Source organism: Triplophysa dalaica, chromosome 5, assembly GCF_015846415.1.
Source record: "Triplophysa dalaica isolate WHDGS20190420 chromosome 5, ASM1584641v1, whole genome shotgun sequence".
NCBI lineage: Eukaryota > Metazoa > Chordata > Actinopteri > Cypriniformes > Nemacheilidae > Triplophysa > Triplophysa dalaica.
The window spans coordinates 4,052,843-4,165,310 of record NC_079546.1 but is presented as its reverse complement, the minus strand read 5'-3'; the positions used below and the strand labels follow the sequence as shown (position 1 = coordinate 4,165,310).

The 112,468-nt window shown below is 39.5% G+C and overlaps 10 protein-coding genes and 2 long non-coding RNA genes across 22 annotated transcripts; 6 read left to right on the top strand and 6 right to left on the bottom strand.

Annotated features, from left to right (window-relative positions):
• Positions 1-13,108: 13,108 nt before the first annotated feature.
• Positions 13,109-39,326, top strand: LOC130420601 (glutamate receptor ionotropic, kainate 2). 2 transcript variants are annotated; one of them, XM_056747992.1, is made up of 17 exons: positions 13,109-13,207; positions 15,440-15,595; positions 24,555-24,722; positions 25,634-25,891; positions 28,232-28,413; positions 28,866-28,919; positions 29,364-29,537; positions 30,857-31,000; positions 31,500-31,607; positions 31,688-31,801; positions 31,884-32,090; positions 32,366-32,589; positions 34,327-34,445; positions 34,521-34,738; positions 34,814-35,039; positions 36,809-37,059; positions 37,676-39,326. In XM_056747992.1, exons 2-17 carry the CDS (start codon positions 15,562-15,564, stop codon positions 37,838-37,840), a joined length of 2,646 nt encoding a protein of 881 aa, XP_056603970.1. In that variant the 5' UTR covers positions 13,109-13,207; positions 15,440-15,561; the 3' UTR covers positions 37,841-39,326. The 2 variants fall into 2 exon arrangements, with proteins under 2 accessions (XP_056603970.1, XP_056603969.1); XM_056747991.1 differs by lacking the exons at positions 13,109-13,207; positions 15,440-15,595 and adding an exon at positions 18,423-18,689.
• A 1,068-nt stretch (positions 39,327-40,394) lies between these two features.
• On the top strand, positions 40,395-43,713 carry naga (N-acetylgalactosaminidase, alpha). The gene is made up of 9 exons (XM_056747993.1): positions 40,395-40,505; positions 41,092-41,248; positions 41,329-41,469; positions 41,550-41,761; positions 41,857-41,951; positions 42,186-42,347; positions 42,563-42,760; positions 42,840-42,980; positions 43,158-43,713. The coding sequence occupies exons 2-9, from the start codon at positions 41,094-41,096 to the stop codon at positions 43,362-43,364; spliced, it is 1,311 nt and encodes a 436-aa protein (XP_056603971.1). The 5' UTR covers positions 40,395-40,505; positions 41,092-41,093; the 3' UTR covers positions 43,365-43,713.
• A 1,196-nt stretch (positions 43,714-44,909) lies between these two features.
• Positions 44,910-47,522, top strand: LOC130421074 (uncharacterized). The gene is made up of 6 exons (XM_056748745.1): positions 44,910-45,584; positions 45,673-45,711; positions 45,824-46,060; positions 46,157-46,411; positions 46,478-46,726; positions 46,808-47,522. Exons 1-6 carry the CDS (start codon positions 45,527-45,529, stop codon positions 46,879-46,881), a joined length of 912 nt encoding a protein of 303 aa, XP_056604723.1. The 5' UTR covers positions 44,910-45,526; the 3' UTR covers positions 46,882-47,522.
• A 134-nt stretch (positions 47,523-47,656) lies between these two features.
• Positions 47,657-51,932, bottom strand: rpap3 (RNA polymerase II associated protein 3). 5 transcript variants are annotated; one of them, XM_056748742.1, is made up of 18 exons: positions 51,804-51,819; positions 51,254-51,290; positions 50,919-51,085; positions 50,692-50,835; positions 50,503-50,613; positions 50,218-50,345; positions 49,992-50,113; positions 49,848-49,918; positions 49,632-49,766; positions 49,421-49,548; positions 49,219-49,340; positions 49,066-49,136; positions 48,881-48,964; positions 48,657-48,778; positions 48,431-48,584; positions 48,254-48,351; positions 48,073-48,173; positions 47,657-47,959 (listed from the first exon to the last, which is right to left on the bottom strand). In XM_056748742.1, the coding sequence occupies exons 3-18, from the start codon at positions 51,066-51,068 to the stop codon at positions 47,874-47,876; spliced, it is 1,827 nt and encodes a 608-aa protein (XP_056604720.1). In that variant the 5' UTR covers positions 51,069-51,085; positions 51,254-51,290; positions 51,804-51,819; the 3' UTR covers positions 47,657-47,873. The 5 variants fall into 5 exon arrangements, with proteins under 5 accessions (XP_056604720.1, XP_056604717.1, XP_056604719.1 ...); XM_056748739.1 differs by lacking the exon at positions 51,254-51,290 and having other exon boundaries at positions 51,804-51,932; XM_056748741.1 differs by having other exon boundaries at positions 50,919-51,375; positions 51,804-51,892.
• A 163-nt stretch (positions 51,933-52,095) lies between these two features.
• atp23 (ATP23 metallopeptidase and ATP synthase assembly factor homolog) lies at positions 52,096-53,744 on the top strand. Its single transcript, XM_056748746.1, has 6 exons — positions 52,096-52,377; positions 52,507-52,552; positions 52,631-52,712; positions 52,790-52,927; positions 53,014-53,097; positions 53,253-53,744. The coding sequence occupies exons 1-6, from the start codon at positions 52,161-52,163 to the stop codon at positions 53,454-53,456; spliced, it is 771 nt and encodes a 256-aa protein (XP_056604724.1). The 5' UTR covers positions 52,096-52,160; the 3' UTR covers positions 53,457-53,744.
• Positions 53,745-58,164: 4,420 nt separating this feature from the next.
• lrig3 (leucine-rich repeats and immunoglobulin-like domains 3) lies at positions 58,165-67,233 on the bottom strand. Its single transcript, XM_056749332.1, has 19 exons — positions 66,844-67,233; positions 64,838-64,909; positions 64,680-64,754; positions 63,082-63,216; positions 62,857-63,000; positions 62,633-62,776; positions 62,404-62,547; positions 62,184-62,327; positions 61,733-61,813; positions 61,580-61,651; positions 61,412-61,483; positions 61,160-61,323; positions 60,576-60,905; positions 60,176-60,457; positions 59,622-60,098; positions 59,375-59,533; positions 59,149-59,268; positions 58,872-59,060; positions 58,165-58,770 (listed from the first exon to the last, which is right to left on the bottom strand). Exons 1-19 carry the CDS (start codon positions 67,041-67,043, stop codon positions 58,550-58,552), a joined length of 3,225 nt encoding a protein of 1,074 aa, XP_056605310.1. The 5' UTR covers positions 67,044-67,233; the 3' UTR covers positions 58,165-58,549.
• A 3,138-nt stretch (positions 67,234-70,371) lies between these two features.
• LOC130421438 (uncharacterized) lies at positions 70,372-73,824 on the bottom strand. Its single transcript, XR_008906810.1, has 3 exons — positions 73,385-73,824; positions 71,010-71,124; positions 70,372-70,928 (listed from the first exon to the last, which is right to left on the bottom strand). It is a non-coding gene; the product is annotated as an uncharacterized LOC130421438 (long non-coding RNA).
• Positions 73,825-74,046: 222 nt separating this feature from the next.
• zgc:165507 (uncharacterized protein LOC561188 homolog) lies at positions 74,047-80,377 on the top strand. The gene is made up of 5 exons (XM_056749317.1): positions 74,047-74,198; positions 76,633-76,864; positions 77,576-77,719; positions 77,808-78,605; positions 78,690-80,377. Exons 2-5 carry the CDS (start codon positions 76,651-76,653, stop codon positions 78,935-78,937), a joined length of 1,404 nt encoding a protein of 467 aa, XP_056605295.1. The 5' UTR covers positions 74,047-74,198; positions 76,633-76,650; the 3' UTR covers positions 78,938-80,377.
• A 199-nt stretch (positions 80,378-80,576) lies between these two features.
• On the bottom strand, positions 80,577-81,998 carry LOC130421439 (uncharacterized). Its single transcript, XR_008906811.1, has 3 exons — positions 81,471-81,998; positions 81,221-81,325; positions 80,577-80,807 (listed from the first exon to the last, which is right to left on the bottom strand). It is a non-coding gene; the product is annotated as an uncharacterized LOC130421439 (long non-coding RNA).
• A 6,531-nt stretch (positions 81,999-88,529) lies between these two features.
• Positions 88,530-95,812, bottom strand: LOC130421119 (chemokine-like protein TAFA-2). Of its 3 annotated transcripts, none has more exons than XM_056748837.1 (6): positions 95,591-95,812; positions 92,172-92,269; positions 91,765-91,917; positions 90,588-90,712; positions 89,893-89,945; positions 88,530-88,676 (listed from the first exon to the last, which is right to left on the bottom strand). In XM_056748837.1, the coding sequence occupies exons 2-5, from the start codon at positions 92,266-92,268 to the stop codon at positions 89,916-89,918; spliced, it is 405 nt and encodes a 134-aa protein (XP_056604815.1). In that variant the 5' UTR covers position 92,269; positions 95,591-95,812; the 3' UTR covers positions 88,530-88,676; positions 89,893-89,915. The 3 variants fall into 3 exon arrangements, with proteins under 3 accessions (XP_056604815.1, XP_056604816.1, XP_056604817.1); XM_056748838.1 differs by having other exon boundaries at positions 95,600-95,812; XM_056748839.1 differs by lacking the exon at positions 88,530-88,676 and adding an exon at positions 89,000-89,027.
• An 831-nt stretch (positions 95,813-96,643) lies between these two features.
• On the bottom strand, positions 96,644-105,780 carry etv6 (ETS variant transcription factor 6). Of its 4 annotated transcripts, none has more exons than XM_056747931.1 (8): positions 105,301-105,780; positions 103,713-103,842; positions 100,300-100,464; positions 99,555-99,671; positions 97,805-98,398; positions 97,434-97,576; positions 97,182-97,282; positions 96,644-97,089 (listed from the first exon to the last, which is right to left on the bottom strand). In XM_056747931.1, exons 1-8 carry the CDS (start codon positions 105,319-105,321, stop codon positions 96,987-96,989), a joined length of 1,374 nt encoding a protein of 457 aa, XP_056603909.1. In that variant the 5' UTR covers positions 105,322-105,780; the 3' UTR covers positions 96,644-96,986. The 4 variants fall into 4 exon arrangements, with proteins under 4 accessions (XP_056603909.1, XP_056603910.1, XP_056603907.1 ...); XM_056747932.1 differs by having other exon boundaries at positions 103,713-103,839; XM_056747929.1 differs by having other exon boundaries at positions 105,289-105,779.
• A 662-nt stretch (positions 105,781-106,442) lies between these two features.
• On the top strand, positions 106,443-111,762 carry LOC130420568 (protein mono-ADP-ribosyltransferase PARP12-like). The gene is made up of 12 exons (XM_056747928.1): positions 106,443-106,840; positions 107,507-107,642; positions 108,438-108,795; positions 108,911-108,961; positions 109,036-109,162; positions 109,249-109,414; positions 109,496-109,616; positions 109,719-109,815; positions 110,068-110,143; positions 110,217-110,347; positions 110,431-110,582; positions 110,806-111,762. The coding sequence occupies exons 1-12, from the start codon at positions 106,569-106,571 to the stop codon at positions 111,324-111,326; spliced, it is 2,208 nt and encodes a 735-aa protein (XP_056603906.1). The 5' UTR covers positions 106,443-106,568; the 3' UTR covers positions 111,327-111,762.
• The last annotated feature ends 706 nt before the right edge of the window (positions 111,763-112,468 follow it).

The window sequence follows — 112,468 nt, the reverse complement described above, 5'->3', positions numbered from 1 at the left end:
TTTTATTTGTCCACACCGGACAAGGCGCGCTGCGTCCAGTGTAGACATACTTTTAAGCTATATTATTATAAAATTCTGATTCTGATTGGTTGAGCCGAGTTCTAAGACGTAAAAAAATACCCTGATTTAAAACTCCTAACCACATTAGCATAAATATCACTTTATTTAATTTATTATATGAAACCTTGCGTCGCATATGGAATAACCGCTTTAACGTTTTATTATTTTATACGTATCCTATCGACCTAATAGGCATTTGTTTCACATGAAACCAGACAGATATAAAACCAGAATTTTATTTGCAATGCAGCTAAATTAAACAGCATAACAAAGTGTTTATTTATCTATTTTGCGAAAACTCGCATTAGCAAATCCAATAATTTTTTGGGCGCAGTTCGTTTTAAAAAATAAATCTGATTGAATGCGCGGAGAGAAAAATATCAGTATTAGTGAGAAAAGGTAAAGATGAAGAACAAGGGGTTTCAGAAAATGACACAGATTGTGAAGTGCACGAGGTGTGTTTGGTGCAGTCTGTAAGAAATGAATTCTCCACTCAGAGAGAGAAATCACCCACAGCAGCTGTGGATCACGCACGCGCTGACACCAGTTTAACCTCTCACAGGAACTGTTTATCGCCAGCAAAAGCCTTTTACTCCAGCACAAAACATCAAGATATTATTTTATTCTAAAGGCGCAGGGCAAACTCCCTCTCAGGTTTCCTCACATACAGAATATACATTTATAAAAAATAGATTGTAAATGTTTGCACAAACGACAGGGAAAAGAACATGTAATTAACTAGAAAAAAACATATTTGACATTGATTTCACGATTGATAATATTTTGTAGTAAAATAACAAATTTATAGGCCTATTTATGTTAGATGAATATTTCCGTTACTTATTAAATTATTAATTCTATTTACATTCAATACGAAAAAAAGATAATATCTTTGTAGTTGTCGATAATTAGGCTAAAAGAAATGTTGGGTTCTAAGAATAATTTTTAATGTGTTAATGTGATAAATGATAAATAATGTGCTTATGATTATCTGTTGTTGTTATTTTAATGTTATTGCACTTTTTGACACACACACACGTGTGAACAGAGAGATTTGTGAAGCTCATAATCTGTCGATCATATTAATCGTCACATTAATCCGCGTGTGTTTGATGGGAGCGCGAGCACGAATACACTCGTTTCATTAGCAGGCTGCGTCCTGCGGGCGAGAGCGCGCACACCCGGAGCGCGTCTCCGTCACGGCGTTTTATACAGAAACATGTGGGTTTTATTATTTAAAGCTTTTAAATCTCAAGATTTTTAAAACCTTTGTTTTTTGGGTATTCAGAAATGGTTCTTCTAATGCCCACGATATGCTCTCATTGTGACAATTTACCCCAGAGTGTGTAAACATGCTATAGAGTCAATTACCTGTGCTTAATTAAATTAAAAAAAAAGTATGGGAATATTATATAATAGATTTGTTTTTTGATAAAGTAAAGATGACAAGCTTTAACCTTAAGTTTTCTAAAGAGAGTTTCTGTATATGCTTGTGTCTAATCTAATCTGATTTTAACTGATCAGGTAACATTAACAGGTGAAGGCCTGAAATGATATTCTCCCAAAATCTTAAATCCACAGATGTCTGACAGCTATAGGGAGGAGGGGGTGTGGGATTCATTAATGTTTCTGGTTCACTCAGGCTACAGATCTCATGTTACCATGGTAATACACAGCGACCACCGAACGCTTTACATCACACACATGCACACACTTCAAACAGACACACAAGTGCCCAACACTGTTAAACAACTCTCATTCAGATTCTCAACTCTCATTCAGAGTAGTTCAGTTAGATTTTGGATTCATTTTTCCCAAAAATAAGAACTGTCAGATTTAGTCTGTGCAGACAGTTACACTGAAACCATACATCTAATAAAGTCATGTGAAATTTACTGTAAGAAACACAGAATGAAAGAATGTTCCTGATATTAAACACTGGATTAGGCCTCGATCTCCAAAGTCAAAATAAAAAAATCCTATTCTGCCCTTTAGTATCTGTTATAGAAAGCCATTCCAGCAAGCGGCTTTAATGCAACATATACATTTACAAAAGATTATTTCAGTGTTCATGGGTCATGTAGATGAAACACAGAGGTTTGGATCGGTCAGGTGTTAGGTGTCAACACGTCTAGACTGAAGGAACTGAAGGATCTATTGCTTGTTTGATGTCATGTTAGTCATGTATGTAAAATAACCGTGATATTCCTCCTCAGACTGTCTCCTTCAGACGTCTCCATGTGTTCACTCTTGCAGGTATTTATTTCCTCCTCAGACTTTTAATTAATTTATACACAAACTAAACAGTCACCTCTGAGATGAAGTACATGACTTGATCATTTAAAGCTAAACATATTAAAAAACTAAGAATTGCTTTGAGGGATCTGCTCTTGTATTTAATGTAGGCCAATTAAAAACAGCGGTCGCCAAAATTGTTACTGATTGTAAATCAAATTCAATAATTGAAAATAAAATACAATACACAATTTGTATAGTATAAAGCTCATTATTACTATAAAAATAATTGTTTATTAAAACAAACGTGTGTTCGTGCCTGAGACCACATGTAATGTATCAATGTGTCAACCAATCTCTTCTGTCAATGTGATTGGTTCCTTGATTCTGGAGGTGTTGTCAGTCTTGTGTCTGAGATCATGTGATTGGATGTTTGAAGGTGTTTGTAGTCATTTATTGATTATATGATTAACATGTGTACGTTTATTACTTTATTTAATATTTACATTGAATAGCAGTAATTATATGTTCTGATATGAGAGACCTGGGGGGGGGGTGCTCGTGGGTGTGTGTTTCAGGTAAAGGCAGCAGGTCACCTCGTCTCTCTCTCTGGTGTCTCATCTACTGAATTTAATTCTTCCTGTAGACGTTGATCAGACCTGCGTGAAGTTGGCCCCCCTCCCAACATAAAACATTTGCAAAATAGCCTTAATTGTTTGTGCTCCGTTTGTGCTGGTTTGTGCCGTAAAAAAATTCGTTTGTGCTGCTTCAGTTTTTCAGATATTAGAAGAATAACTTTAGGTCATTCGGAGGTCACTCATCCCCCCGAAATGCTCCAAAACCACCCAAAATAGTGCCGCTTGTTTGTGCTCCGTTTGTGCTGGTTTGTGCCGCGAAAAGTTGCGTTTGTGCTGCTACGCTTTTTTAAATATTAGACATTGAATCATAGGCGATGACGTCACCAGCCCCCCAACATGCTCCAAACTTATCCAAAATAGCCTCAATTGTTTGTGCTCCGTTTGTGCAGGTTTGTGCCGTAAAAAAAATCATTTGTGCTCCTTTAATTGTTTTAATATTAGACATTGAATTATTGGCGATGACGTCATCAGCCCACCGACATGCCCCGAAATCATCCAAAATAGCCTCAATCGTTTGTGCTCCGTTTGTGCTGGTTTGTGCCGTAAAAAATTTCGTTTGTGCTGCTTCCGTTTTTCGGATATTAGAAGAATAATTTAGGGTCATTCGGAGGTCACTCATCCCCCCGAAATGCTCCAAAACCACCCAAAATAGTGCTGCTTGTTTGTGCTCCGTTTGTGCTGGTTTGTGCAGCGAAAAGTTGCGTTTGTGCTGCTACGCTTTTTTAAATATTAGACATTGAATTATAGGCGATGACGTCACCAGCCCCCCTACATGCTCCAAACTCATCCAAAATAGCCTCAATCGTTTGTGCTCCGTTTGTGCTGGTTTGTGCCGTAAAAAAAATCATTTGCGCGGCTTTAATTGTTTTAATATTAGACATTTAATTATTGGCGATGACGTCATCAGCCCACCGACATGCTCCGAAATCATCCAAAATAGCCTCAATCGTTTGTGCTCCGTTTGTGCCGATAAAAATATCCTTTCTTCGACTATTGTAACTATACAGTTGAGGTAACTTTATCAAGGTAACACCAAAACGCCCCGCCAAATCACATTTGTTATCTATCAACTCTGCGTTTTCAAGTTTAGAAGGACACAGCGGATTACAGAATGTGTGGAAACGCAAACGCCAAGGTAAGTGTTTTTACTTAGTACTTTATATTGTTGTGTGAAAAGCCGTGGTAAAATGAATGTATGTGAAAGTACACGCACTAAAAAGACGCGCATGTCAATCATTAGAGAGGCGCGAGGTGAGGCACATGTTTAGTAAACGTGAGCAATAACAAATGAATGTGTGTAGTGTTCGTCTTTGAATGATAGTGATTACCCGTTTCTTCAAAGATATTTATTAATTTAATCAGCTATAGACACTATTTTATAAGTTAATGTCATGTTTCCATTGTTATGGGGCGTTAAGACCTAAACTCGCTGGGTTAAGTGCACTCGGCGCATTCACCTCAGTTTATATTATTGAAATTGCAGTGAAGTTTTGCTGTAGTATGTCCATCCGTGTAGCCTCAATTGTTTTTCAGACATCATGTGGCTGTAAGGCTGATGATAAGTTATTAGATATGAATATAATTCTGTATATGAATATATTGCAATTGTATAGTATTGTATGTCGTAGTTTGTTAGTGCATAACTGTCAATACATGTCATTCTAATTGTTTCTTTATTATTGTAGATCCACCCTCACCGGTTAATCTACCTTTTCACAATAAACACTTGAATTGATTCTGAATGCTGTATCCAGTGATCTTACAGACACACCAGAAGATAGGTTTTAGAATATTCTTACACTTTCTACATATTTAACATAGTCTGGTTGTATATACTGTACAAATATATGGTGGTCATTACATACACTGCAGAATCTGGAAAATGTCGAACATTTAAGAAAGGCAAGAATTTTGTAAACAAAGGTTTGTTTTTAATTTTGTCCTGAGCTTGATTGGCCTGGACTGTCCACTGATAGTCATAACGATCACACAGGTCCTGCATAATTGTCCCCTATCCAGCGCTTACTATATTAGCCACAAACATTTAAACAGTGATGCTCAAAGAAGTGAACACGTTGCATTTCTACCACTAACCTAACCCATTTAATTAATGTGAAATTGAACATGTACTATCCAACATCTATTTGCAGAAATAACAGATCTTTAAACACTTTAAACCTATAAACTCTTAACCTGACTTCAAATTGACAGCTTTGAATATTTCACTCAGCAGCTCTGCCCTCTGTGTGTAGACCTGAGCATTCAGACCATTTGTGGTGATAGTTTTCACAAGCTGGAGGACGTTACTGGCGCTTTCACTTTGAACTATATTTCTGAAAGTGCCACTATCGCAGAAAGCACAACACAAACATTGACAAAAAGCATCAAAAGCACAGGTGTTTAGCACAGAGATTCTTGATTTCCTGAATTTAACAGGCTGTTGATTATTTCCATTTTTTAACGTTTCCACTTTCAATTTTTTCCCCTTTACACATTGATCTGCTTGGAGCCATTCAGGACAAGGTGAGAGGTACGATTTTCTCTTCCTCTTTTTGGGCGGAACTGCTAAGCCTCTCCAGTTTTCAACCACGTCTTCATCTTTTGGATGGATGTCTGTGACAGTGTCAGACTGTGCAGAAGAGGCAGCATCCATTTCTGGTTTTCCATCTACATTGCAAGTTGTGGTGGGTAGTGTATTCGCTCCTGTGATGATGACTGTGGCAGGATCTCCATCTTCTTGACCTTGTTTTTCACCTTTTTGTTTTGCGGCACAAATACGCATGTTGCCTTCAATGAAGGACAAATGTCGAGCAATGAATCGATCCACACGCATAGGCAGGTTTTCATGCTTGAAAAGGCCGTGTTTGATGTTTTTGAACTCTGCTTCAACATTAGCTGAACTAGCAGTGACGTTGGTGCTACGGAAGTGAGGGATCATTACCCCTGTCCAGAGTGGTAAGTAACTTGCAAGCCAGATTATATTAGGAATAATCTCAGGGAGGAAGTGCATATTATCACGATCACCATTAGCCACAGCAAGTGACCTGCTCTCCTCACATATGTCTGTAACCCACTGCTTTAGGTCTGTCTGTGTTTGGTCACATGGATCCAGTTCGTCCAGGTCCTCACCCTCTACATCTGGAATGATCACACACTCTTCTGCAATTCGGGCTTTCAGGTATTTCTTGCACCTTTCAGATATGAGGGGGCCTCCAGAGCTGTCATTGCCCTCTGCTTCACTGAGAGCAACAACAGTTATACTGCTTAGTATCTCCCTTGCATCGTCCATGGATTGTGACTTCAGAAGCTGTGCCATTGACCTCACATAGAAATCTTTGATGCGATGTGTTTTTTTCCGCAAACAGTCCCACTGGCAGATCATCTTGATGCAGTGTGCCACATCAACCCGTACAAAACAAGATGGCACTTTTGCTGACTGTTTCCCAAGTAAGACACCACAACACTCATTGATGTAGGTCTTGAGATCCCGATGAGAAGTAAATGCTTTGACCAGAGCTCCGAGCAAAGCCAGAGAAAAGTCACTCACAACCTCTTTTGGAGTTGGTGCACCTGCACGTAACCATTCTGTCATCCAATTTGTTATTGCATTAACATCATGTCTCTCTGACAGCATTTGCAGCACTGGGACACCTCTGCTTTCGTCAACTGCCAGAATGCCCTGATATAAAAAGATATGACCAGACATACCATTTGGTTTCTGTAGTTTCCTCACTACTGAGCCAGTTGCATCAAAACTCACAGTGGGGTTAGTAGATGTCTTTGATAATGTCTTGTAGAGATACATCTGTGTTTGACTCCAATAGTGACAGAAAAACTTGTCCAGTCCAATGTCTTTAATGCTACCACTGTGAGGTGCACTGTATTTTAGCATCTGCAGTGACAAAATAGGATCCTTGTCACCTAATTCTAAATCATTTCTCTCTTGCTTTGCTTTTCGCAGGGTGGCCAGATTAGGCAGATGGCTCGGCTCGGGATCACCAAACTCCATCAGTTTTGTTGCCTCTGATGCCCTCCATACATGGGGTTCCATTCTACCCTCACATAGTTCTTTGGATATCTGCACACGCAATTGCCCAGAAATTGCACGCTTGGGACAGCCAGTGTGCAGGGTGTCATCAGTGTTTGTGACAAAACACTTGAGCACCATCGGGGTGTTCATTTCAGGCTCTCGGTCACATTTTATGAGAATGTTGGCATGACACTCCTTACAGTTGCCTCTGATTTCGATGGATTTCTCTCTGTCTGATGGGTAGACCTTAGCTCTTTTAAAGGCAAATGTGCAAGAGCTCTTCACTTCTTGCCAGATATGAGAATTTATCACATGCGTCCAGATGCCAGGTTTCAAAATTGTATATTCTTTTTTTTGTGTTTTAGAGAACTTGTTTTTGTACTCAACTTTTTCAGGCATGAATTCAATCCATTTCTGAAATGGAACTTGAAGATCAAAAGTCCAGCAGTCTTTTGGTCTGGGGGAAAAAGACCCTGGCTCAAAGTCAGTGTCATCACTACTGACACTTGTTTCATGCTCACTTTCACAAGTATGCCCTAAAGCAGTCCAGATGTTGTGTCTGTTTAATTTCACAAAAGTGTATAGAGCCTTTGGGGTGATCTTGTTTTCTAGCTGCTCACTAAGCTCTGTCCAGATTCTCTGATTAGGAGTAGCTATGTTGCCATATTGTACTATTGCCTCTCTTGATGAACACAGGACTGTGAACATGGAATCCCTGTCAACTGCTTGTTTCTTGGGCATCTGGTATAAGCAAAATGAAATTACCCACATATCCTGACTATAAGGTCATTCATAGCATAGACGTATTTTCATGGATAACTGTATTGGTCAGAATATTAGGATAATATAATGTACTAACAATAAATGTGAACCTCCTTTTGAAAACCAGGCTAAAGTCTCATAAACAATGAGGTCCTGAGCAAAAAAAAAGATTTTAACTATTATTTTCAAATTGTGATTTGGAAATTGTGAACTGGTTAATTAAATATATCAATGTTATATTTTCACAGAATGCTTATTGAAAGATATGAAGATATTTTCACACACTGTTCTTTACATTATGTAGGATGATTTTATGAATAAACAGCAAACCACCCAAAAATGACTAAAATGACAATGACTGAAAAAATAACTTTAACTCTGTTTTCACTGGCAGGGTTAAACATAAGAATATTATATGGCCCTTTCTGTAAAAACAGAGCTGAAGTGTTTTGTATGTGATTTGCTGTTTTTAACATGAAATCATCCTACATAATGTTAAGAACAGTGTGTGAAAATACCTTCATATCTTTAAAATCGACTAAGTAATACCATAACACAAATTGAAATCTTAGTGAAAATGAATGGTTGAAATCAAACTTTGTTGCTCATGATCTTATAGGCTATGAGACTTGAGCCTGGGGTCACAATTTTAGAGACGTGTAGCTGTAATTAGCATTTCATGACGGATACTGATATTAGCAAGGAGTTTTTGGTTGAATAAATATTGACAATCGAAGCTTTCTTGAATGTCCTTCCCTTCATTTTTAAGGAGGTCTAATAATATTGCAACTGTCAGTGTGAAAATGGTGTACTTACATTTGCCAGAAATTTGATATAGTAACTTAATAATGGATTTTTCCTCTACTAACACTATTTACCATAGGATCTTGTTTAACATTGTGTCATGCGCAGTGTTGGCAGTGAAGCGTAGCAGATGATAGGCTACTCCGTGTAAATAAAGAAAAAGACAAGAGAACCCATGAAGAGAGGACAAATATTTATTGAATAAATATATTAGTATTGACAGAAAGTCGGCAGTTGGACTGAGTGACCTCGGAATGACCAATTCTATTTTTTATCATATGAAAAACAAACAGAAGCACAAAAAAAGAAGCGCAAACTTAATGTTTTAAGGCACAAACGATTGAGGCTATTTTGGATGATTTCGGAGCATGTAGGGGGGCTGATGACGTCATCGCCAATAATTCAATGTCTAATATTAAAACAATTAAAGCAGCACAAATGATTTTTTTTACGGCACAAACCAGCACAAACGGAGCACAAACGATTGAGGCTATTTTGGATAAGTTTGGAGCATGTAGGGGGGCTGGTGACGTCATCGCCTATAATTCAATGTCTAATATTTAAAAAAGCGTAGCAGCACAAACGCAACTTTTCGCGGCACAAACCAGCACAAACGGAGCACAAACAAGCGGCACTATTTTGGGTGGTTTTGGAGCATTTCGGGGGGATGAGTGACCTCCGAATGACCTAAAGTTATTCTTCTAATATCTGAAAAACGGAAACAGCACAAACGAATTTTTTTTCGGCACAAACCAGCACAAACGGAGCACAAACGATTAAGACTATTTTGCAAATGTTTTATGTTGGGAGGGGGGCCAACTTCACGCAGGTGTTGATCAGGACACGTGTGTTAAACGGGAGGTCAGCACAGGGCATGCGCAGCAGGAAGTCATTTCGCAAAACCATTTCCTGTTTAAGCCGCAGCTGATTGGTGATGCAGAGAAGCCGGTCAGAATACAGGACACTCATTAACAGAGGGGATGTGTGTGGTGGTGGGTGTAAGATCCTCAAGATACTGAGATTTCCGATGGAAGTTAATACTAACACCACACGCTGAGAGATTTAGACGTAAAACCAGCAGATAAAAATGAGAATTTTCAGCATGATATTACTGGTGGTCAGATAGAGGAGTAGATAAATTATGGTGGTCAGATTATGGAGCGGTGGCGCCATCTAGCGGCCACATAGAGAAACACACTCGTATTGATTTCTCACGCGCAGAAGCTCTGCGAAGAGGATATTGAGTGTGAACGGAAAATTTTATGTGCTAAACGAAGCATTTATTTTGTATTACTTATACTAGGATGTGTCTGTTTCTGAGATCTTTGATTTTACACACATACCTGTGAGACAAAACGTTGTGTTTCGAGTTTTCAATGTGTAAAGATTGCCTTGATTAACCAAAAATCCATCTGTCAAATATCAGCTTTTATTTAATATTTCAAGAATGTTGTTGAATATCTCGGTTGCACCCTCAAGCGCCGGCGAACGTCGAAGGACATCTCAAAACTTGGAAGGCAGCATTCGTTTTGTGGCCTTGGTTCAGTCTGTATTGAAGCATGTCCTTCGCGGCCTCAATCACCCATAATCCTTTGCATACTCTCACGAAACATCGCGAGAATACAGTTGACACTTTCTTTTTTTTTTTAAAACCAAGAGGTATTTATAGACCAATCACACTCTCGAGTTTAATGTTGAAAAGGACTGAAACCATCAAACCTTAGAAGGACTGTTCTAGAAAGGACGTAGCCTCGCTAGCGTCCTTGCGTTTGAGAAACACCACATGTAATGAACCTGTTCTTCCACTAGATGGCACTATAACCTTGTAAATTCAACCTACACGTTCAATATGTGGTAGCTTCTGTGTGTGGAACTACCTTCCCCACAAAAATAGTAATAGGCTACCAGTAATTTTTTGTAATATTTTTATCTTTTGTGCACTTTTTTGGTCCCCATTGGGGGAAGCAGCTTAATTTAAATAAATGGTGCTTTTAGTTTACGTTTTCTGTGATTGATGGTTTAAGTATAGCAAAAACAAGCTACAGTTATTCAATATAAAATATACAGTATAAAGTCATTTTGTCTTTTGAAAGCATATCAACACAACGTGTTCTGGAGGGAATAGATAAGGAGAAATGCTGACAGTCATTAACATTCAAATGTTAATTTGACCATAGAATTTAGATTGTGTATTTTCGTTGTGTTGTTGATGAGCAGTTTGTGTAGTTGTGTTTGAGGTGTCTTCAGGCAGACTGAACCCGCCTGGAGCTCATGGTTTGGGCCGCAGTGCTTGTCAACAGTAACAGATGAGTTCTGAGCTCATTACGCTGCTGTCGGCCGGTCTGCACGCTCGGAGAGTCAGCCGGAGATGAGCTCGACCATCACAACGGAAACACATCCATCAATATCTCTCACCTCCATTTATAACTGCCACACAGGCACAACTCTGACACCCGCCACTGCTGACATTCACACATACACACACACACACACAGAGAGAGACCTTATGTGAAATTATTTCTGACCCAAACTGTTGTTTATTTTTAGATTTGATGATGTAATGTTCACTCTCTTGTGTTGCACTGAAGACAGACACTGATGTGATGTGCAGACATGTTTTCTTAGAGCTCTTAACATTTAACCTGTGTTTACTACAGAGAGTACATATATTTCTTGATATCAACCCATCTGCTCAATCACGACCTGCCTTGAGCCCGAGACTAACAGGAGACCTTCATGAGACGTCCCAGTGGATGATCAGGAAACTGGGGACAGAATCAGAGGATGTTGGTGTTGAACCGGCTCATTATCTGAACATCAACACACATGCTGTGAACTCAAGACGTGCTGCTCACTACTGAGGGAATACCGGATGTTCATTAAGAACAAATCCACAGCGGTGATTTTAAATCAATGAGCGTGACGCTCGGGGACAGAACTGAGAGTCGTGTCTTTATTCCGGTGAGAAAACACTTCTGCTAATTAGACTGTGAGCCGTCTCCACAGGAACAACCAATGACAAGCAGAAAATAACACCCAGACAACATCAACACACTCCAGAGAGATCACACAATCATTCATGTTCACAAGAACACTCGTGAGAGTATCAGAGTTATGAAGAATAGTTTTGTCACTTTTATGATGTTTGTGTGTTTTTTTGTGTGTAGTTTCTCATGTGTGATTATCACAGTGATCAATGACAGAATGTTCACTTCTCAGCTCTCGGTCCTGATGAGACAAAGACAGATGTGATGTGGAGAATATGACAGTGCTGTCTCTCTCTCTGGTTGGGTGTTGTGCTGCGAGGGGTTTCCGTGGTAACAGCTGTCCATTGATAGAGTCACGTCGCAAGGATCCAGCGGCCATATTTGATTGATCGTTTGTCAGGATGTGAAATGGCTGTTGACTGACGGAACACCTGCAAATGACCATCTCTCTCTCTCTCTCTCTCTCTCTCTCTCTCTATCCATCTATCTATCTATCTATCTATCTATCTATCTATCTATCTATCTGTCTCTGTCTTACTGCTTCATTGTGCAGCACTTTGAAAACGCTAGAGAAGAGATGTTTGTTATCACAACAGAAAAGATAAAAACTCAAATGAAGTTTAAATATTCACCTTTTTTACCAGTAAGTAAGATGCTGAAGCGATCATCTGGATGATGGCTTTATTATGTTGCTATGGTAATCGAAGTGGTTGCTAAATGTTCAGTTCAGGTAATACTGAATAACATGGAGAGATGATGCTGGCTGAACATTTCAGAACATGAAAGCATCATGTTATTCATTTGTCATAATCCAGATCTGAATACCTGAAGTGTTTCTCACATGAGGAAAATGTTTGTAACTTTTTCTGATGCTGTTTTTATTGTGTCTTTATTTCACATCAGATTTATGAAGCTCGTCACACAATCTGTGACCTCATTTCCTGTACCGCATCTTTTCCGCTCAGAATGGATTTTAAAGATCAAAACCTCTGTTCTACAGGACCAAGATCAAAGGATTCGTCACGGTTATGGGGAGGTCACAGTCTATCTGCAGCCAATCAGATCCTTCCATGTTCACACACCACCTCTTTTTCATGCTACACCATGTAATGTAAAATATTAAAATAAACATGCAACATATATTACATTTGACCATTTGAAACAATTACTGATTAATTGATTCTTCTGTTTGCCAAACTATTTATATCAAACAGTGACACAAACACTCTGAAGATAACACTTTTAACACTGAGCGTGTGTGTGTGTGTGATATCATACGTATAGTTATGTGTGTGATAAATAACAGCAGAGATAAAACAGAATATTGAAAGTCAGCAGCTTTAGAGAGATAGCGAGCGAGAGAGAAACAGGTTAAATGCAGAGAGAGCATGATGAATGACTCTAGGTGTGCCTGTCATCTCTGTCCTGTGCTCAAGGGCTGTGTGCACAAGCACGTGTTTGTTTGTTTGTTTGTATGTGTGTGTGTGATGCATCAGCTAAGATGTATTCTAAGACTAATGAATGATAGCACAGCGTCTATGAAATGCTGAAATGAAGTGGAGTCACAATCTCCAAGAGCCAAACAATTATCCCACACAGTGTGTATTAGGTTGTACCTGTATAATCCACAGTTTCTGTGTTTCAGACTCATGAGAGCAGGAGAGTGAAACTAAAACACTCATTATAATGATGTGAGTCTTTTGCACGACAATACAACACAACACAGTTACAAACATACTCTACTACACAAATGACACATCATGAACTTGAGAAACGTGCAATGCTGTACTTAATGGAATCATAGAGTTATGTTTTACTGTAAGTTTAATCAACTTTTATAATATATTTGTCACTGGTGAAGTGTAGTTTATTAATTTGTACAGAGAATCACTGCACGTCATTTTTGTATCTCCCGTGTTTTCTGCTGAATGCATGACACATGCAAATGTGAGAGAATAGACACTCGTCTATCTGTAGATGGATCGGCTGTAAATTCTTAGAAATGTGATGTATCAGTGTCTCATGTACTGCAGAACTGAATTCATTATTCAAAAAATAAAAGGGGGCACGTGCATGAGAACACACACACACACGAACGCACACACACAACCACACACACACACACACAGATTATATAGTAGACTCTGAATACTGCAGACATATCTTTAAAACAGCATGATGCTGTCGTCACATCACATTGCATGAGTTTCATTTTCATGTTCAGTTGTCATCGAGCTTTGTGTAAAAATATCTGTATCTAATCTATATTGTGTAATATATCAATCTGTATTTTCACAAGTAAAGAAGAAGCATGTAAGTGGCACATCAGCTGGGATGGAGGAGGGGGGTTGCGATAGACAAGCGACTGACATGATGATGAATGTGAATGCTGACAGACAGCTTCCTTAAAGTGATATACCCCTCATACTGCACATATACCAGTGTTACTATAGTAAGATCAGAGTGTGTTTATCCTGACAGTGTTGTGATTCCTTATATTGAAAACTTTTTACCGATATGCGTTTCTGCTGACGTTTCTGAATCATTAATCCGGTGTGAAGGAGAGTCCGGGTCGGCTCTGGCAGTTAAATTCTTCTCTGTTTTGGTGTTGAGATGCAGTTCAGAGCGTAAGACGCTCACAAAAGGCTTTTTGAGGAATGTAATTACTGCAATAAGCCCGCAAGGAGCTCAGCTGAATCTTTTGAGCGCGTGTGCGCTGTAGATATGAAATTTCATATTAAGTGCTGTAACACCAGAGCAGACAAACACACACCTTACATGAAGAGTCTCGCTCTCATTCTGCTGTGTTTTATAAGAGCTCTGTGTTTGTCAGGTCGGGATGTGTCAGAAAGCCTTTAAATATAGTTAAGACACAGAGATGCGAGGTTCACTCAGACGGAATATGGAGGGTTTGTGTTTCTGCTCGCTCGTGGATGTTGCCAAGTCTTGTTTGCTCCAAGCTGTTAGCAGTTATCCATCCAAGCTGTTCACATCATCACATTCTCTCTTTCAACATGATGTCACGTCACCCCTGAGGAACATTTAATTTCTCACAGGTCGCTCTTTCATGGCTCATGCAAAACTCAGATTAGACAGCATGAGTTATATCAGAATACATATGCTCATGACCCACATTCTCAATTCTGAATCATTTCACCTCTCAGATTTGATTTGAGTTCTCAGTTGTGTTTCGTTTAAGTAGAGACGACTTAATTTGCTTAAAAGATAATCAAATGAGAGTGTAATTATTGAGACAGATGAAGTGTCTTGATTTGTGTATATGTAGATTGTAGAGGTCAAATAATCTTGATTTGATGAGAAATGTTTGAGTTGATCTTGAGATCTTCAATAATATTGACTTTTGATCGCAGACTTGACCAATCTGAGATCAGTTTGACACATCGTTGACTTCTCTGTCTCTGACTCTCTTTTTTTCGGGAGAAAAATGTGAGACGCAGATGAGAATTGAGCATATTTAGAAAATACAATAGAAATAACGGAGACATTAAAGAGATCTCATCTGCCATCATTTGGGTGTTTCTCCTGAGATTCTTTGGAAGAAATAAAATTGTAAATTGTTAACGTACAGTTAGAGATTATAAACGTTATAGATGTTGCGTTTCGAATGAGAAGTTTTTTAGACAGTGTTGAGATGTTTCCTGATATGTATATCTTTTTTTCACATTGTGATTCTGTTGTTTTCTATTGTAAGCCTAATGACTGAGACACAGCTGTTTGATATACTGCTGGATAAATCAGCACCTCCTGAGAACAGAAAGTCTGAGACGTCCACAGATGAGCGTTCACATCTGACACTACATCACATCCCTACAGAAGCTGCCTACTGAGACCACTCACTATGGTTCAGAACAGAGAGCACTGGCACGCTGTTCTTTTCTTCATCTGTGTGTGTGTTTTGGCAGGACTCACTGAGAAGCGTGTCATTCTCTCACGCCACATAAATGTCCTGTTACCATGGTATCAACATCTCTGAGTCAAAGAAAATGAGGAGTGAGAGGGAGAGACGAGAAACTGGGAGCAGAAGATGAGAATATCACTAATAGCAGAAGGCCTTGGAGGTGAGAAATCACAAAAACATGAATATTCAAGCAGTGTACAGATAATTGTATCTCCTCTGTAACGATTCAGAAGAGAACCCAATCATCAGCATCTATAACTGTTCCCAGTTACATTTACATTTATTTATTTTAACCGACTTACAAGTAGGGGAGCATATAAACATTTTGTCAACACGCCGGCTAAACAGTACCATTAGTCTATAAAGCCATGCCACTAGAAGGATTAAAGCTGGAGTAAACAAAGGAGAGGTATATTTTGAGCTGTTTTCTGAAATTCGAGAAGTATACTGAAGTTCGGGTGGAGGTTGGCAGTTCCTTCCACCACAGGGGGACCGAATGAGTAAAGGTTTTTGCAAACGATTTGGTGCCTTGCTGTGATGGAACAACTTGGCATCCAGGGCCGGCTCCAGGCATGGCCAGGGGTGGGATGAGCCCACCTAAATGTCTGTCTTCCCCAACCATTGCAAATAAAGAAATTGCAGTTTTTGCTACTGGCTGGAAGCAACCCCACTCTTCACTCACAGATCGGCTTTAGTTTGTAACAGAGAAGAATGCTACATGCTATGGTGGAAGCAAAATACTGTGCAAAGGAATTTTAGGCGCACTGCACGCTTGCTTGATAAACAGCATGTAAAAGTAATTGTACAGTAAAGTCTGATTCATTTACATTTAGTCATTTATTATAACGGGAGTTTTTGGAGTCTTATTTTGTGCTGTTAACAAAAAGCTATTATTTTCTTGCAATAGGGCTAGATTTTTACCTGTTGACTATCAGAATGACTGAAAGCTCTATCTTACGAAGATCCCGCTTCAGAAATAAATCTGTCTCCCTACATCTCAAACATCCCAATTCATGCTGCAGGTGATAGCGAAACACTGTTCAAAATAGTTTAGTTTAAGCACACTGTCGGACCTTATCGTGCAGTTTCATTCATTAAAACAGGATTTTTTTGCGAAATTAAACAGAAGTCATTGATATTTGAGTGATGGCGATTGTTCTTAGCCCACTTTATAGGCTTCTATTTATGTCCAGTTTACATAACCGTGTTATTACTCCGTAAAACATCAGTAAAATCAAATGCTTTATAAAAGGCAACTAAAGGCAGTAATCAACAATCATTATTTTTGTTTCAATCTCTCAGTCATCTGTAATGAATGCGTGTTTTTTTGTAGAATCATAAATCATTTAAATCCTGCATGTATCGCAGTCATATATTTTTGAATTCCAACAAAAGCAAACCTTAAGTGACAGTCAGCAATAAATACAAACAAATCAGGGTTATTTCATCAAACATTTTTTGTACTTTTTTATTTACAAATATTATTTTTGTGTTGCTTTAAACTAAATAGGAACTTGTTGCGATGTTTCTGTTTAAAAAACGCGGATCGTCTTTTGTTTTGACCCGTTTTTTCCTCCAGTTCATTTTCTGCAAAAAACAAAACATTTTTATATGAAATTTGGAAGGAATGTTGTGAGAAGTTCACAGAAATAAACAAAAATTATCATTTTACCAAGACACATTCTTATCAGAATTTTTTTTTAAAAATGGTCTCTTTTTTGCGGCTATATATTGTGTGTGGTAAATGCCCACCCAGGATATATGCTAGCCCACCCTTTTGCACCAGGCAGGAACCGGGCCTGCTGGCATCACTCATTTTCAGACCGAATTAACAGAGTTAACAGAATGTGTGTTTGTAATGAAATGTTTGAGATCTCAATATGACCTCAGTGTGAGAAGTGAGAGAGTTTAGACGTGGTTCATTCAGTCTATAACACTCTCTCTGCATATTTCCATAATTATGCTTATGCCACAGATGGTGGTCCATGTCTTTAACAGTCCACTTCTCTGTTTACTGTGTGCGTGCATGTGTGCATTTGTGTCAGTCTGGATAGACACTGATCATTTTAGCTTTACCTCAATCTCACTCATAAGACTCTTAAAACAAAGGTGCTTCACGATGCCACAGGAACCTTTTTCGTCTAAATGGATCCATAAAGAACCTTTAGGATCTAAAGAACCTTTCTGTTTCACAATAGCTTCTCTGTGGCCAAAGAAGGTTCTTGCCTAGATGGCTAGAGAACCTTTGACTGAATGTTCTTTGTGGATCCAATAAATGTTCTTCTATGGCATCGCTGTGAAGAACCTTTTGAGCAGCTTTATTTTTTAGAGCGTAGGCATTCCACATCCATATCTAGAACCCTGAAACCATCTCTCGCTCTCTCTGTCTGTCTTTCCAACTGTCCATGTTCTCTTTCTTCGTTTGCGAGTTTGTGCATGTACGCAGGTTTCTCTTGAACTTTTTGAAACTGTCAAGATAAATCTCAAGGAACATCCGAAAGCCTGCCAGGACACTTTCTCACATGACAGTAATGAGACTTTTCTTTCTTTATGAAGACATTCTGGACAGTTTTCAGACAGTTTGGTCAGAACCGTTTCAACTCAGGTGACCTCACCTGTCATAAGGCCATTACCTTCATGTGGTCTCCTCACAAGACATAAAATACATTTCCACCTAGGAGGGCGTGAATCAAGATGTTTGACAACACAGACAGGTTTATAAATAAACGTGTCAACAAAATAAAAGAAAGCAAAAACACATATCATGCTCAGAGAACATGGTTTTAAGAACGTGTTCAACAGGAGCTGTTGTGAGCGGGTGGGTGATTTAGTTCGTGGTTTTGTGGGTCATTCTGACGCGTTAAACGATCACGCTCGTGAACACTGAATCTGAATGAACGGATCGATCGGAACACGGACACCCCCTCGTTCCTCGTGCACGCGCTCGCTCGCTCGCACACACACAGTCTCCGTTCCCGACCGTGAGAGTCGGTGCGGCAGTATCGCATTCACTCATGAGATCGGAGGTCCGCGTCTCTTTTACTCATGCGTGGATTTCCACCGCGTTACACACGGAGACTCCCGCGCTCGTGACGGCCATGCCGTGAAGCTGGATGTGGTGGTGATGATGATGATGATGATGGTCATGGTGATGAGGAGCGGAGATCTCCTCCGGTTACCGGGGCTCGTGATCAGGCTGACGCTGCTGATGTTTGCCGCGGGTTCGAGCGGGATGCCGCACGTGCTTAGATTCGGTGAGACATCATTGATCGCTTATTGATGATGTGATGGATTCATCCACTGTGTGTATGTGTGTGTGTGTGTGTGTCTGCAGTATCAGTGTGGGATGTGTTACAGGCCTGATATTACACAGCATCTCTTTAAAAGAAATGAAGCTGAATCCAAACTCTGATGATATGAGAACATTTACAGCACATATTCATTTCATCATGTGTGTTTGATGCTCAGAGTCTTGTTTTGAGATCATTGGCATCTGTGTCCTCTTTGTAAATGATAGTCACCTGTTTCTGTTCGGTGTTGCTTAGTGGATTTCTGCAGATATTTTGTGCAGTAATCCTGTAATGCAGCAGTCTAGATATCAATATCACTCATAGAAATGTGAATAAAAACAAATTTCGAAAGTCTGATCAGGTTGAAATGGTTTTTGTTTCACAGTATAGCACAGGATCCAAAAACATCACATTAAAACGAATAGACATTATTGCCCCCTCACATAAAGTCATTTATTGTGATAATCTTTATTATTTGATCATTCTTGTTTTCTCTCGAGTGTATGGATGCTGTTTGTGGGGTGAGTTCACGTGCTGCAAGGATGCGACTCACAGCGAGCCACAGGCACATCTCATCTGACTCTCTCTGAACGTTCAGTCCGTCTGTTTTAGAGTCTCTCTGCATCCGCTGCTATGAGCCTCTATGGCAACACAGATGTGATCATGCCACCCGCGGCCGGACGGCTGCTGCATGCAGGGAATGCCAGAGCGCTGTGTGTGTGTGTGTGTGTGTGTGTGGTAGAAACACATCTTTGTTCATCTCTCGGCTCGATATGGTGATCTCCTCTCGGCTCTCAGCACGATTCACAGACAGACCTCTGCTCGAGGTACAGACGGATGCTGGCCAGGAGTCAGAAAGACATTGTGTTTGTGTCAGACAGAGGTTGTTTGTGTGTGTTTGTGTATTTATGTCAGACAGAGGTTGTGTGTGTGTGTGTGAGTGTGTATGTTTGTGTCAGACAGAGGTTGTGTGTGTGTGTGTTTTTATGTGAGACAGTGGTTGTTTGTGATGGTGTGTTTGTGTCAGATTGTGGTTGTGTGTCTTTGTTCGTGTCAGGTGGTGGTTGTGTGTGTTTGTGCCAGACAGTTGTTGTGTGTGTGTTTGTGCCAGACAGTGGTTGCGTGTGTGTTTTTGCATGTGTGTTTGGGTATGTGTCAATCAGAGGGTGTGCGTTTGTGTTTCAGCACCATGGACAGCAGCCAGACACTCATTTGTTTTGTATTGAGACAATAAATAAAGTCACACTGGTGGTAAATCATTGATTATATTCACAAATTCATGCTACAACCTTTCAGTCATCAGTCCAGATCTCTCGGAGTATGGTTCACAAAAAAATGACATTTATTCTTTTGACAAACGCTGTTATCTAGACTGACCTGGGAGCACCTCAACATTTTGTCTTACAGGAGCCAAAAATAAGCACACTAGTACTACACAAGTTTACAAGTGGAAACACACACATACTAATAATAAAAGTATCTGTCAAATTCACTGATATCAGCGTAGTGTCAATGTTTTTATCATGTTGTTTTAATCTTACAGACACTGATGAGAATCATGACATTTCATACAACTCAACATAACTTGAGTGAACATGAATCACACAACAGCTTTCTGACAGTTATGTCTGTTCGTCACACACAAACACACACACTCGACTGCAAAAGTTGTGTGGAGGACATTATTGATATTTGTGTGAAGCTTTGTCAGAATATCTCTATTTATTTTTATTTATCTTTTATTTAACCAGGAAAGCATCCCTGAGATAAAAAATCACTCTCACCGTAGTGTCATAGCCAAGATGAGCAGCAGTCCAATCAGTTTTAAGAAAAACACTACACAACAAAAACAACACATCACACTAAAAACAATTACTATGTATTGCTCACAGAAGACAGACGGTCGTATGATTTCAGACTGACACCGATTTTTTATTTCAGGTTAAATTCTTTAATTGTGATGTCCATCATAAGAGCTTCTGATAATGTGTGCTTGTTAAACTGGGTTAACATCTTTTCATCTATTTTAGATTGAATAAGAGAATGTGTGTGTGATACATGTAATGTGTGTACATGGATTGTGGATTGTGTAATGATGTATAGCGGTATGTTTTGGATGCATTCTCTGTTTAATATTGCCACGTGGGACATGCTTGATCGACCTGCAACTCTTTATTATTTGCTATTTGTGTTGTGTGTTACAGCTGTATTATGGTCTGTAATGCATTGTTTTGTGTAGTGTGTATTCTAGTGTGTTTTTCCTTTTGTCATTACTAGCGGTTTGAGATTGAGTGCACTTATTAACAATTCCTCATGCACACACTCTCTCTCTCTCTCTCTCTCTCTCTCTCTCTCTCTCTCTCTCTCTCTCTCACACACTCTCACAAACACACACACACACACACAGGAGATTTATGAATGCGTGGTAGTGTAGTGACTCTAGTCAAACACTGGCAGTCTGTGATCACTTACACACAGAACTCTCTTCTGACTGAGATTGAAATAGTTTGAGACCTTTGGCTGATGTTGAACTGGCTATAAATGTGTAAGCAGTTGCTAAGGTGTTGCATGTGGTTGCTAGGGCATTGTGAGGGTTCAAGATTACAATGTAACGTTGAGTTCCTTAAAGAAACATCAGTGTGAGGTTTTGTTTCTCAGTGAATGAATGGACTGGCATCACATGTGCTCCAAATACAGTGTATGTCACCTAATGCTTGAGTGCAACCGGTGGTCTGATGTGAGATATCACACAGTCCAGAGAATCCTTTACATGAGTGTCTGACTGAGATCGATCGCTAGTGTTTCTGGGACAAAACTTGTGCTAAGTGTCTTTAAAATGGGAACAAACTAATCGGAGCCTTCATGTCAAACGCTCAGAAATGAGCACAAGTGTTTTCTCCTGCAGCGAATTGCACCTTTTATGGTTTAAAAATATAACCGCAGCTTTCAAGAAAAGAGACCAAATCCATTAGCTATTAGCATGCATGGCACATATGAGTCAGAGAGTGAGAGAGAGAGAGTGAGAGAGAGAGAGAGAGAGAGAGGCTGGGTGGGAGGAAGATAGATTGATTCTGTGGTTCACACACACACACCAAAGAGACTCATTAAACCAATTTAATTAGTGTATTATTGTAACCATATAAAATACAATTGAATAAATATATGTTGTTTGACAGCTGGAGTTGTTCCTCACAAACATCCGTCATGTGACTGAAAACATAAATGTTCATAAAGACTATATGTTGTGTTTATGGAAGTTTTGTGGTGCTTGATAATAAAAACCAGCATTGAGTTTGTATGTATGATAAAGAGCGAGTCCTCTCGTCTTCCACGGGAGAAAGTTAAGCACAATATAAATGTGATTTGTTTTCCTTTAATAAACTGGTGAGATTATCTGTTGAGGCGGGATGAGATAAGGTCCGTTCACACCAGGAACATGTGTGCGTGTGTGTGCCACTGCAGAAGAGCTCATCTGAATGTTTATAAACAAACACACCTGAAGGTGTTGTCACAATTGTTTGCTCAACAGATATAATGTTCACAGTGGAAGCTGTAAATTACAGTCAGGGGACCTTGAAAAGCCAATCGATACACCACAGACACACAACATATCTCTCTGTATCACTCTCTGTGTGTGTGTGTGTGTGTGTGTGTGGTTCTTCTGTCGGCACAAATACTCACCATGAACCTATTCAATCTGACTTTTGTTGAATCATTTATTGTTATCTTAAGAATTAGTATTTTAGTAATCTACATCTAAACATGGTTACACTTTATATTAAAGTACACAAATTCATCAACTAATTGCTTATAACATGAATGAATTGGATGTATATTACTATGTAAAAAGCACATATTAATGCCTTATTCTGCATTATCTTATTCTACATCCCTCAATCCTACCCAAAATCTTAACCTAAAAACTACCTTCTAAGCAGCAACTAGGGGTTTATTGAGACAAAAGTGGTAGTTAAAGTGATACTTCACCCAAAAATAAAAATTCTGTCACATTTACAAACCTTTGAGTTGTTCGAAATCTGTATGAATGTCTTTGTTCTAATGAACACAGAGAAAGATATTTGGAAGAATGCTTATAACCAAACAGATTTGAATTGATTTAACTTTACGACTTAAGAAAGAAAATCCTTCTTGAGATCTCTTTAATGTATCGATCATATAATTATTTCTCCTAGATAGCAGTGATTGAAAACAGACATGGCTGAGAAAGTTAAATCTCACAAATGTCGTCCCTCAGTTTTGAGAGTTTTCTTCATTTTTTTCTCAGAGATCTCAACAATATTCTAAAGTGTCTCAGTCCAGTCCTCTGAGAGGAACATGATCTGAGTTTAAACTTTGTCAAACTCAGCAGAGCTCCACTAGATCTCCAGAGCTGATATGACGCTGGTATGATGAAGTTTTCACTGATCTTAATAAGCTGTTTCTCTCTGAAACTGATCTGAGACCTGCTGTGTTGTGCTGAATTGAAGTTCTTTCTCGCTCTCTCTCTCTCTTTCTCTCTCGCCACGAGCACAGGCTTGACATTTTACCTTTCTGGGCTGATAACATCTCCAGGCGCGCACCACAACCCAGGGCTGTTTTTAGCTTCACAAAGACTGAAGTAGGATAACTGCTTCATCATAATTACAGAGCGAGCGAGAGATAGAGAGAGAGAGAGAGGGTTTGAAACTCTCGGTACAGTACAGTACAGTATTTTGTGCGTGTGATGTTGTGTTCTCTCTTCTTATTTATGCTGTTGTGCAGTATAAAATCAACACAAATATAAATATAACAGTTCTAGATATGAAAATATTGAACATGAGTTGTATGCAGTGTTTTATGAGATGTTATGTGTTGTGTGGTGTGTTTGAGGCTGAAGGCTGCAGACTGTGTCACAGGTAAATAACAGTGTGCACACGCTGGGTCTCCATTAAGACACTTTTCAGTGTGAACTGTAGAAACGGGTCGCCATCTGTTTCACGCTGGTGTCACATTCAGTCACACAGAGACCTAATGACAGAGAGAGAGACATTACGGATGAACATGTGCTTGATCTGGACTGATACTGAATCACACATGACATCTCTCTCTTTCTTTAATGTTGCAGAAGAGGACAAAACCTCTCCTTCTGGTTTGGTCATGTGACTTTCAACACACACTATACCCTGTAGAATCATCCCAGAAGAGACCAGCAGAAGATTCTCATTTGAGAAACAATCGTGATATTTAAGAAATCTCACCGTCCTAGGGAGTGTTTTATAACCGTGTGTATGTGTGTGTATCAGCTGTAGAAATGTGTTATTCACACTATGCTGTCTGTGATCTCACATTCACACATTCACACCTTTAATTCAGCATGATGATGCACTGATGGAGAACAGAATCTGTGTGTGTGTGTGTGCGTGCATGTGTAAGTAATCGCTCAAGCAGGTACAGTATTCCCAGATGGACAGTTTTCCATAACATACTTTACATAATTCATTCCTTTAATAATTCAAAACCGCACAAAGGAGTGCATTATCACACACACATACACACTGAACCTTGTTTGTCTTACACATCCAGCCTGTGTGTGTGTGCAAATCTCTCCATCTGCTTCCCGAACAACATCATTTCTGGATAAAATGGGTTTGAACAAATGCAATGCTCAAATGATCTGATGTATGGTAGACTCTCATTGGCTGTAAGGTTAAACGTGTAGTTTTATAAAGAGACATCTGTGTTTGCTTGTTTTCAAGATTATGTTTAAATGATGATATCTGTCTCTGTGATTTGTGATGGTTTGGTTAGAAAGTTCCATTAGATCAGAATTAAAACTGTATTTGTGTGCAGGAGGGATCTTTGAGTCGATCGAGAGCGGCCCCTCAGGTCCTGAAGAATTGGCCTTTAAATTTGCACTGAACACCATCAACAGAAACCGTACTCTTCTGCCCAACACCACGCTCACATACGACATCCAGAGAATCAACGCCTTCGACAGTTTCGAGGCTTCAAGGAAAGGTGAGAGAGGAAATGTGTGTGTTTGAATATAGTCTCGGGAGATTTTGTTTTTTCCTCTTCTCTTCAAATCTATCTAAACGTTCGTGTTCTTTTGCTGAAAACCGTCTGAAACAGAAGAGATTTGTTCTCTTTTCTCCCTGCCGCTGCCCTATTTCTGTGCGCTTTATCATCTCAGAGCGAACGCTTCAACGGTGGACTCATTTGTAATTTTAATGACCCTTTTCTCTCCGACCGCTTTCAGACGCGACGGTTACGCTGGATTGAAAAGCAAAATTGGGCTCGATTTAGAGAAATAGCATCTGAGGTGCTTTCTCTGTCTGAGAACATCCGCTTTAAAACCACAGACCAAGATGAAATGGAAAAATAGAGGCACGTCATTTGAATATCTGCATTAGTGACCTTGACTTTAGTAAATACAACATTTTATCATCAGAAGCGACAAACCGCATGAGTACTGTGTCTAAAGTGCGAGCTTTCAGCCATTATGTCTGGAATTTAATGACGGCTCACCGGAAAATGAACTGAAATGATTTTAAATTGAAAGACCTTAAAAAAAATAGAACATTATGTTACTGAAAATAAAAAAGTACATAATGAAAATATTAAATTGCACATTGTTTGATGAGAATCATTTAATGTACACTCTTAAAAAAAGGAGCTTCAAAATTTCCAAAATCTGAAGGGCCTTTCTGTTTCACAAAAGGTTCTTTATGGCAAAAACGTTTCTTCAGATTATAAAAAAGTAAGAAAGAGATGGTTCTTTAAAGAACCTTTGAATGTATGGTTCTATATGGACCAAAATGGTTATTTTACGGAATCGCTGTGAAGAACTTTTTAAGCAGCTTTATATTTAAGAGTGTACAATTATTCCTCATTCGGATTCTCATTTATCTCAAACCTGTCGTTAACAGCCTGTGAGCAGCTCTCTCTGGGCGTGGCAGCGATCTTTGGCCCCTCCCACAGCTCATCAGCCAATGCGGTGCAGTCTATATCTAACGCCCTGGGCGTCCCTCACATTCAGACCCGCTGGAAACATCAGGTGTCTGATAACAGAGACTCATATTATGTCAGTTTGTATCCGGATTTCTCCTCTCTGAGTCGGGCCATACTGGACCTGGTTCATTTCTTCAGATGGAAGATGGTCACGGTGGTCTATGACGACAGCACCGGTGAGCACACACACACAGACACAGAAAACATATTACTGTTATTATCTATTATTTGACTTCTAATGGACGGAAACCAAGAGATTTTTTATAACATCATACCAAAAACTCCAAAGCTACACAAGAAAAAACTCAAAATATTATTTCATGTAGACATCAGTGAGTTTAAATGGAGAGCAAATGAAAACTTGAGAAACTGAGTCAGAAATGTCACAAATGTCTCTGTCATTCTGTCAGAAGAGATGTCAACAATGTGTCAAACTGTGCTCAGATTTGATAGATTTGCAATCAAAAGTCAATATTATGGAAGATCTCAACTCAAACATTTCTCATCAAATCCAGATTATTTCTACATTAATTTACATCTCCAGACTCTTCATGCGTTCAGCAATTACACTCTCATTTGATTCTCTCTTAATTTTTTCTAAACAACAATTTTAGGAGAAACATCTGAGATTACGTACTTATTTGAAACACAATTGTCTCTCAATTTCAATTTAAGTGTGCTTTATTGGCATGACAAAATGTACATACGTACAAATAGTGCAAGTATGTAAACAAACTAAAATAAATATAATTATTGTAATTGAATAAAACAAGATGAAGTGTTATATATGTAGTGGTTTATAATATATGTAAATATATAAAAACAGAAATAGAGTATAGTTTAAACAAAGGTTTACAAAAGCAAAATATATTCCCTCTCTCTCGCTCATCTAATTCTGTTTGCTTGTGCACACATGAGTCTCTCAGCAGTGTTTCTTTCATTATCTTTTCTAATTAATTGAAGGACTTTTATTATATTTTCCTGTAATCACAGAAATTGAATGAAAGTAGGAACAGGAGTAATTTGTTTTAATTACATATTTAACAGCGACTCTCACGCTGACGGCAAATCAAAGAGCATCCACAAACAAATTCAGACTCTTTATTACTGACCCCAGGCAGCCACCGCAGCTCACATATGCATGTTTGTGAATGCGTGGGGCACACGTGCTCGTGAATACATACGGTGTATACATTTCTGTGTGCAGACAGCTCTGTGAAATAAAAAGGTTTATAATGACTCTTCACCTTCATTTATAGAAGCGTTCATATATTTGCACAAAAACATTTCAGAATGTCTTTCTCTATAGAATTTCAATATTTTCTTTCAGCTGAAGAAGTTCAGATGGTTTCATTTAACTGCTCATCTCACTGCTAGAACTGCATCACGAGGACACTTCAGGAATAAACTGACAATTGAAAATGGAACGGGTTTGGGTGGTCGGGGAGGGTGACACTGCTCAAATTTAGTCTGCATTATTTAAAGCAATACTTTTTTGTCAATTTCTTTTCCAACGTAATGAAGAATGTTTTAATTGTAAGTAGAATTTATTCAACGTAATTTTTTTTATAATTTCCCTTTCATTTTTTTATGCCAATACATTTTTTGAGGGATGAAATACGAGGCTGACAGATTTCATGATTTATTATATGTGAAGATTTTTGAGAAAACATTCACATGCATGTTTGTCAAGCATGTGCATGTGTCCTAGAAGGTGTGATATTGTTTTTTACTGCATCTTTTGCTAATGTCCTCAGTCTCACCTCGAGTAGCAAAGGAGGCGGTTGCTAGGCAACCATTAGTTACGTGTTGTTAAGGTCACTTGAAAGCGCTGCTCAGCCCCTCCCACTGACTTTCCCAAGATGCTCTTCTAAAAATCTGACTCGTCCCACATCCCATCAGATGAATTTATACTGCATTCAGATACCTGTGTGTCTGTGTGTGTATGAAATAATGTGTGTGAGTCATAGATTGTGGAAATGGTTTTGAAAGGCTTTACAGTGAATATCAATCCGTCAGAAACACGCCACCTCATATTTCAGCCATGAGAAATTATATTTTTCTTGAAGAAATTATTTGACCAGGATATGTTGTTTGTGAGCACACGTCCTACACAGAAGAACTATCAGAAAAATACACTTCCACAGTCTCTCTCACTCGTCCTCTTCCTACACACACGCACACATTTGACACATCTTGTCTGAAAGTGTAGGTGAGTGTGTATCTCTCAGTGAATCTCATTCACAGAGCAAACGCTCAACTTAATCACTTTCACACATTTTAACGGAAAGTCTCAGATGATTCTCCTAAAACTGACCAGGAAAAGAGAAACAAATGGAAGTATAATAGTTGAAACATGTTAAATGAATGTGTATTGTAGAGGTAAAATAATCTTTTAACTTTGGTGAATTGGATGAGAAATGACTATTATAATACTACTCAATCATCCCAGTATTATTTAGTTTTTCAGTCTCTGACAGTAAACAGGTTGTTTTGATGTGTGTGTGTCTCGGCAGGTCTCATCCGTCTGCAGGAGCTCATTAAAGCTCCGTCTCGATACAACATCCGGCTGAAGATCAGACAGCTCGCCGCAGACACCAAGGACGCCAAACCGCTTCTGAAAGAGATGAAGAAGGCCAAAGAGTTTCACGTCATCTTCGACTGTAGCCATGAGATGGCCGCCTGGATCCTCAAACAGGTGAAGACGATTCTTTATGAATGGCACAATAAATCATGATCGCTTCTCCTGATGATATATCAGATGTTAACTCGTTGGGTTATAACTTCTATTAGTGTGACATTATTAAAGAGTTCTGTGAGCAGAATTGAGCTGTAATGAGACAACTGGAGGCTGAGGAAAAAAAATCCTCATTCTTTAAAACTCGAGCCGTTGATGGAGGTCGACAATCTCAGGACCTTCAGCCGTCTCATCAAAAATCTCTGTGTGTGAATCTCTGAAAACCTGTCGAGATTCACATGTCACTCCAAAACCTGAACAAGAGATACTGTGTGAATACTGTAGAAATAGATGTGACCTCATGAAAGTAAATGTGTGTGAATAATGTGAATGCAGAAAATCTCCTGTATGTATAAAATCTTTAAAATCATTTTTTTTTGTGACCTGTTCATGTTTGTGTTTTATTTCCTCAGGCTCTTTCTATGGGAATGGTGACAGAATATTACCATTACATCTTTACCACACTGGTGAGACACACGCACATTGAACATAATGCATTATTCATACAAGAGAGAATACTGAATTTTACATTTTGGGATCTGACATCAAAGCGCCATTTACTTGTAAAATTGGTATAATTTAGATACTTGTTCAAATTGCAGATGTAATTTTGAATCATGACAAAGTCTAAAAGCAGTCTTTACAAGAGTTTTTTTGAATTCATCTCAGATCTGCCATCACTCCATCTCTCAGATCCGTCTGATTCATCCTGTGTGATTCAAAAAAGCTCAGTGAATCAGAGACTCACGACAGAGAGAGTGATGATGGAATCTGACGGATGTCTGTCTGTTGATCACACACACACTCTGTAGTTTTAACCTCGTGTAAACTGACAGGATAAAAACACATGTTTCTTTTTCACATCCAGATCTGTTTGTGTGTATGATATGTTGTTTTGTGTGTGTACGCAGGATCTGTTTGCGTTGGATATGGAACCGTATCGGTTCAGTGGTGTAAATATGACTGGATTCAGGATTCTGAACACAGAGAGTCAGCAGGTGTCCTCCATCATTGAGAAATGGTCCATGGAGCGACTGCAGGCACCTCCCAAACCTGACTCAGGCCTGCTGGACGGCTTCATGACGGTCAGTGTGTGTTTGTGTTTGTGTGTGTGTGTGTGTGTGTGAGAGAGAGAGAGAGAGTTCATCTCCAGCGTTCCTTTAAATCATCTCATGGATTTAAGTCTATTAATCTGAGAAGATGAAGGGTTGGGGTTGAATAATAAATTACGAGCTGATGAAGCGCTTCATTAGAATTAGACGTGTTTATGAGAAATCTTCCTCTGAACTCATTTACATGAGTAAAGCTGCTCTTCAGACGAACGCTTACTTATCTTCACTCTCAAACACTCTTGAGTTAATTTGCCGTGTGTGTGTGGGTATCTCTGTCATGTGACACTACAACAGGTGTGTGTGTGTGTGTGTATGTTTGTGAGAGAGAGAGAGTGAGAGAGAGACACACCTCCTCACTCTCTCTCTCCATCATGCCACAACCACTGCTGTCAGTGAGGCAGGGTTGCTGTGGAAACCGTTGCTCTTGTGGTGAATCTCTGTTGCTAGCGTACGGCAGGAGGCCTGTGATGGGTTGAGGGTTGCCACAGCAATTTAAGTCCATTAAGCAGAATGTGTGCCATGATTTATTACTGTATCACTGCAGAGAGAGAGAGAGAGAGAGAGAGAGAGAGAATACACACACATTATAGTTGTGCTCTAACTTACACAAACTCACACAAAGCTGTTGACATTAAATGTAAAACAAAACATCTCATATTTATAAACTTTTTGACATGTTTATAAGATTTGTTAAATATTTATATTTACTAAATACATTTATAAAGAGATTAAAAAACATTTGTAAAATGTATAAACAAAATGTGAATGTTGAGTCTATTTGAATGTCACTGTGAGCCTGGAGGATCTCTCACACTTGAGAGACAAGGGTGTGTGTGTTCTGTCTGTCTGTGGTGTCTCTGTCTCAGAGGTTTATCAGTGGTAGACAAATGTTCTGTCATTTTATCTTGCAACTCATTTGACCTGAAGAGAGACACAACACTGATTTGTGCCGTCTGAGAGTCTGTGTGTGCGTGTGTTTGTGAGGCAGGTAATCAGATATTATTGTTATCACAACAGCGAAAGAGATTTTCTGTTATAGCAGCCAGCCAATAAGGAAACTTCCAGACCATAAAACGGTGTTATGCATTTTTTTAATGATCATACATTTTATTTCTAAAATTGAGCTTCAGATGATTTTTGTTTTGTGGGTTAGTGACAAACATCAGATATCATTGAAAGAACATCAGTGATCATTTCTCATTTCAGTACATCATTGAATCACAGTTACTCGACAGTGTTGTGACGGTGAATAATCTCAGCGGGTGTAACAGGTGTGTGTGTGTTTTGTGCAGACGGACGCAGCTCTGATGTATGATGCTGTTCATGTTGTGGCTGTGGCCGTCCAGCAGTCGCCTCAGATCACCGTCAGCTCTCTGCAGTGTAACAGACACAAACCTTGGCGCTTCGGAGGAAGATTTATCAGTCTCATTAAAGAGGTACACACACACACACCCTCTTTTCCTGAAGGTGTGTGTTTTTATTTGTTGTGTAATAATGTTTAGATTGTTCACAGAGAAACATTAGGTGTGTGTTTGTCGTCTGATTTTTGGTTATTTGTGAATCTGCCTGCAGTAACATTGCTCCCCTCCTTTAGCACACACACACACACACACGTCTCTCTCTCTCTTTTTCTCTGGCGCTTTGAAGTCAAACTTCAGAAGGGATCGTCATGCAGAACAATGTGTCTCTTCAGACAGACAGCTGCTTTTGTTGTGCAGTGACCAAACACACACGTTACACTTGTTCTGATGTTTGTGAAGCACAACAATTGACACGGAGACATTGAGCTTTATGCTTTATCATACAGACACATTTATCTTCTATTTAATACTAAGGTACTATCTCATTAAAATAGGATTTCACTTCAGATCGTTGACCGATGAATGATTGTAATAAAGTCAGTCAGTTTCATGTTGTGATGTTTTCTCTCTACAGGCTTCATGGGATGGACTGACAGGTCGAATTCTCTTCAACAGAACCAACGGCCTGAGAACTGACTTTGACTTGGACGTCATCAGTCTCAAAGAGAACGGACTGGAGAAGGTGTGTGTTTCCGCGAGCGTGTGTTTGTGTGTGTATTCAGGCATGTGTGATATGTTTGTATGTGTGTGTTTCCTGCACAGATCGGCACATGGGATCCTCCTCGTGGACTGAACATGACAGAAAACCACAAGAGTAAAATGACCAACATCACGGACTCGCTGTCCAACAAATCATTGCGTGTGTCCACCATACTGGTAAACAAACACACACTTGTGTTCAGATTGGCGTGTGAGTGTGTGATCATCAGGTTTCTCTCTCTCACACACACACACACAGGAGGAGCCGTATGTTATGTTTAAGAAATCAGACAAACCTCTTTACGGTAATGATCGTTTCGAGGGATTCTGCGTGGACCTGCTGCGAGAACTCTCTGGAATCCTGGGCTTCCGGTACGAGATCCGACTGGTGGAGGACGGGAAGTACGGAGTGTTCGAGGAGAGCGCGGGCCAGTGGAACGGCATGGTCCGCGAGCTGATGGATCACGTGAGTAGTTGCCATGGTTACAGAGATGCTGAGATGTTCAGTGGGAGGATGGTGGTGACTCACTGTGTCACTGGTGAATGAAAACAGTGTGAATGGGAGTAAATAATGTGTCACGCTTCAGTCTGGTTCTGCTGGTCTCTGGTGGTCTTATAAACCTGACGCTCGCTCATCTGTGAGATCACATGTTCACAGATCTGATGTTTCAAATATGTTGATTTTTGAAGTGATGGATCAGGTGATCTGTTTGTGTCGTGTTGTGTGTTGGTGATGAACAGAAAGCAGATCTGGCTGTGGCTCCGCTCACCATCACGTATGTCCGAGAGAAGGTGATTGACTTCTCCAAGCCCTTCATGACCCTGGGCATCAGCATCCTGTACCGTAAACCCAACGGCACCAACCCCGGAGTCTTCTCCTTCCTCAACCCTCTCTCTCCTGACATCTGGATGTATATTCTGCTGGCTTGTTTGGGTGTCAGTTGTGTGCTGTTTGTCATAGCCAGGTAACGTGTTTTGCATTTAAAGCTCATTGTCAGGAGACTTACCCAGTAAAAATTGAGTACTTTCTTTTTTTTAAGTAAAAATACATGTGTAACGGTTAGAAAGTTCTAGATTCTTTATCTACTTAAAGGTAAAACACTGACATGTATTTATTAAGTGTAGTGGAGTATAAAGTGTAATAATATGCTTTATAATGTGGTAAAAACTCTGATAAACTACAGATACCTGAAATTGTCAAACTCCCTGTTTCAGTTTATCATAGTATTGCGCTAAAAACCTGTCTGGACATCCCATAATGACTTTATCACTTTAATATGTCTCTGTGGTGCGGTCATGTCTTCAGTGTTTATATAGTGACAGTCCTGCTGATGTATGGACCTCTGGAAGGAGGTGTTACAGCATCTGGATGTCAGAGATGCTCTGTTACTATGGTGATATGATAGTGAAGGAAAGTCATTACTGTCTGTTTGTGAGGCATCGTGGGTTCTTTTTTATTTAAGTTGTTCTTAATGGTATATGTTGGATAGACAAAGCAACAACAAAAATCAGAATCAGAATGAGCTTTATTACCAAGTACGTTTACACACACAAGGAATTTGACTTGGCGAGAGGAGCTTAGTGCAGAAGATAGTGTACACATGGTGCAAACATAGATGAAAGAGATGAAAAATAAAAAAAAACAAGTATACAAAAGTAAAAAAGGACAAAAAACAACATATAATTGTTTAAATGAATGTGCAGATGTGTTATTTACAGGTTTATCTTATCGTTTCTTACAATGTACAGTTTCCAGATGCTATGTGCATTGTGATGGACAGTGTGTAGTAATAGCTTTTAATTGTTCAGGCTGACTGTAGAATTGTTCAGGCTGAAAAAATGTTCCTGTGTTTCGCTGTTCTGTTGGTCAGTGCTCTGTGCCGGCCAGATGGCAACAGTTCAGAGGGAGTGAGTTGGGTCCAAAAAACATTTGTGGGCTGACCTTAACTTCCGGTACACATTCACAAACAATAGAGTGCCTGTAGATTATTTCTGATAACAAGCAAAATAAACCGAGAAGAACCTTTACTCGGCTAAACTGCTCTTCATTATGAATTTTGACTGCGATACCGAGCTCAACCGCTAGATGTCAATGTACCATACGGTTTCGTTAAATGCGACCAAACTTGAGGACCCATTGCTTATTTAATAAAATTAACATACAGCAAAATTCAACATATCTTTGATTTGATACAATTAATATGCAATAAAATAACGATATAAATAGTTATGAACATAAATTAAATTAATTAAAAATAGTCAAGTTATTTGGCACTAGCCAAACATAGGTCAGGCGCACGCGTCCGATGAAACGGTCTATAAAATGGCATTTTATTTGCTGTCATAGCATCATGTTTTCATCTATAAATTCCAATATTAACATTTCAATATCAAAATATTTCATGATCAGAAAACATGTTTAACTCAAAATGCAGAAACGAGTTTCAAATCCCACACACACACACACACACACACACTTGTGGCCCCCTGATCCCTGTCTCACCTGTCTCAAAAAACAGAGAGAGAAACACACAGAGATTCTGGGCTGTTTTATCATTCAGGACACGAGCCCTTGTGTGATCATAGTTCTCCTGTGACCTTACCTGCCAGCCACTCTCTTACACACACACATTTCTCAGATGAGACATTGTAAATGTGTGTGTGTGTTCATTTTGTTTGTGTTCCACTGTGTGTGTGTTCAGATTCAGTCCGTACGAGTGGTATAATCCTCATCCGTGTAATCCAGACTCGGACGTGGTGGAGAATAACTTCACACTGCTCAACAGTTTCTGGTTTGGTGTTGGAGCTCTCATGAGACAGGGTGAGTCTCGTGCTGATGATGACTCATTCAAGCAATCCATCAAGTGTCTCTAACATCATATCATACTCTCCTCAGGATCTGAGCTCATGCCTAAAGCTCTGTCCACGAGGATTGTGGGAGGAATCTGGTGGTTTTTCACCCTCATCATTATTTCATCTTACACTGCCAATCTGGCGGCATTCCTGACGGTGGAGCGGATGGAGTCGCCCATCGATTCTGCCGACGATCTGGCCAAACAGACCAAGATTCTGTATGGCGTGGTGGAGGATGGCGCCACCATGACTTTCTTTAAGGTACTGCGGGAGGAGCAAAGATCACACAAATCAAATCACAGCAGCGATCCGTAATTTTCTCTCTCTCTCCTGCAGAAAACAAAGATCTCCACGTACGATAAGATGTGGGAGTTCATGAACAGCCGTCGACAGTCTGTGATGGTGAAGAGCGTGGAGGAAGGAATCCAGCGAGTCCTAACGTCAGATTACGCTTTCCTGATGGAGTCCACGGCCATCGAGTTTGTCACCCAGCGTAACTGTAACCTCACACAGATCGGAGGACTCGTCGACTCTAAAGCTTACGGCGTCGGGATGCCCATGGGTGAGAACCCAACTTACAACAAAACATTTCTGAAACGAGAGAAAGTCGTACATGAATGGTTTTGAGTGAACGTCGCCTCATCACACTCCGTCATAACAGTGCTGTATCACCGTCCTCACATCTGGACAGAACGTCACCATCACCATCCCATCATCATAAAACCGTCTCCGTGGCGATCTGTCACGATTCACGACCCTGCTGTGAATGTAGACAATATTTGTTACATTTGATGATGAAAAGAGAAGAGAGGAGGCGCTCTGTGCATGTAAACGGTCTGATCCTACTTTATTCATCTTTGTAGAGTTAGACAGAGAGATCTGTCATTCGAGTTTGAGAAGAGATATCAATAATGTGTCAAACCAAGCTCAGATTTGTCAATTTTGCAATCAAACCTCAATATTATTGAAGATCTCAATATCAACTCAAACATTTCTCATCAATTGTTCTCAAATCCACACTGTAAAAAAAAATTGTAACTGGAAAAACAGAAATATACCGTAAAAAAATCTTGTAAAATTATAGGATATAAGGTTTTCTTGTAAATTAGTTGTCTTTTTCTGGAATTGAATATTTTTGGACCGTATTTAAAAAAGAACCGTACAAAACTCTTCCAGCTGGGGCGCCAGAAATAAAATGTAAAATAACAGTTGTTCCTGTGAAATAACATTGCCCCGGGTTTTCTCGTAATTTTACATTTTTTTAACCATATTTATAAAAATCTGAAAAATTACAGGGTTTCATTTAGCGTGCAGATTATTTCTACATTCATTTTAAACAATTTAAACAATTCTCTATAACATCTGAGACTAACACCGTGTCTACACCGCGATGCGACGCAACACACTGCTTGTTGTAATGACATTGTCATGCCGCATCGCGCCACGTCCGGTGTTGACAATTTTTTTATTATAATGGGTTCTAATGCGTCTGGTGTAGACACAGTGTTAGTTCAATGAAACACAAATGAGAAGTGCATCAGATCTCTTTAGCTGCTTGTTTAGTGTTTGATTGTATGGTTGGATGTCGTTTTATTCCTGCAGTAGTTGAGAAATGCTTTCGGAAGTGTAATTTCCCACGAGTCTCCTCTTCACTTTAGTCATGGCCGCATTGATCTGTGAGCATTCACGATGAGACACAGAAGCAGTTTTATATAAACATTAATATGTGTGGGGGTGGAAATTTTATCTCCTGAAACCTCTCTCTGTGTGTGTGTTATTTCTGCCTCCCATCGGGGTAATCCTGTTAACTGCACACACGTTTCACAATTCACAATCTGTGTCTTGTGTTTAATAAGCGTTGAATCGCATCTCCCCTGACAGCCGGGATTGAGATTGTAAAAGTGCGCCTTTGATCTGTCGTTCCCCGCTGCGCTTTCTGCATTCTGTCGGAAGCCGAGTTTAAATGTGACTCACTGCCGTTCATTCAGCGGGACACCGCTGGGTCTCTGTTCCTCTGCAGTACAAAATACAGATTCCTGGAATCACATCACTGCTTTTCTAATACTAATACATCTGGATTAATGATGTCTGAAGTTTAAAGAAGTCTTGCTGCGTCTAAACAAGAAAAAAGAAGACTTACATTCTCAATTGAGAGTGTAAAATGAATGTAGAAATAATCTGGATTTGATGAGAAATGATTGAGTCCATATTAAAATCATATTGACTTTTGATTGCAGACTTGACAAATCTAAGAGACATTCTTCCATCATCGGCATCATTGAGCGTTCCGTAGCTTCTGATCTGTTTCTCTCCGTCGTCTCCCTCGTATAGGTTCTCCGTACCGAGACAAGATCACCATCTCCATCCTGCAGTTACAGGAGGAGGGGAAGCTTCACATGATGAAGGAGAAGTGGTGGAGAGGGAATGGCTGTCCGGAGGAGGATAATAAAGAGGCGAGTGCACTCGGTGTGCAGAACATAGGTGGGATCTTCATCGTTCTGGCCGCCGGTCTGGTGCTGTCTGTGTTTGTGGCCTTCGGGGAGGTTCTGTATAAATCCAAACAGAATGCACAGATAGAGAAGGTATGGCTGAAACAAAACACTAAACACAAACAAAACACATCTACTACAATTACAACAAATAAGTGTACTTCAAGTTCATTTCATTAAGCAAAACTTCAAAAAATATGTATATTTAATAAAGAACACTAGTGTTTTAATTTAGATTTTTGATTATAGTAATTAAAAACAGTACTAATAGGAAGGAAGTCGTAAGCAGTACACTACGTTTTACAGTGTACACTATATAGTAAGTACTACTACAGGCGTACTGTACGTGTACTATTTCAATACTACTTGGGTCTAAATTGACCCCCACATTTTAGTTTATAAATGTGTACTTTTATTACAATATATATTTCTTTTTTATGGGGGGTTTCTTGTTTATACGTGTTTTGTGTCTTTTATTAATAGCAACAATAAAAAATGTAATTGTATAAAAAGTGTATTTTAAAGTATAGCCTACTTTAAGTATAGTAAACTTTGAGTAAACAAGTCTGAGAAGTACATAGAAAGTAGACTGAAAATACACTTTTCTTTTTTTGGTAAGGGTTGTTGACGACTTCTCTTTTAAATCATCTTACTCATGATGATGTGTGGTCTTGTACAGTATATAATGGTGTTGTGTATTGATGTGCAGCGGTCGTTCTGCAGTGCGATGGTGGAGGAGCTCAGGGTGTCTCTGAAGTGCCAGCGGAGACGGAAACAGAAAGTCCAGACGCCGGCCATCGTGAAAACAGAAGAGGTTATAAACATGCATACCTTTAATGACAGGAGACTCCCGGGGAAAGAGACCATGGCGTGAGCGCCGGGACATATCCCATAATGCCTCTGAATCCTGTACTCCTGTAACTCTCGTCCGGCTGACGGACACAAAGATGTTTCCTGTGGAAATCCGGATAGCTTCAGAACACACAAAACACCAGTCCTGAAGCGCAGAGACACACGGTCCAGAATGAAACGCTTGTGTCTCTATCTGACTGCACCTTTTCATTTGACATCGCTTTGTTTTTCAGTGAAAGGCGTAAAGTAAATGTTTGAAATGTGGAAACTGGATCTGATACCCAAATATCTGCAGGTATTGTAAAGTTCACATCATTCAGAGTCAAGATGGCTTGCTGGTTTAGAGATGATGTCAAACACTTCTGATACACCCATTTCTAGTTTCTGAAGCAATTCTTCATTACACTGAACCATTCAGCTCTGAAATAAACCACAACACTTTGATTTGAAGAAAAATACTTGACAAAAATAAAAAATCTGTCTTTATAAGACAAAGATTGGCTCGAGGCATGAAGCATTCACACGACGTCACTGAATAAAAACCAACAAGAAATATTCAATATTGACAACAAGTATTAAAACGATTGTCAAGGTTCACATAAAATAATACTATGAAAAATCACTGTCTCTATGGAGGATATAATTTGGATTTTAATTTCTGAAATCCTGATCCTATTATGGTGTCTCGCAGAAATAAAATTAAAAATAGGCCAAACGAAACACATCCACTGACAAAAGCTCTTCTTTCTGTTATAGCAGAAGATCAACAAAACTCTCACTCCTGCATTACATTTACACAATAAATAACTCACAGAAAGACCATGATCTGGACATCATCAGCATCTCAAAACTCTCACATTTTAAAGGTCACATCCATCGGTTCAGAAGTCTCATCTGATTGTGTGATTTTAATGAGAAGTGAAGAAAAGTGTTTAGCCGCAATCTGTAGTTATTCTTCTTTTACAGAAAGTCATGTGTACAAACTCAAATGTTTCTGTTAATGCCCGGATGAACATTTAAACCACTCAAGCCAAAGTCGTTCTGTCATTTAGGGAAACTTCAACTTTTCTAGAAAGTCTTTCTACTAGAGTCCATTGCGTCTGTCACAGGCAACCCAACTTTGTTTGTCATTCAACAGATTTATAAAGAGGAAAAAAAGCAGCTTTTGTACAGATTTTGTAGTAAATCTTTCTATTGGTGTGTCTGAGCTAATGTAGGTTAGACAGAAGTCAGACGGGACGCGCTTTAGAGATCCAACTGAGAGCAGACAACTTCTCTCCGAAAATCATCATCTTAATTGTTTTACAAGCATTTTCTGTTTCTGTGTGCGATGTTTGTTTGTGTTTTACCCTCTCTGAGATGTTTCTGTATTATACTGTACCGAGCCAACTTTAGATTTCTCCAAGTGTTTAATCTACAGGGACCTTTGGAAAAGAACAATGTTTGAATAGTATGGAGTGGAAAACTGTTCAAAGCTCAACTTGTAATAAAAAAGATATCAAACTGTGTATACGTATGATGTTAATGTTTAGAGTTTAAAGCATTGCCTTGTAGGGTGACTGTACAGCAACAGTGAAACATATCCAACATAAAACATCATTCACAATCTATTTTATTCCAGAATGATTAAATGAATGAGCTGATCTCCTGCCCGTCAAACCTCTAAAACCAGTCAAACTAGCTGAGCATAAAGTTAAGGAGTGTAAAAATTGTTTATGAAAGCTGCTGGAATAATAATAAAAGGGCTGGTAACATCAAACACAAAAAATTAATGTAATACATTTTGTGAAACTTATTACAAAACATATTTGTTTTTATTAAAATATCACGCGCCCAACGCAAGTTTAAAAATATCACTAAATACATTAAATATTTGGTGATTAAAATCAGTATTTAGTGTAAATTTTACTCTTAAGTTTACGAGAAAAACGCACAACATTCTCATTATACTTTATTATGTGGTTAGTAAGACTCGGACATATTCCACCGGGGGGCGCGCGAGGGCTCATAAACTTCAATCCTCTAATAAAACATTTTAAACCGCATAAGTATTGAATACGTTTTAATTTAAAAAATAAGTACATCTTGTTTAAATCAGTAAATTACACGGTTTACTGAATTAATCATCTGCCGCACTATTATATCATAAAGCGTCTTTTTGCAGAAATGCATGTGATTGGTTCATCCTATCCCGCGCTGAGAAAAGTAACAACAGACAAGTGTTGTACTCACCGGAGAACTACATGTAATTATTTACAAACATTCATTTATCAGAATAATGATACTAGCCAGTAAAATAATGAGACCAGGAAGGGTCATGGTATAAAATGTAGACTGTAGGAAAATGAACATTTTAAAAGTGCCGAGAGGGAACGTGATGTTTCGATCGTATGATCTGCTGAAGACACGAGTCATTATAATACAATTTTCAGAGTTACGCTTTTCCTTTACATTTACACAACAGTACGATATTGCTCACTGAGCGTGGTTAAACAGTATTGTGTCCTATGATTTCTATGGATCATGCACTCAGTCAGCTGACGCCAAGTCACGTGATGTAATGGTATCACATGACCGGTAAACAGAGCACTGAGCGCAGTTGTCACCTGAGGAGCGTCTTCACACACCGGTGTCGTCTGAAATTGACAAACTGATCAAATTCAGAGATAAGATCAGGTCCGGATTCGGTAAGTGACTTAAAATTCAACCACGTGCGATTAAAACACACACACACACGCGCGCGATTATTTCTGTTCTGATCGTTCTGTACAGTATTATCAGTGTGTTCAACCGGAAGTGAAACTTCTGCAGAGATTGTCACAAAACGATAATGTGCATTTATTTTGTTAAAATGTCGTCATAATAACCTGTATGAAATATTTGAATTATATCTGTGCTGCTGTTTGTAGAGTGTTGTGTGACCTCATCATGTGAAGAGTGTCACGTGTCTTTTTACCTGTCAGGTGTTTCCCTCTTTCAACATTGATTAAACTCAAGATATTAAACTATGTTCTTTCATTTCAATCTCAATTACAAATATTATCTAGCCTTACTATGTCAAAGAAATGTGTGCGACTGTGAATTGCTACATTTGCTAAAATATCACGTTAATTCTGTGCATCCATTTAATTAACATAAAGACTCATAAAGAATGTGTCACAATTGGTTGTGTTATTTACATTTTATTTAATCTTTTCACACAAGACCAAACATAAAATCAACTCTCTGAGATTCTGCATGTATGCAATGATGTTGTTCTTTTGTGTGTTTCAGATATGCAAAGAGCAGCAGTGCTTTTAGTTCTGGCATTCTCTTCGTCCGCCTTTTCTTTGGACAATGGTCTGATGAGGACTCCACCTATGGGCTGGTTAGCCTGGGAACGGTACCGCTGCGATATCGACTGTCAGAATGACCCTCAAAACTGCATCAGGTACAACGCCCTCATCTGTCTCTTACCTGACAACAGTTATCCTTTGATCCGCAGTTTAATCTCGTTTCTCTCCTCTGCAGTGAGAAATTATTCATGGATATGGCTGACAGGTTGTCTGAGGACGGCTGGAAAGAGCTGGGTTACGTCTACGTAAACATCGATGACTGTTGGTCCTCAATGCAGAGAGACGGACAGGGTCGACTTCAGGCTGACCCCAAGAGGTTCCGATCTCATCTAACTCTCTGTTAGCAATGAATGAAATGCGTTCATCCCTCATCTGATGATATTATGTGACCTGCAGGTTTCCGGGTGGCATCGCTAAGCTGGCGCATTACGTTCATGAGCGCGGTTTAAAACTGGGTATCTATGGAGACATGGGCACGCACACGTGCGGTGGGTACCCGGGGACCACTCTGGATAAAGTTCAGATAGATGCACAGACGTTTGCCGATTGGGGCATCGACATGCTTAAACTGGACGGGTGTTACTCCAACTCCACCTATCAGGAGAAGGGTGAGAGACCACGTATAGACAATGTCGTTCAGCCTCTATTCTCTCTTTACTGGTTGTGTTGTTTTCTACATCATGGGGAGTATTTTTTTTTATAGGTTACCCAATGATGTCAAAAGCCCTAAATGCTACAAACCGTCCTATCGCCTACTCCTGCAGTTGGCCCGCCTACCAGGGAGGACTTCCACCCAAAGTGAGTTCACAGTATTATTGTTTATTTCTTATTTTAATACTCTTTTCATGTCCATTCAAATCATTTGATAAGTGTGTACTAAACATTTCTTTAATGATAACTTCATTATATATAAGGTTCAGTTAAATCAACAGTGGAATACATGGATTCTGTTATGCTTTTTAGGGTGAGAATCACATGTTTTAGTGAAATAGATTAATTTCTCACAGATTACGTGTGTGTGTTTGTTTTTAGGTGAATTACACACTGTTGGGTGAGATCTGTAACCTGTGGCGTAACTATGGTGATATCCAGGACTCTTGGGACAGCGTTCTGTCTATTGTTGATTGGTTCTTTAATAATCAGGATGAACTTCGGCCCGCGGCCGGACCGGGGCAGTGGAATGATCCAGACATGGTGAGATCATAACATTCCCATCATCCTCTTTATATTACACTGAAGCTCATCGTACTGTCTATGTGTGTTGATTCTATGCATACAACTTGACAAATAACTAACATATTTATAATACAAATTAATAGTATCCTGCAATATAAGTCGCTTTGGATAAAAGAGTCTGCCAAATGTAAATGTATCAAATATAACGTCTCTTTACATTTTTTTCCCCTCAGTTGGTCATTGGAGATTTTGGCCTCAGCATGGAACAGTCGAAGGCTCAGATGGCGCTGTGGGGGATCTTGGCCGCGCCTCTCTTTATGTCCAACGATCTGCGGACGATAAGCAGCGGCGCTCGTGCCATCCTGCAGAATAAAGTGGCCATCTCCATCAATCAAGACCCATTGGGCATCCAGGGCAAACGCCTGCTGAAAGTGAGACCCCGTTAAACTCAACTCCATTACCGTGAATGATCTTCAGATGATGTCTCATGTGTGATGTGTGTTCTGTCAGGAGAAGAGCGGCATCGAGGTCTTCTGGAGGCCTCTGCATAAAGGAGCGAGCGCTTTGGTGTTCTTCAGCAGACGTTCAGACATGCCGTATCGCTATGAGACATCATTGAAGACTCTCAACTACATACCCGGCGTCTATGAGGTCAGAATTCATATCCACAGTCATTCCTCTTGTCATTTACTCTAGTATATTTTACAAGCACACTGGGATATCCGTCATACTGCCATGTAGGTTGGAACTGAACCCAAGTTTTTCTCCTACTGTTGCACTTGTGTATATGGTTGAGTGACAATAAAGGGATTTGACTCTCTTTCACAGGTGTATGATGTGTTCATGGAGCGCACCGTGTCGACTCTGAAGGACAGCACTGAGTTTGTTGTATCCATTAACCCGTCTGGTGTGGTCATGTGGTACCTCTCTCCAGCATCTGATTGGCAGGAAGACTCTCTTCATTTCAATAAGAAGCTGAGTGGACCAACGTTCTATCGGCATGCTAAAGATGCTCACGCTCCTCTTGTGCTCTGACCTGCTCTCATTGGCTCATGGATTTCAGAATCATTTGTCTAAAGGTAACGCCCACTGGACACTCAGGGACATCATTTAACCAATGAAAAGTGCCTACAGTCAGCACATCTCTTGATTCACTTTTATATAGGGGTTGTTTCTACTAAATGTGATTTTTTTTTTATTTTTTTTTATTGTTTAAATTGCAATCTTGAGCTGATGAATGCCGGAAGTTCTTTAAACAGTTTTTACAAAAATGAAAAACAATTATGTAAGTTAATGTTGTACTTGATAAAATCATGCTGTTGAAATCAATGTCGGTGATGTGTGCGGCTGTGTTTTTATCTTGAAATAAACTGTTGTGACCAGATTCATGCTCACGTGATGTGATTCATTCTTTTGTTCACCAGAGAGCAGCAGAGAGTTACTGAGCTGTTTACAATAACATTACAATCTGCTTAATCTTTATCATGGTTTGTGTGTGTGTTAAATAACCATCTCAATCTTAATTATCTCCTGTTTTATGAAACCAGATCGTATCAGAGCTGCAGGTTTGTTTTTACACCGTCACACTGATCATCATTTATCAGATTCAGCTGTGTTTAACTCTTCTGATTCAAATCCAGATAGACACAGAAGATCTACACATTTCATACCAATCTGTGATTTTGTCGCAGAATCAAATCATTTGATATTTTCATTTGTTTGTCAAAAAGCTTTATTCACAGAGTTCAGTGAGCTGCTATGAGAGAACAATGGTGATGCCGTAACTGTTCAACAGACCTGATGCATATGTGAATGACTCGGTGGCTCAGTAGGTAGAGCAATGAGACTCACAGACTGATGGTTGGTGGTTCAAGTCCAGGCTAGAACAGTCTGAGAGAGATTGAACAAAACTTGTAGTACGAAGGCACTTCCTGCACTTGAAGGAGAAGAAGAAGAAGAGATGAGAAGATGAGAGGAGACTATATGAACAAGATGTGACAAAAATAACTTAGCATGTTAGTTTAAAAACTAAGTCGTTGTTCTCTTATTCTGAAGTAGAATCGCTGCTGGTTGTTGTCTCCGAGGTCCGGGGGGGGCAGCCCGGATGTTTCCCCCCCTTCTCTCACCGCTCAGTCCTGCCTTGCCTCACTGACTTACTCTCTGATCCGTCACCTTCACCACCTTTCAACCACCAACCCTCAGTGTCCAGACCGGGGTTTGAACCGGGATCCTCTACACCAGGAGGATGAGCTCATACCACTGAGCCACTGGCACTTTCATATCTCAATGAGTTTTCGGTCGTGCCTTGTCATCATTATTCACTCAAAACTTCAAGAAATTAAAGCAAACATGAGGCTTGAACCAGGATTATCCAAACTAGAGGCTGACACTCTTACCACTGAGCCACAGAATCTTCTGCGGTGATCCTCTGTTTTTTTTTTGGAGATTTCTCTTTCGACAGAAATACTTATATATCGTAACTTTAAAGGGTTTAAACTCTTGATTGAATACTTATATATTTTATACTTATAAAGTGATGAAATTTAAAACCCAATTTCTCATATATAGTTTTTAGAGGGGTTGTCTCAATAATCAACCAAAAAGATTGACATGAAATCTATAAAAGGAACATTTCACATCTCGTGTGTTCAGATGTTTTCTTGATTTCATAATGATAAATAATATTTATTTATGCTGAGGTTTGTGTTTATGAGCTGATATTCACACAGATGTTACTCTCTCCAGCTCTCTTTATCTTCATGAATGACATGATTTGGTTGTATCTACAATATCATCTTATGAAAGACACAAAACAGTATCTTACTATAAGCTGAATTTGAGTTTATTAGATTTTTTTAAAGAGTTCATTATGTACAAGGGTCAGTCAACAGAGAAAGCAGAAGTTTCTATCAGACGAGGGACTTTATTCATGATCTGACATTAAATATGTAACAGCCTCAAAACAATCACATCATAGACACACAACTTATGTATTAAATACAACACACAATGTTAAGAGTTACACAAAATTAACACATTTTGAGAGCGAGAGAGAGAGAGAGAGAGAGAGAGAGGACAGAGAGGGAGTGAGAAAGAGAGAGAGAGAATGGGTGTGATTGGTGGATGGAGTTTGTCTTGATAAGTTGCTTTTGTTTGAGTTTGAAGTCATTTGAGTTGTTCTTCGTTTGCTGTTCATCATGAATGTGCAGCGCCGCTCAGCGTTTACACACATCATCATCTGCTTCTGTCTTACAGGTGTGTAGATATAACAAATCATCACTTATACATGATTTACATGTAAACGCAATCTGAAGAGATGTCATACTGTCTGTGTATATGTCAGGCTCGGCTGTGGGCTCAACGTCAACTTCTGCAAACATCGGTGAGTAACACTGTTCTGTCTTTAAAGACAGTAACAGTGATTCAGATGTAAAAACTGAATGAGCGATCCTAATATAACGTGGAGTATCATGTTTTACACTGATGTGTTTCAGACATCACTCTGTTGGGTCCTGATGTGGTGACTGTGGGCATTCCTGCCAGTTTTTTCTGTTTCTCTCAGTGTTCTGCAGCGTGCCTTTACAGCATCACAGCAGACGGCCGCACCGCAGACACAGATGAGATCACCATCATCATCAGAGAGAGACTGAACGTCACCACCGTCACCTGCACAGCAAAAAACAACATCACAGGACAAACATTCACGACACATAAGACTCTACAGGTTTTACGTAAGAGATGATCAACAATATTTTTGACTCACCATCACACTGAAGATATTCGTCATTTAAACTTTAGTAAAAACTGATGAATGTTTTTCTCTTCAGAGGGTCCAGAGAATGTCTCCATCAGCGGCCCGGCGTATCTGCCTGTCGACCGCTCTCAGAGCTTCCTGTGTTCTGCCGTCTGCTGGCCGTCCTGTAATTACAGCTGGACCTCTAATGGAAAGCCACTGTCTGCATTTGGAAACCACCTGGTCATGACTCCATCTGCAGTCGTCGGTATAGAAACGCTCGTCTGCACGGCGACCAACAGCAAGTCGGGAATCTTCGCCTCTGCAGTCTTGAAACTCTTCGTGACTGGTAAGTCTGAGATCTTCAGCGGTCATATGTTTGTTCAGAGAGTTTGACCGCTCTGTGTTTTGTCAGATGGTCCACTGTACACCATCATAAGAGGTCCAGACAGAATCCAGCTTAAATCCAGCACCATGTTTGAGTGTCAGAGCAGGTGTAAACCCTCCTGTAACTACACCTGGACGGCAGAGAACCAAACTCTTTACAGCAAGATAATAGACGTGAGAGTTGAGACCTGGAGAGAATCACTGACGTTAACCTGCACGGCCACAAACATCATCACCAACAGCACTGAAGTGACACAGAAGACACTCAGCGTGACAGGTAAAATCCCTCAAGCATCCACTGATACTCGCATTTGACCTCAGCTGATCTCATCGGATGTCTTCTTTGACCGTATGACAGAAAACACAGCTGCTCCTCTGAGGATGAATCTGATGTCAGCTTTTGTCATCGCTCTGAGTCTTCACTTCACCTGAAAACGCTGCACTGTCACTCATTACACAAGTGCAGAAGAAAAAACCACAGACTTCCACAACAAACCACATGTGAACTACTGAAAATAACCTGACAGAAGTGAAGGACACAAATGTACACACTACACACATGTGGAGTTTATTTGACTGATAGATTAAATTCATGTGGATGAACTGAGTGTTGAATTTGCTGTATTTGTTTAAATTAAGCTGAAAGAAACAAGCTAAAATAAAAAGGTTGCCTAAAAAAAGGTGTTGGTGAAGTGTGGTGACTTATCTTAAGCAGATAACAGTATTATTCCTCATGTTCTGATTCATGAAACTGATGGAGTCATACTTAATAGATACACACAAACACACACGTCTGCTCTTGATGTTTGATATTTGTGACGCATGAATGTTTGATGTGTTGACTGTGATATTATCAGGCGGGTGTTGGCTGTTTCTGAACATCAATGATATCACATTATAAATGACAATCAAACTCATTCATTATCAACCTATATGTGTGTGTTCTGGATGAGTCACGCAAAACAGTCGCCGCATTCACATCTGCTCACATGATACACCCACAACCAAGGACTTTCTGCGCATGTTTCAGACTCATTCAGACTGATGTTAAAGTCAGCATGATATAAAAAAAGCTAATTGTTTTGCACAGTGTTGCATTATTCAATGTAAATTATGTATGCGTCACGTCAGAAATCTTCTCAACTTCACTACTAACTGTGTGACAGGCGACAGAGTGGCGACTTATTTAAAAGGCAGGACTCGTTCATGATGAGGAATCAAAGCACATTTAATGATCAGCCGATCACATTCAATCATTTGTTATCTCAGACAGGACAGTGACGCGTGACTGCTGGGTTTGGTTCTGCAGAAAAGTTCATGCCCTAGAATGTTCTTCGGTTCATAAACTGTCAATCTGACAGGTTAAATGTCCTCAGGTACAGAGAAATTAAACATCAGTCTTCCCTGTGAGCAGAGGTCAAAGGTCAGAGGCCATATTTCTTCTTCAAGTCTTTAACGAAATCATCTTCCAGACCGGAGCTGTGAATCCAGTCAAACAGCTCCTGTACCACTGAAACACATTTACACACATCAACACCTTCTTAACACTGTTTGTCTGAGCATGTGTGTGTGTGTGTGCGTGCGTGCGTGCGTGCATGCGTGTGTGCTTAAGCATGAGTATACCTCTCTTCTCTTCAGATGACATGAACATGACAGACATATTAAATCTCTTGACACGTGTCAGGTTTCTCAGTGCGTCCAGCAGAACAGACGGTTCTTCATGTCTGAAATGCAACACAATGATCATCATCCATCTGTTCATCAGTGTTTTTTGTTCAATGTGTCATATTACTCTTTCACTCACTGAATGTAAAAGGTGTGAAATGTCTTGAGGATTTGATTGAGAATGTCAGGCTCCAGAGAGGTCTGGAAGATCTTAGGATAAATGTCTGGGCTGATTTGCTGAAATACACAAGAGACCGTTTTCACTGAAAGTGAAATACAGATCTGTGATGACATCAGAGTGATGCTTTAACTGTACCTTTAAATATCTGTAGGTGGATTGTGGGTTAGCGCTGATCTTCCTCAGGTCGGCCTCCAGTTGGAAACTGTTTGCGGGCGGTGGAGGAACACATTCACATTCATCTGATGGATTCCCGTTATCTGTACTTCTGTCATTCTCACATTCAGTATCTCTAAAACACAAACACGGATTAGTGTCTCACACTGACAGCACACGAGTGAGACGCATCTAGCAGACATCTCACCTGGACTCATGGAGAGCGTCTGAGATCTTCTGGATCTTGTGATGAGGTGATGAGACAGCAGATGATTCAGACACAAGTGACAACTCACCCACCTCCTGAATGTCAATCCTCCTCAAGGGTTTCTGGCACAACACACGTACAAAACTTACTCACTGAACACAGTAGGAATGTGTGTGTGTGTGTGTGTGTGTGCGTGTGTGTGTGTGCGCGTGTGATGGACTCACAGTTGATTTGAGATGTTCAGGTTTGTTGATTGGCTGGATGATTCTCTTCTCCTCTGTAACCAGACAACCGCTCGACTTCAACTCCTGACACACACGCACAAAACACACACACATACACAGAGTGGTTGAGATGAAATCAGACACACACGTCTCTCAGTGAATTGAGTGTTGTTGTGTTGTTGTACCGCTTTAAGTTTTTGGATCTCAGTTACAGCCTGTTTGTTTCCAGGCTCCAGTTTGAGAAGCTGCTCATAATCTGTGATGAAACACACAAGAATGATTCATCACATACATGACACAGAGTGAACATGTGACACACAGCTAAAGAATCATCAAACCTTCTATAGCTTCTCTCATTCTTCCCAGAGCCGCTCTGGCCGTTGCTCGTCTGGCCAAAGCTTTCGAGTATGTGTCATCAAGAGCAAGAGCTGCACCACAGTCCTGTTCAGCCTCATCGAACCTACACATAACAAACACGATGACTAGCTAGTGTACACTACACAAACTTTCACTATAAATACAGTCAGTATGTGCGGTCACCTGAGGAGTTTCAGGTAAGCCATGGCTCTGTTTGCAGGCAGAAGTGCGTTTGTGTTGTCTGCTTCTATTCCATTAGTGTAGCACTCCACAGCCGCCTCATACTTCCCTTCTTTGAAGTATGCATTACCCTGACACACACGCAAGTGAGGAATCAGTGTAATAACAGGAGATCAGATTGAGATGATTGACAGATGAAGGAGGCAGAGCTCACTCGATCTTTAAGCAAGACAGCTTCCTGTTTCCTCTGCTCCTCCTGCAGCTGCTGCAGTTTCACTGGATCAAGTGTCTGCGCAGCTGTCGCAGCTGTCTGACTCTTCTCAACTATCTGTGCGCTGGATTCTAAGAGCTGAAGTGCAATTATGAAAACAACAACATCTAGAACATCTACTGGATTCAGACGCGCACAAACAAACACAGGTCAACACACCTGCTTGAGTTTCTTCAGTTCATTCTCAGCCTCAAAGTTTCCAGGATCCAGTTTGAGAACCATCTCATAATCTGAAAAACATATGAGCTTTACATGAGATCCGCATAAAGTACAATGATGTGTGAGATGAGCTAGATCACTTACCGTCCAGCGCCCCCTGATGGTCCTTCAGAGCGGTGCGGGCAGCTCCTCTCCTGGTGTAAGCTTTCATGTATTTACTATCCAGAGTGATGGCCAAATTACAGTCCGATTCCGCCACAGCGTACCTGCAGCACACCAATCACACACATGATTCATCTGGACACATGAACACAAACTGAATCATCAATAAATCAATAAATAAACGTAATAAAGATTAATCTGATTTTACTTCTTGAGTCTGATGAAGCAGGCGGCTCTGTTTGTAGGCAGGACGGGGTTGTATGGATCGGCGTTCATTCCTCTGGTGTAGCACTCGATCGCTGCGTCATACTGACCATCTTTAAACTTCTCATTACCCTGAAAAAACAGCCAAACCTCAATCTGAGCAATGTGTGTGATCTGTCCCTCACACAACCTATCAATGATTTCATAAAACTCTTAGTAGAGCACAGAGGTAATGTGATGAGTTTTTTTAATGATGTCTTTACCGGTATGGCTGTTGTAGTAGTCCTACCTTATCTTTCTCAGTGAGTGCCAGATCTCTGTCCACATGAATCCCCTCCGAGTCTGAATCATGCGACTGCACCGGACTTTCTTCTGTGTCCATAGACTCCAGAACCTTTTCCTGTAATTCATCATCACTCATGTTAATCCTCATTACACTGATGACATCACTCTGTTCAATAAAGGACAACTGTCTCACCACATTAAATTTGTCCCACGCTTGATAATCGTAAGATTTGATTCGCTGGGTTTCTGTTGGATCTTTCTGACTGACCGTCTGACGTTTCCCCCTCTGCTTTGGCTTTTTATAATCCTTGTTTCTCACCGGTGGGAGATTATCCTGCTATATACATACATATTGAACATAAAAAAGCCAAAGAATGTTCAGTATGAATGATCAGAGAGACACTGGAAGAGGTTTTTTACTTGTGTTTCGTCGATATTTCCAGCACAAAGTTGTTGATCTTTTCTCTTGATCTCTTCCTCCCAGCTGTCCAGGTCCTTCATGAAGTTCTGCAGATCTTCAGCGTTCTGTCGCATCTGAACCTGCAGCTCCACACCTTTATTTCCAGACATCACAGCGCTCTTTTCTTCTGTACACACAAACACACATGTCGTGATCTGTTCATCATGGCTTCCAGCTGCTAATCCATTACCCTTCCAAAAATGACCATGACTACCATCAAAATAGCATAATAAATACGTGTGTTATTCCTGGTATGTATGTGTCATCATTGAAAAATGAAAATTAAGATTCTTACACAGTATGAAGGAGACTTCACAGTCCACACTCATTGGCTGTGATCACAAACAGGAACTTTACTACGTGAACTGGCGGTGTGGCGGAAACTGTGGGTACTATGGTAACGCATTGAAAGGGAAACTACCAACAATGTGGCTTTTACAAACTTGTTAAACAATATTAAACTCATAAATACCCTCAACCGATCATAACAGACATCACATTAAATAAATTAAAACAAAATTGTGAATGAACAAAACTAAACTATTGATAAACTTAATAAACTTCACCATGTGACGTTACAGTTATACAAACAAACACTGCAGACAGTAGGTCAATAAACACAGAGATGTTATATAATCAGATACGAGTTATTATTTGACGTATATTTAATGATAATTAACACATAACAGTAACGTCACATGAGTACGTTGACCAGCACACGTTACATATACGTTATTAGTACATTACTTTCGACTAATACCTCTTCGTAATTGAAAATCGATTAAAAACAATAAATATGCTTAAAACTGTAGCAGCAGTTAAGAACAGGTCTGTGTGTTTCATACCTTCAGAAATGATGGAGAGGTTTTATTCAGCAGTTTGTCTTCAGCGCCATGACAGCGTGACGTATTCTGCGCGTACTTGCGGCTTTACGTCACACACTCTAAAGCCCGCGCGCGTGAAAATACCGACACCTGAAATCACCGGAATCTACAGGATTTTTTTTATATTACACTGTTTTCTATTATATACAACCGCGCAGCAACAAACCAATTATAATCTAGTTGATAAAACATATATTTATTGACTTCGTCTTTTGTACGGAGCTTTTATTTTGAAACCCGAGTCTCGGATGCTTTTATTTTGAAACCAAGCACCGCGCTTGCGTGACCTTTGAGCTAGTGCGCACGGCGGATATTGCAATGGCTCCAAGTGAAGAAAATAAAGAGAATTTGTTTACCAACAAACAAGCACCGGATGATAATAAAGCGGCGGACAGCGAGGGGAAGGATGAGGATTTCGGGTACGGTTTATATCCGGACAGAACGCGCAGAAAATACAAGGAGGGCTCGATCGGAGAGAGTCTGTTCACCTTTAAACACAAGTGTAACATCATGCTGCAGTTCACACTGGACACTAGTAAGACTAAATCGACTCTGTGCGTGTTATATAGCTCCGCTCTGCGCAATGTCTCACTACAGTGAAAAACAGGTTACACAACAAACACTTAAAACTGATCGCTTTCCATTCATTCTCTGTGTCTTTCAGGTCCATACGCTAAACTTCTGCTGGGGGCCATGAGAAACTCCGGCTGGTAAGATCATCATCACGCATGAACACATCTGTGCATGTGTGTGACGTCACGTGAGATTTCTATGTGATTTCTTCTCAGTACAGTTTATAAAGACAGACATTTCTCCTGTGAGGATTGTGATGGGACGGTCAGTGGAGGATTTGATGCTGCTTCGTCTCAGGTGAGTTAAACTCACACATAAAGACCACACGTGACGTGTCCGTGTTTGTCAATTGCTGTCTTGTGTTTGTGTTGCAGATTGTTTTGTGTCAGAATAACATTCATCAGCAGGCTCATATGAATCGAGTGGTCACACATGAACTGATTCATGCTTTCGATCACTGCAGAGCTCGAGTGGACTGGTTCAGTAACTTCAGACATTTGGCTTGTTCGGAGGTGATAGGACATCATCATTTACTGTTTATTTATCATGTATAATGATGAGTGACCGTTTACAAACATGTTGTGTGTTTTTCTGGTAGATTCGAGCGGCCAATCTGAGCGGCGACTGTTCCTTCGTCAATGAGATCTCCAGATTTAACTTTGGCCTCAAGGAACATCATCAGGTAACTTGTGTATCTTGATATTAAACACCAGAAGTCTTCATAAGAGTTGAAGAGTGAGTGTCTGCCCTTTGTGTTATTCTGGTGTATAACAGATCCAGTGTATGACCGACGTGTTGTGAATTTCATCAGACTGTCTCTTGTGTTTGTTTGTGAAGGAATGCGTCCGCAGTCGCGCGCTGCGCTCCATCCTCGCCGTGAGGAAGGTGAGCAGGGAGGAGGCTGAGCGAGTGGTGGATGAGGTGTTTGACAGCTGTTTCAATGACCACGCCCCCTTCGGTCGCATCCCACACAGCAAGAAGGACGCAAAGTTTGCCCAAAGGGATTTTGAGAACAGAGACCGATACCATGCAAACCTGTAGATCACACAAAAAAATGCAGCGTCTCTCTGTGTTTTTATTCTCACAACGGTGCTTTAAAGTGACCTGAGTAACAAATAATCTGCGTTTATCACAGACAGCTGAAGAAGATTCACTGTCCAGTCCATTGTGTCAGTGTGTTTTCTGTGTGTCGTTGTCAAGAACACATGCTTGTCGTTTTCATCATTTGATCTGCACTAAAATCTTTTAATTGACAACAAATGAGGAAAAACCCGCTTTATATCGGTATTGTTTGAAAGGGATGAAATAAACCTGTAATTTATTAAAGAATTTTTGTTTGATGTAAAGTCAAGTCAAGTTTTCATGTTGGGATCAGATGTTTGTACAGATAAATGTGGAATGACTGCTGGAAGTCATAACAAGTAAATGAATTTGAATGATAGGGTACAACGGGATAAAAGGCACCTTTTGATTTATTTTCTTGTGAACCACTACGTGGCTCAAAAAAAAAGCTGTAGCACTTTCCCCTCTGCATTTGGATAATTAGCTGATCTTTGACAGGATCACGGGAAACTAAAATTGATTTGGTGCTAATTTGATCTAATATTTGATCTATGTTTTTCAAAATGTTGTAGATTAAAGCAGAACATGATAAATGCTAAACAAATTTTCAATAACATAAGAATATGTAAAAGTATGCTATTTGGGGTAAAAGCACCCCTACTGTTGGGTCTAAAGGCACACTAAATTAACACGATAAGAAACGGCTCTTTCAATTTGTTGACATGACATAGTTAGATTCAGATGGCAAATGTTGTTTATAATGAAACTATTAGGTTTATAATGAAACTATTAGGCCTAAATATTATATAAATCATATTATATAAAATATAATTTTTGTTACTATATTAAGTTATGAGATCTCCAACGCTTTCAAAATCTTTCCTATTTTTAAGTTATTTTGTTTTTATATATTGTGATATTAACATATTTTAATGACAGTATATTTATTGAACAAAAATGAATTGTTTTATTTATAACATAAACAAAAAACAGGACAAACTGCAAAGTGTTTTTTAAACAAGTATTTACTTAAACATTATTAAAGCCATATTGTTTTATCCTCATACATTTATACGATTTTTAAACAAAATTGTTTCACACACAATCTGTTGCTCCATAAATGTCTAATACAAGCATATATATATATATATATATATATATATATATATATATATATATATATGCTTCTGCAATCATGCATTTTGGGTGTAGGGAAAAGGACATTGTTTCTTAAGGTGTGCTTGAATGGATAAAATCTGAAGTTACATCAGTATCCTCACGGTGGCGCTGTTGACCTTTACATAATTCTGTAATTTGTGTGTCTCAACGTTTCAACCTTATGAAGCGTCATCTTGATTTCACTGCAGTAATAGTATTATTTGTAGGATAGGCACAAAGTTACAGTTGTGTGACTGCAGTAACTACAGTTGAACCACAATATTTATAGTTAGACTAGGATAATAAAACATTTAAATCACAGATAGACCTGTATGGACCTCATGGATTAGACTACATGTCCATAAAACCCTGCTCTTGCTATTAAAAATGCAGAAAACATGGCAGTACTAGAGTCAATTGTGGTACTTTATATTAGTGTGGTCATGATGAAATTCTGTGACGACACGACATGAGGAGAGTCACAGAGACCTGCAGCATATCTACTCAAATGTGTACAGACACATGAGAGAGAGAGATGAGGATGAGGATAAAACATACTCTGATTACATCTATTAGATGTGTTTGTGTGTTTGACTGACCCGCGCTGCTCTGATATCCACAGGAGGTTCATTATCCAGGAGTGAAAGATTCATCTGCTCAGAGCTCAAACCCTCCACCATCATCACTTCATCATCTGATTCTCATTAACAGACAGCAGGTTAAAGGGCACATCACTAATTACCAGCAAACACACACACTAACAAGTGCACTAGCAAGTTCAGATATCAAGGACTTTGTTACTTCGCTCTACTTTTTTCATTGTTGTATCATCAGAACAATCACATCGTTTGACTTCAATGATTCAGTTATTTCTGAAAAGGTCCTTTAAAACCTCACTGAAATGAATGTCAGTTTTGATGAGTTTATTATGAAGACTGTAAAACACTGAACATCAAACAATAATGAGAGATTCCAGGTTAACTCATGAAGACTCGAGTGATTCTCACAGGCACCTTACAGCATCTTTACATTGTCATAACCTGAGCTCATGCTGTCTGAGGACTGAAGAAACTAAAGATCACATCAAATGAATACAAACTCAATAGATCCAAACCACAGGCTTCATTCATATACTGCATTCTTTAAATATTAAAAAAGAAGATACAGATGTGTGCTAGTTCACAGAGAGAGAGAGAGAGATATGTCACAACAGCCTAGAGGAACAATTGTTGCAATTGTTTTCTCAATATAATACATAAACATGTTTGACAAGAACACATTATTACAGCTGACACACATGCGCACTGTGTTGTGCTGTTTAGTAACTCGATGATTGCATCATCACAAACACTGAACACAGAAAACACTTCATATAACTTCACACATGTCAAAATCATGTCTTTGTCATACTGGACTTGTTGCCAACTAATGTGTTTGTTGACTTGATTTGTGTGCTCATAATATTTCATATACCTTCAAAACACATATGTTAAATTATTGTGTTAACATGTACAAACATCTTGAGTATTAATACATTGAACAGTGTATGTTGTGTATTTAAATGTGTAGTGTGCTGCTTCACAACATTCACCTCCATTGTCTTTGATTTTTCTACACAAGATTTTGTGATTATTTGAGACTGTGTGTGTGTGTGCGCGCACGTATCAGCAGCAAACAATCACAGACGTCAGGAAAGAGACATTAGAAAACCATTAGACTAATAACAGTCATTTTCTCTCTCTCCCCACAAACACATGCACGCACACATAAATAGACGCACACACAGGTTGTCACATGTTGCAGTTTCTCAGAGCTGTTAAAGTTGATCATGATTAAAAGGGAAATTTCAGCTTAAAAAGCGAATGCTGTCATTCTTCTCAGTGTGAGATTCTTCTGCACCTCTGTGTTTAATGGAAATGAAGCAAATATGTGTCAGATTGACAGGAGGGCGAGTTTCATTTCTTTAATAATGATGATATTTGTGTTCCTGGCATCATCAGATGGAGTCACATCTGGAAAACATCAGCAGATCTTTGTTATGAGAGAGACTGCATATTGACTCTTTTATTTCTGTGGAGCGAGAGAGTCGTGTTTCTTCTTGGATGGCGATCATTTGGCTTGCAGAAGGGAGGAGAAAGATCTGCCGTGTATGAAGACGGTATATATGATTTGGCTCAGATCCGATAAACCAACAGAGAAACGTCTGTGAGTCTGTGAAAACGTCTCTTCTGGGTGGGCCGACTGCCTGTCAAGCGCCGTCTCACGATACACCAATGAATGCAAAATGTGCACAAAATTTCTGCATGTGAATAAAAACATCATATGGCAACCTTGTCAAGAAAAAAACAATAAAAGTGCAAAAATGTCAACACATTACTGTAATACTGTACAAGATTTACACAAATCCACAGTTCACATCCTTTGACACACACACTTACACTTCTGTTTTACTGCAGCACATATGGCAGAAATGTGAGAATGTGTTTAGATGTTACACAAATATATCTGTGCTGTTTAAATAAAGAGTGTGAGCTGCTCCACTGGAAATAAACTTCAGTTCACGTGTACAGCTTTGAGTCTTTCATTTGTGTCTCAAACTTGACTCTTTAAACATTTGTTTTTAGTCAATCTGACTCCTCGACACTTTTAATATTTTTTTAATATTAGTTTTGTTCTGTGGTTTGGACAAACACTGCCAGTAGTATCATTGGTGTGAATCTCAGATGAGTCCGCTTTCACTGATTTCACATCAGTTTCATGTGGGATGGTTCAGACTCTAACTGCTATGATATCCCACCAACCTTCCCAGAATTCCTCATGCACTGCACTTTTCACTTGAAGTCTCTGCGTTCACACCTGTGCTGAATAGAGTTACGAGAAACCACAGGCGTCATAAAGAGACCACAACTCAACATCTGTCCGATAAAGAAAATCTGCTTTTAAGGATTCCTCAAGATGAAGAACGGTGGATATGAGAGAATCAGCTGAGAGAATCTGTTGATGAAAGAGCCGCTGGATCATCCATTACCTCCAACATCTGCAAACAATCCACACCAATCAACCACAACACCCAGCTGCTCTCTCTCTCTCTCTCTCTCTCTCTCTCTCAGTGTGTGTGGAACAGATCTGAGGTCAGTGCCCTGAGGACACGCTCAAATAAAAACTGATGCTGGAACAGCAGAAACTCGCTGGAGTCTGAATCAAAGCGCAGGAATTCTTCTGGAATTCAGTTGTTGTCGTGTTCTGCCAGGAAAATCTGCTGGCTGCACTTTAAAGAGATCTCCAACTGACTCTCATGAACATACTGCTTAAGTTCTTTTAAGTTTGTGTATAAAATACATGAAGATCTGTTGACGTTTGACAAACACATCTGAAGGAATCTACAAAATTCAAGAAGTAGAAAAATCAACAAGTTCCTGTTCATTTATGATTCATGATTGAATCTTCAAAATCTTTGATCAAATATTGTGTATTCCAGAGAAGGTGTGAATGTTCAGCAGGACATCACAGTGTGTTTGATAGTTTCACGTCTGTGCAAACAGCAGCTTTATTTAAAACACAAAGCAAATCGACAGAGAATCATGAATCTGCATCAAACACAGATATCTGTCAGACTGATCCTCAAATCATCTCCAATGAGACGCTGTTATAAATGACATGTTTGACTCCGGTCTACACACGACACATGAAGGAACAATAGTAGGAAAAATAAACGGATCATATTTATGCTTTTAATTTACAACATACAACACTTCTGTATAAAATGTATTTATATTCTATATCTTTGTACAAATGTCTCCATCACTCTCTGGTTACATTCAGATGTAGAGTTCACTCTGAGGTAGAAGATTTCAGGGGATTGGTTGAAGAGAGGAAAGGGTTTATAAAGTCACATGACTGCGGCTTGTGCGCTGCTAAGAGCCTGTCTGGGGAGCAGGAAACCTCTCTATCGTCCTGTTGTCAAAGGGTTGCTCATACACACCAGCGCTGGAGTCTTCTGTGAGCGTACGGCTCGTGTGTTCCTCCTCACGATCAGAGTTTGTGTTCATGGCGGTGTATGAATTCTCATGAAGATCAACTCTGTTGTAAGAGCAGAGCTCCTGCTGTGTTCTCCATGGCACTTTACCAAACGTACCTGAGACCAGAGACCGCACTAATGAGTCAAAACTGACATATGATGATTTCAAACAAAACAGTGACATCACTAAAAGACGTTTTTCAGAATGAAAGACCCACCCATATATGATCCAGAGCAGCTCCCTCGGTCACAGTCATCCACACAGAACTGATCTGTCTGCATATGAACACCAGTGTTCGAGAGCTGCATCACATGATCCACAGGTTCAATGGGGAGTGATGACCTGCAGGTGTAGAAATCTCTTGTCCTGCAGCTGCTGTATGAGTCTCTACACACAAGCGGCTGGTCTGAGGGACATAATACAACATATCATTTAACACACACACGACACTATACACATAGGTGTGGGTGTTGATGTGATTGTGTCGGACTGACCGCTGTAGGATTCGGGGAGTTCTGTGTTGTACTGGTTTCCTCTCGTCTGATACTGACACAGGAGTGAGTCAATCACCACCTCCATGTCTCCTTCACTTCCAGTGTCCAACCGACACAGACCTACAAGATAAACAAACAAGATGTTCTGTTATTAACAGCCCATCATTGAAACCTTTATAATGGTTTGTGTCACGTTTGCTGACTTTAGTTGATGCATGTATCTTACTGTTTAAATCTTTGGGTGGGATGTAAAATCCTCCGACGGAGGCGCTCATGTAATGATGTCCGCTGCTGTTATCTGATTGAATATAACTGTCCTGGCGCTCTGCTAGCGTCCCCTGAGAGGACAGATAACTCGGGATATCGGCAGGCAGATTCGTCTCATCTACACAGAAACACAATCTATGAGATTGAACATACAGAAAATAAATTGAGGATTACAAGAGGGAGGGGTTGAGATCATGGAAACTGACCCGTGTTAGTGACGCTGCAGTCCTCGTTGCGTCTGCGCGTGTGATATATGATCACCACCCACACAAGAGACGTGCCCACCACGCAGCAGACCACAGCGATGATCACGATCCCCACAGTGGTCCAGCCGTCGTCTTCCAGACCCCCAGCTGATCTAGAGCCCAACGCCCCACCGCCAGCTGAACCAGAGTCACAGTTGGGGTTGGGGAGGACGGACAGACGGACGTTTCCTCGCTCAGTGCCCAGCGGATTGGACATCTCACAGGTGTATGTTCCCGCGTCAGCCTCTGCCGCGTCCACGACGATGAGGAGCTGATTTCCAGCGGCAAAGAAGTGGCGCTCTGTGACGAGAAGAGGACTGTCATCTTTAGTCCAATTGAGCCGTGGAGGTGGACTGCCGCTGGCGATACACTGAAGCACTGCGGTCTCTCCCTTTACTACAGTACGATCCATCAGAGGTCTAAGGAATGATGGGGTTTCTGCAAGAACAAAACAATGTTTTCTCTCTCTCTGGATTTCTAAAGATGAGTAGCTCATCATCATAAGATTATCTTACCCAGTACAGTTAGTGTAGCATTAGCAGAAACAGACCCAGCAGTGTTCTGAGCCGTACAGCTGTACACACCGATATCTTCAGTCTTCACATCCACAATGAAGAACACGTCATCTTTTGGCATGACGTGCATTCGCCGCTCACGTGCGGCTGGGAAATCAGTTCCTCCGTCTTTCTGCCAGGCGATCTGAGGCGATGGATGTCCACTGGCAGCACACTCCAGACGGGCCGTAGCCCCCGCACGAATCGTCAGATCCATCGGCATTTTCGTGAAGTACGGCAACACTGAGAGGAATCAAAGAACAGTGGACCATCCTTAGTTTCGAGACTTTCAGAAATGACAGACTGACAAGATCTTGATAATGGGTGACACGTGTGTGTGCTGAACTCTGTGAACACTTACTGTTTACGGTCAGTTTGGCTTTGTTGGAGTATGAGGATCCAAAGTGGTTGGAGATGACACACTGATATTTGCCCTCGCTGGAGAACTCAACAGAGCGTAGCTGCAGGGTGGTGGTGTATTCAGTCACCTCGCTCACCTCTCCAGCCTGAGATCTCACGTGAGCCTGGTTATGAATCTCAGCATCGTTCAGAATCTCGTTGTCTTTCTTCCAGGCGAATGTCATGGGCGAGTCACTGGAGCTGGCGGCCGAGCAAACAAACGACACGTTTGTCTCTTTGATGGCAGACTGAGTCTCCGGCTGGACGGTGATCTGAGGTTTGGGTAAATCGTCTGTGAAACAAGAACAGATGCACACGAGTCAAACACACCAATCCGACCAATGAAAGGTGAGGAGTGGGACAACATGATTGACAGCCGTCGGCATTTATGCGTTTGCTTTCTGAGCTGGCCAAACAGAAACAACACACAATTAAAAATAAAATCAATCTGATTTGCTTCAACGCAACACAATGTCAAGTGAAATTTAATCTATACAAATTCTTGCATCTGAGAATATAAGCAGAAATGAAGAGACCGTAACTCACCGCACACAAACTCGTCCTGAGCGACAGTGAAAACACTTTTACCCTTCAGCATGAGCGGATGGGCGCAGCTGGCGTTCACCAGCGGAAGAAACGAATGGTCGGCCACCCACAGAGAAAACCACTTCAGCTGGCAGTCACACAGCAGACTGGACGTGTTCAGGTGCCTGACGGAACGAGAGAGGAACCAGATTCATGAGAAAAAGAGCTGTCACGCAGCTAATGAAGACTTGAAGCGATTTATACTGTACGTACAGCTCTGACAGTCGACTCATCTGAGAGAAAGAGTTAGCTTGAAGAGACATGATGGCATTATTACTCAAGTCCCTGTGATGAGGAGACAAAAGAGATTGAGATATCTTCATCATCATTATCATTATCATCATCATCATCATCATCATCATCATCATGTGAAGGACTTACAGCAGCTCCAACAGGTTCAGACCCGTGAAGGATTTTCTGGTGACGGATCGGATTCGATTCCACTGCAGGAACCTGAAGAACAAGAAAAATCCTTCAGTTTCATCTCAATCCAGTGTGTATGATGTGTATATGAAGACATTTATAAACACTCACAGTTTCCTTAGGTTATCCAGAGCAGAGAACGGCCCGTTCATGTCCTCAATAGTCCACGAGATCTCATTACTCCTCAGATCTCTGGACAGAAAACAAAACACGTTTAAAACACATCAGCGTTTTCACATGTGTTAAAATGAACTAACAAGAGCTCATGAGTACGTATCATTCAATACGCAATTCAAACAAGAATATGCACAGTCTCTTTCAGAAACAAGATTCCTAACGCTCCGGCCATGTGTGCTCATAAACGTCCCCCTCCCTGAACACACATGACCTGTGCTGACCTCTGAGCTGAACAACATTTGGTTCTGTTTAAGAAAGAATCCCACAGCCCCGGCACACATACCCGAGCATACTCCATATCATTTGTATCATGACGTGTAAATAAAGCAATCATTACTTTGTTTAATAACTGAACTGAAAACAGTGAAGTCATTGTGAAACTCACAGCGTCTGCAGACTGGTGAGACCTCTGAACGCTCCATCTGCGATGAAACTGATGTGATTGTCACCAGCGCTGAGCTGCTCCAGAACACTAAGATCCATGAAACTGCCTTCATCCAAGCGACTCAAGTGATTCCAGCTCACATCACTGTCAAACAAACACCACCGTCAACACATCATCGACTCAAATTATATCCAATCAGACAGGAAATGATGTCACTCACAGCTGGGCCAGTTTCTGGCAGAACTCCCACGAGTCGGGTTTAATGCGACTGATGCTGTTGTGTGAGAGATGCAACTGTTGTAGCGCGCGAAGACCGTAGAGCCAACCCTTATTGATCTCCGTCAGGTTATTATACTCCAACTGCCTGCTCACACACACAACACACACGTCAAGAACATGCTCGTTTCGTTTCATTCCCAATCTAGAGTTGATTATCCAGTTTTACTCACAGAACTTCCATGTTACTGAGACCCCAGAAAGCTCCATCCATGAGTCGAGTGATGCCGTTCTTCTGGATCTTCAGCGAGAGCAGACTGTGAAGCCCCTGAAACGTCAAACCCTCCACGCGCCTCACACGGTTCCTGCTCAACTCCCTGTCGAAGGATCACAATGACAGCGCTTAAAACACTCGTCACATGGCTGAGAGGATGAGATGATGGGCATGTGCACTTACAGATGCTGAAGGTGAGGCAGCTGGAAGAATTTAGCAGGGATGGAGTTCAGACGATTTTTATTGAGCTGTAACACCAGCAGTGATCCAGACACATTACTGAAACAGCCGTGCTCCAGAAGAGAGATTCGATTACTGTTCAGAAACCTGCAAACACACACAACTGAATTAACGAAAGAACTGAAGATGTTCTCACATACAGTTCAGTGAGGTTAAACACAAACTTACAAGTTTTTGAGAGGGAGTGGAGGAAAAGCTCCGGATCGCACTTCCATTATATTGTTGTTGCTAAGGTCCAGCGTTTCCAGGGTGTCCAGAGAAGCGAGGCGGTCTGAATATATTCTGGAGATTTTGTTGTTCGCTCTAGATACAGAGAGCAAGTACAGATGATTTCACAGACCGAGCGACCAGACATTAAGACGACTTTCTATGGCTGCACAGATACTGTAGAATAAAAACATTCAGAGTCCCCAAACACAACCGACGAATCTACAAGAGACCACACTCCAGTCTCTCTTTTTAGTTTTGAAACCACCACAACAAAAAGAAATGCATGTATGAAATCATGAATGGGTTGTACTGTGCAGAGGTGCACTCTGGGAAACATGCTCAGCTTTTGTCTGGAAATGAGTCAGAGGTGTTGAGGGGAGATGATGATAACACTTCAGACGTGTTTCGGCACATCCGTCGGGAGAGAATAAACAACCGATGCAATGCAATTAAAAAAACCTGAAGTGAGGAATTTCACAGATGACTTACAGAACACAAGCTACACAAACACACTCATATACACAACAACTTTACAATAAAAATGAAAACAATGATGAATCTCTTCTTCCTTCTTGACAATAAAGGAGAGAACACTACACCAACCACAACTCTTTCCTTAAAAACCAAGACATTCACAAGAAAATAAAGAGATGAGAGTTGACTCAGACATCTTGATCAGATCTCATAGGGAAAGTCATGATGATGATGATGTGTGTGTGTGTGTGTGTGTGTGTATGTGTGTTCAGGTGTGTGTGTGTTTAATCTTCCCCCTCCTCGGTTCAGTCAAACAAGTGCTGTATTGTGTCATTCTGTTTAAATTTGTTCAACCAATTTTCAGCAAATAAGGCTGTTAAACGTTGTTAGTTGAATCACTGCCGTCAGGCTCTCTCTCTCTCTCTCTCTCTCACACACACACACCCACGCGCACACGCACGCGCGCGCACGCACACTGTGCAATGTATTTTAAGTAGTACGCTCAGCACAAGTCCTGTCTTATGTCTACAAACTTTACACAATAACATTAATAACATGCAGACACATTCATCTCCATTTAACTTAAAGTACACGTAAATATCACTTTTAAAACTTTTTTGACCTATTCATTAAATCCTCATGTGTCAGTTCTGACCATCCACCACGGTATAAAACAGTGTAGAAGAATCTTGACGGTTAACATGTCACATAATACACAAAAATAACACTGTAAGACTAGATAAGTGAAACTCTCTGTATTTTATACTATTTGATACATTTTCATAAAAATGGTCAAATGGTTTTATCAGCAGGTCACTGGTGCTGAACGTGTAGAATTGAATAAAACAAGCCAAAAGACACAAATGAAAGCCATCAGAGAGAAAACATCACCCAAACTCAAAGTGTGTACTGCTACACAGAGCAAAACACACCCTTTTCAGATACAGCAATGTTAGAATATTAAACTGTATATTGTAATGAAAATAAACCCATCAGAGACTAGATATAATGCACATTTCTATGATGATTGAATGACATTGAACATTGATGATGAATTGACATTAGAGATCTCTTATACTCACAGAATCAGACTGCTCAGATTCACAGCGCTTGGACCCAAATCTGGTATCGACTCAAACTCATTGTTGTTAAGTTTTCTGTGAACATAAAACCATGTGGTTACAGATCTCTGCTGTGATATTAAACACAAACGAAGAGAAATAATCACGAGTGTTCTTACATCTCAGTGAGGTGCGGCAGACTGGAGGACAGAGCTTCTGGAAACGTGCGTAACCTGTTGTGGCTCAGATCCCTGTAAAGACAACATCATCATGAGACACAAGAACACCACAAACCATCCAGAGAATCTGTGACCCTCGAGAAAAACAAAAATGACCGACATGAGAGTTTAAACAGCCACACTCACACATCAACAATAAGAAACAAACCATCACACCAGGACAGAAAAATTCCTCTGTGACCATCTCACTGTCTGACCCTTTGTGTTTTCAAACATTATTTATGTGGTTTTATTTCATCTCCAGCTGATCTCTGCTCCATCTGGACTCCATCAGACGCGACGGCGAGCGGCCGGAGAGAATCTTACGACTGCTAATCTATTCACAATGCAGAGAAAGTGACGGCACATCTGATTCCTGACAGCAAATCCCGCATGTGTTCTGAGACAGTGCTCATACAACATCATTACACCCACTGACACACAACAGCCAGATACACACGTCAGTTCACCCAGCAACCCTCAATAAATCATGACTTGTGTTTTATAGACCCAGATTTAACTGTGTTTCTGACACCCGAGAAGAGCCATAGACACACAAACACGAAGAGATTTACACAACACTCACTTCTGTTATGATAAGACAGATGATAACACAATCTTCAGTGACTGTTCAACACCGTTTAAAAGAGACAGTTCTCACCCTTATGCCATTCCAAACCTTTATGAGTTTCTTTCTTCAACAGAACACAAAAGAAGATATTCTGAAGAATGTTGATAATCAAACAACACTGAACTCCATTGACATCCATTTCTCAAAATAACATCTGTTGTGTTTTACTGAAGAAAGACTCACATACAGATTTAAACCACATGACGGTGAACAAATGACGACAGAATTTAGATTTTCATCACCTTTATTGATGATATCGGAGATACTTTGATGTACTGAATGATTATCATGTATTTACTTTAAGACTCTTTATAAATGTTTCAGTGGTTTATTTTCCACTCAGAAGTAAACGTGTTAAAGCTGTGAAGAGTTTGTCTGGGATCTCCGACTCTGCAGACAGAAAAAAAACGCTGCTCTTTCCAGATGTAAATCGTGAAAAGATTTTTCCTTCTATTTTTCCATTCTGGCATTGAGAGATCTCTCAGGCAAAACCTAGAGCACCCCCCTTCTCACACTCACACTCTCTCTCTCTCTCTCTCTCTCTCTCTCTCTAATGGCTTCCATCTCTGGTTGAGTTTAGCTGCTAATTCAGCAGAAATAATGGGCCTGGAGAAAACAAAAGCTCTGCCAATTTACTGCATTAACATGTGCTGCTCATAAATTAACATGCCAGAAAACTCATGCACCCTACTGAGGGCTCCACACTCACTTCACTCACAATACAACAAACCCAGAGATCTCTGAAGCTCAGTTTCTAAAGTATTGTGTCTGCAGCACACATGTCATGGGTTCAATCCCAACCAAGAACGCACAAACACACAAATATATATAAACTGTACACAACGATCTTTACACAACTACAACTTTTTTCCATTATACACTACATCTGACATTATATGTAATATATAATGTGTACATGACGTGATATTTACCATTTTTCTATAGTAATATGTATTAAACACAATCTTCACAACACACATTTCTTTACCTTCCCACACACAGACTCGTGTTTTATTTTGTTCTTCAAAAGTTTGTCAAGTTTAATGTTAAACTTTTTTTGTTTGTGTTCATTCTTTTAAATAAAGTCATAAACACACAGAGAAAATCAAAGGATGTTTTAAACAATGTTGCACTGTATGAGGAGGACTGTTTACACTTCTGCTCGTGTTTGTTTATCGTTGTTTTGCAGCACAACACTTCCTGCACATTTAATAAAGAGAAGCAGTAGTGTTTTGTGCATATTTATCGTAAGTCAGGTTTATTTTTGAATATGTATTTGTTGGATATTTTGAGGTGATTTTTCAACCAAAGACACAAAGGAAAGTAAATCACTTACAGACGCGTGATCCACGCGGGGAGTCTCTCCACACTTCTGCCGTGTTTTAACCGACTACAATCCGCCAAAGACCCCGCACACGAGCACACAGACGGACAGGAGTCCGGTTCCGACCCATCCGAGTCGCCGTGAATCACTTTAAATCCCGAACAGAGAAAATAAAACAGCGCGAGCCACACAGCGCGAGCTGGCTGCGACATTTTTTAAACCGAAAAATTCGTCCAAAAATTAAAATCCTCACAGTTAAAACTCGCGCGACTTTAAAGAGAAAAGTTCCGCTCGAGTTTTAGTCAATTTAATGGGTTTTTCGTGTCGAGAATCGCACAAACATCAGCGACTTGCCGTCCGCTCCATCTCCACACGAAACTTTTTCCACCGCGGCGCGCTGGAATCAAAACGACATTCCGACGCGCGCGCTCCCGTGACGCTCGATCTCCTCGGCGAAGGTAACGGAGAGGGGCATTCTGGGTAATGTAGTTCATCACAGATAGATAGATAGATAGATAGATAGATAGATAGATAGATAGATAGATAGATAGATAGATAGATAGATAGATAGATAGATAGATAGATAGATAGATAGATAGATGGATGGATGGATGGATGGATGGATGGATGGATGGATGGATGGATCTCAAAACACATATTTTAATAACACTGCACTGCTTTGGCAAATCATTCTAATATTGATTAAAAATATACATTCGGTATGAATTAACTAATTTTTTTAAAGAATGGTTATATGCAGTAAATATAGATGATAATGAAAAACAAATGGACTGTTAAACACAATGACAGTGAGAGAGTGTGTGTGCTGTATTTTTATCTTCATCTCCATATATACAGTAAGATCATGATTCTATTGTATGTTTGCTGTTATCTGTTCTTGCATTAGGAGGTGTGAATCCCCCCCCCCCCCCACCACCAACACCACCAGCTCAATGTGATGTTTGACTTCCTCAACCCAATGGGGGGGACAGAGGAGGATAGATCTTTAATTTTCTGTTCTGAGCTCATGCTATCTGTCAGTCCATCAGTGAAATGGATACGCGTGTTACTGGTGCACATTATCGTTATTGGTTTGGTTGTCCTACATAATCAAATCAGGCATGAATCTATTCTTCTTAAACAAGCCCTCTTGGTTTCAATTGCTTAACATTAATATGACCTGAAGCAAATGAGATTGACAGTGCCAGAGAGATCACAGTCCGTGTCCGGAAACAGCTCTGTAATGATGAATTATCACACCTCGGTCAATTCATTTACATTAAAAAACTTTACTAATATGAACAGACCGTAAATAGAGATTGAAAGGTTGAAGTTAAATATCTGAAGTATTTAAATGAAATCATGTAGCATTCACAGCAGCTCATTGGAGATCTTAAATATGATAATAAATGAGAAGATGACAAATTCTTTCAGAAGAATCAAAGGTCTTGTATGTCAGTACTATACAGTCGTGAGTGAGGAGCAAGTTTCTGCTCCTCTGGCGTGAGGTGTGGCCAGGTGCCAGTCATTATGCTCAGAATAGCAACAGCCAGTGAAAAAGTGTCTTCCCAGCATGCATTGCTCTGCCGGCTCTTCTCCGCCAGCACAAACATGAGCTGAGGTGTGGTATGATGGAGTGAGATGTTTTTTACAGGTGATGGAAGGTTTCCACTGGACACACAAGAACGGCTGATCATATTCCTCCTGCAGATATCTGTGTGTGTGTGTGTTTGTGTGTGTGTGCACGCGCGCATGTGTGTGTGTCTGTGTGTGTGCTTGTGTGGTCTGTGGAGGAATTCTGGGTATTTGAGAACCGATGATAGATTCAGTGAAGTTAATGCTGCTTAATCAAACATCACTACATCACGACTGTTCCAACCAGAGCTACACTGAACTCTACTGTTTGTGTCAAGCCATGGGACAGAAGAATCACTGATGAGACCTCCTTAATGTCTCCGTTATTTCTCATAGACATCAATAGGAACTTCTGTTTAACTCTCATGTGTGTCTCAGATATTTCTCCTGAAAACGAGTCAGAAATCAGACAAATGTGTCCGTCAGAGTTTGAGAAGAGATGTCAACAATGTGTGAAACTGAGCTTAGATTTTCAAAAGATATTGAAGATCTCAATATTAACTCAAATATTTCTCAGTATGATCACACAGCAAATGTTTAGAAACAATCAGAACAAACGATCAAGCACTCTGAACACACTGTGATGGTGGTTTATGCGCTCAAATTTTCTTCTACAACAGTTAAAAATGACCAAACTAGAATGTGAGCAGAATGAGGAGAGAAACACACATTCATGAGATGAGCTCTTGTGTGGTTTCAGGTCTGAACGCTCAGGGTTTGACGTTCAGCTGACAGACGGCTGAAGTGGAAGGTGTTTCTGTGAGATGTGTGGCCACAGACTCGAGAGCCCAGAAACAAAACAAACTCTGTGAGAGTCTCATAAAGAGCTCAGTGTAGCGCTCACGACTCTCAGAATTAATGACATTATACACTGAATCATTCACCAAACACACGCTAAGAGTCTCTTACAAATCCAGTTGACTTCATGTTGCTCTTTTGTAGAGACTGGAATAATCTCAACTTTATTTCTCCTAACGTTAATCTTTACAAGTTCTTTAAATGTGTGGTTTTAATTGTAGTGCCGTACAGTCCTTGGTTTTTATTTTGGATTCAGTCACAGATTTACTGTCAGGTCACAGCAGTCAGAATCAATCGAGCACTAATGAGGACACACACTAACTAGTGCACTTAATTAATATAACAAGTGAAGAAGATTTGACTTTTGACTGCAGGCTTAAACTATTGACTGTTTGAAATGTAATTAACTTGTTCACCAGAGCATGTTCCTCATCATTCAACAACACAACAACACAACACACACAGTCACTTTACAACAACTTTTAGATGACCTTGTTTGAGAACATGAAAGATAACTATTTTAGCTTCTCTTTGTAAATCTCTGTGTGTCTTAGGGCATCGGTACCTCTCGCCAGTGTGTGAAAACACTGAAAATGAAACTAAATTGAGCAGATGATCCGTCCTGTAATCTGTCTTCAGTCAATCCAGAGAAAAACACAGAATTGAAAGAGAGAGAAAAAACTAAAAAACAGCAGAAATGAAGTTGAAGAATCGAACTGTGAAACATTCAGCATCACAGAGAAACGTTAAAAAGACCATACCATCACATCTGTGAATGATGGGTGTTTGAGTGTGTGTGTGTGTGTGTGTTTGTTAGATTCACTAGTGAGAGCGTCTCATTTCACACTACACACTTTTACTCTTTTTAGGGTTTGTGGTTGACACATTAAGACCACAAAACGGCCGGACGGCCGCCACATATAATGAAATATTCCGATTGAAGCACAAACTTGTAGTGTGAGTAGAAATGTTTTCAAAAACATGTTGTGTACAACAATTACACACCACAGTGTTTGATCTCTTTATTACTGAAAGACATGAGAAGATAAGTTGATCTTAATTAATTTATAGTCACTTCTGTTTATCTACAACAGCAATCACCTGAGATGGGCAGGTTAACATACGGACATGACACCAACCCAACTCAAAACACATATTTTAATAACACTGCACTTCTTTGGCAAATCATTCTAATATTGATTAAAAAAATACATTCAGTATGAATTAACTAAATGTTTTTTAAAGAATGTTTATATGCAGTAAATGTTTAAGTGAAATGAGAAATCAAAGAAACAGCAGCTGTTGTGTGAGAGGTTGTGGAGTTAAACAGCAGGAGAGATTTGTAAACTGTAAATACACAAGAATTCAACATCATCAGCCTCCTGCCGTGTCAAAACTCCTACTGAGTAAAGTTTGACTTCACATCAATATCGAAACATTATAATATTATGACATCTGATAGATCTCCAGTCTTTTAAAAAACTAACTCAGAGTAGATATTAATTCATTTTTAAACTCAAAACTACCATTTAGATTTAATTGACATAAAACATTAGCAGGAGGAACACAGTTGTGTGCTGCTGAAGAGACAAATGCTCTCACATCGCTCCCCTGCCGTCCTTCTGTCTGAGGAGTTTACAGATGCCAAAAGGTTAATGATGAGTCTGAAGAAACACAAGAGAACCTGCTTTAACATACATGTGTGTAGTAAAACACAGCTGCTCAATCACTTGTATCCCACCCACCTTGTCTCGGAGGTAGGTGGGGAGAGGTGTGTGTGTAAGACAGAGAGAGAGAGAGTCCACACGGCACTCAGAATCGAGTGGAAACAGAGCCGCGCTTTTAAATCTCATGTCCAACCTATGAACATAGTAGAGAAACATTCTTCCCCCAGTTAACAAACTTTCACAAAGACCAGTTTCAACAAAAGGACAAGATTTCATACATACTGGGAGAAAACTCAGTAAGCTCAACCCTAGTTGCAAGATATGTCAAGTCCTGCCACAACAAAAGAACAACCAGCACAACACAACAAAACACTGACACAACACACACAAACTGAAACTTCATGACCGGATCCTGTCACCCTCACTGAGAACTGTTATCAATATTCTGCGTTTTTATTGATATTTAGATACTATATACTTTCATTTTATTTTTATCTTAATCTGTATTTGTACATAATGTTTATATTTAATTTTCCTGTGCTTTGGCAATGTAAAAAAAGATCATGCCAATAAATATTCTTTGAATCTTGAGAGAGAGAGAGTTTGTGTGTTCAGCACTGTGGTAGCTTTTAAAAATGTCTCTCTCACACACACACACACGCATGTGCACACACAAACACCTTCTGTCCACAGCCACGCTGCCTCCTCTCACTCTTCCAGTCCAAACACACATTTCCCATGGATCCATTGACTCAATTCTTACTTTTGGCTGTGGAAACCTCACAAGAACAAAGTAAATCTATATCAGTATGTTTGGATGCAGGAGTTACATCATTCACTTTCATACTTTCATTTAGACCCAGACAGGCGTTCAAACAATATTTTCACTGTAATGTTAAAGGTGAATCAGGTTCAGTGGTCAAATAAGTTCAATGGCGCCACCTAGAGGCAGTAAAAAATTAACACCAGAAAACCTAAAACAACTCAATTGTATGTGTGTCTTAAACAAAAACCTAATGTATCATAAAAGCGAATTTATTTCTGGAGGTATTCAAGTACCAAAACCTTGCTTACTCGGGGTATGTCGGTTCCAGAACACGTTTGAAGAGTAAGTTTAATCAACCTTTCCCAACTTACTCAGAGTTAACACACGCTCACAGGAACAACTTGAAACATTGTCAATGGATCATAGTTTTGTTTTCACCGAAGACTTAAATCTGCGTTAGTGTAAATTATATTATTTAAGTCAAATGTTTATAAAACTATAAACTTAAAACTTAAAATGTTTATAAATATTTTAAATATATGCACTATTTTTATACCATAATATTAAAAATATATACTTATCATGGCTATCTTTGTTACAGTGTAGTTTTGCTGAGATGTTTGTAACTGTTATTTTAACATGTCTACCAGTTTATTTATCCAAAATTGTGTTGTGTATATGTATTTGATCACACTATTAAACCTATTTTTTGTTCCTTTTGTGTATGGTCCTCTAACAAATCGACCTTTATGTGGTTTTCTAAAAAACAGCCTTTGCATTGTATCAGCTTTATTTGCAACAGTTGCTGATGTAGTCATAATAATGAAGACTCTTTTAACTGTAGAAACCGCTAAAGTTGTCATACTTTTATACTTGCTTTTCATTACACTACACTACGTATGATAATTAATTTGCAGTAGAGGATGAAGGTCTGCTGTGACCGAGATAGAGGTTTAAAATGTTAGGCCCAGTCACATGTCCAATGTATCTAGCCTAATATATATTCCGTTCAAATACACATACATTTTCTTTTTTGTTTCTTTCTTTTGAATTTGTTTGTAATAAAGCCCATGGCTTTCCAAATGTTAAAAGATGGGGAAACGGCCTATCATGAAAGGCTAATTGTAATTTGGAGACAGGCCTTCCAATACTAAATTGTAGGAGGAGGCTGAGCATCAGATTTAATAATACAGTCATTATGAAAAAAACTTAAGTCTATGTTTTTAAAAGATAATTTTAATGTAAATGGTTTTAAATTATAATAAGAATTTAAATATGTGAACAGTATGGCATAGGTGACCTCATTGGCGGTCACCTAATAAAGCCTTGGAAATAAAATTAGTTTTGAATGCTGAATTGCGATGGGTAAATTCTAATATGTTATAAGAAATCTGTGCTTTCACGCCCACTTGACGCTCATCAAAAGCGCAAACACGCGCAGACAACCTCTAAAGCGCAGTAACATGTCCTTAAAATGAAACGACCCTGGAACATAACCTGATCCGGAGAGAGTTGCCATGGTTACTTAACCCGAACGTTATCTCTGTTTTTGGAACCTAAAGTTGAGGTTATCAGCTTACTAACCCTTAAACTAAACCAGGTATGTCACATAACCAGCTTTCTGGAATACCCCATGATCTAAACCAGGTTGGGTTTGTCCGGTTTTGTCAATTCAGTGTTTGCTCACCTCGCTTCGTGATACTAGCCACAGGTCTAGATGTGCATAAATACATGTAATATTCCAACAACACGCACGCTTAAAATACAATCGACACCGATTAAGTGTTGTGTACCTGCACGCAATTAACGAGCTGCGCTGATGCGTTCTCGGTTACATGACGTTGCTAGGCAACTACTATTTCGTCTTCTGTGGATTTATTAGAGGGTTGCAAACCAACTGTAAAGGTGAATACCGCCACCTACTGTGCGGAGTGTGACGAAGATGAGACCGAAGATTTCTTGTTCTGTTTTCAGACCATTATTCCTCAAGAACGTAATTAACTACTCAACCCGATTCTACCTGTCTTTTAAATATTTTAAATATAATAAATGTATTTGTAAATTCTGTAATACACATGGCTTGTATTTCTCTAAAGACCACATTTTTTCGTCATATTTTCAACAACTAAACAGAACATGCTCTACAGTTTTCCTTTCCTGACACAGTACATCAACCAGAGTAATGTTAGTCCACAATAAGAGTGTTGCATAGACCCATTCATTTTGTGATTAGAGTAAATGCTGCTTGATAGCTTCCACTCCCTTTACCTAATTTACATTCACCGCCTTCTTTTAAATTAATCGCATAAACCCAACAGAAGAATCCTACGTTGCGTCATAAATATTAACGAGCCCAACATCCGCCGTAGAAACGGCGGGGGGGTGACGTCACCACGGGCGTACGCGGAGCGAGCGATTGAAGCGCGTGCGGAGCGTCTTTCTGCAGCAACAGAGACTGAAGGTCAGAGAGGCAGACACAGACATACAGTGACAGACAACAGGTACATAAGGCGATTTTTAATTTTCACATTATTCTGATGATTGTGTGTCTGTGTGCGTGCGTGCGTGCGCGTGTTCGGGACCGTCCCGTTATCACAGTGATGCTGAACACGATCGGGGATCTAATGTGATGTGAATGTTGTTTTTCTTTCTTTTTTTCACGTCAGGTGTAAATATTTACACACATTTCCAATGCTTAATATCAGATTGATATAGGGATAGATGTATCTCCTCCATGTACACTGTCCAGAGCTCCATCATAAGGACTCATCATATAGACAGCATGGTTGGTCTATATATATCCAGGTTAAGCAGGTTTGGCTCATCTGGGTCACTACAGCCTGTGGATTTATATTATTACTTAGGGTCACGTGATCTCTGTGTCTGTGAGTATCATTCAGTCTGACATGTGTGTGTGTAAGACACAGAAACTGCAGATTATACATAATCATGTGCTTCACATCTTCTGTGTTTCTGTATTTATATCATTACAAGGTTCAAGATAAGCAGATATAACCTGAATATTATAAACATCCTCAGTGTGTCTTGTTAAATGTGATATGAGAGTGTGTGACCATGATAGTGTACAAATGAAAGTCACAGCAAGAAGGTGAGAATCATAAAGGTGTCAACACACGATGGCCATCATCTGTATGGTGTGTTTTTTATGCATCCTGTGCATTAGACACTGTGATGTGAATTCTGTGTATTAAGCATTAATTTAACCATATTAGTAAATCTGTAACACACGCACACTCAGTCGTTATGCCGGGACATTCACGCCGGTCATGTGCTGTAGGTTTGTTTCCATAAAGAATCTCTGAAGGTCTCAGATCAGATTATGTGCAGTTATAAAGGGGATTGTTTCGTTTTCCTTTGAGTTTTTCTTTTCATTTCTACTGATTTATGCGAGACGTGGCGGACATCCGTATGATTGTCATTAGTTAAGACCCCCGCGGGGTCTCTCCGCATAACTCCATCAACTCTATTGTTCCTGAAGTTTTTCTCTCGCTGTGGGAAACTTTAGACCTTGTTGTTGTACGTAATCTTTGGACCTTTAAACACTCAGACACCTTCAAAGTGTTCTCAGAAAGTGTCAAGAGTTCTTTCCTTCCATTCACTCCTTCTTCATTCTTTAAAGACACACTCACCTTTAACCTGAAATGAAGAAAGAGTCTGCTTACAGGAGGATTCATGAACACACCAGCGGATCGATCCATATCGCGTCAATTTGAAACCTCATGAGATCTTTTATAAGTTGATTTTCTTTATTTAGGTGGGTTCAGATCCTGTGTTACTGTGCTCCCTTAAACAGGAAGTTGTTGTGGGCATACACTATCAATGGGTGTGTCTCTGTTTAAATAGACTGCTGCTTAATTTGCAACGAATTCTCACACGACCACACCTGGAAAGACAGAAGCGATGCAAACACTTATCACTGAAATATCTAAACACTAAAGTCACTGATGCTTAAACGTCTTCAGTCTGATTACTGAGGATTTATCAAACAAAACTGTGTTTTATGGATGTGATAATGCCCTTTGTCCACTGCAGAGAGCCACAAATCATGAATCATGCTCTAAATACAACAGAGAACATCATCTCATTAAATATTCATGAGACACATGCTTCAGTCTTAAAGACACAGACACACTGTTCAAACACATTCTGTCCTGATAAGTACAGCACGTGTCCTATACAGTCAGCTTGACCTAGACGTCACCCGGAGGGTGTGTGGGTTTAGTTCATATAACACCTGTATATATACAACAGTAGAAGTGTGTAAAGTAAGGTAAACGTGTGTGACCTCACACACAAACACATGCAGAGTTTCAGGTAAAAGGATCACCTGACTCTCAAGTTCATGAAGTGTAGACGTCAGCAGGTGAAATCTCAGCGTGTGATTGGTTAAGCTGGAACAGGCCGGTTTAAACAGGACGTGTGATTGGTTAATGTGAGTGAATGAGAATGAGGAATGTGTGTTTGACTGATGGCGTAGGACAACTGAAAGAAATGTGTGCGCTGCCGAAACGCTTTCATACAGAATCACATGACACACCTGAAATATCACATCAATCACTTCACAATGACTTTGAAGAAAGGTGTGGATTTCAAGCATGTAAAAGCTTACAAATGATTTTGATTAGTTTAGTATCACGTAACCTCTGTGCGTGTGTTTTGAGTGTATCCGGAGTGTTTGTCTTGAGAAGTGAAATATCATAAGATAAGAATCACAGGGGGTGTGATGGTTTGTAAACACTGAGTGGATTTTGTTACACCTGTAGCCCCACACATATTTCCATGAGCTGAAGCAGCAGGGTAATGAGAGGCGGGGTTTTGTGTGTCAGTCACATATTCAGATGTGAGATCTCTTCAGTTCTTGTAGAATGCCAGGACATACACACACGTCTATAAATGTTGTTTTGTGTGTTTCAGTGATATTCAGGGTTTGACATGCCTCCCCCTGTCGGACCACCAGCCGTTCCTCCTCCAGACGGTGGGTGGGGTTGGGCCGTGGTGGGCGGGTCCTTCATCTCTATCGGATTCTCCTACGCTTTCCCGAAGGCTACCACTGTGTTCTTCAAAGACATCCAGAGAATCTTCGATGCGTCGTACAGTCAGGTGGCATGGATCTCGTCCATCATGCTGGCAGTCATGTACGCTGGAGGTACAAACTCAAGGGTTCACTCAGTGTTTTTGTGGAGGGCGTCATGTAATATTCAGAGTAACACAGCGAGCAGGTGCACAAACTGCTTTAATTCGATTCATTACTGCACAGATTGACTTCTCTGTTTAATATTAAACACCTGTTTTAATCGCACACAACTGATCATCAAATATTCATTTACAGCTGGTGACTTTCACAAGCACACTCAATTTTAACAACACGATCAGATTAATCACATAAACTTAAACATCAAATGAAGAGATAAAAACACATTTCATTAATAATTTATTGTAAAGATATTTTAACTGACTTTATAAGCCAGGCAAAACAATGATCTGAAAGTGAAAGTTCACCCAAACATTTTACTCACTCTCAGGTTTCAAAAACGGTATGAATTTCTTTGTTTGGTTTAACACAAAGGAATATATTTGGAAGAATGTCAGTAACTAAACAGCTCTCATCCCCCATTCACTGCAATAGTATTTATTTTCCCTAATATGGCAGTAAATGGGGGTTGAGATCTGTTTGATTACTGACATTCTTCCAAATATCTTCCTTTGTGTTCAGCAGAACAAATAAGTTTATACAGTTTTGGAACAACCTGAGGGTGGTTAAATGATGACATTTCGTTTGTGGGTGAAATTTCCCTTTAATGATTGTAAGCATGTGAAATGTAAATCTATATAATGTGTGTGTTGGTGTTTTGTGTAGGTCCCATCAGCAGTATTCTGGTGAACACATACGGCTGTCGTCCCATCATGATTCTGGGTGGTTTTTTGTGTTCTCTGGGTATGATCAGCGCTTCATTCTGTAATAATGTCATGCAGCTTTATATCTGTATTGGAGTGATAGGAGGTGAGTTTCATGATTCATCACACACACACGCGTTAACGTTTTCACACTGAATATTGATAGTGACGGACGCTCGCGTCTCATTTCAAAGGTTTCGGTCTGGCCTTCAACCTTCAGCCGGCGTTAACAATGATCGGAAGATACTTCTTCAAGAAACGACCCATCGCCAATGGTTTTGCCATGGCCGGAAGTCCAGTGTTCCTATGCACCCTTGCTCCGCTCAACCAGTATCTGATCAATGAGTTTGGATGGAGGGGCAGTTTTCTTATTCTCGGCGGTCTTCTGCTCAACTGCTGCGTGGCTGGAGCCCTCATGAGACCCCTGAAAGCCCCTCCTAACCAAACCAAGGCGCTTGAGGAGAAACCCGTGGCCTCCAAAACAGAGAAGAGCACAGCCTGGCAGAACATCAACAAATATCTGGACCTGTCGCTCTTCAAGCACCGTGGGTTCCTCATATACCTGTCGGGGAATGTCATCATGTTCCTCGGCTTCTTTGCGCCCATCGTCTTCCTGTCCCCCTACGCCAGAGACAACGGGGTGGACGAGTATCGGGCAGCCTTTCTTCTGTCCATCCTGGCCTTTGTGGACATGTTCGCTCGGCCGTCTATGGGACTGCTGGCTAACTCGCGCTGGGTCCGGCCCAGGATTCAGTACTTCTTCAGTTTCGCCGTGTTTTATAACGGCGTGTGTCACCTCTTGTGCCCGCTGGCAGAGACGTACACCGGGATGGTGGTGTACGCCATCTTCTTCGGCTTGGCGTTCGGTATGGTGAGCGCGGTTCTGTTCGAGACGCTGATGGATCTGGTGGGGGCTCAGAGGTTCTCCAGTGCCGTGGGTCTCACCACTATCGTCGAGTGCTGTCCGGTGCTCATCGGTCCACCTCTGGCAGGTAGGAGTTATTCTTCTTTTAAATGCTTTTATACCTCGAAGACGTGAAGAATGCTAACACATCTTCAAATCAAATCGCCTGCAGGGAGGTTAGTGGACGTCACCAAGAACTACAAGTACATGTATCTGTGCTGTGGATCTGTGGTGGTGTTGGCCAGCGTCTGGCTCTTCATCGGTAACTTCATCAACTACAGACTACTGGAGCGTGAACGCAAGCAAAAACAGACATCTGAGCAGCAGGAGAATCAGGAGCAGACGAACGCAGACGCTGAAGCATCACAGCAGCTCTTTGAGGATCAGGGCGGTGTCGTACAGCGAGAAACAAACATTTAAACTCTCGTGAGGTCTTTAACACTGCCAAAACACATCATAAAGTGTGAGTGTTAGAAAGGGGTTACCCTAGTGTTACACATCATAACTTGTCTTGATAAACACGTGTGTCACGGCCAATAAACAAACACACTTGATATCTTCATGTCATAGGATCTGATAAGTAGATGTCTGTGAATCAGACGCTCTGAATGTGAATGATTTCTCGTGGGTATTATGAATGGAATTCTTTGAAGTTTAACCAAATCTACAAGCATGAAGCAATATCGTTTCTGTGCTCAGGGGAAATATTCCGGGTTGCTTTTCTGTCGGGTATTGAAATATTTCACAAGCAGGAGAAATGCTTCTAAACATACAGGTGTTTTGTGATGACGCTCTTTAACATATTGCCTTAAATATAGATATGATCTAACAGTCTGGGTGTATATAGAGGCTATATTTACCATATTCACTAATGTAGATGTAGTGAACAGCTAGAGACTAATGAATATAAATTTGATGAATTCATTTGTTGTTTTTATATCTTTCAGAACTGCGGTTATATTCTCTACTACAGTACACAACATCTGATAGTATTAACAATTTAATACACAAATTATACACAAGTGTTTTTACTTGTATTTTTTGTTTTTGTTTTAAGAGACTGACATGAAAGCTTTATTTGTTGTATTCTATTAAGCAATGGCGTTATCATATAGATATTATGTTTAATGTCATACATATGCAAATATGATTAATGCTGCGAAGATGATAATGTGCATGTATTTAACTAACATTCATATTTACTGTCACGTGATTATACACTCATTTATTCAATCATGATGTGGTGTGTGATGATTTCACACTGCCCCCTGCAGACTAAACACACACATTCCTTTTTTATTATGTTTATTTTGTTATCAAACAAAATTGACCATTTAAAGGCACTTTAATGAAACGCTGTAATACAGTCTATCTATGCTATCTATGCCGTGATATTTATTTTTATTTTCACGTAGGTCTATTTTTGGTGTATTTACTTTTGAAATTAAACCACATTGTGTTTAAAAGGTGAAAATGCCTCGAAATCCATTTGTGTGTATAAATATGACAAAGATTATGTGAATATGATGAGGATCTATTGTATTTTACAGTCTAAAGGACATAAATCTGCATTTGTCTAGAAATAAACAAAATCTTTCTTCATTTGAAATTATATTCAGAAGCAGCGTTCAGTCTTCTGTTATATTCTTTAGTTTGAGTAAGAATTATAATTATGATGTTTGAATAGTTTTCAGCATGACTTTGAGAAAACTCCATAAAGCTTCTGAGATGCTGCTTGTTTATATACTGTATGTTTGAGGTGCTTATATATGTTTGAATCGGGGTGTGTTGAGAGCTCACATGATGTCACATCATCACAATATCTGTGCACCCTCAGGCTGGGTTTTAATGGGGCACTAGAGGTCAGTCTTGTGACAAACCGCATTACTGGATGATGAATATTAACACATAAACTAAAGCTTCGCAATCCTCAGGTTTGTTTCCATGTTTTTTTGGTATGACTCCTGGATTAGTGATATACAGAAAGTCAACTTTAACACTCATTAAAGTCTTTATTTGACTTGTGTGTGCTATACATCAGCAGATCATGCGAGTCCTAGTGGAGGATGAGATTTGGAAAAATGATTCAAACCCCTTATGACTGTTGTATTAATATGAAATCGGTTCTACAAAGAGCTGTCGTCCATGTGATGCTCTGAGAGTTTCAGATATCTCACTGCCCTGAGCTAAAAACTGCTGTGACGTGTCTCACATTAACCTCAGTTATTTTTCCACAGCGATCACTGCCATGTTACCATTTAACCTTCATCTAGCAGGAGACTTCATGAGCCTGAGGCGCGTGCAAACACACACAGACACACACAGACACACACAAACACACACAAACACAGTTGTGTTTATCACCGTTCTACCTGCAGCGTTTGGTATGTGATATGAATTTAACACATATACAGAGTTTCATTACAGCATCTGTGACATTATTAACAGTTTAAGACCTCGTGAAAATCACCTGACAGTATGATTCAGATTTCTGAAAATAAATTATTTCATTGAAATCCAAACATTTTCTTAAATTAAATATTCACTCCTTTGTGCTTTGAAACGCTCAGTTTTAATGTTGTTTCTCTGAGGGACCGGCAGGAGGCGCCGTTCAGCTACAAAACTCAATTCTGCTGTTTGACAGTTAATAGCTTGTTGTGCTGTACGACATGAACACTAGAAAGTGAACACACCATTTCTTACCTGTCACATGTGAACCCTTCAGCATCTTCAGGAACTCGACCTCTCTTCATTTCTGTGCTCTCTTTCCTCCATCTTGTTCCTCACAAAGAAATGTCACATGTCCATCTATAAACAAATGAATGTATTTGGTGTAATACCGCTTCAGAATGCAAAGCATGAGCAGACATAACTATCGTTAGAAAACTGTAAACACTGTAGACATTAAATGCATTAATGCAGGCAAGCAAACCACAAAAAATAAAGAAAATACCTTCAATTAGTTCCACGTGACGTTTGATGAGACGTAATCTTGAGTCACATGCATTACACAAGTGTCACGCAATGAATTCTATATCCTGCTGAATTCTATAAGTTTAGTATTTATTTAACCAGTCCATCTTTCGGGAGTATGTTGTGGCATGTGTAGGCCTATGTTGAACTGGCCGTGTGACGTCACAGCTTGACGGACGGGTCAGACACGTACACGCTGCGTCCCAACTCTTGGGCTGCGTCCTCTGAAGGCCGCATTTTAAGACCGATTGCGTGCGTCACACCAGGCTGTCCCGATTCATATGTTGCTTTAAATGCGGCCCCAAAACGCGACCTTATTTCAGCGAGACTTTAAGGATAGAACGAATGCGTCCTTCACAGCTATCCCGAGAGTCATTGCGCGTCGCCTGTAACGGCTTGAACATTTTAAATAATCATTCAAAACTTTAGTTAAATAAAAGTATGTAATTCACAAAAAATGTGACATTATTGATGCATGATTTTTTTTTAAATTTCTATGATTGGTTCATTTATTTATAATTTTACGTAATTGTTACGTATTTGTTTAAAAAAGTCAGAGACGTATCTGCTGTGTCCTACTGATGTCACCACGCAACATGAGCAGCAGGTGACGCAATTAGGAAATCCTCTGACCGTCTAGACCAGGGTTCCTCAACTCTTACCCTGGAGGTCCGGAGCACTGCATAGTTTAGCTCCAATCATGATCAAACTTGCCTACCTCTGATTTTCTACTGATCCTGAACACCTTGATTAGCTTGCTCAGGTGTGTTTGATCAGGGCTGGAGCTAAACTCTGCAGTGCTCCGGACCTCCAGGGTAAGAGTTGAGGAACCCTGGTCTAGACCGTTACATTTCGATTTTTGGACTTATGAGGCTGCGTGCTTTGAAGAACAAGTCCTCGTTTTTAAGTCCGCGACCTCAGAAGGTTGCAGCCCCCGAATTGGGACACAGATACAGAGCGCATCACCGCGGGTTGCCAAATCTCCACAGGGCACGACGCTGTGTGATCTCACACTCAATGTTTACAAATGCAGAAAAACATATTGGCTGAGAGGAGAGACAGCGGGAGAGAAATTGACACATACTGGACGGATTTCAATTTATGTTTGTTTATGTCTGTATTTGATGCATTAAGAAATGAGGATTTTCATCTGTTTACATGCATCATGTTTTTCTTTCTTTCTTAATGAAAATAACTTAAGTGCGTGATGCTCCAACGGTTTGTCGTTTAATAGCTTTGAATCTAGAATGCAGAATAAAGACATTGAGACATTAGATGCTTAGTTGTTTCACAACACATGAACAATCACAAATGTAATTTTATTACAAACATTTAAACATCTTATATCACGTGTGTTGTTTTCAGGTGAGACAGGTTCTTCTGGAGGACATGCTAATGAAAGTCTCAGTCAAGGTGGATTCTGATGAGAAATTAATGGAGAAAACATCGAGCGCTCCTGTAATGTGTCTGAAGGTTGTTTTCTCACACGTTCATCATGTAAATCACAACAGCTTTGCACTTTTTAATACTGCTGACACAAGAAATCCATAAAGCAGAGTATTACTGGCAAACTTTCATGATGTGATGACAGATTGAGATGTCTCTAATGATATTCATAGAGCTCTCTATGACACTATGAATCAATCAGTATATTGATGTTGTAAATGTTACCTGTGTGCTTACATAACATTCACAGCAAAGATCTTTCAGCTTTATTTCTCTCACGTCTGGAAGCCCTAAATCATAACATCTCTAAAGTTCAAATAGTTTAATACTTTAACAAAACAAATACGTATAGTATGTGATAAAACCTCAACGTACGAGAATTGTTTTTCTCAAATTATTTGTGGATCATCAAGTTTTTGTTTCATATCTCAAGAGCTGTCCTTTTCATCGCATCTGTGTGTGTGACAATTTTTTCAATTAACCTTATTATAGTTTTATTTTAAATTTGACTACTAGCATTGGCCTGAACTAAATTTGCCCTCTTTTGTGTTTATATCTTCAGTATAGTTGTTTATTTATTAATGTATATTTTTTACTTTATTTGTATTTTGTTATGCTACACAAATATACAAAAAAGACAAACATGTGTTTGTTAATTGTGTACAGTATATGTTTAGATTTGTATGTGATATTGTCTGTATATGAAGCGGAGAAGTGTTGAGTTTGTAGAGCGACTCGTATCAGCTGTATGTGTGTGTGTGTATGTGTGTGTGAGAGATCTCATGTTGCTCGCTAACACTCAAACACAAGATGAACGTGTGAGAGACACAGATGAGAGACACTGATAGACCATCACGAAACCTCTCAGAGAAACCAGAGCAACACAAAATTATCAAAACGACGTGTTGCACACAACAACAGAGAGAGAGAAAAAATCATTTTATTTCCAGATGGTATAGTTATTTTACTGTCAAACTTTCATCTTGTTTATTAATCTACTTTCAAATATTTCCTTTGTTTGAAATATTGTTGATTGTATTGACTTTATTTGGTGTGTAAGGTCCACATTATTTTATTTTCTTATATATTTGTTCAGTAAGAGTGAAGCAAAGAAAGACAGGAGCCCATCATAGGTTCAGTTTCTAATGCATGTGCTGTAAATATTAGATGAGCTTTAGGTTTTAATGGCTGTTTGGAGATCATATGTTATCCAGGACCTTTATTTCTCCAGCTATACAAATATTATAGATGATGAGTGTGAGCTCATTCATGACCTTCACTTTTCATATCTTTTTCACTTTTGATTGAGAAATGGACATAGAGAATGTTCAAATATCTAATAACCTACTGTAAATCTGTCTGAACTATACATGTCTTTTTTAACATTCATTATTACATCATCATATAAATTCATCAAATTCAAAAATGTCTTGTTCTAGACAGATTTCAACAAATCTATAAATAAGAAATTTACAATAGTTAGCCCAGACCTTGTCTATTATCAGGCTGAATCTGAGGTGACATCAAGCTGAATGAATTTCAAGGTCTCATTAAAATGCATCTCATTTCAGATTCTATGACAGCCATTAATCAAATATTACACTCCATCCACATCCATCTATAATGAACAGTCTGGAATAAATGATCTCAGTCCAGCAGTTCACATCAACCAAATTGTGCCTTAAAAATAATTCACACTCAAATCAGACTATAAAATGCATTTTTATTTCAGGTTTAGGACAAAAGACAAAATAAAGACACAGTTAGGATAAGTGTGTGTGTGTGTGTGCTCAGTGTAACATCATCACATCAGACCTGTGACAGACAGACTTGACTGACAGCTCACGGGATTGTGATGTAAGTGCATCTTCTTGAAAGTCTAGAAGTTTAAAGGAAGAGCGAGAGTGCAGCTCATGGTTTTAGCGTCACTTGAGAGAGAAATTTAGAGAAGAGTGAGACGGTGAAATCTGACTCTGTGTTCAGACAGAGAGAGAGACACTTTATTTGCTCTGAAGGTCAGGACAATGCTCTTCATACACAGATTTACTCACAAATACTGTTCAATTTATGCTTTAGTATACAGACTTCAGTCTTCTCTCTCTCTCAATGACAACTACACGGGACTCACTCTCACAGGATTTACTCTCCTCTACAGACTGTGACCTCTGACCCCCCCAAACACACTCTCTCTCCCTCTCTCTCTCTGTCTGTGTGGCAGTGAGACAGTCTCATTATCTGGGTGTCACATTAAGGTGCATATTAAAATCTCACTGAAACTTCTCAAGGTGACAGAGGCCGACTCCTGTGTTGACGTCTCATTTATCTTATACGCACACACGCACTCACGCACGCACGCACGCAGGCAAACACACACACATACACAGTCGCTGGTCTCATTTAATCATACAGGAGTTTTAACTCACACGTGTGATGGCTGCATACAGAAAACAGTGTAAAAACTGAGATAAGATTGGAATGAAAGTCCAGTAGTTCGGTTATCTGCACTGTAAACATTTTTTGATGCAGTAAGACTTTTGTGTTGACTCGACGTATATTATTTAATTCCTCAAAGTAACTATACTTTGTTTAGTCAACTTAAATTTGTTTGTTTATTGAATGCTGATAGTCTTATTTTTCTAATAAAGTTATGATTGTCACACCAATTACTATTGTTCAAGCTATTGATATACTTCTGTTGTATGGATGAAAATTGTTAAATTTCCAAATTGAAATATTCCAAGTTATCTTTAAGTACTGTGAAATATAAAAATAATCAAATGTATTTGTCTTTTACTACCATTGTAAATGTTTTCTGCCTCAAACAGACCCAAACTTTGATCAAATAATTGTTTAAACAGTTTGTGTTGAGTGTTTATATATTGGGTTTAACCACGTGTCATGCACTTACAGCTCAACATTGAACACACAAATCTCAACCATGTTAACAATCAAGAACCATCATTCATTAATAGAACTCTAAACTTAACAGATAACAAACATTAACAACGATATTAAAGCATAGCTTAAGCCAGCAAGAACTAAAACACTAATCTTTTAAAGAAAACCAATAAGAAACACATAATTGAACATGTTGCATTGCATCTTGGGAACTTTCCAACTCTTTCAATATTGCTTGTTCAGAATACACTGTTTTCTAAGTTGGGCAAACTTTCTGACGCATTTTGGCCAAAAACTTAAGAAACTAAGTCCAGTCAACAAAATAATCTTTGTTAAAAACATGTTTAGGCTAATTTTGTTCAGTATATGCAAAACAATCATTAGACACCTTTAAATAAAATGCTATGTTCAAGTTACTTATTTATCTTTGTAAGGAGAACATTTTGCAAGTTGGATTTTTACACTGTGTGAGCAGTTCATCATAAAACAGCTGTCAATCAAAAGCTCAGATTGACTCCAGAACAGTGATGATGTTCACACTGTGATGAGATGAGCGGTCTCTGTAACTAAACACACAGATGCAGTCCAGTCATCTGACGGTCAATATAAACTCACAGGTGTCAGACTCTTTAGAAAACATTTACACGTCTAGATGATCGTGTTCTTCGTTTGAAGTGATTAGATTACACAAAATATCAGACAACATAAATGCTGCCAAATGTCAACACACACACAAGCACATTTTGATAATTGTGTAAAATCTTTATGTTGTGTGACTGCTGATATTCATTTACATGAACTGTCAGTCAAATACAAATATATTTCCTGAAGATTCTTTTCGGTGTCTGTCATGTTTTAGATGAAAGCTCATGACAGACAGCAGTGTTTGTTCTTCATCAGATGCACATCTTACTGTCAGAAGTTTATTATTAAAAGTGAATCAGCTCTCTTCAATCTCTCTGAACCTCAGATCAGAGATCAGACTGAACTTTCACCACACGTACAGTGAAGCCTTGTGACCTTTCACCTTCTGCTCTCAATTCTTTATTCAATGACATTATAAAAGACGTCTTCTGTGATGATCTCTCCTTCCCATGATTCCTGTGTCTGACTTACACCAGCTTGATCTTTAACATCCTCGAGGCGAAACGCATGTGTGTGTGTGTGTGTGTGTGTGTTTGTGTGTCTGTCACTGTCCGCCTGAATGGTTGCCAGATCCGACAGCCGAGCTTCCCAGAATTCCCTGCTGATTGGACTCCAGAGGTTGAAGGTTTGCGTTGCTGTGAGCACAACTCTGAGGACTCTCCTCTTAATCTCTCAATCGCTCATGTGCGCTGGTGCGATCGGAGTTCTCAACAGAACATACAATCACATATGAACCATGAGAAAGAGAGAAAGAGAGAGAGAAAGTGTTATAACATAAGCAGAATCTATACGCTGGAGTTTCATTCTTAAAGCTTGTGTGTGAAGTGTGTAATGATGATGAACTCACAGTATGTTGTAATGTTGTTTTTATGAGATGACAGAATTAATTCAGCTGAGAAAATGTGCTCGATCAGGGACACATGTTTATCTCTCCATACAGTACTTCACTCTTTACCCATGAGGCTTAACTTTAAATCATCCAGATTCAGCAACAGACAGATTGTGTGTGTGTGAATGGTCGGTCTTAGTCTCATTTCAGATGTGTAGATGTTACAAACATTTGCCATCAATGAAATCACAAAGGCTTTGCGCTCAGTAAAAAGCCAAATAAGTTAAAGATGAGTGAACATTTAACAATTTTCAAACATATTTTCAATATACTGATGTTTGTGACCTTATGGAGGAGCAGAGAATTGATCAGTGATCAGTGGAGTGTTTCACACTGTGATGTTCTTCAATCTGTCCTCACCACCTCACTCTTCATGACTGAATGAACACACACACACACGCACATGTAAACACACGTACATGCACATACACACACACACACACACACACGCAGAAAGAAAGCTGATAAAAATGTTTCTCGTGCAGTTCCTCTCTGACTGTGAATTTAATGTTGTTGAGTCTGCTGGATGTTTCTCTCTCTATCTAATAAATGCTTCATGTGTGCAGACGGGCGCTTTTGTATCATAAGTAGTTAGAAAAATCACAATTCTGACAGTCCAACAAAAGAGTGTGAATCCTCATTATCGAACACATTTCAGAAACGTGTGTCTTACAGTCAGGCTGCCGCTGAAGCTCTTGTCATTCTCTCAGCACTGTTTCTTTGTTCAGTTTGTGAATAGACAAAAGAACTTCACAAACACAACAAGAATTGCATATCATAATAACTGAAGAAAATATATTCTCTAAACTGACCTGAACACGTGACATCATACAGTATTAAACATTTATACAGACATAAAATATCTGCTAGCCTTCAATAGAAGGACAAAGTCCAAGTGTTTCTGTCACATTTGACATATTAAATGTTTATTTTACAGCAGTGCTATATGTAAAGGTTAAATTGAGTCTAGTTAGGTGAAGATGATGAGAGTTTATTTGATATAATTTACACAAACAACACCCATCTGAATTAATAATGTAACAGAGAGAAACAGTCATATTAAACTCCAATAAATTAATTAAATATCAAACTGTTCTGCTTTTTATTTACTGAATATAAGCTTGAATATCTTCAGCCGAACCAGCGAAGCCAGTTTTCTGATGACAGATCAGACAGACTCTATCACACACACAGTTCATGGGTTTGAATGAGGAGCTCTGTCATTTAAAGTCTCTTTTCATCCTGTGATCGCTCTCATCTGAGACTCCTGTTCCTCACGTTCTCATGCTAAAGAGCTTCTTCATGTGTCTGAAACACAGTTTATAAAAAACTTACATTACACAACATTTTCACAATATTAAATTTGATTTAAACTTAATTTTTAAAGGCATGATTCTAAATATAAAAAAAATTATAATGATATATTGATTAAATATATTCATATTATTTTGTTTCTTTTTATATTAACTAAATTAATATTTACACAATAAAATCCATCCATCCATCCATTTTCTACCTGCTTATCCGAACTACCTCGGGTCACGGGGAGCCTGCGCCTATCTCAGGAGTCTTTGGGTATCAAGGCAGGATACACCCTGGATGGAGTGCAAACCCATCGCAGGGCACACACACTCACTCATTCACTCACGCACTCACACCCTACGGACAATTTTTCCACAATAAAATCACCAGTGTTAAAAAAGGTAAAAGTAACACTCACAAAGTATATACCTGTATAATCCAAACTCTCAAAGTGTGGATAACACATACGCTGTTTGAGTTAATTTGACCTTTTTTTTACTGCCGATTTTACTGTGTATTTATTTTATTAATCCATTTGTTTGATAAAAATGCTTTTGAAATGCATGACTTTATTAATAAATAATTCCACAGCTCAATATTATTGTAATATGTGTTAATATGAATAATGAATAAAGAGTAAGTGACACTGAATGTTTGACCTGCAGTGTACATATTTTCATCTAATGATAATATTCTACATTAATTTACAATAACACATCATCAAAGAAGGTTGAGTAATCAAAATAAATATTATACAATAAATATCAACTTACCCTAATTAAACTAATTCAGTATTCAAGTTAAAAAATAAAAATAAAGAATAAAATAAAACAAATATCATATATTTTAATTAAATTCACATTATAATATTAAAAAAATAATGTTTCTTAGAGCACGGTAAAGAATATGGTAAGGCCAAAATAATCAGGAAAATCAGTGCTTGAGAACTGAACCTCATCAGTGTTCATATAGTCTGTGTAGACGTCTCAGAGAAACTCTCGATAAAACACACATATTATATTTTTTATATTAAGGTTAATATCTCATTATCTCTGATTTCGCACTGACTCAAATATATTCTGAGGTGACTGTCAGAAAGATTAATATGCATCCCCATCTGAGCAAAGATTAAACGTCAAATAAAGAAAAGAAGAATACAGCTCAGATTTTGAGGATGAATGCAGAAAAGCATTGACTTTGTGATGGAGTTTGGTCACCTCACCTGTATCAGTTTTCCAGCAGCGGTTACCAGAGCTGATCCCGGTCAGAAGAGATCTGATGCCCGTAACATGGGAAATGAAAGAAGGAAATATTATTCGTTTAGGATTTCATACGGAATGAAACATATAGCATTTTTGAGGTTCATATGGTTTATTTGAGAATCGATAGGGATGGTCACAACAGCGGCAAATAAAGAGAGCCGCAGGGTCTTTCTGGATCAATAATTGGGCTCCAGACAGGTTTTGGTGAAGCTCTTTAAATAATTGATAGAAGTTGAATGAGGCAGAAATGAGGCTGAAGTCAAACAGTCGTCATAACCAGCAGAAGGACATTTGCATTGGGTTACTATTAAAAGCTTCTAATTAAAGCAACCAATATGTTCCTTTAGCAGCTCGCGGCGCTTCAGGGGTGTTGTGGTGACACGCCGGTCATTACCCCAGCTAAAAGCTCTTCATACATGAGAGAGGTGTTAACAGACGGATGGATGTCATGTCCTCCATCTGACCTTCAACAGCCCACACGCATACTAAAACTGACCCACATCTCAACTGTATGGCTGTTAAGACTCATTACTGCAGATCAACAACCCTTAATTTCAATAGAAAGACGTCTCAGTTATTTCTCTCAGACATCAAACTTCATAATGATTTAGAACTCGATCAGATATGGTGAGCAGTGAAAGAGTGACGTCTGTACCTTTGTAGTTTTGATTTTGTTTCCAGTAGCACAACTCCAGCCTCTGAAATCCGGCAGAACTTTACATTCTTCTCCATCCAGACACGGCTCCATCTGACACCACCACTTCTGCTGAACTATAGAAGCTGAACATACACAAGAGCTGTTTACATGAAGAACACAACACAGATACGTTTATATGAGGAGAGAATATTTAACAGATGAATTTGTGATTAGGTAGCGACATGTACATTTTGGTCGATAGCCGATAATTCTTTAACATTGAAAGCCAGTAATTGATATATTTGCCAATATACAGCATCTAAATATTAATATAACATTTCCTGGGACTGAAACAAAAGGGAAAAAGTGGAAAACTGCTTTAATTTGAAAACATTCACTGCAGAAAACTAAGTAAAATTGGTTCTCTTTTTTACTCTGACAATCATGTACCAAGCCTACTTTACACTATAGATTTTTTTAACTTTTTAACTTTTCTGGTATATATATATATATTTGTTATTATGAATAAATAACAGATGTTCTTCCAGAGAAAAACCCAGAAAAAATGTCTAGCAATGTAAACAGTCTAAAATGTCTAGCATTCAGACAGCAGTCGGCTTTAAACAATATGCTTTTGTTCCTGTAATTTACACATTCATAAATATCTACATACTGTACCTACATCAACAATGTTTTGCTAATAGCAGTTAGTGAATGATCACGAGGGAATGAAAGTACTGTTCTGTATTTTAACTGGGTTCAGCTGAAGTGGTTTAACCAGAGGAAATGATTCATAATTAATCTGCCTAACTTTTATTGTTTTTTATCAATTAAATCATTTATTATGCATCCCTAGTTGTGATGTGTCTGTCCTGCTGCTAGCTGTCCTTTAATAAATGTTTCAAAGCATTATGGTCAAAATGCTTACAATCCATAATTTTAAACATCACGTTCATTCATAAACTTACTGATGGTCACTGACTCAATTCATTGTTTTTATATTCTGATATTTTAAATACACTTTATTGCTTTATATAAATTGTTTAGATAGTTTGTTTTAATATTAATTTTAGTTCAATTTTTCAGGTTTAGTTAATTTAAATTAAAAAAATGTATTTCTGTTCAGTATAGTGTATATCTCTTTAATGTAAGTCTGTCTGTATATGTTTTTCTTTAATGTAGATGTCAGTGGTACCGTCGACACATGAAGGAGCCGCTCTGGTGGTTCCAGCTACTTGACCCGGGAAACAGGAGCATTTGACGGTCTGTGAGCGCTCCTCGATCTTGTTCTTATTACAGCATCGGTGTAACGCCACCACCTCGCATGTGCCCGTCGGCACGTGATGCTCTGCACAAAACACATCCTCATCATCATCATCAAAGATAAACACAGATGAAGTGTAGTGTATGTGTGTTTGTGTGTTCTTCCGGTTTTGTCTCCATTGATGTTAAAGTGCAGCTGTTAGTATTTCACATGTTTACTCATTAGAGCACATGAATTATTGAAACACACTGCAGCTCTGTGTACTTTTAATTGCTTGTGATAGTTCATCTGCTGGGCTTTCTGTGTATGTGTGTGTTAAACTTAAGAATGAATCTCACCTAGATGATCCAGAGATGCAGAGAGAGTGAAAAGCATTAAAAGCAGCATCAGCATCAGTGTGTGTGTTTGAACGTTCTGAAGAGACCTCCTCCACATCCTGAACACAAGAACAACACATCGTACATTAACCATACAGAGACTGAACACAGACCAGCTGAACATCTGAGTGTGAATGTGTGTGTGTTTTATTAACAGTCAGAGGTGATCGTGTAACGTGTCTTCATGCAGCGGGTGCAATGAATCAGATGATCATTACCGGCATCTCTCTGGATCATTTACATCCTCACACAACTGATCATTCACTCATTCTGTATTTCATTACAACTTTACACACACACACGCACACACAAAACTACAGCTTTTAAATAAAAACAAGCATGTCAACAGTCAAAACACCACATTCAGTATGTTAGGTATACAAAGATTTATTTCTGTTGTGTTGAGTTCTAAACTAAACAGATGTGATGTTGCACTGATGTTCATCTGTTACTCATAAACGCTTTCAACAGTTTTTCTGTCACCTTGTGAATGTGATCAGACCTCATAAAAGTCTTTAATTTCAGCGCCGCGACGTGTTTTCTCATTTAGATTCCGTCATATGAGCAAGAATAGTGTTTTTTATTTTAAAAGCTCTTTCTGTTTAATATACTGGACATTCATCACACGTGTGTGTTCGCACGTATCGAGAGAAGTTTGGAGAAACAAAGAGAAAACGTTCTGTTCAAAGAATGAATTTGTGCTTTCTCCACGCTCTTGTCCTGAACTCCATCTTCCTGGGATCATGTGATTCATCTTCATCATGTCTCATGAAGAACGTCCAGATATACATACCTCTCTCTCTCGCTCTCTCTCTCTCTCTCGACCTTCAATTCTCCGACACAGATGTGAATGTCGTTCCTGTGACTCTGAGCCGAATCACAAACCTCAGCAGAAAATCTCTTTCACTCAACCTTTCTCATCACACTTTCGCTCACTTCACCTCATCTCCCCTCTGTCCTGAATCTCAATCCGCCCTCAGTTTTAATATCTTACATCACAGTAAATCACTTATAATAGAAATAAACTGACTTAGTGATATGTTTTAGTTCTGAGAAATCACTGAAAACTCTTAACAGGAGGAAAAGATCTCACCACAGGTGAACTAAAGCTCAGTTAAAACAGTGGAGAAAGAAACACACGAGAGACACTGACAAACAAACATTAACATCTAACAACACCTCAAACATATTCTGAGACAAGCTTTCAGAAACAAGCTGTAAAAGAGCCTAAGATTTTTTAGGCATTTATTTTTACAGTTGTCTTTGAAATCAAGAATCAGAAACAGTACGAAATTTTGTATTGCTGGTAATTGCTGGTTATTCTCGTGAAGGCAGAGGACAAACATCTCACAGAAAAACTGAGCGAAACAGAACGCTCTTGTGTGAATGAAATCATGTTATAAATGTGTAAAGTGTCTTGACTGAAGTGAAGAACACATTCACACTCTTCTGGTGTAGTTTTTGTTCTCCCTTTCATTTCTGTATGATGTTTCAATCAATGACTGCAGATTCTCTTCAGCACCATTAGACCCTCGCCTCATCTCTCTCTCTCTCTCTCTCTGTTTTTTTTTTTAGTTTGTCGGCGTAATATGAACGGTCTATTTTTAATCTGGATTTAATTGCTCTTGAACACAAAAGTGACTCTCATCGGGACGTTTTATGACCTCTGAACACATGACAACACCTCTCGCCTCCTGTAAACACTTCATTCATGTACAGTATGTCACAGTATCAAAAAAGATCAAGATGCATCCGCAACACACTTTAATATCATCTGTAGAGCATTAATACACAAACACTTATTGTCTTCATTGTCACTGCTGCTGTTTTTTGTTTGTTTTAGTCAGCAAAACATGCGTTTTTTATAACACCGCAGAGAAATAAAACAAAACAATTGTGTTGAGTCTGACGGAGAACACTGAAAACAAGCAAATAATCTCCAGAAATTCCCATTTTTAATCTGAACGACTCCTACAGTATAAAATCTAGAACAAAAAGAGATATTTTACTATTCAACCAGTCCCAGGCTTAAACTGCAATTCTTAATTCTTTCTGTTTGTTGAAAACTTAGCTTTGAACAACTGTAAACTCTCCCGTCTCCTGACCCTAAAGCAAATAATGAAATATCATCATAAACTTGTACTGTATAAACCCAAGAATATGCTCAAATGAGGCGGAAAAAGAAAAATCATCACAACAGCAAACATACCGGATGAAATAAGCAAACACTCAACTGAATATTTAGCAGTCATATTGTACACACAGTTCCATCTGTTCATTCTGATCAGCTCATGACAAGTAAATGTGTAAATGTGTCATGGTGTGACAGCAAAATTGAAGAAAAAAATTACAATGACAATAAATCTGTTAAATGCTATTTTAGATTATACATATTATTAATATAAATATATATATTTTGAACAGCTTGTTTTCTTAATTTTGCTATGTCACACCATGGGACACGTGCATAAATAGTCTCCCACATTCCTCTCTCTGTCTCTGCACAAACTGTTCCGAGATTAACACAACAATCAATCAAGGTGACAACAGCACAAACACACTGCCGCATCTCAGGTTGTCCCCATTTCATTACAGCTGTGTAATAACCATATGATGATTATGGAGGGGGATAAATGTAAATAAATAAATGTGATGAGTAAACAACCCAATAGCAGGAGGAAGATGTACAGTAGCACATATTTCAGTCTAAACCAGATATTACCATTTTATGAAAATATACTATGGTATGATCATCAGAGAGAGAAAATAAAGATTCTCAAGATCATGAAGATGTCAATGTAAGGCTCGAAAACAGTCGCAGACCCCGCGTGTCAATAAAATATAGGCTACGTGCATGCAGTGTTTAAATGAATGTTTGCTTTAAAACCTTTTTTTATCAGCAAGCTTTTAGTTTAAATGGCTAACAGTTAGGTGACATCTAATCAGTTTTTCGTCTTCTAGTTTATTTCAAATGGTACGTATAAGAATGTGACATGGATTAAAAAAAGTACAAATATGCCTCCATTATGATGGGCCTTTAAAAGGATATTAATAATTAAGGAAAAAAACATTAAAGGTCTGTTTAAAACCGTTCATGTGGAGAAATTAACATCACGCTGTCACTATTTAATGTCAGTCAATGATGTGTGCACGCGCTTCCTCATATAGGCTGCAATACATTTATTGATATTACGCAATGATGATTCTGGCACTCCAGCAGACCTCACATAAAACCAACACGTGTCCGAAAAACAAATACCATAATACATTACTGAAGAGCAGAAACTTGTGATCTGATATCATCCGACACACCTGCAGCATCAATCTCACCTGAGCTCGAGACACACGAATCACTACAGACATCATTCATGAGTTCGTACCTGCCGCACCTGAGCGCTGGTCATCAGTCCATCCGATCAGAGTCCGATCTGTGTCCACTCGCTCCAGCGATCAGCAGAATTTCACTTGATCTTGACGCGAGCGCATCATCTCGAAACTCTGCGCATGACGTTTAATCCTCTTAAAATGCAACAACTTCAAGTGCAAAATACAGTTTGACGAATAAAAATCGAGCTCGAAAAATGAGCAAAAGAGACAAACTGATGCTGCGCTTCTCTGATATTCACAAACAATGACTCCATCTCTCTCTCTCTCTCTCTCTCTCTCTCTCTCTCTCATATACGCACACCACCTGTGTGACATCACATGAGTGAACATATTAACTGTTACCCATAGATTATCTACAGTATTATATTTGTTTGGTTTTATTTAACGCTACTAAATCACACATTTGCTATGGTGTCATCACAAACCTTACAGTAGTAAAATATGGTAATACAAATGGGAAACAGAGTACACTTTTACCGTGTATAGCCTATTCACCGTCTATTGTTTAAAACCCGTTTAAAACCCATTTACGTCATCCCACAGGAGCCTAATATTTAATGAACACGTGTCAGTTAACATCACGCATAATAAGTTGTATTAATTTTTCTAAGCATTATACTATATTATAGATTATATTATTTGGTAAATCACCAAAACGTTTTTGTTGAGAAACAGTGTGTGGATTTAACAGGGTTCCTGTGCTGTTTTTACATTGACACGTGGCGCCACCTTGTGGACGTTAAACTAGAGTTTATATTTAATTTTCCTGTGAGGTGAAACAATAACACACTATTTAAATCGACACATTAATGCTAGTATACTACATAACAAACAGATCATATGTTTTAAAACAAGTAAAACACTGCAATGAATTGAAAAATCTGTTCTTCTTTTTTAATATTGTGATAAGAGACAAAAATAAATAAATATCTGGGATATTTATCAATAAACCACAGATCTGTTAAAGGTTAATGCATGACGGAACTTTGACTGAAATTAATGGGTTTTATTAACTATATTAAGAGAAAAGTCAGTGAATGCATCTGTGTCGTCATCTTAGTAAAATTTATTGTAGAATCACATTGTCACCAGCATTCAGTAAATCCCTCATTATAAATCACAACGTCTTCGTACGATATACTTACCAAAGAGGAAAAAAGATGCACCAAAATTTCTAGATTTGATTTGAAAAAACGAGTATTTGTCATTAAAATGATTGTCATCTTGAAGTTTGCTTTCCAAAGTTGAAATTAAGACTAAAAAAGGGCAAATGAATGTGTTGTTAAGAGAGTGCAGTGCAGTGACCCTCTGAAGACACTGAGAGTTCAAAGGTCAGAGGGTGAAGTGAGGCATCAACGGCTTTTGAAGTTCATGAGCTCCGTCATCAGCTCAACATTCCTCCTTCACATAGATCTGATCATCTGTGTCTGATTCCAGATGCTCCATACGATCCGTTTGTCCGTTCATGATCTCGTCTGGTGTTTTCATGAACCTGATGCACACACACACACGCACACATGTGACTCATGAGAACTCAGATGTTGATGTTTGAGTTTAATGACAGTGAATGGAGATGATGTTCACCTGAAGAGAAGTCTCTGGCCCGGCTCTTTCCTGATGATGTTCAGTTTATAGTAGTGTCTCAACGCTCGGGACATCTTCTCATATGTCATGTTGGTCCTGTTCTGTCATATCAAAAATAAAAGAAATCCTCTCTTTAATTTGAGAAAGAGTTAAAATATACAGAATTAAATCAATATGGAGACTCTTGAAATATATAGAAGATCAATTTTTTCATGACAAATGTGTTTAGTCAAGAGCACAGGTGTTAGTTACCTTATGATTCCCCCAGAGACGGGCCAAACCGTTAGGATCCATAATGCGGAAGACTTTGGTGTCGCGATCTTCCCAGCGGATGTAATTCTCATATCGACTGTCAGACAGAAGCTGATAGACGTAATCCCACAAGAGTCTGCAGTCTGATGAAAAAATATATGACACCGTCATCAACAGAAGACCACACCCACCACATCATCATCAACATTTTACTGAAACTGAAGGCTTTTTTGACTTGATGCAGCACTGCAAGATCCGACAGGCAGTAGAATCAAGTACGCGAGAGCTTGTCATCTGCCTGTCAGATCTTGCGGTGCCCCATGAAGTCGAACAAGCCTTGTGTGTGTGTGTATTATTGCATGGAGTCTCACCAGCGATACGGCCGATGGGCATGGCCTGCTCCTCAGGTGGAGACACAGGCATAATGATCTGGTTGCGGTAGTGTCGATCGTCCTGCAGGGGGAGCTGTAGAGGCGTCTGGTGACCGGCGAGGTTCAGGGCATGGGTGGGGTAGTGAACTGTGTTGTGATGTTGACCCTTGACCTCTCGTCCGTTTTCCTGAGGCGTCCGGCTGTGTCTGTAGTCGCCCGGCGTGGCTCCTCTGCCTGGGCTCAGCAGTAGCGGGTGCATGATGGCGCTGGGCATGAGCTGGATGACCCGGGGCTGCACCGCCTCCTCTTGATTCGGGCTCACAGGCCGCGGTCCGTCACGGGGAAGGGCGCAGTGCCCGTTGGGGGCGGCGGGCGACACGGACAGCGGGTACATGTCGTCCAGTAGATGATGGTTGCTGTCAGGCAGATGCGAGGAGCCGTGCTGGGGGTCTTCAGCTGAGGTGGGACGGGGGTGCTCGACGGATGAGCGCAGCAGTGCGGGGTGATGGGGCGAGCGTGAGCGATGACGTAATTCAATGGTGGGGGGCTGCAGTGACAGGGTGTCTGTACCGCGGGCTGGTCGACGTACCGTTTCTGATGAAGAGAGAGATTACACAGTTTTGTGCGAGTTTACAAAGCAGAACCGGTGTGGTGTCATTTGCCTGTCAAATTCGCACTTTACAGCTTTAACAAATTTGAACAGAAGTTCAGATATATATGACAACGCACTTTATTTGCACACAACTCCTTTCATGCGTACTCCGAACTTTTCGCAAGAGAGACAGAGAATGCACTGATTCTAAACCTACAGTCTTGAAAGAAAGAGGCACTTATTTGATTTAGGCCCTACAGGTTTTTATGATGCAGATGTAATGCTTCTTCTATCGCTTCTGCTGCCTGAATGTATGTTTTCTGTACCCATCCTTTACATTTTTAACAAAAAGTCGCCTGCGAGTAAATATTTATTAGCAGACCCCTGGTTGAAGACCCATGGTCTAAAGGAAGAGATTTGAGTGATGTTGAGAGATTGACACTCAAGTTCTTCAAGTTCAGATCTGTGTAACTCATAATAACAGCGGCGTGTTTGATCAGAATGATGGATTCCGAGTGTCAGTGGATATGATGTTTGACGCACTTCTCTTAACTATGAATGTTGTTTTTGTCTTCATACTTTGTTATGTGTTTGCTTTAAATATGCTTGTTTCCTGGTAAAACAGGTTTAACATTCCTCACGTTCACTTCCTCCGGAGCTGTTTTCTCATCATCACACAGGGAAATAAATATCATGTATTATTCATAGTAACTGAAGACGACCATGTGTTTCAGTAGCTACGGTTAAATGCACATTTTCTGATTCAATGAGAATAAAATCATTCAGTGTTTACATAACATAAAATGAAGTGATCAGATTCACATTCGTACCTCGTGAACACTGAATGAATATCTAGAGATTTCAACATAAACACACAGTATCTTCGTCAGGGGCACAAGTGTTGTGCTGCTTATATTTATCATCATCAAGCTTTTAAAAATGCTCAAAACAAAGCATCATGATAAAATATGAATGTACTGTATATATGAGACTGTGAGGTCAACCTGTGTGTTGTATGTCATGACTTCATCACTCCACATATGCAGAAGGTTACAGTTTGAGTTCAGGTATTTACATGACCTATCGGCTGTTTAATTATACACTTCATATTGTGTGTTCATCTGATCATAACTGCAGTAAATTTACAGCATGTCTCACCTTCAAGTCTGTGTGGCTGCAGTGGATCAGTCAGTGAATGAAAAGAACCCAAAGGAAAATATGTGTGAGGCTTTCTCTGTTTCATGATGTGCTGCAGAAGTTCATACAACACATCTCCTGCGAAACAAACACAACAAAATTTACATCTATCTAAACATACAGTTATCAAACACATGACGATTTCTTATGTAGTGTCATCTGAAGCGGACACAAACCCACACACACACACACACACACAAACGACTGGTTAATTATCTCCATGGGTAGAGTCCATAATTATTTTATACTGTTCATACGGTATATTTTATACTCTACTCCTAAACCTAAAGATCAATAAAACTTTTTTGTCCCAATGAGTTGGTGTGTATTCAGGTTTAGGTCCCCTCGGGATATAAAAACAAGGCCACACACACACACAGTGTGTCCGTGAGGAGGGAAATTCCTGGTGTGAGCAGGTGACGTTGTGGTTCTGTAACACACATGAACTTCCTTACTGGCCGTTTACCCAACATTTAACTTCCTCTAAGAGGAGTGAAGACAGAAATTCTTCGGTTATGTGTTATCAAGACACATTAAAAACTATTCACCTGTCATACACAACTTAAACACTTCAACAATGGACCAATCGGACACATGAAGTCACAATAAAATTTATTGCAAACAGAGATACACACGGTGAACGCTATATGCAATAAATGCAGCACTTCCATGAACGTGAACACGGTTTTATGTGTGTTTGTTTAACCTGAGTGTGGAGAGCGGTATCTGAAGTCTTCTTTGGTGAGAAGCAGAAGAGCTTTGCCATTCATCTGAAAACTTCCACTGGAGATGGGCCGCAGTGCAAACTCGCGCTCGGCCCACCGGAGCCACTGACACACATCCTCTCTGCTCCAGAACACCGGCTGTGTGCCTGCACACCAACACATACACACACGAGACATGACGCATTAGTAAGAAGAGAAGAAAGAAAGAAATGCATCATATATTAAAGGAGCTTTTCTTTTGCTGTTTTTGAAGCTTTGATTTTGTTTTTTGGGTTAACAAAAGATGTTCATGTTTCTAGTTTCAAAAAAGCTTTATATTTCTAAGCAAGTCTACTTTAACACTGTCCCTCTTCTAACAAAACGACTGGATTTCTTCCGGTCTATATAAAGTCCCTTCGAAGTGTGACAGAGGTCTACAAGTGCATGTGGAAACATCAATCTTTGTTAGAGATTGTATTTTTTCCTACAATGGTGAGGGAAATGACACCGGTCAGACCTGTTATATTTATTAACACTATTAACAGAATCGTTAGTTTTGTCTTTTTATATTGGACCCGAGTTGGATAAAACAAGCAGATTGACCAGGAGACATTTGCAAGCAGAACTTCAAGGACTTTTCATAGAAATGTTTAAGAGGTATGCGCACATATAGCTGATTTAAAAAGTCACGGAAGCTGTACCAATTTGACCATTGGTTATCTTAGAATGTGTGTAGCTGAATTCTTATTACCAGCTGTAGGACTGTGATGAAAGTGATCATGAGCGTTATGAATTGCGCAGTTCAGTCAAATGTTTACAATCTCTGATAACCAAACACTACTCCAGCAGCTCTAACTCTAACCGAAGGAAGGCCTCGCACCTTTTTTTGCATATTCCTTTGGGCAGAGGTTTTTCAAAAACTCGGAATAGTGACAACCATTTACCCGGGAAGTACACGCTGTAATCCGATTCCAGACGTTCTCTGTAGTCCTTGAAAAGCAAATTCAGTTAAATGCAATATCTCGCTTGGCATTCAACCTTGAGCTTTATCATTTTGCAGATATTGTTTATTCTCTAACAGCAACATTACACACTAATTAAAGTTAGAAAATTGGCATCACGGGGAATGGCCCCTTTACATGAATGAAGGCAATAAATGAATGTATGTCTGTCATCTGAACTCTTCCCATCAGCCCCTGCAGCATATATAAACCGTTGGCTTGTGTTAACAGCAGTGACGGCACATTTCCTCACACACCTCTTATCTGCTCAATAACTGTGACATCTACAAATCACACAAAAACATTCATTATGTCTTCCTCTGGATCTAAACAACAGCGAGAGAGAGAGAGAGAGAGAGATTCTCTGTGACAACATGCCCAACAGCCGTATGTGTGTGTGTGTTTGTGTGATACTAATGTTTAGTAACTTTTGAAAGTTTTTTTTCACAACAAACATAGTACATGAATGTTGTGTGTGTCAGATCTTCACACACCCTCGACTGTCACATAAACCTGTAGAACACGCTCATCACCTCGCTCCGGAGCTCTGTGTGTGTGTGTGCAATAGCAGTAATGACTCACACATGCCATCAGGTGTTTGTTTGTTTAATGATATCAGATAAATCTACAGTGGGATCTACAGCTCAGAAGTTCAAAGGTCATGTGGGGGTCACAGAAACATTCACTGATGAATCCATGACTACACAAACTTCCCACAATGCACTCCGACAGTAAATCACAACACCTCTTGAATGACAAACACACACAGGCACGCACCCACACGCACACACTCTCTCTTCCTCTTTTCTTTATCATAAGATATTTTTGTACTTGAAACTCAGCAGTGATCTACAATGAAGTTTATCTCACGTGTATATGTGTGTCCTTCTTGGGAATCACGTGTCACTGCTCAAACATGTTTAAACTAACAGCAGGACACGCCCACAACTCGCCACTGATGATAACCCAGGCAGGTCAAAACAGATTCTGAAGGAAATCCATTTCAAACAGTTGCTGTAGAACTTTAAACAACATTCATGGAACCAAATGATGTGTGTTTCTCCAACAACACGCTCTCTCTCGCTCTCTCTCCAGACATGTTCTGAACAGGAAGTGCGAGTTGTTATTGGCCGTTGGCATGTGAGGACAGTTTCTCTTTCACAGCGAGTGAGTGAGTGAGTGAGGGAGAGGGAGAGAGAACGAGAGAGAGAAAGAAAGAGAGAGGAGGAGCAGCGCTCAGGGTTCGGGCAGGAAGTGAAGTCGGCCCACTCAGGAAATTCCTCAGGATGAGAGAGGCAGGAAATTTCCCCACTGAAAGAGAGAGTGTGTGCGCCTGTGTAAACACACACACACACACACACAGTCCAGTGTCTGTCTGAACACATGCAAACCAACTGAATTATATTGACAGAAGAGCGTTTAATAATTTATAATCACATTTTAACTGAGTTTACATCTGTAACTGTGTTTGTATATTTCACAACAAAATCTCAAATCTGAAATAAGCTTTGAGCTAAACGTAAAAGTTTTTATTATTTAAAGATTTTTTTCAAAAACTATCACACATGCACACACACAGACACACACACGCCTTCACATACACACTTCCTCCACAGGAAACCGAGGAAGCATTTCTGCTCACTCTGCAATTTCCTTTTTCTTTCTGTTTTTTCATTCAATCTTCCTTCCTTTTCGACAACCCGCAACAACACACTCAATACACACACAAACGGCAGTATGTTTTCAAGGATCAAACTTAAACACGCATAAATACACACACACATCTCATGAGAGAGAAGAAAAACACAATTGCACAAACACAAGACGTGCAATAAACAGCCAAACAACTCCACCTCATGATATCTCACACACACACAGATATGTGTGCAGGCTTTATCACTGTCAGGAAAACACAACCGGCTGCCAGCCAACAGAGATGCTCGGAAGTTCTGCTGTTTATTCCCTCCCCCTCTCCCTCTCTCCCTCTCTCTCTCTCCCTCTCTCGCTCTCTCTCTCTCATCTCTCACACACACACACACACACAGATCTCTGAGTGAAAGCAGAATGTTGAGTTCATGTGGTCAACACTTCTTTAAGAGCCAGTGAGATTTCAACAGATTTCAAGTATTCTTTATTCTTCAGAAACTGTCCATCTCTCTGTCTGCTCTGTGTGCATGAGACGTGTGTGTGTGTGTTTGTGTGTGTGTGTGATGTGATGTGATGTGAGAGCGAGACAGATTACAGCAATTCAGAGAGGAGGAACTAAGTGTTTGGAAGAACTTCTCTCCTGCTGTATAAACAACTGTGATCACTCTTCTGACCAAACAGAAAAGACAACACAGCACACACAAACGCACATGGATTTGTGTGTTATTCAAAACTGTAGTGTGTGTGCGTGTGTGTGTGTGACTCACGCAGGTGTGCAGGCAGTCTCGTTGGTTCCTCTTCTGTTCTGGCATTTGTAGAAGGGGGCGGGGCATGACCTGGAGAGGAAGTGGAGTTTGGCAACGGACTGGCAGCAGGACTGAACGTGCTCCTCTCCTGCTGAACACACACACACGTTACTACATTAACACACCCATAAACACGCAAACGGAGTGTGCATCCACCTTAATCACTGTGTGTGCGTGTATCACGCTGATTGTTCCACTTGAGAAGTCAAGTGAAGTGTAGAACAAAAGTGTAAAATCTGTTACGAAAGCAGTTTGACACAGAACCTGAGATAACCCTGAGAACAGAGGTCATAGTGAGGTCAGAGAACCTGAAGATCTTCTTATGCGCTCTGATTGATCCTAATGACCTGTAGGAGAATAATCTAAACACACTTCTGTGTTGATGTAATTTCACTTCTCTCAACCACACATTACTGTCCATACGGAGTCATAGAGAACTGAAATTATGGGTCACACATCCATGCGTTTCCAGAGTAAAGACCGACGAACGCAACTTCTCCAAACATTAACAACAAGAAAACACATAGAATCAAACACGCTTCAGTCGTTTATCGCCAGACAGACAGACAGAACTGAACACATGTGAACATTTCTGTTAGACAACACATCACAGGTGACACTAGAACAACAGAATCAAAAACATCCAAGAAACATGTCCCAGAGATTTGAAAACATGAATGAAAACTACTGTATGATGATAATGTAAATAACATGACTTTGAGTAAGATTGATTGTTTTTTTCACAACTGAGGGTTCTGTTATTTCATTCCAAGACGTTTCAAAGTCACACAACTGTAAATGAACAACTCTTTTAATGCCGCAGGGGAAGTGAGTTTACGTGTTTATCTACACAATATCAACCAGTCTGTACATCCGTATACTGTCACTTGTTATTGTTATGATTACATTACTATAAACACCTTAAAAAACAAAAGAAAGATGAATTTCCTAAACAACCTGCTGAATGTTCTCTAACAACACACATCTGATAAGAAGATGGCACAGAAATGATGTTTAATGACACAGACACGCGTAAAGGCACAAAGTCTCATAGTGTTCGTGTTTATTTATGATGTTTCCGTCACTCTGTTACTAAATAACACACACAAACAAACCGATCCAAACGAGTTCACTGACGGTGGTCAAAGTCCCGGATCTGATCTACACGCATAAAATCTAAAAAAAAAAAACATTTAAACTTCACTCTTCACTTCTATCTGTCATTGAGAAACACGCACTGAATCTTCAGTACAGGCACACTCTCGTGAGCGTGGGCTCGTGTCACTTGTTTGATTCTAATGTATCTGACATGACAATTTGAAATCATCAACAGTGTCAAAAACACGCGAGAGAGAGAGAGAGAGAGAGAGAGAGATCAGGCCTGATCTATGGCTGATCTATAACTGATCAACTCCGCGTTAGCAGCAACAGATGATTGATCATCAGAGACCCGTGACAGTGACCCGCATCCTACACTCACACTCACTCACTCACTCACTCACCCACGCGAGATTCGATCACGGAGAGTCTGGTTTACCTTAACAATCACCTGCGATGGAGAATCGGACATGTCGCGCAGAATGTCAGGAAGTTCGCGTGTTTCCACTTTCCTCTCCCGTGTGTTTCCGCGAAATAAAGCCGCAAAACCTTCCGCGTCCGATGGGATAATCTTCCACGCGGCTTCAGTTCGCTCGTGGATGCGTCGGCCTGGCCTCGCCCCGCGCGCGACGCTTCAACTTCTCGATTTTGTTGTTTGTAAAAGCGCAAAGAGGCGCAACATTGCGGCAACGCGATGGTTAACACCTTCCTGGAAGCGTCGCTCGCGCACCGCGCGGAACCTTATTGATCCGGACGCGCCGCGGCGAAATGACGTGGATTCCCGGCAGCGCGCGCCGCGTCTTAAAGGGAAACGCGACGCATGAAACTCTGCTGTAACGCGGAACACACAGCGCTGATCCCTGTAAACCAGCAGTTTTGTTTCTCACGACAGCAATTTATAGATTAAATATGAAGCACTGTTACACAAGTTCATGTATGGATACAAATATATACGCTTACCATCGTTTATTAAAATAAGAAATCGATACACCGGAAGTGTTTTATGTTCTGATTCTGAAGACGTATACACCAAGTTCACATATATATCTGTGTCAAGAATGTTAAATAAAAGTTTCTCAACCTATATAGTGTTTTTCAGCTAAAGTGCGACATCTGCTGCTGTAAACTAATCATTACAGCCGATCAACACAACATATGGTAAAATAATAACGATGTGCATTTACTGAGTCACTTCATTTACTGAACCTTTCATACGTGTTTACGTGCTCATATCTTGTTCTTACATAATAAAATATTGCCCTGTAATTTCACTGAGCGCGTGCTTATACTCCTTACTCCTTATACCGGAATTCTAGTTTGTAGGATAGAAATCACAATAAAAAACAAACAAAATAAACAATGTTAAGATGAAATTATAAGTAACAAAACGTATACATTTAAAAATATAAGCGTAACGTTACATTTAATAATTAAAAATATTTTTAAAATAAAAAATATCCACATTATACACTGGGGGTCTTTTTTTTAAATGTATTTCATTAGTTGGTTATTTAATTGATTTATTATTTATATAATTATTATTTTTAGTTTATTGTAACACCTATCCACGACCTTTCATATGGTGCGTTTACAGCTGTAACTCCGCCCTCCAGTTTAACTTTCGTTTTCCTTTCCTGCTTCCTTACACTTCGCTTTTATTTACTGCGGAACATGAAGTCAATTTGAACTCATCGGATCGATTATTCATTGAGCGGCAGAATGGCTGAAGCGTCGATTATTCAGCTCATTTGTGATAATAATGGATCGATGGATCAAGACGATCTGGTGTCAGTGTTCATGTTTAGTGGTGACGTAATGAATCTGGTCGAAAGCAGGAATGAATCGTTTGCTGTTGTTAATATAAACGGACGGAAGAAAGTGATCGTAATAACTAAACTTCGTCTGTGTAGAGCGCAGAACTGCAGCGGCTGCGCAAAACTGCACCTATGCAAACATTATCTGTTCGGCTTTTGCCCCTTCAACAGAGGACGGTCAGTGTCTATATTCTCAATACACCCACACACTCACATATATATTATATGATCATCATATATTTACTTAAAATGTATTCAGACCTTAAGACTTGTTATTATTTCCTAAATTATGAATGTAAATACTGAAATAATAAAAAAAATGTCCACGCACTAAATCCACGCCCGTCAGGCCTTCCTCAGGCCTGTGTGTGAGACACATTATTGTTTATTCCATTGTGTGTGATTTTTTTCGAGTTTTGAATGTGCACAACCTAGTATTTTTATATAAATAACAACAAAATGTAGTTTTTTTGGTTAACTCTTTAAGAATAAAGCTGTTGAGTGAATGTTAAATATACTTAATGATATTAAAGGGCTGCATATCCAGCAATGTAAAAATAGGGGATCCCCAACAGCCTGTTTTGTGTCACTGTTGTGGTTTAAAGGAGATTACAAAAAGCAGAATAGATGGATTTGTATAATAAAAGGGTGTTTCTGCACACACCCTGGCGACTCAATTTCTGGGAGATAAACATTTAAAAGTGCATTTTCTGAGATTGCGGCCCTTTAATATCACAGATGAGGCGTACCTGCTGATATCGTATGAGCTACATCCTGCATTTTTGTATTGTTGTGTGTATTTTAAATATGAATAATACACCCAAAGTTTTTTTGCTTCCACAGGCGAGTATGTCGGTTCAGTCATGATCTGAATTCGGGTCAGAATTTAGCTCTTTTGCACTCTCATGATCTTCATATACTGGACAGAAAGCAGCTTTGTGTTCTTCTGCTACAGAATGACAACAGCCTCTTACCGCCGGTACAACTGACCAACTCTTTGTTTCATCTTTGTGTGAAGTAGGAGCAGCTCAACATCATGATAATGGTTGTTTATCACACAGGGTGTTTTCATAAGGGCTTTATCTCGGTTTCTGTTCAATACCTTAACAGCAGCTGCTGTTGTTTGACGAACAAGTGGAAATAGTATAACAATAATTAAAAAATAATAATAACGTTAGCTCAGGGGAAAGTTGTCACAAGCCGTTTGTATTTTGTAATGCTTTTATATTTTATTGTATTTTGTTTCATTATTTTTTAAATGGATAGTTTACCTAAAAATGAAGATCCGGTCATAATTTTCATACCCTTAAGTTGCTCCAAACCTGCATGAATTTCTTTTTTGGAAGATATTTAGAAGAATGTTTTTCAGTTCTTGGATGTCAACAACTACCATAGTAGGGAAAAATTTAAATGTTAATCAAAGGTCCCACAGAACTGTTTGCTTTCCTAAATAAACATAACAAATGTATTTTTTCTACGATGGTAGCGAATGATGTCCGAGAACTAGAAAATGCTAACATTCTGACAAATTTCGTTGTATTTGTTCAACAGAACCAATTTATACATCTTAGAAACAACTTGAGGAAGTTAATTATGACACTTTAGTGTGTAATGAATTACTTTATAAATATCTTTGTGAAAAGCCATATATAGCCTTTAATATGGTATATATTCAATGCAAATGTTGAAAATTATTTGTTGAATCTTCTGAAAAATAAATGTATGATAATATTTTAAATAAATGAATAAGCTCAACCAGAATTCTCTCTGTCAGGTGTGTTTTAACTATAATAACGGCACAGGAGAGTTTGGACGATGTGAGGATGGTGAGAATTGTAGGAGGCTTCACATCTGTCAGAAATACCTGCGAGGAGCCTGTGAATGTCACCGCTCTCATGATTTCTATGAACCAAACCCTCTGAAGATCCTTCAGGACAGAAATGTGCCCACCGAGCTCATGGCCATCATGAAGGATCTTTACACAAATATTGAAGCCCTGAGGCAACTTTCCAAAACCAAACAGCCTTCAGGAACGAACACTGGTGGTCAGAGGACTTGGGAAGGCCCCAAAACACAGTTTCGTAGACCCTCAAATCCACAAAATGTTAATAAAGGACAAAAGAGTCAGACAGGTAAAAAATCTCTACTGAACACAAATGATTTATTATCTTTACTACAGTGACATTAAATCCCACATTACTGTGTTTACATTTGTACGAACGACTGTGTGTGTGATTCTTCCTTCAGAGAAAACTGAGATCTGCATGTATTACATCAAAGGACATTGCATACATGGAGGTGAGAGGTCCTCTGATCTGATTATTTATGAATCAGAACTTAAAAATGTTATTTATATATGTGTTGTGTTGTAGACTTGTGTAGAAAAGAACATTCCAGTGTTCCATATCAATGGCAAGTGACTGACGGATGTGAGTGGAAAACTCTTCCTGACAATGAGGCTGTGGAGAGGGATTACTGTAATCCATCAAAATCAAACAGGTAAAAGGATAACATTACATCATAGATAAAAGTTTTCTTTATTAACTGAGTCGAGCTCTAATGTCTTGACTGCTTGTCTCTGAAAGCTCTGGAGTCCAGGTGGTTAATTTTGACACAATGACTCGAGGTCCTCAGCCCGTTCGGCGTCTGTCAACAGTGCCGTCTGTCGTTCAGCCCACCTTCATTCTGACCACAGAGTGGATCTGGCACTGGGAGAATGAGTTTGGAAACTGGATCCAGTATGGAACAGCGGTACGTCACCTTCACTTTCATTATATTTTGTTTGTAGTGTATGAATAAGCTGTAATGTGAACGGTGTTGTGTGTTGATAAGGACGGGGGTCAGAGGTCCTCGTCCATCAGCAGCGATGAGATCGAACAGAAATATCAGGCCGACAGCAGTGGAGTGATGGAGTTTTCAGCCGGATCACAAACATATGAACTGAACTTCACAGGTACATTCACAAATGAGAGATGAATTTCTTCTTCTTCGTTTTATTTCTTGTGTAAATCGAAAAACGAAGTTCTGACATGATCAAATATCTTCTAATCCTCAGATATGATCCAGACGAACAGACATTATGGAACAAAGAAGCTTGTCAGACGTCGTCCCAAATTTGTTTCAGCAGCCGATGTGCACACCATCAAGACAACGTTAGAAAACCAAAATGTTTACATCGTTTAATTGCGACAGCCGTTTTCAAACCTTTTCAGTCTGAATTCACCACAAAATTGCAATTTTAATAAACCAAACCCATACTGGCCTTATTTCTCTACAGTTCATTTCACAAGACTGTGGCGGCCTTTACATAAAGAAGCACTGGCTTTATGAAATCAGTCTGTTATATTACACACTCTGAATATTTGGTGCAGACATTATATATCCGTCTTTATATCTGTTGACAGTAAACGTGCACCGAACAACTTCAAGAGTCTTCCAGAACACTGGGATAAATCTCTGACTCCTGACACGGGATATAAGGTGCATGACGTCATGATGTTTGGATATGTCATGTACCTTATTTGCAGCACTTGAGCTGATGTTTTTCACACAGAAAGTGTCGCTGTCAAGCTCATCGAGTGAATACAACAGAATTCAGCAACTCTTCAACACCACCATGAGAGGATTCAACATTCATCGCATCGAGAGGATTCAGAACAAAGCATTGTGGGAAGTGTTTCAGTGGTAAGTGTACAGTACAGCATAGCACATTGATGTGAGCAACAGTGGGAGATGAATCTGAAGCGTGATTCTGTGATGATGTGTAGGCAGAAGGATCAAATGAAGAAGAACAATGGAGGCAGAAATGTGGAGGAGAAGCAGCTGTTTCACGGCACAGACACCAAACATTTAGAAGCCATCTGTCTGAATAACTTTGACTGGAGGATCTGTGGAACACACGGCACGGCTTATGGCAAAGGTGGAGTCATGAATAACCTTTTCATTAAAACGCATGTTGAAAGATGACATTTTTAAACTTACACTGTAATAAAAGCAATGACAGTCACAAATAACTAAACAAAACCCATCACATGAGCAGCAGTGATCGTTGTCTTCATGGCTGTCGTTGAGATATGTTTATTATTGCATCTCCTGTGATTTATACGGATGAAGGATGAACTCTTTTTTTTTTTTTTTCACAGGCAGTTATTTTGCCAGGGATGCTCAGTACTCTCACAGCTACACCAAAGATTCAGGAACCATGTTTGTTTGTCGGGTTCTGGTGGGCGACTACACCAAAGGAGAATCCGGCTACCTCCGGCCCCCCTCTAAAGATGGAGGAGATACGCTGTTCTACCACAGCTGTGTGAATGACGTCTACAATCCCACCATATTTGTTGTGTTTGAAAAGCATCAGATCTACCCCGAGTATCTGATCGAGTACAGCGAGTCCAGTCTGCCAACCCTAGCAGCAGTTACGAGACCAGCGACAGTGAGAAGCAGAGTCCCTGTGTCTGCATACAGCAATATTCATCAGCCCAGTGTCAGGACAATTACTGCTCCAGCATATAGCACACCCGCATATACCACAACTTCATATGCCACTCCGGCATATACCACGCCCAGACCTGCCACGACCACATACACCCCTCCCTCATATACCCCATCCTCAAACACATCCTCCAAGTCTTCATCCTCCAAGTCAGATTGCATTATCTCTTGAATCAACATGATGTCTGGGCCCAGTTGCATAAGTTTGCCACTGAGTTAAGACAGCAATTAGTTACTTTTCTTATTTCAATTAGCCCAATCTACCTTTTTAAATGAGATGACTAGCTTCCAAGACTAGTCTAAGCAGTTTATGGTAACACTTCAGCTGGTAATATTGGGAAATGATTTTCTCAATCAAAGAATGAAGTGTTGTTTTCATGATTGAGGGGTTTGGGGAGCAGCTCACAAAAACCTTAATGACAGTTAAGTTCTGAAATGTTTTATAAATATTAAATGAATGTCTTATGAAATCAATTCATGAAGAATGATGTTAGAGATTTCTCAGGTTCATAGAAATGCACACACTTATTTGTGATTTTTACTGAGATGATTGAGATAATCTGAACATTTCACACATACAATAAAGTTTTCCTGTAGACAATTTGAAAGGATATTCAGTGTCTTTATTTATTGACCTTCTTTATTATTGTGATGCATTTTGATGGGTAGATTGATTGACAATCAACAAATAATTATTAAACCATCCAGTTTCAGATCACTTAGAAAAATAAAAACACAATTCTTTAAACATCTTACATATTAAAAGAATGTTTTTACACAAATAATTTAATTGAAATAGTTACACATCTGACATGATAACGAGAATTCTAAAGGGATGCCATCTTGTCACCTTTCGGCAAAGTTCGTCGTTTTGGATCCAAAATGGGTCACGAGTTAATTTGCAAGAACAGAACTGCTTTTGTTCATTTTCATGATTCATTTACTGTGCATTCCATGTAAGATCATTTAAACAGTTAGATTGTTTTGATTAAGTAATAATAAAAAACAGATAAGTAACACAGTAAAAACACAATAAACATGATTTATGAAAAAGAGTTATCTGGTTTGCAAACAAACTCTTCATGTGGTTGACACTTTTAGCAGATCATGGACTATTCTGAATGTGTCCACTGAATAAAATGAAATACAATTTGTAATAATTATATAACTATATATAAACTATGACTATATATAATATATAGTGTTTGGGTCGGGGGGGTCTCGCATTATTGTCGCCTTTTCAAACCCTGTTGAGTTTGCATCCCTGATTCTTCCAAAACTAAGAAATAAACACAACAAACCCCAAATAAATCA

What these genes read in the sequence shown, in the direction of transcription:
- LOC130420601 (XM_056747991.1), top strand. Translation starts at nt 18,560, where the DNA reads ATGATGATGATGATGATGGTCATGGTGATGAGGAGCGGAGATCTCCTC. An exon ending in TGCTGGACGGCTTCATGACG is followed by an intron (nt 29,538 to 30,856) that starts GTCAGTGTGTGT and finishes TGTTTTGTGCAG; the next exon opens with ACGGACGCAGCTCTGATGTA. An exon ending in CGGCGTCGGGATGCCCATGG is followed by an intron (nt 35,040 to 36,808) that starts GTGAGAACCCAA and finishes TCCCTCGTATAG; the next exon opens with GTTCTCCGTACCGAGACAAG.
- naga (XM_056747993.1), top strand. Translation starts at nt 41,094, where the DNA reads ATGCAAAGAGCAGCAGTGCTTTTAGTTCTGGCATTCTCTTCGTCCGCC. An exon ending in CTCCACCTATCAGGAGAAGG is followed by an intron (nt 41,762 to 41,856) that starts GTGAGAGACCAC and finishes TTTTTTTTATAG; the next exon opens with GTTACCCAATGATGTCAAAA. An exon ending in AGGGCAAACGCCTGCTGAAA is followed by an intron (nt 42,761 to 42,839) that starts GTGAGACCCCGT and finishes GTGTTCTGTCAG; the next exon opens with GAGAAGAGCGGCATCGAGGT.
- LOC130421074 (XM_056748745.1), top strand. Translation starts at nt 45,527, where the DNA reads ATGAATGTGCAGCGCCGCTCAGCGTTTACACACATCATCATCTGCTTC. An exon ending in CATCTGCTTCTGTCTTACAG is followed by an intron (nt 45,585 to 45,672) that starts GTGTGTAGATAT and finishes TGTATATGTCAG; the next exon opens with GCTCGGCTGTGGGCTCAACG. An exon ending in TAAGACTCTACAGGTTTTAC is followed by an intron (nt 46,061 to 46,156) that starts GTAAGAGATGAT and finishes TTTTCTCTTCAG; the next exon opens with AGGGTCCAGAGAATGTCTCC.
- rpap3 (XM_056748739.1), bottom strand. Translation starts at nt 51,068, where the DNA reads ATGTCTGGAAATAAAGGTGTGGAGCTGCAGGTTCAGATGCGACAGAAC. An exon ending in CCATCAGGGGGCGCTGGACG is followed by an intron (nt 49,919 to 49,991) that starts GTAAGTGATCTA and finishes TATGTTTTTCAG; the next exon opens with ATTATGAGATGGTTCTCAAA. An exon ending in AACTGAAGAAACTCAAGCAG is followed by an intron (nt 49,767 to 49,847) that starts GTGTGTTGACCT and finishes ATTGCACTTCAG; the next exon opens with CTCTTAGAATCCAGCGCACA.
- atp23 (XM_056748746.1), top strand. Translation starts at nt 52,161, where the DNA reads ATGGCTCCAAGTGAAGAAAATAAAGAGAATTTGTTTACCAACAAACAA. An exon ending in GCAGTTCACACTGGACACTA is followed by an intron (nt 52,378 to 52,506) that starts GTAAGACTAAAT and finishes TGTGTCTTTCAG; the next exon opens with GTCCATACGCTAAACTTCTG. An exon ending in GCCTCAAGGAACATCATCAG is followed by an intron (nt 53,098 to 53,252) that starts GTAACTTGTGTA and finishes TTGTTTGTGAAG; the next exon opens with GAATGCGTCCGCAGTCGCGC.
- lrig3 (XM_056749332.1), bottom strand. Translation starts at nt 67,043, where the DNA reads ATGTCGCAGCCAGCTCGCGCTGTGTGGCTCGCGCTGTTTTATTTTCTC. An exon ending in AATCTGAGCAGTCTGATTCT is followed by an intron (nt 63,217 to 64,679) that starts GTGAGTATAAGA and finishes CTCTGTATCTAG; the next exon opens with AGCGAACAACAAAATCTCCA. An exon ending in CCACTCCCTCTCAAAAACTT is followed by an intron (nt 63,001 to 63,081) that starts GTAAGTTTGTGT and finishes GTGTGTTTGCAG; the next exon opens with GTTTCTGAACAGTAATCGAA.
- zgc:165507 (XM_056749317.1), top strand. Translation starts at nt 76,651, where the DNA reads ATGCCTCCCCCTGTCGGACCACCAGCCGTTCCTCCTCCAGACGGTGGG. An exon ending in CTGTATTGGAGTGATAGGAG is followed by an intron (nt 77,720 to 77,807) that starts GTGAGTTTCATG and finishes CTCATTTCAAAG; the next exon opens with GTTTCGGTCTGGCCTTCAAC. An exon ending in CATCGGTCCACCTCTGGCAG is followed by an intron (nt 78,606 to 78,689) that starts GTAGGAGTTATT and finishes AATCGCCTGCAG; the next exon opens with GGAGGTTAGTGGACGTCACC.
- LOC130421119 (XM_056748837.1), bottom strand. Translation starts at nt 92,268, where the DNA reads ATGTGGAGGAGGTCTCTTCAGAACGTTCAAACACACACACTGATGCTG. An exon ending in TGCATCTCTGGATCATCTAG is followed by an intron (nt 91,918 to 92,171) that starts GTGAGATTCATT and finishes TGTTTTGTGCAG; the next exon opens with AGCATCACGTGCCGACGGGC. An exon ending in ACAAAATCAAAACTACAAAG is followed by an intron (nt 89,946 to 90,587) that starts GTACAGACGTCA and finishes TACGGGCATCAG; the next exon opens with ATCTCTTCTGACCGGGATCA.
- etv6 (XM_056747929.1), bottom strand. Translation starts at nt 105,321, where the DNA reads ATGTCCGATTCTCCATCGCAGGTGATTGTTAAG. An exon ending in ATACCGCTCTCCACACTCAG is followed by an intron (nt 99,672 to 100,299) that starts GTTAAACAAACA and finishes TTTGTTTCGCAG; the next exon opens with GAGATGTGTTGTATGAACTT. An exon ending in GTCTCTGGGGGAATCATAAG is followed by an intron (nt 97,283 to 97,433) that starts GTAACTAACACC and finishes TTGATATGACAG; the next exon opens with AACAGGACCAACATGACATA.
- LOC130420568 (XM_056747928.1), top strand. Translation starts at nt 106,569, where the DNA reads ATGGCTGAAGCGTCGATTATTCAGCTCATTTGTGATAATAATGGATCG. An exon ending in CTCCTGACACGGGATATAAG is followed by an intron (nt 110,144 to 110,216) that starts GTGCATGACGTC and finishes TTTTTCACACAG; the next exon opens with AAAGTGTCGCTGTCAAGCTC. An exon ending in TTGTGGGAAGTGTTTCAGTG is followed by an intron (nt 110,348 to 110,430) that starts GTAAGTGTACAG and finishes GATGATGTGTAG; the next exon opens with GCAGAAGGATCAAATGAAGA.